At 34.0% G+C, this 144,179-nt stretch overlaps 1 protein-coding gene across 1 annotated transcript; it reads left to right on the plus strand.

The window, feature by feature from the left end:
• The first annotated feature begins 1,304 nt into the window (after positions 1–1,304).
• Positions 1,305–46,529, plus strand: LOC149775554 (uncharacterized). The gene is made up of 8 exons (XM_089943605.1): positions 1,305–1,638; positions 4,353–4,665; positions 24,158–24,259; positions 35,712–35,883; positions 41,551–41,703; positions 42,507–42,574; positions 43,092–43,204; positions 43,721–46,529. The coding sequence occupies exons 1-8, from the start codon at positions 1,452–1,454 to the stop codon at positions 43,990–43,992; spliced, it is 1,380 nt and encodes a 459-aa protein (XP_089799731.1). The 5' UTR covers positions 1,305–1,451; the 3' UTR covers positions 43,993–46,529.
• The last annotated feature ends 97,650 nt before the right edge of the window (positions 46,530–144,179 follow it).

Genomic DNA, 144,179 nt, shown 5'->3' on the forward strand with positions numbered 1-144,179 from the left:
TAAAACAGATAATCAAGTACAAGGCCATTGACCGTTGTGTACATCATGCAACTTTTTCTCAATGCAGAACGTTAAAAGAAATGGTAGTTAATTTAATACTGACTAGGGTTCAGTGTTGGTGTGAAAATACCAGAATTAAAATTATTTCTGAAGCTCATTTTTTGCAATTTATTTTATTTTCTCTGTTTCAGCGGTACTGCTTTTTACACAAATGATACACCTATACTCTGTTACATATAAAATATATCTACAGTAATCTAGTTAATATTGTTACATATGTAGACAATAGCTATTGAAATATAATTAGCATAGTTAGATGTGTAAACTATATATACAGTAATCTAGTTAATATAGCTAGATGTGTTAACTATATATACAGTAATCTAGTTAATATAGCTAGATGTGTAAACTATATATACAGTAATCTAGTTAATATAGTTAGATGTGTAAACTATATATACAGTAATCTAGTTAATATAGCTAGATGTGTAAACTATAACTACAGTAATATAGTTACATATGTAGACAATAGCTATTGTAATATAATTAATATAGTTTGATGTGTAAACTTTATAGTAATCTAGTTAATATAGTTAGGTGCGTACACTATATCTGATGTTATATAGTTAATATAATTCGATGTGTAAACTTTATATGTAGTAATATAGTTAATATAGTTAGATGTGTAAACTATAGCTATTGCAATATAGTTAATATACTTAGATAAAATGACGTCAATATTCCGAGTAAAGTGAGGCCTGTCCCTAGGTTATGAAAACGTGACATTATGACTGACTGGTAAGCACCCCTGTAAACAATAACAAACCGTGCAGATGAAAATCTTCTTGAACAATGCTTCAGTTTCTCTTAACTAAAAGCTGTACATTTTTCAGCTGTCATTTTTTTAGAACTAGCTTGATGCAATTATCAACAATAACAAAAAACTGAATAGAGTGTATTTAACGTCATGTTTGATTTTAGTGAAGACGAAGAAAACGGGTTGAAGGAGGGAACTTATGCCCGAACCGTATATTTTTTTAAGTGTGGAAACAACATTAACGGATCCATTACATGATGCCTGATTCCCCCCCCCCCCCCCCCGCCCGAATATGTCAGAAATGAAGCTAGATGGTTTTCCAAGGTGAGAGTAAATCACGTCATCAACACTCAGCACGCCTCATTTGGGCTTCGGCGGACACACCTCCCTTGAGTGATGGATGGACAAACTTGAACCCTGCTGCCAGAATCCACTGGAGTTCGACCAATGAGAGCTCACTTTCACACCTCTACTGCTGAAACCGCTTTCTATCCGTGTGGGGTTTGATTGTCAAGCAGCTTTCCTCTCCCCCTCGTTATCACTTGATTTTGGAGGAAAAAGAAACCGTCTTATTGTATAGTCGAAGCTTTATCAGTAGAGAATAGAGGGGATATAGGAAACCTCTTATATCCCTATGGATGTCAACAACCCTATGTCTGTGCGAGCCAATGCTTTCAGCATCTCTTCGCTTATGTCTGGACAGTTGACGGATGCAGTTTTCGGGGGATTCGGGTTCTCTAGTGTCCCCACGCAGAGAAGTACGGATTGTTATTTTGATTGGGGACAAAGTATGTACGGTCCTGGGATGAAATCAATGGAAGGTAGGAATGGCTGAGCACCTTTCTTCACCATTTTTTTAACACTCGGATTTGTATCATGTGTTTTATGTTCAATCGCCGTCCTGGAAAGATTCGACTGTAGATGTGAGGATGAACATTTCCTGAACGACTAATTAAATGTCTGGGAGGAATGGAATACCTAGAAATTTTGCGATGAAGGAAACGACAACACCAATTGATGTGATAAGAATGTGTTACATAAAATGTGATGACGATATTGCTGAAAGAGCAAGGAGTGACTGGACAAGGAATACCTGACTTAGTATTTAGGTCCACGAAAGGGGCTCTTCGACGAAATCAATCAGATTTTGTTGTTACAGAATGGGCTTTATCCTTTTTTTTTTAAAGGAAATGAAAGTTATTTTATATTTAATGTACATTTTACACTCATTCATACATATATATATATATATATATATATATATATATATATATATATATATATATATATATATATATATATGAACGACCTTATTTAAACCCAAACTTCGTTAATTCATGTTACAATGAAATCGTGCGAAGCGACGATACTGGAGACTGTTTCAAACCATCGTAGTTTTTGTAATTCATCAGTTTTTTTCTGAAATATATTTAGGTATTTGTATATTCCAAAAATTTATTTGACTTCATAGTTTGATGAAGCATTAAAATCGTGCAAAGGAATGCAAACCTTTACTTAAGTCACGATGGGGCATCCTATTCGTCGAGGTGGGACTCGTGAAGTCCAAAACTTTGACATTGTGGGACTCATGAAATCCAAACTTAAATTATTTCGCATAGATGCTTTACAATAGAAGGGTCAATTGCAGAGTTGCTTTGAGAAGAAAAAAAAGTACCTGAAAAAATGCAAATATGACAAGCCTTTGACATAATTTTGGAACGAAATTTCCTTAATTTAATTGGTTGGAATTTATAGTAGTTATTATGTCGGTAAATTTATTAATCCAGCGTTACGTGCTCGTCTTACACGAGTTCATTATATTTTGATTTAACTTTCTTTCGTAGAGATGCCTGACCGTTTTCAAGTTCAAACAATTTCAATACAAAAGTAAATACAGCTATTGTTATTGCTCAGAGATTAGTATTGTTTACCATTCAGGTACCGACTTCCATGTTTCAGGTACTTTCTTCTTTTTTTTAGTGCGATTAGGATTTGTATCAGGAGTGCTTGATTGTATCGTTACTACTTGTATATGGTATGTAATTGACAGCATGAGACAGCATGGGCAAACATCGCATTAAATGCGCGTTAAAACTTCCAATCAAAATTAAATTCTTAATCGCAGAGGTAAACAAGCTTTTTTATATATATCACAGCCATTAATAGAGCAAAATAATCAAATATGTACAGGAATTTATATCGTAAATCATTATTTTAAGATGGTTTATTTTTAGCTTTTAGCGAATGACAGTAGTCCATTTTACATTCCCCAGATTTATCTTGTGTAAACTGATTACCGTAACTTCAACACAAAATGCTTAAAAAGCAAAAACGTGCAACAATGAACCACAAAATTCAAAATTCATTGCATTTTATATAATAATAAAATCTTCATTCAGTAGCTGAAGTTGAGACCAATGATTTTTGCATATGTACACTGAAATTCATCAAGTTTATTTCTAAGCCTCATATTTTTCTTTCGTTTTCAGATTCGCGTGTGGGAAAAAAATATATTTTGTCAGATGGATAAAAACAAATGCATAAAATTTGTTGCATTTCATAAATAAACGCCTTTTAAGTTCTTATCTGATGCACAAACAAATCTAAATTGTAGTTACAAATTAAAGTTTAAAAAACGTATCATTTGCTCTTATTATTATTATTAGTAGTAGTAGTAGTATTAAGATTGTTATTATTGTTCTTGTTGTTGTTAATATTTATTATTATTATTATTATTATTATTATTATTAAATAATTTTTAAGTTAACGTACACAAAACTGCATCAGAACACCAGGGTGCTTCAGTGATTTAAAGAAAAAGAATTCAGAAATACTCACTAGCAAGGATTGGCTACCGTTTGATACATATAGGACAAATACAACAATGAATTACAGCCCTACCGATCCCTCAGTATTTGTCAGTTACATTTTAAAGACATGACAGGACTGACAAATAAAAAGTAAAAAATGATAAAGCATGTTTACACTGAAATAATCAAAAGGGAAATAGTGTGTCTTGGGCAAACTAGACGTTGCATGAATTCCAAATATGAAAAATAAAATAAAACGTTTCACAATTTTTTAACCTTTTAAATAAACCATGTAGTAATTGATTGTGCTGACCTAACCCGAACAGATTACATTTCATATGTCAAACAAAGATAATTGGAACCCTAAACATCATCCGAGTTTGTTCCTGGTTACGAATGAAATCGTTTAAAACGCTGTCATAATACAGTTCTTAGTTAAAGAGTTGGATCAAAAATGTAACTTTGCTTTTCAAAACACTGCCTTCCGTGTAATCAGTGTGTAGTTTATTGTGTAGGTGGGGAATTTTTTATTAAGAGGGATATTTACCATTTGTAGCATGGTTATTCTAGGACCAATCGGTTCATTTTATCCTGTTGTATCTTTTTTTCTGATATGAATAAACTTGATCTCAAACTAAGTAAGAAATCAGAAAACTTGTAAAATGGAAACTTTATATTTGCAGCTCTATATGATATTCATTTGGCTTTTCTTCTCTTTTTTACAGCTTGCCTTCTTAATGCCGGAACTGGAAGACCGTTCTTTGATCCCTCCCGATTTGCGGATTCCTTTCAGGAAAATTTAACTAGAGCAGCCTTATCGGACTCCTTGTTGGAGAGTTCAAAACCGGAAACGGATATTAATTCTAATGACCAAACAAGTGAGTGTAATTCATGTCCGGAAAATGTGAAAACGAACGACGATTCAAAGAAACCTTTGCATCAAAAATTGATAAATGTCACTGCTCAGCTGGAAATGAAATCATTGTGGGATGAATTTGATGAGCTTGGAACAGAAATGATCGTCACCAAGGCTGGAAGGTAATAACTACTAGTACCATACAACTAGTCCTACATGTAATACATAGTACATGTTGATTTTGTTTAGGTGCTACAACATAAATATCAGCGTCAGGTCTTACATGTAGGACTAGTCCTACAACGTAAGGCGTATCACGTGACACTTTTGTTTTGGCAGCACCAAACCATAAATTACATGTTATACGCCTTACATTGTAGAATTGCCATATATGCCATTATTATTATCATTATTATTATTATTATTATTATAAGTGGTTACAGCGTCCGCATCAAATGCGGGAGGTCGCGGGTTCGAACCCCGGCCGAGTCTCACCAAAGGCGCTTAGCATTAAGAGGTTAGTGTTAGGACTGGTCGGCTTGGTATCAGGATAATGTGAGTGGGTGGGACATAATGCTGTATTCTGCAGCATGATGCCCAGTACTACTAGTCATCATTGTAAACTGCCGCACTGGCAAACATCGTAGCGATATGACTGAATATTTTTTTAAAACTACGTTAAAAATCCAAATCACACAGATTCATTATTATTATTATTATTATTATTATTATTATTATTATTGTGTGTGTGTGTGTGTTTTAGATTTTCCTGGGAAATTGCTTTTAGGTAAGCGAGTCAGTTTTTGTAAACACCCTGTTGGCTTTTCTTATACTTTGAAAGTAAACATTGCAATTTGAATATTTTATGTTTGCTGATCAAGAATTATTTTACATGTCCTTTCCTGGAACCTGGAAATTATTCTCATATTTGTAGCAGAAGTGTTCCTCCAAATTATGTTACAGTAGTCAAAATGCGGTTGAATGTAACTTTTGTATTAAAATTAAAAATGTACGTCTGTACTGTAATATAATGAAGGTTTTGATTTTCTTTAGGAGCCAAAGATACGAATTTAGTTTCTTTAAAGTGTAATTTATACCATTAGGCTATTGCAAGCTATTAGCTACAAATATTCCAATAATTATATCTACAAATATTCCAAGAATTATATCTACAAATATTCCAAGAATTATATCTACAGATATTCCAAGAAATCTACCTAAACACGTCATTTTCAGATAAGTGTTATCATACAGAACATGCCGTATATCGGCTTGCAATCTTGCTCGTTTCTGCCATGTAGTTATTTCTTAACAAGACTTTTGTTTTGTCCTTATTGAGGATCATACCATTTTCCTTGCACCATGTTTGAAGTCTGTTGACAGCATTTTATCTTGCACCATATTTGAAGTCTATTGACAGCATTTTATCTTGCAACAACCTCATTAGGAAACAACAAATGCTCTTAAGTTTTCTTGTCGTAAGATTATTCGTTTTATGCAAGGCTTTGACCAATTTTCTTATTGAACACTAATTTGCTTAAAACATATCTTATACTTTATAATCACATTGAAAAAATCTATACTAAAACACCAATAAATAATATTCATGAATAAATGTTTGTTCAGTTAAATTGTCGGATGGGATAATAGTTATTTGAAACATTAATTAGCGCTTCTAGTTACACTAACGTCTTGTTCTTACAAAAGGAAATGCTATAATAAAAAAAGAGAAGGAAGAACGACACGAGTCTCATCTGGGCTTCCTTGTCTGGATTCCTGACCAACAATCTGTTCTTAGCCACCGTTTTTATTTTCAAACATTACTGTTAAAGGCAAATTCAAGTGTGGACTGTCCGTCCTGCTCCATACAATTTCTATATTTTGGGCCGACCATAACTGATGAATTCAGTGTACCCTTCTGAAATTGATTCTAATCTCTGCCCATAATAAAACTGACCGTTCTTAAATTGGCTTTAATCTCATCCAATAGTATAACTAGTATTTACCCAACAAAATAATTGCTAAGAAATAAAATAACATGATATTACAGATTTATTACATGAACAAATAGAAAGGCAATTTAACACCATGACCAGCACGATAGCCATCCTTTTGGTAATACGTTATTCTTTAAGTTGGTGGTAAGAAAGTTTGATTGAAACTTCGAAAAAAAATATATATTAAATTGACTGGGCTTTAGACCTGGCCAGATCCATCCTCTATCGATTCAACGCATTGATTTATTCCAAATAGTCATTGATTATTATTCTGAATCTACTGCCTATTGCCCTCGGCTATTGAACTGCCATGCGAACTGATAACGCATGCATAAGCAGATCGTTCAAGACTGAAATGCAGCCCTGTCATGGCCATTCAAGTCTGAAAAACTGGTCACAGAAATGTTGCGGAGAAGAGTACGCTGGTCTAAGATTCTGAACACGTACGGAGAGAATGGGGTGTGGGTGGGGTCTTGGTTAGTTAAGTTTTAACGGCATTTGTATCACATTACTGGCTTTATAACACCAAGGTGATGGGAGTTAAGAGCCTTTCTGAAAGACACATTGGGTCAACCATTGGAAGGGTATTGAATCCAAGACCCTTGGGTAACAAGTCCAACGTTCGACCAAGTGAGCTACAGCAGCTTCCGAGTGAGAAGGATGACGTGACTGAGATTGCTACAAAATTGATAAATGGATAATTAAAAATTTTACTCAGATAAAAACAATTTTTTAAAATTTCCTGTCATCTAGTACCTCGTACACTTCTTGATGCAAATTTTTTAAAATGCATATTAAGATCTTTATACGAAAACCTCTTGTTTGAAAGTAAATGTATATTGGAGATATTTTTCCGCAAAACGGTCAATTTCAAGAAGTGAATACTACGTCCTTTTGTTTCCCCCCCCCCCCCTTCATTGATAACTTGAATCATGTAGAGAACACTGAAAGGTCTACAGATATTGCATTTAATGTACTTTTTTTATCATTAATGTACCAGTCCATTTCTCCGGTAAAGTCTTAAAATTTTCTAAATAGTAACAGCAGCAGCAGTAGTATCTGGTCTCACTATTTAATCAGTTGGAAAAAAAATACCGGTTAACTGACTGGTCTTTTGGAAATTTAGAAACATTTTCAAGCAATACAGGCCTTAATGGTATGAAGGAAAGTGTGATCATTTTGTACATTTCAATGTATAATATTAACTTCTCAAACAAGACAATCAATTTCACATTGTTTTAATCAGGTAGATTGTCGTTTCCCCCATCTCAAATTAAAGCGTACTACATTATAATACATTTAAAATGGCTCAAAAGGGATGAATGAATGAAAGAATACAAATTTGAAGAAAGAAAAAAAAAACAAGGAAGGAAAAGAAAGACATTTGCTTGAAAGAACACATTCCTATTTTTATTTTATATAAATGTGTTGCAAAACTTTATTATTTGTAATACTTTTCCAGATTGTAGTTGAATGCTTGTCCGAAAGAAACTTAATTGAATACCCGTCCGAAACTTAATTGAATATATGTCCGAAATTTAATTGAATACTTGTCCGAAACTTGGTATATGCACCACTTACTTCAATGTTATTAGTAGGACATATTTGACTGCCGACTTTCAGATCATTGGGTTTCGTCAAGTGGCAACCTGAATCGAAACATTGGCCTCTTGTCACGAGTCGCTTTATTTCAAACCATCCTTCAACACGGTATCTTGTCCGTCAGTAGGACTCCCAAGGGATCTACGATATTACAGCCCTTACCGAAGCGTAATGAGCATGAAATATATAAACAAATTGAGAACTGGTCCCCTGGGTCGTTATCTATCACTAAATGGCCTTTTGCACCCAGTCGCAGTAGGCTTACAGATAAGACCAGGCGTGTAATAGAGAAATGTCACGGCTAATTAAGACGAAAGTGTTACAACACTAGGACTTGGTAAGAGCGCGTGTGAAGTTTCCGACACCGAAGTAATAGGCTGTTTGATTCTTATCTTGATTATGTTACAAAATAAAGCCATATAATATGTTTGTTTTCCATTCAGTCATGACCATGACACACTGACGAATATGAAATAAGACATTTTCAGACCGTACGTTTCTGTTAAAAAATTTCCGTTAAGGTATCGACATGAAACAAGGTATCTATACAATATGCAAGAAAATGTTTCATGTTTTGATTTTATTACACTAGAAAGAAAAACACTGACGATAAACGGTTATCATTCTTCATTAATGCATTATATACAAACATATTATCGAACTTAAGTTATGAATACAAATGTGCAGACAGCGAGGATAATTCTTTTAAATGCATTTCGTATCATTCATCTGCTGGTATGCCCAAATCACTAAAAGTTACACACCATGCCTATTTATTTATTTATTTATTTATTTACATTAAAGAGAGGGGGTGGAGAAGACGAGAGAGAGAGAGAGAGAGAGAGAGAGAGAGAGAGAGAGAGAGAGAGAAAGAGAGAGAAATTTTAATGAAAATTCAAAATAGTTAAATTTTAATAAATGAGCGACGCGATTGTTGCGCAGTAAGTTTCCATATGTCAGTCACAATTAAAAAAAAAATAAAACTTGTCATTTAAATGAATATATTTTCAAGAGATAGTCTGTTACGGCTGCTACTTTCTGCAAAGTGGAGATTGATATCTTCGTCCAAACCATCGCTTTCATTGCCAAGATAACTGTAAAAACTTTTTTAAAGAATCTAATGCTATATTTTCTTAGCCTACTGTTTTTACTTCTCATTTTATTTTTATTTTTTTCTTCAAATATATGTGAATTAAGAAAAAAATGTGTTATCTTGTTCTTGCCACTTCCATTTCTATCTTCTTTTCTTCAAAGTTGAATTATTTTGCTTCCTTCTTTTATACCTTCCCGTCCTCGAATAATAATAATAATAATAATAATAATAATTAATTAATTATTTTCTGCATATTCCCTCATCATCATGACATTAACTTATGCTATGATTATTATTATTATTATTATTATTAATATTATTATTATTATTATTGTTAGTAGTAGTAGTAGTGGTACTACTAGTAGTAGTAGTAGAAGCAGTGTTATTGACTAGCAAATACGTGAATTTTACAAAAGCTGGTTTAACTCTCGACATCGTAGGTTTAGTTAGCTCCAAATTTCTAAATTTTCATTTCTGGTTGATGCCAGATCAGCGCTGTTTGGCTGTTAACATTTTTTATTGTCAGTATTGAAACAATATGAATTGGACACGAGTTGTTCAATCCATTTATGTTCTTTACCAAATGATACAAATTGCTCTCAAGATGAACGTAATTAAGTATAAAAACGTTAACATATTTGACATGCTTCTAAAATTATAAAATGTACAAGAAATATTTTCAAAATATTTGTACATGGTAAATTAAAAATTAAGTATTATTTAATACAAGTTGAAAATTCGAACAACTATGATCATAGGCCAAAATATATGTTTCCCGATACGTGCCGGTTTCGATAATATTCGAAAACATTATTATTATTATTATTATTATTATTATTATTATTATTGGTCTTCTCATCATAAACGATACCATATTAACATAGATATGGAACAGAGAGAGACATAAGTACATGTGCTTGGAATCTAACGTGCTCCATTTTCAAATGTAGGCAAAACAAACTGTATACTCCACCATATTTTCATGTAGACTTTGTGTTCAGACACGTTTTTTTTTCTTTTCTTCTTCTTCTTATTGCCCCCCCCCCCCCCGCACGAATTTGAATGTGAAAGCGGGTTAAGTGCTTTCTTTTATGCCTGAAAATAATTGTAAATTACTTAATTGAGGGTAAATATTGGTGAACGTAGCTCAGGTCGAAGGATAGCTACTCGATTAAATTATGCGCAGAATTTGTTCATCTTAAATTTAGCTGTGTGCGTAATAATGTTAAATAAATCAGTGTGATTACGTTACAGGCGTGAGTTGGATGAGGAGGACAGAATTTGTTGTATCAGCAATGACCTCATTTACATCTGACTTTGCCACAATCTTTAAAGTTAGATTTCTGAGCCGCGTGCCCCGCATTGTCCGTTTTCATAGCATCTTACTAATGTCCCATATTCAGATGTTCGATGATAATTTGCCTCTATATGTGAAGTGCAAGATGCCTGGAAAAGAAAGAAATAAATAAGGAAGGAAAGAATAAAATGAATATACCTAATTGTAATCATAAGAACTCTGATGTATATCACACCGTCATTTTATTTTGGGAACAAAAATACAAATCGCCACAATTATCATGATAGTCCAGAAACGTCTTTATTTTTTTAAAACATTACATTTCCATCTTGCACCATTTATTCTAAGAATTTTACATGGGTTACCTTAGTTTTTGTTATATTTACATATTACATAATTTTATAAACTTTACGGCTTAGATTATCTTGTTGTTCTTCGTGTCCACATTGCTTTGAGATGGTTTATCTTCCTAGTCGCTTCAACTTTGGTTGACAATATTGTGTTGAGATGCCGTTAAACGCTGCACACACACACACAGACACACACATACACATGCTATATATATATATATATATATATATATATATATATATATATATATATATATATATATATATATATATATATATATATATATATATATCGTGTCTTTTTATACATTTTCTCGCAATATTGTACATTCATTAAGAATTTGGTTTTTACTTTTAAAAAAATTATTTTTTATTTTTTATTATTTTTTATTGTATGTCGTTAGAATTTGGCAGCAAACTTTAAGGTGAACAAGTACTTTGTCCTTGTTGTCATTGTTGTAATATTTTCTGCAAAATTATATTTTACAGAAAATATCGATCGACCTTAAATCTGCTTCTTGAACAAAATCACAGATCCGCAGGCGGTAGTTGTATTTTTGTAAATGTTGTACCAAAGATTACTCTTTTTCTCTCTGTCGAGGAGCTATTATTGAAATTTCACATTATGTAATACTAGTAGTTTGACAGTATTTCGTATATTTATATTTTTAGAAGAACAATGCATTAACTTGCATGTTCGAAAGTCTTTTCCGGTAAGTAGAATTATTCGGCTTGCTCGGTGTTCGCGTATAGCATCACGTAAAATTATTATTTTCAGTATTATTCCAAATGACCGGAAATAAAACCTATACAATCCTGAAAAGAAAGGTCATCCTGCTGCTTTATAAGATCCGCATTTCTTTACAAAAAAAAAAAAAACAAAAAAAAAAAAAAAAAAACAGTAGTGCAAAATGAGGATTATATTTTGTTGTTAACCTTAATGTACGATTATATTTATTGTTGACCTCAGTAGAGTGCAGTATAAGGATATTTGTTCTTGACATTATTAAGAATGCAATATACGGATTATCTTTATCTTTGTCGTTTACCTCAGTATTTTTGCTTTTCAAGCAAATTTGATGTTGACCTCTAAGGAACTAGGTGGAAACTACAGAATGAATCACCACGTCAAATGCACAAAAGGGCCACATACGATAAATTGGTTCACAGACGGGAATTGTATCGATAGAAACAAGTATGGACGGGTTCCATACGGATAATTATCGTGCATGTCTGAAAACGGTTTCCTTATGTTCAATATTTCGAATTTTTTTAATCGATTGGAAATATATGTGCATTTTTAAACCACATTTGTTACACCATATTTCGTTTTAAAATTATTCATTAAAATACAAACATAAAAACAGTGAAATCGTGAAAAATGCTTGGTAGTTAATGATTTCTATTTCATCGATACAAACAGTTGGTACGGTATATGGCCGCCTTAATGGCACACATAGCTAAAAATTAAAAAATACCAATAAAAAAAAAACAAGTAGATTAAAGTGCTGATATAGAGAGTATACGTTCATCTTTGGTCGTCATAAATACTGGTGTTATTAATCAGGTCAACAATAAGAAGACGACACAAATCTGCTTCAACAATTCATGGAGTGTGTTTGTCGACAATATAAAACACAAAACTTGTGTTGCGAACCTGGCAGTCCTGACTAATTCAGTTCACCTTCTATTTTATGTCTTTGCATTTGAGTTATTGGTTTTATATCTGTGTATTTGAGTGATTGATATGAAAGGGATCAAGCGCTATCAATCGCAAGTCTGAGCATCTGAAATTTAGTACGGGTTTTTATTGAATTATCCACGTAAAATACGTGGATTTAGAGCTACGATAGAACGATGCACAAACTGAAAAATTGAGGCAATGTGAAAGTGTGAACTACACCATTAATAAGACAATACGTAAATGACGAAAGAAAAAACCAAACCAGGAGAGCGTATTCAACAACATTTGATAAATGGAGTGAAAAGCAATTTGACTGTATTCATGTTCTTATTTGTGGCATTATTTAGTAACTTGATTTCATTCTGTAATTAAACTCTAGACAAAACTCGATTGTTCTAATCTTTAATGAAGGGATGTCAGTGGAATCCGATGCAACTCCTGCAAGATGTAAAGGAGAGATAATTAATTAAGTTAATAATCAATAAACAGACTTCGAGATGAAGGGCAGATAGCTTTCACTGATAGGTACCTTTGGGAGTTAAGGTCAATAGATAAAAATCTGCGCGTACAGATTGATATGGAGTGGTTATTTTCAATGTCAGAAGTGGCCAGCTGACTGCTTTGTTTCTAGGTTGGTGTATTTTAAGGACACAGAGGTGTGTGCGGACAATGTCCACCATTATATCATATTCAAGGCAAACAACGAGAACTGAAAAAGTTAAACAGCTTAAGGAACACTATTTTTTAAATCTATTTTTTGTGTAGTAGGATGTAATATATAGGAGATAATGTACGAGTACTTATTTTAAACAAAATGTACGAATCTCGTTTAGTAATAGATATTATTCGAAAATTTTGGTAAGAAGATTTTAATCATGCATAAATGCAACCCATAAACTTTATTTGAAATAAGCCAAAATTAAAGATTCTATTTACCATTTTAGCATACATAAAAAAAACATTTAGCGACAACAAAACAACGTTTGCGCAAGAAAATAACAAAATTGTGAAATGAATGACTTTAAAATATATTCAGACTTCTCGAACATTACGCCTTCGCCATACATGTCCTTAGAACATTATGTAATTTGTGACTTCGTGCTAAATTATTATACGTGTGTAATATGGGCACAATATGATACGAGGTTTTTAACTTAAGTATAACAGAATTCGCGTCATAATTATTATAAACCTCTCCAAACAGTGACTGAATTTTGATGAGTAACCGTTATTTTGTAAAATCTCAGAGGGAAAGGTCTATAAAGCCTGATGTGTAACTGCTATATAAGATCTCAAAGTGACCTGACTTTTGATGAATAACCCTTATATAAGATCTCAGATGGACAAGTGTCTGAATTTTGATGGGTAACTGTTATATAAGTTCTCAGAGGGACACGTATTTGAATTTTGATGAGTAATTGTTATATAAGATCTAAGATGGACACGTGTCTGAATTTTGATTGCTAACTTATATAAGATCTCAAGGACAAGTGTCTGAAGTTTGATTAGTAACTGTTTGCATGCGTCACAGTAATACTGTACTAGTCTTCACTGCTACGTGACCCATTTTATAACGTCATTTCCTGTAATCTCGATGAATTTTACGTATGCATCCTTTTGTGTTATTGCACATTTCTCTTTTTATACTTATGTCACCTCCTCCTCCGTAAAGTACTTATTTGTTCACGTTTGTAAAAGTAACAATGAAATTTATACTAGTGTACCTTTTCTTAATATTATGGTTAGTACTATTAGCATGTGATGTATAATTACAGCAGAGACCTGTCCTCGTTAACTCTGTCTCTGAGTCAAGTTGAACAAGACAGCCGATGTTAAAAATGTCAGTATGCTTAAATAACAGGTCGGCATGTAAAATGTTGGACTTAGTTGAAAATGCTAATAAATTTGGATAATATATCGGTTTGTAAAATTTTGGACATTATCGGAAATGAATTGAGTTACTTTGATATTGTCACAATGAGGTCAACCCATTTGTATTCAGGTGTGGCTTGTGATGATTTAAATAGACGGTTTTTAAATACATGAAAACAAGAGTAATCATAGTGGAAGCTTTACAAACTAGATCTCATAGAAAATGCCCCACCCACCCCACCCGACCCCACCCCCTGCCAATCTTTCCCATACTGATTTCAAATATAAAATATTGAAGTATTATGTACTAAACCATACAAACTCTAGTTGATTTACCGTCCTGAGCACGTCATATGAAAATATGTTTTGGGGAGTGTGTAAACATTTTTACCGAGCATGCCCCTATTTTATCATTCAATACAATAAGCATATGCTTGCTAGAATGGCGGGTAGGTTGGGGTGGGAGAAAGTCGGTTACTTCCCCTGAATCCATATGTAGCGCCATCAGAACAGTAATCGTTCCAAGCGTACAAAGTCAAAAATCAGAAACAATCTTTAAAAAATGTTATGAACACGACAAAAGTCTAAACAGTTATATATATATAAAAGAAATACTGATAACCTTCTATTCAGTTATAGGGAACATTAGAAACTAACTTATCGCCCTGTTGAAGGTAACTTCTATTTATATCACAGATGATGGATCGTGAAACTAAGTAGTCCTCTATGGTTCATGTAGAAGGTTAATAGTTATATCTACCTTCTATTTCATACACTTCCAAATAACACAACCGTAGACTTGAGGTCCTAAATATCACTGATCATGACGATCTCGATAATAAGATATAAAAGTTCTTTATCATTAAGTTTCGTCATAATTAAATCTTTCTCATTAAAATGACAGTCTTGTCATCAATTTAAAAAAGCAACTGCTGTTTAAATTCATTTTAGAACACAAACAGGTGACACGAATAAGCCCTGCATATAACATAGACCTTTCTATGGAGGAACAATCATGAAATCTCATATTTTAATCATTCATATTTACACACACACACACACACACACACACACACACACATATATATATATATATATATATATATATATTTGCTTAGTATAATTACACCAAGTTCATCATTGTAGTAGAGTTTCCCTGTATATTTTTATTTATTAACTTCTTTTGTTCCTAGTTCTTAATTCAAAAAGGTTAGTATGCGTTACGTATAGAAGGGTCATAACTTGAACATTTAAAAAAAATCTTGGGAGAAGTTATTGAAAAGGGCAAGTGCCTGTCTACTTCATTAGCAAAGTACACGTATGAATTCTATCTAGGTTTGAAATTAGACCATACATTTGAAATTCGACCCTACGTATTGTTTATCGCTTCCAATGCCAACATTTTCATTGTGTCTACTTTTTCTACCATCTTACAAGGAAATTCATATTATTCATCTGACGATTCACATTCTTTATTCCAAAGATAAATTGTGTTGGTCAGCAAAAAGCATCAATTGTTATGGAAGTTTCTTCATGTTGCATCACTTATTCATTTTTACCTTGAACATTTCATACTTTCTCTTATCTTCAGACAAGTGCAAGCAATGAATCAATGTCATCAGTTATTTAAACTTCCTGCTAATTGAAACTTCTTTTTTTGTTTGCTTTCCTCGAGTTCTCTCCACAGTTCTAGTGATAAGATTTCTTTGTTTCACGAAAACGACCACACGTATCTTTTGCGCTCTCAATGCATTGCTTTCTTTCTACGGCTTTCAATTTAAGTGTAAAACTGTTCCAGTGCACATCATAACTGGTATATTCTATTTACATCATGACTTGTATAGTGTATTTACATCATGACTTGTTTATTATATTTACGTCATGACCGGTATAATATATTTACGTCATGACTGGTATATTATATTTACGTCATGACCGGTATAATATATTTACGTCATGACTGGTATATCACATTTACATTGTGACTGGTATATCGTAGTTACATCATGACTTGTCTATTGTATTTGCATCATGACTATATTATATTTACATCATGACTGGTCTATTGTATTTACATCATGACTTTATATTATATTTACATCATGACTGGTATATCGTATTTACATCATGACTTTATATTATATTTACATCATGACTTTATATTATATCTACATCATGACTGGTATATCGTATTTACATCATGACAGGTATAATATATTTACATCATGACTTAATATTATATTTACATCGTGACTGGTACATTGTATTTGCATCATGACTTTATATTATATTTACATCGTGACTGGTACATTGTATTTATATCATGACTTTATATTATATTTACATCATGACTTTATATTATATTTACATCATGACTTTATATTATATTTACATCATGACTTTATATTATATTTACATCATGACTTTATATTATATTTACATCATGACTTTATATTATATTTACATCATGACTTTATATTATATTTACATCATGGCTATATTTTTCAATTTACATCATGACTTTATGTTATATTTACATCATGACTTTATATTATATTTACATCATGACTGGTACATTGTATTTACATCATGACTGGTATATTGTATTTACATCATGACTTGTATATTGTATTTACATCATGACTTGTATATTGTATTTACATCTTGACTATACTATATTTACATCATGACTTATATTATATTTTATATTTCCATCGTGACAGGCTGCTGGTATATTCTATTTACATTATGACTGGTATATTATATTTACATCATGACTTGTATAATATATTTACATCATGACTGGTATAATATATTTACATCATGACTTTATATTATATTTACATCATGACTTGTATAATATATTTACATCATGACTTGTATAATATATTTACATCATGACTGGTATAATATATTTACATCATGACTGGTATAATATATTTACATCATGACTTGTATAATATATTTACATCATGACTGGTACATTGTATTTACATCATGACTTTATGTTATATTTACATCGTGACTGGTACATTGCATTTATATCATGACTTTATATTATATTTACATCATGACTTTATATTATATTTACATCATGACTTTATATTATATTTACATCATGACTTTATATTATATTTACATCATGACTTTATATTATATTTACATCATGGCTATATTTTTCAATTTACATCATGACTTTGTTATATTTACATCATGAATGATGTATTGTATTTACATCATGACTTTATATTATATTTACATCATGACTGGTACATTGTATTTACATCATGACTGGTATATTCTATTTACATCATGACTTGTATAATATATTTACATCATGACTTGTATAATATATTTACATCATGACTGGTATAATATATTTACATCATGACTGGTATAATATATTTACATCATGACATATACTGTATTTACATCATGAGTTGCATATTATATTTAGCTTTTTGTCTTTTTTCTCTCTTCGCAGAAAGCAATTTAAAAAAATCTCTAAGAGTTACATAAGCTTTCTAATAGGTGTTGGTCAGTCATTAATATTATGCCGTGATTGCAATAGTTATGAAACATACATTTGCCAGACACAACCCCTCTCCCACTTTTTGAAAAGTGTATGAACCATACCATCTGAGCCAATCATAATAGAAATACCGAAATGAATGAAGCAGTAATTTGAAACATAATTTGACTGAGCATCTGGAAAACGTGATAGATTGCAATTTTATAACGAATTCCCAATACATGTACATTTATTTCAGCAAGATTTACTATACACGGGAAATATTTATTGTTAAAAATGGTAACTGTATTATTTAAAAGTAATTGTTGCTGAAATTTATGTTTTCAGGCAGTATATGGGCATTGTTTCTCTCATTTGATTGAGCTTTTCATACAGTGAGTTAACTTTTTTCCTGTTTTCTGTTGCTTGGCATTTCTCTATTAATTTCTATCATGGTGTTACACCTACGGTTTGACACGATGACGTTACAACTTGACACGTTTATACAAACATCGGAAAACAGTTGCCTTCATTGAATTGCGTAGGTTGTACTGAATCTGCAAAGGTGCCCGGCTACAGACAACTTCGGTACGTAAAGTATTTTATTTCATGTTTCCCGTACGAGATTTCTTTTTCATTGAAAGGCATTATATCATGTGACATGTGCTATTTCTTCATACCGGATGACGATTCTTCGCATCGCATGCTCTTTGCGTAAATGACTTTTACGTGAAATTTACACTACGTTATAACATCATGCAGAACAAACAGCATTTTCGCAATTTTAAGGCAAATCAGTTTGCATTTATTTTAAATAATTAAACAATTGTGTGGATTCTTTTTCTTAGGTAAAAATCGGGTTTTCTAGTTCATAAAAATCAATATATACATCAACAAAGGTAAAATGTTTTTCAGAGGCAAAAAGTCTTTAATAAATTTTAAAACATTTAATTTTCTACTATATATTTCACTCAGAGGAATTAGCTAGAAGATGGTGTTTTTTCAAAGTATGTAAATATGAAGGTTCATGATTCTTAGAACTATGATCTATCTGTTACACAAAAAGACTTGAATCAGTTATGTAACGGTGTTTTAAGTTCTGCAATTTAAACAACGGGTCATAATGTAATGCTCACGTCGTAATGTGGTGTTTTATACATATTATGCTGTTACTATTAGTCTGTGTATGAGTACGATGAAAGGTTTTCAAATATAAATTTATTTTAATTAATTTGGTCAGGTTTCAAATAAAATTTTATCTTAATTAAATTAATTTGGTCAAAGTATACAGTGTTAAAACCAGCAACTACAAGTTTGAGCCGCATTTTTATATAAATGAAATACAAAACGACGCCGACGACAATGATGATGATCATTTAGGATTGTATTCGATAAAGCGAATTTGAACGACTATAAATCAGGTGTCATTAAAATGACACTTCGGTTTCTAAATACGAAGCCTTATTAGCACCAAATAAAATAGTGATTTCTTCTCTTTTTAACCTTCGAGCCAGTTTTTTCTTTATATTTATTTCATCCCTTTTACTTTTCTGTCTGTCAAATATTTTTCTGTCGTTTTCAGCTCATGGATCGCTCCAATCTTTGCAGACTTCATTATTTTAACCCCAACACCAATGATTTATTTCCCTTCCTAATTTTAACCCCAAAACCAATGACTTATTTCCCTTCATTATTTTAAACCCAAAACCAATGACTTAGTTCCCTTCATTATTTTAACACCCAAACCAAGGACTTATTTCTCTTCATTATTTTAGCTAAAAAGCCAATGACGTATTTTCACCATAACTCGAAAACCAATGGCATTTTTCTTTTTATTATTCTAATTCAAAACCAATGACTTTTTTCCCTTTAATTATTTGTACAAAAAAAAAACTGTTTTATTTCCCTATTCCAGATTTGTGGAACCTTGGTACGATTTTAATAGTTGGGGTCTTTCTCTTATTCTTAGGTAACAAGCTGGCTAACTTAATTTGATTTTATGTATAGTACATGCATCAAAGTTTCAGATATTTTCTAATTTCTCTTATTGACTGTTCCACCGACACGCACGTTTCGAGTTTCGTCTAAACACGTAAATTGATTTCTTTACATTTTCCGGTTACAGTCTGCTGTGGTATTTTTGTACTACAGTTTTCTACAGTTCCAATCTCTAAACTTCAATATCCCGATCACAGTCTTGTTTCCAGTAGGTGAAAACGTTCGGTTAACTCTGACCATATTCCAATCCCATGTCAGAATTTAACCCCAGGTTTTCTTTTCGTTTTACCCGAAATAAAATTTACAGAATATTGGGAATATACGCTGCTATACAATTATGTGACACGTATATCTCGAAATACGAAAACAGCGCAATGTAATGATTTTGTATTCTGTCAGAATCCAATGATCTTTAACGACAAATGCCGAACCATTTTTTCCTCTTATATCAGGGAGCGGATGACGGTGGAAACCTCTAGATAGTAACGTAAACTTCACAAGTGGATAAATCCGGTCAGGGAGTGAGATAACATTTTTTTTTTAAAAATCCTTTGAACATCTGTATCGAATGTCAAGTCAATCGTGTAAGCTTAAATGGGTTGTAATACATGTTTGTAAGAAGTAAAACTCCATACTTACTCTTGTATTGATTGTTCTCTACCTGTTTATCTGAGAAAGGCGACTATTTATCTATATAATTCGTTCTCATATCGGTATCAGTTTGCCTTGTTCTGATTTCAGAAAGTGCTAAAAAGGTCAAGCATACAACTTTTACTAATTTCCAAATTAATCGTACGTGTACATATCCAAATTAATGGTATACGTACATATCCAAATTAATCGTAAACGTGCATATCTAAGTTAATCGTATACATACATATCCAAAATTAATCATATACGTACATATCCAAAAATAATCATATACGTACATACCTAAATTAATGGCATACGTACATATCTAAATTAATGGTATACGTATAGATCCAAATGAATCGTATTCGTACATGTCAAAAATTAATCATATACGTTCATATCTAAATGAATGGTATACGTACATATCCAAATTAACGGTATACGTATATATCCAAATTAATAGTTTACGCATACATCCAAATTAAGCTTATGCGTACATATCCAAATTAATGATATACGTTATATATATATATATATATATATATATATATATATATATATATATATATATATATATATATATATATATATATATATATATATATAAATCGTACATGTACATATCCTGATTTTCATGTATTTACTACCATTGTATTTACTGTTATATTTATTATCATTAATTTAATATTCCTTCTTTTTGTGTTGCTACATTTACCATTGCTGCATTTACAATTACTACATTTACTATTACAGTTTCCATTTGAAATATATGTTACATCGGTGGGAGAGACAGACAGACAGAGAACGACAATATTGCATTGGTATATTGCTCTTTAGTAATCGACAACGTTGGAATTTGCTTGTCCTGAAATACGGAAGAGAAATGTAAAACAAACAAATATCACAAGTTTTTAAAAGACTAAAATGTATATGCACAAAATTAATTGAAGTTGTTAAGACAGGAAACGATTCTAATTTCGTTGTTACTAGAGCGGCAATTACTAACGAGAAATGTTAACTTTTTGCCTTCCATTCGATTAAGACACTCACCCGAAAGTGTAAATCGTTTACATAAGTTGATTGAATTGCTGCACACACGGGGCAATAATTTACGATGCCGGTTAAATTGGCCAATCAGCGTTCAGCATCTTGAGATGTTGAACTTTTGCGGTCATGCACCACCATATACTTGGTATTCTTGGATATGTTGTTCCAACTTGAATGAAAAGAAGAAAAGCAGCAGCCAGGAATTCCGTAGTCCCCACTCGTAAATGAACCACTTATCTGAGCCTATACGAAACGTCATATTACTTCCATGCCCTCACTCCCAATTCCACCCTTATCAACACACACAGACACGCACACACCAACTCTACGCCCACAAAAAAACAACGAAATTTTAAAATCCCCAGTGTTGACCCTTCTTGTTTGCTTGTGTCATTGGGTCCATAACCGATGTCGGCTCCGTCCTGCGTTTTCCAAGTACGGTATAATAGTAAATACACCGTAAGAGACGTAATTGTTCTTACCATTACCTCGATAATTACATGAAGCTAAACAGTCATAAATTCAAGTGGCACTAGCAGACCTTCTATAATTGACTGTGAAACTGATACTGATTTAATTTGTAGTAGGAGGGGGAGAAGGCCATTAAATCGCAATACAGGCTTTGCCCTCCGTGCTTAGTTTGACACGAACATGCCTGCCCGATAGGTGGCGCCCCTCTGGGGGTACTTGATATGATAACTGCTATCGGCGTTTCACTCGATGACGCCCATATCTAGCTAAAATCTTTTGAAGACTTCATTATTTTAACTGAAACCCCAATGGCGTATTTCTATAAATTGAAAGTAAATGCTAACTCTTGCAGTTACAGAAAAGTAATCAAAGTGTATGTTTGAAGATCCAACACGCAATCATATCCTTAGGGAATGAGAAACGGCGGATCAGTCTGTCCCATGACCTCAACAATCGTTTCATATCTTTCACCCATGCCCAGCTTTTCGGACGTGATTGATGATTTTGGTAATTTTGTCAAGCGTCTTCTAAGCATAGTTTTAAAAAAAAAACTTTGAGACAAAACTTTGGTATAATCCGCTAATTGTATTTTCAGTATAAAATTATTACCAGTGTTTGCTATATCGAAGATACATAAAATATAACCGTAGTAATTATTGCTGGTGTATTGGTATTTGCCATGTTGAAAATATATAAAACAGAACCCATGTTCTACGAAAACTATTTATCCCGTACGTTTCTGCTATCGGATTCTGTACAAGCTGTATGCATAAATAAGATATACTGTAATTTGAGCCATATCATATGTTTGCCTTCTATTTGATCTCATATTTTTTTAATACATCTTTTCTTGGCGGTTTATAGTGAAGTCTAGCACTGGGGCACCATGCAGCAGACATGTAGCATGATGTCCCACCGAGTCACATTATCCTGACACCAGGCCGACCAGTCCTAACACTAACCTCTTAATGCTGCGCGCCTAGCGAGGAAACTGTTAGTACCATTTTTGTAAGTCTTTGGTATGACTCGGCCGGGATTCGAACCCACGACCTCCCGCTTCCGAGGCGGACGCTCTAACCACTAGGCCATTGTAGCGTTTTAATGTATTCTGAAACGTAATTTATCAGAACGGACCTCAAATAATAATAATAATAATAATAATAATATACTTGGGCAACCACGTTTGTTTATTTACGCTAAACTTCTGTTACTATTACAAGTGGTTCTAATAATATTAACACTAATTTTTCCAACTACTAATCTACTAATATCGTTGCCACTACTACTGATACAACAATTACAACTGCAACTCGTGCAATATCAACCAAAAAACTACGACTTTGCTACCACTGCTAGCACTACTGTTGCTACCACTAATAATTATGCTACTTCTCGTCTAATAATATTGTTGTCATTACTACTGCTACAGGTACTACAACAGCTAATATAACACCAACAATTGCTACTACTAACACGCTACTTTACTGGTGTCAGTTAATGTAACTTTTAATACTAACGATACGTTGCTGTTAGTGTTTTGCTCTTAAAACTACTTGTATTACTACTACTATTACTAATGACAATCCTGCTACTACTCGTCTAATGATATTATTGCAACTACTGCTAATGTTACCGTTACTACTCGTCTAATTATATTATTGCCACTACTGCTAATGTTACCGTTACTACTCGTCTAACGATATTGTTGTTACTACTGCCAATGTTACCGTTACTACTCGTCTATATTATTGCCACTACTGCTAATGTTACCGTTACTACTCGTCTATTAATAATGTTATCACTACTACTGCTAATGTTACTGCTACTACAACAATTAGAATTGCTACAACGGTTACATTGTTATGCTAATAACAGTGAGAAAAACATAAAGTGAAACAATATATACAGCCGTCTCTACTTTCAAATTATTGCCACTGTAGCACGAAAACCCTAATAGTACGAAAATGCAATACCAGTATCAATATAAGCAATTTCAACGCTATCACTGCTAACAATACCACCACAATTGCTAACAATACCACCACTACCACTGCTAACAATACCACCACCATCGAACTGCTACTAATACTACTACTGTGCCGTTTTATTTATGTTTCAGACGAATGTTCCCCACATTTCAGGTCCGGTTATATGGGTTGGACCCCATGGCAGACTATATGCTAATGATGGATTTTGTTCCATGTGATGACAAAAGATACAGGTAGGATGAGCAATATTTTATAATTTGGAATAACAGAAAAAGGAACTTTAAAATGTATCTTTCTGATACTGAAAAAAAGAAACGTTTTTAAATTTTTTTGTTATTAAAAATCATAAATGCTGACATTTTATAATACAAAAGCAGTTGCAGTTTCTTATAGAAAAAATTGCAGTTTGAAACCAAGACTAAAATGTATGCTTTTGCTCCGCCCCTGTTTCTAAGTTTGATAGTATAAATTGTATTAAATAAAATTACATACCTCATTGCAATTGTACATTTAGAGAAGAAAAAAAATTTTTCCCCAAATTATTATAATTTTCTTAAAGACAATTACATAGAGTGGTAAAATAAAGACACGACAGGAATTGCACTAATCCAACATATTAGGTCTAAGTAAGAAAGCTTTTATCTGCAAGACATTATGTCTATGCAATAAAACCTTTAGCAGAAAGACATTGTGTGCATGTAATAAAGCTTTTACCTTCTAGACATTGTCTATGTGAAAGCTATTAGCTGCAAGAAATTAATGTCTTGTAAAAAAACAACCCTCTAGCAGCAAGACCTTGTGTCTACATAAGAAAGCGTTTAGCTGCAAGATATTATGTCTATATATGAAAACCTTTAGCTGCAAAACATTCTATGTAAGAAAGCAAGAAAACCTTTAGCAGTAAGACATGTCTATGTAAGAAAGCTTTTAGCAGCAAGACAAAGTCTGTGTTAGAAAGCGTTCATCATCAATATATTCTGATGTAAGAATGTCTATGTAAGAAAGCATTAATCATCAATATATTTTTGATGTAAAATGTCTATGTAAGAAAGCGTTTATCATCAATATATTTTTGATGTAAGAATGTATTTGTAAGAAAGTGTTTATCATCAATATATTTTTGATGTAAGAATGTATTTGTAAGAAAGTGTTTGTCATCAATATATTTTTGGTGTAAGACTGTCTATGTAAGAAAGCCTTTTGCATCAATATATTTTTGGTGTAAGAATGTCTATGTAAGAAAGCGTTTTGCATCAATATATTTTTGGTGTAAGAATGTCTATATGTAAGAAAGCGTTTTGCATCAATTATATTGTTTTAAGAATGTATATGTAAGAGAACGTTTAGCTTCAAGACATTGTGTAAGAAAGTTGTTAGCAGCAAGACGTTATCCCTAGGATGTAAGAAACTTGTCAGCAAGGCATTATGTCTATGTAAGAAAGCGTTTAGCAGCAAGGCGGCAGGTTTGCTTGTTTCTTTTTTTCGTGTGGTTCATAGTATTTAGCAACTATATCACTATGCATATTCAGTTTTCTAGTAAAGTTAGACGTAATATGCTTTTTATTCTAATTTTAAAAGGGTATGGACATTCCAAACCAAAATGATATTTATCTTCAAAAAATGTTACATAACCTATACTCTATGTTCTAAATGTCTATGAATATTCCACCTGATTGTCTCAGTATCGATATATAGAAACCCATTGCACTGCCAACATAAAAACGAATCCCCTTCTCTTATTCATAATCAAAGTTAACAACACATCTGAACAATAAATTAGAGGTTTAACCATTTTTCTGTTTACAGCGTCAGAACAAATATTTAAGTGTGTGTGTGTGTGTGTGTGTGTGTGTGTGTGTGCGTGTGTGTGTGTTTGGAACTAATGAACTAGGCAAAGAATGAGTAAAGTACAGAATACATCGTAATGATCAGCTTTGTTGCTGGAATAGTCTAAACAAACAAAAAATAGATACAAATATAATGGGCTAACGGGGAATATACGTGTTATCTGTACACATGACCACGTGCTTTAGCTTCCACGTTAGTCTGAATATCTAAATAACATTAAAAATGAAAACAATACTATATGTAAAACGCCTGTTGTAAAATCGGTTGCTCTGAATATCTAAATAACATCAAGAATGAAAACAATACTAAACGTAAAACTTCTGTTGTAAAATGAGTTGTCTGAATATATAAATAACATTAAGAATGAAAGCAATACTATATGTAAAACTCCTGCTGTAAAATGAGTTGTCTGAATATCTAAATAACATTAAGAATGAAAACAATACTGCATGTAAAACGGCTGTTGTAAAATGAGTTGTCTGAATATCTAAATAACATTAAGAATGAAAACAATACTGCATGTAAGACGCCTGTTGTAAAATGGGCTGTTCTGCATAATGTGTTCAGTAATTAAAGATCAAGAGACGATTTTGCTTTACCTGCTTCACACGTGCCAGATGAGGTACATTTTTTAACCTGCTCCACACGTGCCAGATGAGCTACATTTTCTTTTACCTGCGTCACGCGTGCAAGATGGAGTTTGTTTTATTTTATCAGTTAGGTATGTAGCTCCACTTGTACGGTTGACTCGTTTTGACTCTTGCTATCTTCACAGGCCGCTTCTAACTGATAATCGGGTAAAGCTGCGTCAAAATCTGACCGTACTATGATGCATGCTTGACTCATTGGCTACATTAATTGTTTACTGAGTAGACCGGACATGTTATGAATATTTAACTGGAAGGTTAAACCGATAGGTTGTTTTGTTTAAGTTGGACCGCTATATTCGTGTTTGTTCTACTTTGTATAAATAAAGGAAGATTGATTTTGTTTTATTGGTTTTAACGGCACTTTTAAGCACACTTTTGGCCAAGGAAATGGGAAGTCAGTGCCTTTACTAAATACACACCCGCGACTATTTGATTATGAAACGGAGCTATTGCGCTTTCCTAAACAAAGGAAGAATAGAAGTTAATGATAACAAAAGGAACACAAATCATCTCTCTGTATGCGTCCTTGTCGAAATTTCAATTATCCCATTTCAAAAATGAACACTGAATAAAACGAACCTGAAAACAAGCCATGGTCTGTACAAAAGTGAGATCTGGCTAAATCTAAATTTAGAACATTTAAGGCCATTGTTAATAGGCGTTTCAATCGAAAGCCAACGTTATGTTTCAATCGGTGACCAAGGTCTTGATCAGATCGAAAACCAGGGTCATATTTCAATATGACAAGTATAATGTCCATAATGCTTTTGGAATAATTATTTATTTCTATATTTGGTCAACGCTTCAATTTAAACGCAAAGAGATCTTGGAGAATGTTGCAAATGTTGATATTATATAAAGGACACCCTCACCTTACGCACTTCCAAGCAGTATGAGTTTTCATTTCAGACAAATGTAATAGGGAAGATTAGTATCATATGTTATAAAACGTTTGGTGTCATTTGTTATAAAACGTTTGGTGTCATTTGTATTAAACAATTTCGAGTTTGTTAATAACACGTTTGGTGTCATTTGTAGTTAGCAGTTTGGTGTGATTTGTAATAAACAGATTGGTGTCTTTTGTGTACAATTGTTTAAAAACTACAAGAAATAATATTCTGAATGATCCGGGCAATTCTAAATGTCAAATTTTGCTAAATGTAGAATAGACAACATTTTTGTTAGTAGAAACTTGAATAAGTAATGAGTGTGATATGTCTATATAGCCAATAGCATATCTATATCTTCAAGAAAGTAAAATATATATTTTATCGAACCCTTGACCAAATATAGACGAAAACCCTTTTGCTTCCTAAATTATTCATTTTGGGAGTTGTTAGGGGCAAGCATATGCATAACACAATACAGCTGTGGTATCCTGGTCGATCTATGTAATTAGTTTTGCGATATTAAAGTATGCAAAAACACCTTGTAACGCCACATATGACACCATGTAGAATATTGTGTGTGTGTGTGTGTGAGAGAGAGAGAGAGACAGACAAACAGACAGACAGACAGACAGAGAGATATAGAGACAGACATACAGCCAGACAGAGAGAGATGTTCTACTGAATATGTGTTTTCTATCACTTCACGTTTGTTAAATTCCCAGGTCCATCATAGTTATATTATCTTGCCTGGTTCACAGGGCTGGATTAAGGTAATGAGCGTCTAGGGTTAGTAGGTTTTTATGTATTACGTTTTCGAAATTTGAGGGCCTCTAGACTTATTAGCCCGTGGTGGAGGACTTACGAAATTTGATGGCCTCTGTACTTGGTAGCCTGTGGTGGAAGACATACGAAATTTGATGGCCTCTGTACTTGGTAGCCTGTGGTGGAAGACATACGAAATTTGATGGCCTCTGTACTTGGTAGCCTGTGGTGGAAGACATACGAAATCTGATGGCCTCTAGCCTAATTAGCCTGTGGTGGAGGACCTACGAAATTTGAGGGCCTCTAGCCTTATTAACCTGTGAGTTAATCCGGCCCTGCAGATTCTATTTTACTTGAGCTAAGGCGGTCTGGTTCTTTTGATTGAGACAAGGCGGTCTTATTCTATTTGAGACAAGACAGTTGTGTTATATTTCCTTGAGACAAGGCAGCCTTATTCTATTTACTTGGAATAAGGTAGTCTGGTTCTATTCACTCAAGACAAGGCAGTGGACATAAGGTCTGTACAGAAAAACGAAGGTCAATATAACTGACTAGGGAACTCAACAGGTTTAATCAGAATACATCTATTTGCTGCCCTTTCTTTTTACTATAAAACTTGCACAACGTTACTAAGTAAATAACGCCGTGTTAAATGAAACTACTGAATTGTAATCTCGTATGACTAAACAATTTGTATAATATTACTATGTACAGTAGTACATCTAATTTAATGGAACTACTCCATTAAAATCCTATATGACTTGCCACCGTCTCAAGCCACGTGCAAAAAAGCCGCGATGCTCTCTTATCACCCGTGGTGAATGCATCGCTTGACATAAATATGCATAGAGCTGCTTCAGTAGTCACTACAAGCGCCAGTATATACTCTCGTAATGTTGATCCAAGATGGCCGTTCCTGATGTTTGAATGAGCCAATCAAAGCTTTTCTTCTAACACATATTCATCATATACACAGTGTGTGTGTGCGTGTTAAAACGAGGAAATCTTGTACACAGCCATGTAGCGTATAAAGGAGTGTAGTCGAGTGATACAAAGAAAGAAAAAAACATATTTCACACAAAATCAGAGCAGATGTTACACAATGAAGTGCATTCTGGGTTTTAGGGGAATGTCTCGCCTCTCCAATAAATAAATTAATTAATTTTTCTGCACGTTTTCCCTGTATTATCAGGTTAAAAAAAACGTTTGCCTTTAATAAGAATAAAACTAATTATCCCGGCTTGAGGTAACTTCCCCATACCCTTAATTAAATGGTACGTGCCTCCGGGTTTCTAGAATTTAAAGCAGTCAAATGTGAACATTAATTTGGAATATGTTTATCTATTGTAAACAGTATGTTTTTCTGATACGAGTTTAGAACGCTAACACTTCTAGGATAAGTTTTTTAAATAAGAATTGAAAATATGCTGTTCTTTTTAGCAGAATGAATGAAGCTAAGGGACAGGGGCGAATGAGAGAGAATCTAAGATTATTTTCATCTTGAATTATTCAAAAGATCCTATATGTCAAAATACGTAGGCTAGTATGTGTATGGTAGGATTACAGGTTAAATATAACCACATAATGGGACTGTAAAAATACATTAAAAGTTCAATTCAACATACAACTATTATAACGGGACAGTGTGAAAATACATTGCAAGTTAAATATAAAACCATTAGAATGGGACGGTGTAAAAAATACATTGCAAGTTAATTATAAAACCATTACAACAGGACATTGTGAAAATACATTGCAAATTAAATATAAAACCATCAGAATAGGGCAGTGTAATATACATAGGACTTGTTGGAGATATTTCAAAATGGCAACATAATTTACAAGGTCAGTTAGTATATTCCACACCTGATATTTGTTCAGGTCATGTGATTAGTTTTAAAGGCACAATGTCGATATTCATCACGTATAATCTAGCTAACGAGGAAGCCTTATGCCAAGGTCACGTCAGTCACGGGCCATTTCAACACTGTCGGAACGCAATCAAGGTATAACAGTTGAAAAGCAAACAATTATCTCTGGCGTTTATTCAACTCCAATTATTTCAACCCATTAGACTCGCCGTTTTATGTTTCATTTATGCGTTGTCTGTGACTTGCTCATAAATGTAATATAATATACACACAAAACTGACTTATTAGAATATAATTATAATGAAGACGGAATAGAGTAGAAAGCATCAGCACACACACACACACACACACATATACACACACATATATGTATGTGTGTATATATATATATATAGTTAAACATTTTTTGGCAATTCATTATCCCATAAAATTATCCCATAATTATTCATAGTTATCATGTCAGGATGTACAAATTATATACAAATTATAGAAATATCACCAACTTGTAGTATTATGACCAATTTATAGTATTATCAACAAGTTTGTGTTGTCACAGAATTATAGTGTTATGACCAAGCTATAGTGTTATCACCAAGTTATAGTGTTATCACCAATTAATAGCATTATTGCCTAATTAAAGGACTCGCGGTACTAATGTAGTTCCTATAGTACACCTGTGGAAACACTATGATATTGATAAATCAGTGACTTTACATTTCTGAATGCTCCTGATCAAACACATATTTCTCCGTGTAGACCCATCTTTGACGCAATTTTCTGTGTGCAGAAAGCCACATGTCCCGAGGCATACTTTTTACTTGCATGTAGTTTTGAAATGTGTGTTCAATTCCGTACCTAAAGAATCAGGTGATAATTTCAGTAATAAGTGTTCCAAATGCAAGGCTGTAAAACGTCTGAAATTCCATCATACTACATTGTCTCTGTATTTTCAATTTCAAACAGGAGATGCTCTCTGAAGATATGTTTTTCTAATATTTTACTTCAAAATTATCAACCAATCACATATACTCTATTTTATCTTCACCGAATTCCACCCTGGTTTCAATCCTTCCACATAAATAGCACCGCAAGTCCTATAGACTTTTGACCAAAAGTTTTAACATTATCGCCAAATGTCATGACCAAGTTATGGTAATTTGCTCAATTTATGACCAAATTATGTAAATACCGTATGACCAATTTACAGCATTATGACCAAGTTATGGAAATATTAATTTACAGCATTGTGACCAATTTACAGCATTATGACAAAGTTATGGAAATATGACTCATTTACGGCATTGTGACCAATTTATAGCATTATGACCAAGTTATGGTAAAAAGACAACTTATGGACATATGACCTATTTATAGCAATATGACCGATGTGTGCAAATGTGACCAATTTACAGCATTATGACCAAGTTTTGGTAATAAGACCAACTTATGGAAATATGACCTATTTATAGCATTATGACCGATGTGTGGGAATGTGACCAATTTACAGCATTATGACCATGTGATTGAAATATTACATGTTTTAGAAATCTGACCAATTTACAGCATTATGACCAATTTACAGAATTATGACCAACTTACAGCATTATGTCCAACTAATGTCATGATAACCTGACTAAAATATTCATGACCAAGGTCCTACATCATTCTATCGGTTACAGTTACCTTTGGCAAATCTCGGACTAGTATTAAACATTTTAAAGTATTGTAATTTCGGGAGAAACACCCATATCACTAGATACTGATGTAGCAAATGGATAGCAATCACTAGATACTGATGTAGCAAATGGATAGCAATCACTAGATACTGATGTAGCAAATGTATAACAATCACTAGATACTGATGTAGCAAATGGATAGCAATCACTAGATACTGATGTAGCAAATGGATAGCAATCACTAGATACTGATGTAGCAAATGGATAGCAATCACTAGATACTGATGTAGCAAATGGACAACAAATCACTAGATACTGATGTAGCAAATGGATAGCAATCACTAGATACTGATGTAGCAAATGGACAACAAATCACTAGATACTGATGTAGCAAATGGATAGCAATCACTAGATACTGATGTAGCAAATGGATAGCAATCACTAGATACTGATGTAGCAAATGTATAACAATCACTAGATACTGATGTAGCAAATGTATAACAATCACTAGATATTGATGTAGCAAATGGATAGCAATCACTAGATACTGATGTAGCAAATGTATAACAATCACTAGATACTGATGTAGCAAATGGACAACAAATCACTAGATACTGATGCAGCAAATAGATAACAATTACTAGATCTTAATGTAACAAATGGATAGCAGTCACTAGATACTGATGTAGCAGATAGATAACAATCACTAGATACTGATGTACCAAATAACTAACAATCACTAAATACTGATGTAGCAAAAAGATAATAATTACTAGATATTGATGTAACAAATGGATAGCAGTCATTAGATACTAATGACTACAAATAGATAACTATTGATGGATTTTGATGTAGCAAATAGATAACAATTGCTGGATTTTGATGTAACAAATAAAACAGATAACAATTGCTGGATTTTGATGTAGCAAATAGATAACAATTGCTGGATTTTGATGTAGCAAATGGATAACAATTACTGGATATTGATGTAGACAACATATCTGTACTAAATGTCGTAAATTGATATCTTGGATGTAGTAAATCAATAACAATCACTAGATATTAATGTAGTAAACAATTATTAGATTCTGATGTAACAAATAGATAACAATCACTAAATATTAATGTGTATAGTAAATCGATAATAAGAAAGGTGGGATAACCGTAAAACATATTCGATAATGATGTAAAGAGACACTATTTAGATAAATTTTAGAGTTAATGACTACAGCTTAGTTCAGACAGGTTGGATATTTAATGGCTGTTAAAGTTATGTTTAAGGTTGCGTTTGTCAGGAATCTCGATGGAGATAAAGGTATAACTGTACATTTCATATGTTGCACAAAAATATAATGCCTCATAAATATATTAGCTCTACTGGTCTACTGGATTTTATGGGATGGTCCATCGTCAGTCGTATTTCGTCAGTTCGTTAGTACAAGTTTGTTATAACTACTCCTCCGAAACTACTCGAAGGATTGCCACGAAACTTTACATTCTCACATTCATCTCATTGTCTAGTGTGTCTTAGATGAAAGTGGTGCTGATGTGACAAACACTATAGCAGATACAGAGGCCATCAGCCATCTTAAATCTGTCATTATAGCAACTCTACCTGAACAGGAACAAAAAGTCATATTAACCTGGAGTTTTCACCAGGAACTTTTTCTGATTTCCAGTTGGTCTTAAACGAAATTGCTGCCTATCTGGCGTCCCAATTGATCACTACAGTAGCCACCTTGGAACTAGTTTTATTCCCACTCTTCCCGAATAAATATTTATTCACATCTTGAAAATATTACTATTTCTTCTGTTCATATCAACATTAGGTTTTTATCGGTAGACTTCACATGATAGATGCATACATTGTTCTAACTGAAAATAGAGCCAGGTATACATCCAATATGGCTGCCATGAACATTGTCTTAAGAATATTGCTGTCACTATTCCACCTAAATTGATGGTCATTATGACATGTGGTTTTCACCAAAACACTTTTAAGGATGTTTAATTTGTCCTGAATGAATATGGCACCAAGCTGACATCCAATATTTGCACCACTGTGCTTAATTTGAAAATCTTGTTATCGCAGAAGACTATCTGAGATAGTTTCAACACTCGACAGTTAAAAAGGAAAAAATGTCTTATCTTGAATTCGTCGAAATTCTTTTTGCCCAATAGAGCGTAAGTCACTTCGACAAGTAGCCTGGAAATTTTTAAGATAAATTAGATATAAAAATAAGAACAAACAGAATAGGTATTTAACATATATTTAAGTATGAAATATAAAGACTTGCTGGCGAAAATGTTTTTTTCTTCTTACTTCTTCCTATATTTTCACATGTGAAAATATAAGGATTCCTTTCATTCCTTGTGACGCTTGATTGTGCGTGCGTACAATGTTGTATCTGCAACAATAAGAAAGATCACTTTGTGAACTAGAATATATAAACAGAAACCGTCGTACATTTTAGACATGGAAATTAATCTATGATAAAGTATACTGACCAGAAGCCGTTTACGTCTCTGAAGTTATTTCCCCTTACGTCGGCCTCGCAACAACGATAAACCCGTTGTGATGCATTGCTAACTCGGATTTACGTTGTTTTCAGACAGGGTCTAATAATTTAGAACATGATAAAAATAGAGTTTAATGGGAAATATTAGGTCAGCCTAATCCTACCACTTTCTTAGTCACGTATATTTATATGATCGGACTGTGAAAGAGAGTTGAATTTATGAAAAGGGAGTGGTGCTGACAGTGTAGTACCAAAGAACGAGTTAAATTTCTAAATTTTGATTCTGGAGCAAGTTTGACATACAGTAACAGGAAAATTTTCTTTTGCTACGTTAATAACGAATATATTTCATATTGTTTACCAAATACTGTCTATTTTGATTCTTGGGTTCGCCACTCATTCCTGTTACGTTTTTGGTAGGAGAAGGCAATACCCTCTATATCATTCATGTTAAAATGCAGATAGTTACCTGGAGATTCGAAAGTGAAATAGGCAAATCAAAAATTATTTGAAAGACAATTCGTACACATCGGAAACAAAGCAAAGCTTCGCTAAGAACATAACTTAAAATGCTATATCGGATAAATAAAGGACTAGTTTTGTTGCGAGGTGAAAGAAGATGGCTTATTAGTTGATTAGTTGGAGAAGAAAAAACAAGACGCTCCTATGATAGGTGTTTAGTGTTTACGTGTGATATAATACAGATTACATACGCAAATGCTATCAGCAGCAGTGGAATGAACAAAATCAGCATATATATATATATATATATATATATATATATATATATATATATATATATATATATATATATATATATATATATGTGTGTGTGTGTGTGTGTGTGTATGTATGTATGTATGTATGTATGTATCAGAGTGAAAAGAAACGAGCAGTTGCAGAGCTTTCCGCCTCCCCCATCCCCCTCTCAAACAAATCTTCAAGGGGAACTAAGAATGAATACATACAGCTGCCCAGACTAGTCAAAAACATGCAGAATTAGGCTCGGACCTAACCGCTAAGTTTTATTGGTTAGTCCGGGATTGTTTTAAATTTAAAACAAAATTGCGTGGTTCGAAAATGTTTATTTTAAACACGTTTGGTGAATAGTTGACTCAAAAGCTAAATATATAATGATCGTGATTGCATTTTATTGAATAGGTAATACACAAAGATTACTGATCAGTGTTTAGGAATACCTTGTTGTAATAATGGTATATTTTAGTAGTGATTACTGACTGGTGCTTACGAATACCTTGCTTTAATATGGGTCTATTTAAGTAGCGATTACTGACCTGTGCTTAGGCATTGCTTGCTTTAAGAATGGTCTATTTTAGTAGTGGTTAATGGCTGGGTTTACGAACACCTTGCCGGTTTGTTTTAGGAGTGATTATTGACCGGTGTTTAGTAATACCTTGCTTTAATAATGGTCTTTATCAGTAGTGAACATCGTATGGATCCTTTTACAGGTATTCTTTCCACAGTTCAAGTTGGGTCGTGGCAGGAAAGGCCGACCCGTACATGCCTGGACGCATTCACGTCCACCCTGACTCTCCAGGCAAAGGTTCACAGTGGATGAAGCAGATCGTGTCCTTCGACAAACTGAAGCTCACAAACAACCAGATGGATGATAACGGACATGTGAGTTGCACCATTTTCTAATCCATCCGTCCGTTTATCCATGTAATACAATATTTGCAATCTTGCCATCTCCAAGATCATGAAATTATTTTATGACAAAAGGACGGTGTAGTGACATTTGCTAATATGTTAGGCTTTTTTATAAAAAAAAAAATTTTTGTAGTTTTTTTAAAAATGCTTTATGTTTTTAAATGTAAAGGTTACTTCAAGAAAACCACTAGACATTGCATAAATTAATATAAAATAAAACATATTGAAGCTGTCTTGGCAACGTTTGTTAGCAGTATTATGGTATGGAGTATGTTCATTGTTGTTGTTGTTTTTGTAGGATTTAACGCCATTTTTCAGCACAAGATAGGCTATACATGGCGGCCAGTATAACTGGCGGAGGAAGAACCCTGGAAAACCCCGGGAAGAACCATCGACCCACGAGAAACTATTGGCAAGCTTTCTCACGTACCAACGTTAGCCGAGCCTGAGACTCGAACCCACGCAGACAGATGTTTCATTTTTGTAAAACTAGTTAAACACACACTACGAAATATCTAATATTGATATACCTTTACAATAAAGACTCTGAATTACCCCATATTATTATATACTAAATTGTGAATTATGGAGACATATTGGCAAAATAATTTTCATTTTTTACATGCCCATATTTCAAATGTCAGAATATATCCTTAGATAAGATTTCCAATCATGCATTATGATGCATACAAACAAAGCGAACCTGCAAAAACAAAAACGAATACTTTGTGAGCTAGAATAAATACAAACCACCTTCCATTTCGGAATTGGAAATTAATCTTTGATAAAGTAATCTGACCGGATAACTTTCGCGTCTCTCTGAAGGCATTTCCCCTTACTTCCTTGACGGCAACGACAAACCCGCTATGAAACATTGCTGAATCGGGCTTGCATTGTTTCAGATAGGGTCATAAGAATGGTAAGCTGTCATTTATTGCGATATATTGCATGATCAAGCTATACAAGTGAGGTGAATTTACGAAAAGGGGTGGGGTTGAGAGCGTTGTGCCGAAGAGTGAGTTTAATTTTCTAAACTTCGATTTTGGAGCAAGTTTGAATATAATGCAAAGACGATTTTCTTTTCCTACGTTAATACCGGATATATTTCATCTTGTGATACCAAAATATTACATATTTTAACTAGTGGTTTCGCCACTCGTTAAAATATCGTGTTTTTGGTACAACACGATGAAATATATCCTCTTTTAAGTATATTCTTAAAATACAGAATGTAAAATATTTGATATTAATATACTTTTAAAATATAGTTTGAAATATCTGATTCCAATATTTCTTTAAAACAGAGTTTGAAATATCTGATATCAATATACCTGTAAGCACATACTATGAAATATCTGATATCAATATACCTGTAAGCACATACTATGAAATATCTGGTATCAATATACCTGTAAGCACATACTATGATATATCTGGTATCAATATACCTGTAAGCACATACTATGAAATATCTGATATCAATATACCTGTAAGCACATACTATGAAATATCTGATATCAATATACCTGTAAGCACATACTATGAAATATCTGATATCAATATACCTGTAAGCACATACTATGAAATTTATGATATTGATATGCCCTTATAACAGGAAAGCTACATCTAAACGTCTCACACTTCAATTACTTTTTACTACACATTCATAAAAGTCTCACACTTCAATTACTTTTTACTATACACGTCATAAAAGTCTCACACTTCAGTTACTTTATGCTATACAGCGTCATTAAGGTCTCACACTTCAATTGCTTGTGTGCTATACGTCATGCTAATATGTTTTAGTTGTCTTCCATGCCATGATTAAAACAACGAACATTATTTCATTCAGATTTATGGGCCTTTGAAAGTATATAACCAGTCTGCATATGACGTTTACACAAAAATTTATAAGGCGTTTCTTTATAAAATGGTTTTACTTCTTAACAGTCGTGTATTGTGTTCAAGCAATATTTGACATAATAATCGGTGCGTGAGAAATGAACAATTGCTTACGCATTATGTTACTACAAATACCTTTGAAAGTTCATTTAGGCATTGGTTACTTTGCATTTGAGATAAGTATAAAACCACGCTGTTCGCTCACTATATTCTTAAATACTACTTCTAATGCCAATAATTGCCTAAAACATTTCAGCAAAATACCCGTCCAGCTTAATGATTAGGACTCGCTTTCTAATACTCGTCCCGTTCAACGAGCTAGACTCGTTTTCAAACACCCATCTCGATCAGTGATTCTGTCTAGTTTCCCAGCACGATCCTGGTCAGTGATTCGTATTCGTTTGCAAACTCCCATCCCACTCATACTAAAATGAATTAAGCCTTTTCACCTCTTTAAACAGGAAATTCAGAAACATAACTTCAGTCAAGAGTCGTACCAGATAGGATCGGCATACAACCTTGATATTATCCTTGCTACTGGGACTTGTATCTTGTCATCATCCGAAATTCTTGCAATCCTCAGCCAAGATAAGTGCGTTTGGCACTCTGTCTCGTCTTATACAAAGTTCTGAAAAAAAATACTTCAAGAACAGGCGGGTCCGTGCTCTCCAGATAGGGAAGAATAGTCGCGCGTGTTTCATTCATGTCTTGTTAATGTGAAATATGGTCTCAGTTGCCGGGTAATGTCAACACTGAGGTCAGATGAAGGTTAAATGTCTACAGCATGATGTAGATCTAGTTGTTATATATATATATATATATATATATATATATATATATATATATATATATATATATATATATATATATATATATATATATATATATATATAACTGACACACTTTTTAAATTACCTCTTATAAATATATTTCTGGACATATTCCGGATGTCCTTAACGGTAGGCATTTCCATATGTCTAGTTCGTAACTTCCGGAGTTGTTGAAGCACATTCTATAATGAGACTGGAAAATACATTATGGTTGGAAAAAAATCCAAATTTAAACATTTAATTTCATGCATTATATATACCTGATAGTTGCCAAATTTCATGCATTAAATATACCTGACCAGTTTCATGCATTAAATATACCTGACTAATTTCATGCATTAAATATTCCTGACCAGTTTCGTGCATTAAATATACCTGACTAATTTCATGCATTATAGTGGGATGTCGTGGGTTAGATCCCCGGCCGAGTCATACCAGAGACTTACAAAAATGGTACTAACAGCTGCCTCGCTTGGCGTTCAGCATTAAGAGGTTAGTGCTAGGACTGGTCGGCCTGGTGTCAGGATAATGTGACTAGGTGGGACATCATACTACATGTCTGCGACATGATGCCCCAGTGCTAGACATCACTATAAACTGGCACACTGCAGACATGGTAGTGATATGACTGAAAAATTGTTAAAAGCTACGTTAAAAATCAAAATCACATCACATCACATCATGCATTATATATACCTGACTAATTTCATGCATTATATATACCTGACTAATTTCATGCATTATATATACCTGACTAATTTCATGCTTAAATATACCTGACCAGTTTCATGCATTATATATACCTGACTAATTTCATGATTAAATATACCTGACCAGTTTCAGGCATTATATGTACCTAATTTCATGCATTAAATATACCTGACTAATTTCATGCATTATATATACCTGACTAATTTCATGCATTATGTATACATGAATGTCGCCTAAAATACATACTTTAGGTTCTGTTTCAATTTCCTGTCTATTTTAATGCCAACAATAACGTCAGCAATAATAATAATAATAATAATAATAATGGTAATTATTATTATTATTATTATTATTATTATTATTATTATTCGTTATATTATTATTAGTAGAACATGACTTATGAGATACACTAGAAACACTTGGTTAGCTACGCCATTCACATGAACGCTTTGTCATTCACGTACCGGAGCATGGGAATTAATCATGAATAGAAACTTAGCGAAATGACGAACCAACAAGAGGTAATTAAAATATTGTAATATATTTACAGTTGATCTAAGTTATTACGCTGCTTGAGTAACAGTACCATCGACTACTATAAAACTCTCTCTGTCTCTCTCTCTCTCTCTCTCTCTCTCTCTCTCTCTCTCTCTCTCACATCTTTTGCTTTGGCACAGGGGTTCGTTACATAGAAAATTAGGAGTATCCGTCAATGAATCAAGGAATGAGGGGTCTAACCTCTAATCTAAACCTCTTTCGGTCATGGTGAAATCCTAGACTATCCGAATGAAAACGGCACTGCATCATGCAGCACAAATTATGGATTTTCGTTTCTAAAATAATCATTTATATTGAGATAATAATAAAAACACATAAAATATCTAGGCTGCAAGGAAAATCGCAACCCTTTCCACCCGCCCAAAAGTAAAATGGTCAGTATCTTATAGTAGATGAGTTTCCTGTAAGTATGCTAATTGCTGTAAGTATGCTAATTGCTGTAAATATGCTAAGTGCTGCATAGGGTGCCATCTAAAATTCAACTAGAATGGGTTGATCAGGCGTACACAATGGCTGACAGCATGTAGAGAGCTTATTGATAACAATGGAAAACGTTGAGCCTGAAACCTTCAAGTTACTTACTTCTCTCTTGTTATGATCAGCAGGGAAACTAAAAGTGGAATGATAAAATCCGGGCAAGATATGCGTGAGAGAGAGAGAGAGAGAGAGAGCGCCAGTACACATAAAACGCACTGACTCTTGAAACGAGAAATATTTGGTGGACTAGAGAAATTACGCAAAATTCAAACAGAAAACAACTATTATCTTGAAAATTGAGGAAGATTAGCTGTCTTACAAATAAATACATGTACATAGCACATTAATATATGCTAGTAAACAATGATTTTTGTTTTTCACCTTTTCATATTTCGAAATTTTTCAAAAGCTTTGGCCGAATATCTTTCACAATATCCCACTTTCGTCTGCCATGATAGAATATGTAACACGTGTCAAACGTGTCATTAAAGATTCATAGGTATATTTATATAAATTTTAAATTAATTTGTGGCAAATAAAACTATTCTGTCAAAAAACTGCAACGACTGTGTCGTTAAATTGTAACAAGATTACTTGGGAATTTCCATACATTCCTTGCTGATGGAAACTGCTGAATCATCGGTGGAGTGAAAAGTAAAGTAACGTAGTACGTATCACCAGAGACAAATACCGAGGTTAATACCACGCCCATCTAATATACACACATGGAAAAATGGCGTTAGTTTGCGAACATTTATAAGATTAACCCGCGACAAGCATATTCACGATTTGAATATTAAACCATAAAACTACATCAAACATTTGACATCAAAGCACACATATATCCTGGATTAAATTTACCAGGCGCAACAAGACAACGTCGACAATACGATGATTTACCGGCTTTTGTAGAAGAATGTATGGAATTGTATTCTTATATTTTTAAAAAGAGTCTATTGATGCGAAATTTGCTTTAATAAACTTTTGGGGGCATTTAACATAAATAAATATGTTCGCTAGTTTCCTCTTAAATTCCAACGTGTTCGTGCGTGTGTCTGTCTGTGTTGACTGACGAGAAATGATGAAACGTTTTTGTCAACCACATATCTTAAGGAGGAAGAATTTGCGCAAACAATTTTGAGTAAATCTTTATTTACAGATTATTCTCAACTCGATGCACAAGTTCCAGCCTAGATTCCACATTGTCTATGTCAACCCCAAAGGGGACGATTGCTCAAAAACAGAAAACCACAGAACATTCGTGTTCGCAGAAACTAAATTCATGGCTGTGACAGCCTACCAGAATCACCGGGTGAGTGGATTTAAGATTTATACAACGTAGATGTAATTCAGTGCACAAAATAAACAAACACTATTTCAAATCTCGTTGAAAGATACCCCTGCACATGTAGCCATGTTACTGTTTATAGTCTTGAAAAGTTCAAGGACGGAGGGAGACGTTCAATCATATTGATGGAAATTATCCAGTTTGCATTTTCTGATTATAACGATATACATTACAGAATCCGATTTATATTTTCTGATTATTACGATATACATTATAGAAACCGATTTATAGTTTCTGATTATTACGATATACATTACAGTATCGATTTATATTTTCTGATTATTACGATATACATCACATTATCCGATTTATATTTTCTGATTATTACGATATACATTACAGTATCCGATTTATATTTTCTGATTATTACGATATACATTACAGTATCCGATTTATATTTTCTGATTATTACGATATCCATTACAGTATCTGTTTATATTTTCTGATTATTATAATACTCGTTCGAGATTATTTCCTATATACCTGATTTCTAGTGACATTGACTTTAAAATTGTTTCGATTTTAATAAATTTCTTTTCTAATAAAAACAATTCTAATTATCACACCGTATTTTACATCATTGTCTTGTTTATTGCATGTACCTATTTTTGCGTAAACATGCCTTTTGAAACATTTTGAGCAATCCTAAATTCTCGGTGTGAAAATTGTTCTCTCGACGCTTGCAACCTAGTTGAATTGTCGATATAGACATAAAAAGAAAATGATAAGCAAACGTACGATAAAACTTCCATTCTGTCAATTTCCAGATAACCCAACTGAAGATAGCTAGCAATCCTTTTGCAAAAGGCTTCCGAGACGTAGAACCGAACGACTGGTAAGTTCAAAACATCAAAGGGTGAGTTTTGTTCCATCTGACGGAGATTGATACGAAGTGTACATACAATATTATATAGATTACGGCTAATATGGAAGGTAACAATGATTTCAGGAAGAAATACCATACGTTTAGAAGTTATCATACAGTAATAAATGCATATGAACAGAGAAAGAGATTCAAAGTCGTGATTCTTACATAATTAAATATTTCACACCAATGATGTAATCTTCACTTGTTTATTTTTAGACAGATATGCACAGGTCTATAATAATAATAATAATAATAATAATAATAATAATAATAATAATAATAATTTATTTATTTAGTAATTTAAGTCAACGGCCCATATTACAAAATACAACTAAATATAATGTGCGCCATGGCATATATTCTAGTTTATATAAAGAACTTTATGGCTGAATTTCATGTAAATCTCTCTCTCTCTCTCTCTCTCTCTCTCTCTCTATATATATATATATATATATATACATATATATATACTGCATTTTTCCAGCATGGTAGAAGTTCTATCTCATTTAAATCCATGTGGTGGTCCATCTAGAAACAACCACCGACCAAGCTCACTGCAAATCATCAACAACAGAAAACGACTAAACACCGATAAAGGTATTTCATATTCCATTGCATTTTCACACGATACGGTTTGCTATATTGATAAATATGCGTAATTAATTAAGAATGCAGCAATGTTTTCATTTTGTAACATCACTTGTGATTATATACAAATAAATTTATTATTAGGAGGCACTCCCATATTCCATCAAACACTTTCGATACCCTCTGATTAGACCTGATAGATATTTGTGTCTGGGTGAACAACAATTGCAAATTCAAAGACTGGATTTATTGCGTTTTACAGTAATGCTCGTGTACTTCCTTGTGATACAGAACATTCTGATATGCGATAATGAGTGTTCAATTAAACATAATTGGTTGTAATAAGATTCATTTAATTAAAAGTAAAATACCGTCAAATTCCTCCTAACAACAAATCATGTTGTAAAAGTACCTCATTAAAACTTTCCAAAATACAAAAACTGAATTTCTGATCTAAAATGTAGCAAACCTAATTTTTAAGACCGCCCTGGTAACGTTTATAAATATGTTCCGTTTTTCTTTCAGAAACAGACGAAACCAAAGATCAGACGAACATTTCACCCCCGTGTTTTAGCAATAATTTTCAGCCATCAGGACTCCGTTTTCCAACATCCTACGCGGATAGCTTTACTTATGCTCAGTACCATGACTCGTATTTAATGGCCGCAGCAAAGAGCAGGCCTTCCCCTTATTCTAGAAATATGGATTATTCGTCATATCACCATCCACACATTAAGGGACACTATCAACACTACCAAGCTCCAACAGCATTTGGATACAACTTAGAGACTCGATGATAGTATTCTTAAAGTTCGTGGAGTTGTGTTTTATTTATGTGCCAAGATTCCTGATGGAGTAATACAGAAGTTTGTGATGCGATGAAGTCTCTAGCTAGATATTGTACTCTTTGCCGACAAGTGTTTTTGTCAATGAGCGGTCAAGAGATACGTGTTCTGACACCAAATACACTAAGTGTTCCATCACCCAGCATTTCTAGAGTTCGCACGTCCCCTTTCCAGTAAAGAGATCCATGTTCAGCACGTGACACTTGTTCATACACACACAAAATGTTCAATCATTTTGCATTTCTAGTGTTCACGTGTCCCTTCCCCAAATAAGACCTGTCTTAATTCGTTTCATTCATCGCCAATCTACAGTGCAAGGAAGGTTTTAGATTAAAACATGAACGATAATATTTATATTTTTAGATACAGCATTTCACTTTGCCAGATAAAGCATTAAAGATAGTTCAATTAAATGTGAAATATTGCATGACACGTAATTTCTGTTTTTGTTGAAAAAGATGTTACAGAACTTGTCTATGATAACTTTGTTGCACACATTCGTAATAAGAAAGTGTCCTGACCAAATGGTGCACACATTCGTAATAAGAATATATCCTGACAAAATGATGAACACATTTGTGATAAGAGAATGTCCTGACAGAAAGATGCGCATTTGTAATAAGAGAATGTCTGACAAAAAGATGTACATGTTTGTAATAAGAGAATGTCCCGACAGAATGATGCGCATTTGTAATAAGAGAATGTCCTGACAGAAAAATGCCAATTTGTAATAAGAGAATGTCTGACAAAATGATGCACATATTTATAATAAGAGAATGTCATGACAATTGTTTTCCCCTGGATGTTATATAAAGGAGAGCTATTTTGGCCAAGATGTCACAGCGTACAAAACTTTTAGATACAATGAATTAGATGTGTTGACATACAGAGATATTTACATAAGTGATTATTTCAGTTGAAATTTATAAAAGAAGACGAATAATTCCTATTTTTTGAAGGCCCTGACGAGCAGTGACTTCGAAGAACATTTAATTCTTTTGAGTAATAACCTTTGATTTCAATGTGGTCATGGCGTGACGTCGAGGCGTATTTATACATGTTCCACATGGAAAATTATGATATTCGTATAGGTACCATATAATACAGTAGTCATTAATGATATTCGTACAGGTATCTTATAATACAGTAGTCACGTGATGATATTCGTACAGGTACCTTATAATACAGTAGTCATGTGATGCACTCATTCTTAATGTCTTGCTAATATGAATGAGGTTTCCAACAATGGGAAAAGCTTAGTAAACGTATTCATAAAATCCAATTAGTTTACATTTTTGCGGAACAACTCCTAGCTCATTTAGAAGGTTCTTTCGTGTTTTTCAAAACTCCTTTTTAATTCCAAGTAGCTTAAGATTTTTCCCAGTACTTGTCTAACTCAATGAAACTTATCTCCTTAATTTTTAGTCAACGTAAGTTCATACAGTGAGTTTTTAATTTTTTTTTATAAATAACGTTGGATCATACAGTGACACTTGATTCCCCAGTATTTACATAACGTCAATTGATATAATACGATTTATTCCACATTGTTTAGAAAACGTCGGTTGGTGCAGTGAAGTTTTATTCCTCAATGTTTCGAGTATGGCAATTTGATGATAACGTCAACTGATACAACGAAACTTAGTTCCCTAATATTTAGATAACGTCAATTGATACAATACGCTTTTATTTTCCAATGTTCAGATAACGTCAATTGATACAATGAAGCTTAATCCATAATATTAGGACAGCGTCGACGGATATTAATACGCTTTATTCCCCATTGTTCAGATAACGTCATATGATTACAATACGCTTCATATCCAGTGTTTTAATAACGTCAGTGTCAGTTTGACTATAGTGGGGTAAATGTGCTACGTGTACAGCCAAATCTCCCAATGCTACCCAAATGTTACCCCTTAAAGCACGAAGGCATCCATCCTCTACGTTTCTTCTTGTCCTTTACTGATATGTATTATAACTTGTTCCGTTTTTTGTCTTCCAATAAACATGCAGCTCGTAATCTGAATAGGACAATAATTAGTTTTGTCAAAAATATAATTATATCTAGAAGCTATCCACTTTTGCGGATATAAAATAGAAAAGACATGAAAATGTGTCAAGCGTATTTATTGTGTTCATTATAGACATACCTAATAAACAGTTTTAATGGTTATGCAAGGCTCTGAAAGGAAATAATACACAATAAACAGTCATAATTCTAACATATGTCTTTGAAAAGAATTAAAAACAAAACCCTTTGTACTTTGATTGGGTTTGCAATACATTATTTGGTATTTTTTACTTTTACGTGCATGTATATTGTGTATATGGGTAAAAGGCATTTTTTATTAATTTGGAGAGAGAAAAAACTTTCATCGTTCGATGTCTCATGATGTATAATAAGTCATTTGCTGACAACTTTTGTTCTTATTTCCATGTCTATTTTTGTCCCTTATATTTTGCCAAGAAATAAATTATGAAGAGTTGCTTGACTTTATTTGCTGTTGCTGTGGATTTAAACTCCAGTGTCGATTTTGTATTTCACGTTCTGCTGTTCACTAGCCCTTTCTAGTGTCCATTTTGTATTTCACGTTCTGCTGTTCACTAGCCCTTTCTAGTGTCCATTTTGTGTTTCACGTTCCGCTGTTCACTAGCCCTTTCTGGTGTCCATTTTGTGTTTCACGTTCCGCTGTTCACTAGCCATGTCTAGTGCCGATTTTGTATTTCACGTACCGTTGTACACTAGTCCTTTCCAGTGTCCATTTTGTATTTCACGCACCAAATGTACCATATCTACGCATCATTTTAAGTTACATGAACGCAACTCTTTCCATATCTACGCATCATTTCAAGTTACATGAACGCAACTCTTTCCATATCTACGCATCATTTCAAGTTACATGAACGCAACTCTTTCCATATCAACACATCATTTCAAGTTACATGAACCTAGCTCTTTCCATATTTACGCATCATTTCAAGTTACATGAATGTAACTCTTTCCATATTTACACATCATTTCGAGTTACATGAAACAAGTGTGATAAAGTGAAGTTACATGAATGTAATTCGTTCCATATCTACGCATCATTTCAAGTTACATGAATGTAACTCTTTCCATATCTACACATCATTTCAAGTTACATGAAACAAGTGTGATAAAGTGAAGTTACATGAATGTAACTTTTTCCATATCTACACATCGTTTCAAGTTACACAAATGTAACTCTTTCCCTATCTACACATCATTTTAAGTTACATGAACGTAAGTCTTTCCATATCTACACATCATTTCAAGTTACCACTTGAAGTATAAAACAAAATTCACATGTCCATCGCGACATTAAAGTTTATCACATTTTCCTTATATTGATATAATAATTATATACACAATTAACATATTTAGTATATAAATAACCATATTATGAGAGATACTTAACAAAGACAAGATCATTGTAAAATTGTTCTAGTTCGTTCCGCACAGCATTGTGAATGATATCCAAGTCTGTTTCTCACTGTATTTTCAAGTTATCATCTCGAAATGTAACTAAAATTACAGAATTCAGTTCATGCATAAATGATTTAAACACAATTAATTTTGTCATACATATTGCAGCGCCATTCATTCGATGCACGCTGAAAAAAAACACCTGTCTTGGTACATGTGATAGACAAGTTTGTCCCGTGTTCTGGAAGAATCCATATTTAATACTGCAAATAAATCAAAGGGAAGCAACTTCATTATGGCCAAACATAGCCGAGTATAAAAGCTGATCACTCGTTACTGAGCAAGTTGTTGTAGGGTTTAACGCCATTTTTCAGCACACGATAGGCTATATATGGCGGCCAGTATTAATGGTGGAGGAAGAACCCGGGAAAACACCGGAAAGAACCACCGACCCACGAGAAGCTGCTGGCAAGCTTTCGCACATGCCCACATTCGCCGAATCTGAGACTCGAACCCACGCAGACAGAGGTGAGATGGTAGTGATCTGTACGGAGAGCGCTTTAGGCCACTCAAGGGTCCCCGTTACTGAGCAAATCGACTCTTCCATGTGTCATAGTGGCATTGAAAAGTTTCGTGTAAACAGACTACCCTACTGTAGCATATTTAATGTAATGTGTTACATTCTGTGTCGATTCCAACAGTGTTGAAGTAGATCGTGCGCAAAACAAAATAGTTTTCGCCTCATTTTATGATGCTAACTGAAAATTCACTGAGCGAGTATCATTCGTCACACTGTGTGGAATGAACTTTAATTATTTTATACTTGAAACTATTTTTATGTTTAGCTTACATAAAAGTTTTGTCTTGGAGCTATTCCAGCAAAAAGCACAAGTGGCGATTGGGGCAAAAATGCCAGTCTTTTGTGAAGTTATCACCACCGAAACCTTAATTAATCTTGAGGATCCCTGGTCCAAGAACTGGCCCTTAAAGGTTAGTCCAGAAAAAAAAACAGTGGATATGTTTTTCACGAATAAAAACGTAACAAATAATCCTGAACTTCTTTTTGATAATATCGAACTTAAATATGTGGATTCTCATCGCCATCTAGGATTAATACTTTCATCAAATACCAAATGGACTTGTCATATTGATAGCATTTTAAAAACAGCATCATACGATTGTCGAAAATTAATGTACGAAAACTAAAACAAAAACTAAGTTGGCAAATTGTTATCAAAACTGTATAAAACTTATATCAGGCCTATCTTGGAATATGCCAATGTAGTCTGGGACGGATGCTATTTGCTCAATTCGGAAAAATGGGAAAAACTACAGCTCGAATAGTTACAGGACTTGCAAAATTCACTAGTAGGCAGTCTCTCTGTTTTGAAGCAGGGCTAGAAATTCTGCAGTCTAGAAGAAATTTTTAAAAAATACTATCACTCTACAACATTAAAATGAGTCAAACTCCATATCGTTGAATTACTAACTTCCCCTGTGTTCGAACAAACAAGTTAGAACCTTCGACATTCAAACAAAATGATCACTTGCAGTTTCAGGTTAAATTTTAACAAGTTATCTTTTATACCCTCATCATTATCTTTGTGGAACCATCTCAAACCTGATACTCAATGTAGTACGTCTTACAGTGCATTAAAACAGCGTTTACGTCCAAAAATCACATCTAGCAAATGAAACGTTTTAATGATCGAACACTGGATATTATCCATACTAGATTAATGTAATTTCATTAGAAGCTGATCTTTACCGTATTCAGCATTGCTAAAACTCCCTTTTCTTCATGCGGTGGGATCAAAACCACTCATTTTTTTCATATCCTATCACGGTTACAATAGACATCATGCGGAGTTGATGAGAAACTTTTTTTCAATGTCATATGCATCTACTAGCTTCGATTCACTGCTTTGTTGAAAAAAACGATGCAAATGAAAAATATATAACTTTACATCATGTATGCAAATATATAACTGCTGCTGGACGATTTCAATAACTTATTCAAATTGTGATTACTGTCATCGTGCCCCCACCACCACCACGTAACTACCCCCCCCTCTCCTAGTCCGTGTTTCCTCTGACCCTTGCCACCTTTTTTTTTACATTTGGACATTTATTTTGGGGTTATGGGTCAGAGTCCACTGCCTTTCGAAAGGTTGTCATGTTTTTAATCCGTCGACGTATTGCTATGATTGCGTTGTTTGAGAAAATAAATCATTTTCTTATCGATTTCATGCAGGTATATCTCGATGATAAGTCGTTCAAGTTTGCTATGCCGGCTAGAAAACGACTACCCTATGCCGACACAAAATGGTGTCGGCGAATTCCATCTTTTCGATAGGCAGTGTACTTTGATCCTGCACTCCAACATAATTGTCCAAATATCAAAAATGGGGTGGCAAGGGTCAGAGGAAACTCGGATTATCTCTCTCCAATCATTTTTCGTTATCCTGTTGTCATGCTGAATGTGTGGCAATACTTGTTTCATGTAGGGAGAGGGCTAACGTAAGTTGTTCGCACTTGTGCCCAATCCCATTGTATTCTATTGTGACAATAAAATTTGTTTAATAATTTAAACAATAAAAACGTTATGTAGTAGAGAAACCAGATTATAACACTGCTAAATCCAGGGGTAGATGGGGGTTGGGATGGGGAGTCCAACAACATGTACGTTTCCCAGGTTAAATTTCTCTGTGGTTAAATTCTTATTTTGTAAACCGATTTCTCTACTACATGCCCTGGTAACGCTTAAATTCGAGGAGCTTCTGGAGTGTTGCCCCCCATCTCCGCTACAAATGGCTCCTTCCATAGACTTTTGATTAATTGTTAAACACCAAACTCCAAACGATATTCCTGGATCCGCCACGGAAATGTCTCCGATTGCAAAGACACACAATACACTCGCTGAATTAATTTTTATGATTGATTATATAACAAATATCGATAATCTTGAGATGTCGATGAACAGCAATATTTCCTCCAAAATGACTCAATATGTTCGATGTACCGCAAACTGACTGGGTGAGGCTGTTTTGAATGTTTGATCCACACCTGTTCCAACCAACAGCAAAAAAGTCTGGCACCGCCCACTGATAGAGAGAGTCCTGGGTAAAATAAATTGCAATCTATATGACGCCATATTTGTTTAAATCTACAACGATGGCATTGTGTGGGAAATTGCAGATCTAGTGTATTGACAAAGCAATGTGTTCAATTAAACAAAATCGCGAATGATAAGACTTAATCCCATATGAATCTGAAACAAATGGGAAATGATTTGTATCTAAATCAAGTGTGCATTCATCCAACCTGACTTTCATCAAATGTGTATTCATCCAACCTGACTTTCATCAATTGTGTATTCATCCAACCTGATTTTCATCAATTATGTATTCATCCAACTTGACTTTCGTCAAATTTTGTATTTATCCAACATGGCATTTTTTTATTTGAACTGACAACTCTCTGACAGGCTGTACGTATGACGATTTTACTCCCTAGATGTCAATATATGCCTGATTGTCAGGAAACTGCAAGCCGTTTTCTGGTTGAAAATTGCAGATATTATTTACTAGTTTGAACATTTTCGCACACGGTTAAAAACGACAAAAACAAAAGCAGCGTTCATAATTAATATATTTAACGCATGTTTCTTTTACAAAATTCCATCTAATCTCATATATACGTATTTGAAATCAATGATTTAGCTATCTACTCTATCATGCACAGTAAACTAAACTACGTGTTTGCAATCTAAGTCTTACAATTCTACTTTTTATCATGCACAGTTAGTAGAGTTAGGTGTTTGAAATCAAAGATTTAGCTATCTACTTTATCATGTAAAATTAGTTGAAATCAAATGCTTAGCTGCCTGCTTTATGATGCAGTTAAATACGAATTTATGTGTTTGCAAATAAAGATTTTGCGATCTATATTAAAATACACATTTGGAGTTGCTTGAAGGAGAGTATGGTGTCGTAAGAACTGACATCTGTAATCGTGCAAAAAATTTTAATATGGAATTGTATTACTCTTTGGTCTTGAAATTTGATGAAACCATCGATTTTAGCAAAATCTACAAATAATTTATTTCTCTAAGTTTTAAAATGAAAATTTAAGAAACGCAGTCAGTATTATGAATAAAATATGAAATAATCCTCAATGTTTTATCAGATGTCCAAAAGTAAAGAATTTTCAGAATCAATTCCAGTAATCCTGAATATCCTGGATAATCAATGATTATTTAATCCAGAATGTCTTTGAATGAGTTCTCAATGATCCCAAAGTTGTGTCTAAGTTTAAACGGTCCATTAGCAGTTAATAATTCCAATGAATAATGTAATTAAATAATTCGGCTCAAATTATATCTGAAAACAACTATAAGTGATTCCACAGACTGGTTATAACACAGGAATGAATAATTGATTGCCATACCTCTTTATATACAAACCCCACTTTACCTGCTACGCAGGAGATGGTTCGGGAACTCCCAATTTACCAATTGTCCAAATGTTCTCTTCCAAAACAGTCGATAGCTTGTACATCCTACATGTCTCTCCCCCAGACGGTGTCATAGTCAATGAAATACCAGTGCTGCGAATGTAGGTGCATCCAAGTCGTTGTGTTGATATTTGGCAGGCGGAAGACTGTGTTGTTGACTACTAGGTCGTGTTTAGCACATTTCCTCAGTAAGAGGAGTCCGTAGTTCTTACATTTGTCAAAGCCATTTTATGAATGACACCTGGGCATATCTGGTGATATGTACCAACTCTTGCACTGAAATCACCAATGATGATGGTCTTGTCTATTTTCGGTATTTCGAGACTCCATGTCTTTATAACATTTTTCCTTGATCTCGTCTGGTTTCGTCATGGTGTCTAGGCGAGTTTCACTCACGTCTGGTATGTGGAGGTTGAATCTGGCCGGTAGACTACTAACAAGAGCTATTCTTCTGTCTGGTCTATCTGCTGATGGACTTTCTATAAGTGTGCGCATATTACAGGTACCAATGGTGGGTTGAGTTACTTATGTTGTTTTGTTAAATTATCGACCAGTAAGATGGGGTCCCCATCAATCGCGGTATGCTGACCAATGTTAAGGTAAATCAAGCACTATTTAGGGCACTTCTCTTGTCCTTTCCTCTTCATCCTATGGAGGTACGAATGGTGATCCTAAAAAGGGCTACTCAGTCGTGCTGAGGGCTGCGAAAGTCCACTTCTGCGTCGGTCCAGTGAAAAGCGACCTTATACCTGAACAGCCTGTGTGCAAGTCGGAAGCTACAGTCCCCAGTGTATCAGCCACACGATTGTAAGGTATATCGTGGGTGAGGGGAATGATGTCATAATATAGTTGAACAGAGCCACGATCACTCTCTCATCCAGACCTGTCTAATTCCAGTGACACGACAATATTCAGACGCTGTAGGCGAGTTCGGATGCAATGAATGGCCATCCGGTCCTATCGCATCTGAACTGATGCCATGCTTTGTCTACACTGCTCTTGACAACTGCCGGAGAGGGCTTTCAGAAGGTGTCAGTGTAGCTGTCCACCCTGGGTCAACAATCACATAATGTGCTGTCTATTGCAACGTAGTAGGCTTAGCCCGACTCAAACTTTGTATGAGTTTGTGTCGTATATTAATGTTGTACACCTACAACTTGTTGATGTCTAGAAGCATAACAACTGTTTTGAAATATGTACAGAAGTTTACAACTTTGTTCTACCTATTCGTTATTCATCTTGAAATCAACAGAACTGTGACTCCATTTACACTTGTATCAAATGAGTTATAGATCAATACTGTTCCTTCTTTTTGGAATAAATCCAAGTTTTAATGACCTTGAGGAAGGCTGTCTTTTAATGCTGGTTTATTTGGAATTACGAACCCTCCATGCCCTACTATCGAAGCGGAATACGTTAATGGCATGACATAGTGCGAACACGTTCAGGAAACTTGTATTGCATGAGTTTGTGTCGTATATTAATTATGTAGACCCACAACTTGCATTATACCAGTTCGTACCGTATATTATTTTTGTACACCCTCGCATGCCTTTGTTTACATTTACAAATATGAATTATTTCAAATAATAAATCCTTTTGTGAGCTGCTTCAAACAGTAAACACTTGTTTGAGCTTCTCAATACAATACAATACACCATTGTGTGAGGTCCTCCCATCTGCACGGCCCTCCAAACAAAATACATTGCGTTAGTACCTCCAGACAATAAGATAAATTGTGAGATCCTGCTATCTGTAAGTCATTTCGTACGGCCCTCCAGAAATAATACATTGAGTTAGTTCCTCCAGACAATAAGATACCATGTGAGGTCCTCCAGACTCTAATCCATTGCGTGAGGAACTCATGTTATGTATATTTAATTTAATTGTTTGTTTGTTAGTTGTTTTTTTAAATATAAAATAATATTTCATTACATTCTATTTAATGTAACACTGTATGCTGGACGTGACCTTGTTCAAAATTGAGTTAATTTCTGCTTGGCCTGATTGACTTTTTAAAATAAATTATTCACCGTAAGCAACTAATACATAGCTAAATTATTCACTCTGTATATGGGCTTAATATCAAGATCGTTATTAATAGAAGAGATAAATACGTTGATTTGGGTCAAAGTTTGAAGTTTCCTAAGTGAATTATGTATAATCCAGGTTATTATTTTGTAAACATCAGGATCATTCTGGATGGTTATTTTCCATTAGGCTATGTCTTTGTTTATATAGAAAATGCTAATTGTGACCTGAGGTCAAGTAGAGAACTATATAATCCTGTAATTGTGAGGAGTAGTTCATTTGTGCTTTAACATCTAGCACTTTCAATTTGTATTATGTTGTGACCAGTTGGGCTGAATTTTTATTTTTTGTCTTCAAATTATTGAATTCAAGTGATTATTTTCTCTGGAAATACAAAAGTGCTCTGATAAGATTCTTAGATAAAGACATTCACTTGAATTTATACTGCATTCACACCTGGAATTATAATACTTTATTCCAACAAAAGAATGTTGACACATCAGCAGTCCATAAGCTATAACATAACCATGGCCAAGATCATGCCAAGTACGGATGCCCAAGGAAATTTATCACAATGGTTCAGCAATTCCACGATGGTATGGAATCTAGAGTCCACAACAATGGTGAGACATCGGATTCCTTGCCTGTCTCAAACTAAGCGAAGCAGGGCTGTGTACTGGCGCCAACACTTTTCAGTCTTATGTTCTAAGCATCATATACCGAATTGAAGGAAACCTGTTCAACCTCAGGAGTCTCCAAGCAAAACCTAAGGTCACAACAGACATCATCAAAGACTTTCTATTTGCTGATGACTGTACTCTCAACGCTGGCTCTGAAGCTGACATGCAAAGCAGCGTCGACAAGTTCTCTGATGTTTGCACAAATTTCGTACTTACGTTCAACACAAACGAGGCTAAAATAATGTGTTAGCCAGCCCCAGGAAAACTGTATGCTGAGCTAAACATCACAGTCAACGGCTACAAACTGAGCGCAGTGAATATGCTCACCTATCTTAGCAGCACTCTGTCCCAGAATGTGGTAATAGATGACGAGGTTAATGCCAGGATTGCAAAGGCCAGCGCAGCATTTGGCAGAATACACGCCAAGGTGTGGAACAGAAGAGGCATTAGTCTTCAGGCCATGTTGAAGGTGTATAGGGCGATAGTACTCCCTGTATTATGATACACCTGCGAAATCCTGACAGTGTACCAGCGCCAGGCAAAGAAGTTGAACCACGTCCACACTACCTGCGTGAGAAGAACCCTTAACATCAAGTGGGAAGACATGATCCGGGATACTGAGGTCCTTGCCCAAGCAAGCCTTCCCAGTATATACACTATCTTGATGCAATCACAGTTGCGAATGGCAGACCATGCATGTCGCATGCCAGACCAACGGCTTTTAATAAAATCTTGTATGGTGAACTTGAACAAGGAAAACGCAACAAAGGAGGCCAGAGAAAACGATACAAGGACACCCTGAAGACGTCATTGAAGAATTTTTGCATTAGATATGACACGTGGGAGCAGACTGCCCAGGATAGGGTCGTGTGGTGTTCTTCCATCGCTAAATGTGCTGCAGCTTGCGATGCCAACAGGACAGCCGAGGAAGAACAACGGATCCAGGCCAGGAGGTCCCTAGCCATTTGTTACGGGGTACAAAAGTTGCAAACAATAACGTCCAACACAAAGTATATTCCCAGCCAATTTTTTATGTTCACCCAAGCTAGGGCTCAAGACGACTGCACTTTACAGAGAACAATTCTTTAGTTTTACACCAGGGCAATAGTTTATCAAAACAACAGTGATGACAAATGCAGACTCCAACTCCTATGGGTCAGAATCTTTATCAGCATCAGATGTGAACTAGGTAGAATTTGTTTCTAACATTACCATATCTGACCGCTTAAAATCCGTTAAACTAAAACTACCATGTACACCACTGTCTCTTGTCTTAATGATAATCAATATTTATACAAATAAATTGGAGGGAAGTGTTAAGCATTAATATGACGGCAACACCTTCCCCCTTAAGAGAAAACTAGTTTTCGAACAAAATTATAAAGGATGGACAAGCAAGATCGAAGGGTTAATATTTGGCTGTATACAGTTCTATGGAATTACCTTACTTCAGGAAATTTAAAAGTTCGAGCATCTCCCTGGCTATGAGATAGCATACGGTGCAAGTATTCAATGACTCGCTAAATATTTCCATATTCCGAATACAACATTTAGCACAACATCTAAAACAAACATTTTGGATTCACTTAAAATCAAACTGATGTGCATTACGAAAGTACTTAATTAGTACACAAGCTATAATACACATTATCATATGGGTCTTAATTCAGATAAGTCCAACAAGAATGAATACTAAAACACATAGTCTTAGACTCCAGCACGTGACAATCCATCAGCATTTGCATTCTCTGCTCCCCGACGGTGTTTGATCGTGAACTCATATGGTTGCAGACACAGGGACCATCTCAGAAGCCGTTGGTTTTTTCCTGTGTTTTGGCTTAGCCAAGTAAGTGGGTTATGGTCAGTTTCAACACTGAATAGAGCACCACACAAGTAGTAGTGAAGAGATTCTATCGCCCATACTATCGCAAGGCATTCTTTCTCAATTGTAGAATAATTCTGCTCTCTGTGCAATAGTTTGCGGCTGAGATACGCTATCGGATATTCGACTAAATAGGCCAATTAAGGCGTTGGCCACTGTTTTGGCATCAATGTCCTTCAAAGGAATTGCTTCCGGATACCTGGTAGCTTCATCTACTATGGTTAGTATATATTTGTTCCCCGCCTTTGTGCGCTGTAGTGGGCCAATGATATCCATCGCAATCTTGACAAAAGGGTCAGACACAATTGTTGGACACACCATTGGATCTTTCTCCATCCCTGTTCTCCTTGCGGTCTTTTGACAGATATCACAGGCCTGACAGTGCCTCTGAATATCCCCAAACAACAGTCTTAACGATAATCGATATTTATACAAATAACTTGGAGGGAAGTGTTAAGCATTAATATGACGGCAACACCATTATACCCACAATCAGCTTTGCTACCATCCCATGTCCACAGTGCCACAGAATATTCAGGGCGCACATCGGCCTCATCGGCCACCTACTCGCCCACAGGCGATTTGTTCCCGATAAAACACTGGATGACTAAAGTGGTCCTCATCGACTTAATGGACGAACTTACCATAAGCTATAACAGACACTTCATGGCCTTCAGTTTTTGATTTTTTTCTGGACTTTTTGCTGAATTTTATTCAGAACTTTAAATTACAAGGACTTGTGTCTGTAATTCTTGGATTATTTTGGGATTTAATTCGCAATACTGTAAGTTCTTTTTTTTTTAATTTTCACGTTGTATTATAAGGAAATAAATTATATTTGTTAAATTTTACAAAGCCTGTTGCTTTTCGCTCTTTTCTGTGACTTATTTTAAGAACATATACTCGTAACACACCAAATTCTAAGCTATTCTGTGAGCTCCTCAAAAACTATAAAATAATTATGGATGGTCCTCTAAACTATAACCTCTGTGTGTGGTCCTCCAGACTAATAGGACAACGAGTGTGGTCCTCCAGGTAATAAACCGCTGTTTAAATTTCTCCAAACGATAAGCCATAGTTCGCGGTCCTCGAAACTATAGTCCATTGTGTATGATCCTGCAAACTAGAGGCCATTATGTGAGGTCCTCCAAACAATGAACCACGATTTAAGTTAATTCGAACTATATATCATTGTGTGAGGTCCTCTAAATTAAAGTTACTGTGCGAGGTACTGCAAAACATAGCTATTGTGTGAGGTCTTTAAATTATGCAAAGTAGTAAGACACGACATTTTAATGGAGTGTACTTAATTTCGTACAGGAATGTTTCAAGTAATTAATACAGTGTACCTAATTCCTTACATGCATGCTTCGAGTTATTTATAGTGTACCTAATTATTTACATGCATGCTTCGAGTTATTTATACAGTGTACCTAATTCCTTACAGGCATGCTTCAAGTTATTTGTATACAGTGTACCTAATTCCTTACAGGTATTCTTCACGTTATTCATATACATTCTAAGCTTTCTCCAAATTATTTTCATGAGCTCATTTCAAGCACTTAGTTGCAGGATTCCATCAAGGACTGGTATCTGACATTCATAATAAATAAATAAGTTTATCTTGAACGAGTATCATCAAATGTCAAAACAAGTTTTCTTTCAGGTATATTTTGACATTTCTCAACACCTTGTCTGCTATAAATTGATGCCATTCACAGATTTAAACAAGACATTAATGAGAAAATCAGTGCAGGAGTTGCAGAAATTGCAGATACGCACAACATAAATGTTAAACACATCCGTTTACGAAGTGTTTTATGCACGATTATGCCACTGTTATATGCAACCTTTTTTCAGTGATTGAGTGTGAGATTTACTTGCATTCCCTTTGCTTTTGTATCGTATGAAACCGATTCTTTAAGTAGAATAGTATAACGAGTTTACACAGAAAATGAAATACTTGTATACCTTCAACTTATATGATGACACGTGTAAATCCGGACTAAGTATGAATGCAGTAAGTCATAGCACCAGACCAACAAGTCTCATTTATTCTGTAGCTCAATGTGGAGCCTATAAGAGATAGACCATTTCATTTTCGGCGAGAGAAAACAGGATTCTCTGTCAAACTAGGATATGTTTTATTATTTTACCTTAAGATAATTGGTCTTTCTTTCACCTGAAGATATTTGTTTTTCTTTTACCTTAAAATATTATTTTTTTAAACCTCAAAATAATTTATATTTTCTTTTTCCTCAAGATATTTTATTTCAACTGATACAATGGATACAAATGATTTTGTTCTTTTTTGTTTTCTACGATATATCACATACAGTAATACCTCGAACATTCGAGAGGTTAGGTTCCAGAACCAGTCGCGGATCAGAAGGAATCGCGAATGTTTGGTACGAGTCACTAAAAATGCTAATAAATGCTTATTTCTAGGATTTAAACCCTAAATATGACCCAAATCATGCTCCCAAAGCACTTTAATTTCATTTAAAAGTTAGCTTAATACATTACCCTTAAAAAGAGAAATAAATGGTTGACGTAAAAATAGAGTACAGTATCGCCTAATGGGTATTTGCCACACTAGCGCATTTACAGTACGGTACATGTATACTAATATTACCCCTATACTAATTCATTGGCTGCCGTTTTCTTTGCACTCACAGTAAGATAAAACCAAATAACGAAAGGGACTGTAAACTTAATGACTGATGTTTTCTTTGTCATTGTCAGGAAGGTAAACTATGTAAACTTCATATGTCACAGAGGTCATATAATGAAGGTACAATTCAATAAAATAAAGAAAACATGTATGCAGAGGGTACCAATGAAAATTTCGCGAATCCGTGAATTCGCGAATCCAGAAACGCGAATGCACGAGGTATTACTGTAGTTTTAAAAAAGACTAAACGCATGATACACATACACATACACACACACACATACACATACACACACACATACACATACACATACGTGGTTAATGTGTTTTATTAACACTTACTTATGTATGAAATTATAGTATACTAGAAAGTTTGTATGTAAGAAATTATAGTATACTAGAAAGTTTGTATGTATGAAATTATAGTATACTAGAAAGTTTGTATGTATAAAATTATAGTATACTAGAAAGTTTGTATGTATGAAATTATAATATACTAGAACGTTTGTATGTATGAAATCATAGTATACTATAAAGTTTGTATGTATGAAATTACAGTATACTAGAAAGTTTGTATGCATGAAATCATTGTATACTTGAAAGTCAATTAACACTATATATGTATGTTATTACAGTATAATAGAAAGTCGATTAACACTATGTATGTATGAAATTATAGCATACTAGAAAGTCAACACTTGACACACACACATACACACTACCACCACCAACACCATCATGTCTGTTTGATATTGATAAACACAATCAGTCGACAAAAATCGCAAATACAAACTTCAAAATAGCAGAAATGTAAATATTTGGATGTCAGTACAGATACCAAAGATGAGTGGGATGTTTAGAATGCATATTACAAGAGGGCTTTATATTAATTGTTTTACAATGCTCAATCAGGCAGTCAAGACCAACGTGTAGCCGAGTTGTGTATCGTTCAGCTGATGTAATTTTCTGAAAATCTTATGTCCAGTATATATCACTTATATGTATTATCTTATGTACAGTATATATCACTTATATGTATTATCTTATGTCCAGTATATATCACATATATGTATTATCTTATGTACAGTATATATCACTTTTATTTATAATCTTATGTACAGTATATAACACTTATATGTATTATCTTATGTACAGTATATATCACTTATATGTATTATCTTATGTCCAGTATATATCACATATATGTATTATCTTATGTACAGTATATATCACTTTTATTTATAATCTTATGTACAGTATATACCACTTATATGTATTATCTTATGTACAGTATATATCACATATATGTATTATCTTATGTACAGTATATACCACTTATATATATTATCTTATGTACAGTATATATCACTTTTATTTATAATCTTATGTACATTATAGAACACTTTTATTTATAATCTTATGTACAGTATAGAACACTTTTATTTATAATTTTATATACAGTATATATCACTTTTTAAAAAATCTTATGCACCGTATATATCGCTTCTGTTTATAATATCATGTACAGTATAGATCACTTCTATGCATAACCTTATGTACAGTATATATCACTTCTGTTTATAATCTCATGTACAGTATAGATCGATTCTGTTTATAATCTTATGTACAGTATATATCACTTCTATTTATAATATTACGTACAGTACAGATCCCTTCTATTTATAATCGTTCTGTCAAAGGAAAGAAAACGTTGTGCAGCGTGTTTGATACATACAAGAATTACAAATATACAGGTGGGTGTGGTTAGGCCAATCACATAAGGCAATCTATTTTGATGGCGTCTGACTTGTAATTGCAGGGTCGAGGGATTTTACACCTGCCCAGTCCTAAACGGGTCCGCTGCCTCGGGTTGTCCTTGGGAAAGGCACATTATTTCACTTTTTGTCGACATGACAATAATTAATTAGAAATGACCTTAAAACCAAACCCCAAAAAGAAACTGTTTTGAAGGCATTATCATATCAATATCAAAAACGTTGGGATCTTTTGGGCATGTTTGGGATCTGTTGGTCATATCAGCGGCCAGCTGAGCACGTTAGACTCTGTTGGACATGTTAGAGGTCTGTTGGACATATTTGGAGCTTGTTGGACATGTTACGGCTCTGTTGGGCAATGTGCTCTTTTACATGACCCAGTAGACTTACTACACGATGAATACTTAAACAAACTTACAAAAATATAATAATGCAATATATTCAATGATTTAATAATGAAATAGAGTTTTAAAAATGAAGTTCGATTTGAGATAATCTTTGTGATTCAATCTAGTATGCCATATTTTAGACCGCGAATGACAAGGTTAAATAGTTTCATGTAAATAAATGTTACATATATTAATTCTAAAGCATAGGCAATGTCACACATTCAGCACTTGTTTACCGTGGTGTATTCCTGGACAAAACACACAGTTACTGCTTCCTATGTCACTAAATTACCCTGACACGATTACTACTTGATATGGCACTCAATAACCTCAGACAATTACTACTTGCTGTGGCACTAAATAACCGTCACACAGTTACTGCTTGCTATGGCACTAAACTACCCTGACACAATTACTACTTGATGTGGCACTAAATTACCCTGACACAATTACCACTTGATATGGCACTCAATAACCCTCACGCAATTACTAATTGATGTGGCACTAAATAACCCTCACACAGTTACTGCTTGCTTTGGCACTAACTTACCCTGACACAATTACTACTTGATGTGGCACTAAATAACCCTCACACAATTACTACTTGCTGTGGCACTAAATAACCCTCACACAATTACTACTTGCTGTGGCACTAAATAACCCTCACACTTTTATGACTTGATGTGGCACTAAATAACCCTCACACAGTTACTGCTTGCTATGTCACTAAATTACCCTGACACAATTACTACTTGATGTGCCACTAAATGATCCTCACACAGTTACTGTTTGCTATGGCACTAAATTACCCTGGCACAATTACTACTTGATATGGCACTAAATTACCCTCACGCAATTACTACTTGATGTGGCACTAAATAACCCTCACACAATTACTACTTGCTGTGGCACTAAATTACCCTCACACAATTACTACAAGCTGTGGCACTTAATAACACTCACACAATTACTACAAGCTGTGGCACTAAATAACCCCCACATAATTACTACTTGCTGTGGCACTAAATAACACTCACATACACTCACATAATTACTACTTGCTGTGGCACTAAAAAAACCTCACACAATTACTACTTGCTGTGGTACTAAATAACCCTCACACAATTACTTACTGTGGCACTAAATAAACCTCACACAAATACTACTTGCTGTGGCACTAAATAACCCTCACACAATTACTACTTGCTGTGGCACTAAATAAACCTCACACAATTACTACTTGCTGTGGCACTAAATAACCCTCACACTTTTACGACTTGATGTGGCACTAAATAACCCTCACACAGTTACTGCTTGTTATGTCACTAATTTACCCTGACACAATTACTACTTGATGTGGCACTAAATTACCCTCACGCAATTACTACTTGATGTTGCACTAAATAACCCTCACACAATTACTACTTGCTGTGGTACTAAATAGCGCTCCCACAATTACTTACTGTGGCACTAAATAAACCTCACACAAATACTACTTGCTGTGGCACTAAATAACCCTCACACTTTTACGACTTGATGTGGCACTAAATGACCCTCACACAGTTACTGTTTGCTATGGCACTAAATTACCCTGGCACAATTACTACTTGATGTGGCACTAAATTACCCTCACACAATTACTACTTGACGTGGCACTAAATAACCCTCACACAATTACTACTTGCTGTGGTACTAAATAGCCCTCACACAATTACTTACTGTGGCACTAAATAAACCTCACACAAATACTACTTGCTGTGGCACTAAATAACACTCACACCATTACTACTTGATGTAGCGCTAAATAACACCCACACTGCTACCACTTGCTTCATTTCCAGTACAGACTCATCCTTGATGCACGCTTCTATGTTGTGGAAACCTTGTGAGCTGTCTCATTTTTATGATCCACATTTGTTTGAAACAGGCACTTTCGATTCCGCACCTAAAGAGTCAGGTACTAAAGTGATTAATGAGTAGTTCCGAAGTGAAGTTTGTTCAAGTACTGAACATTGTCTCTATTTTTACGACAAGCTCTCGCAAGATTATTTTTGCTAGATTTTACTTTTCATTATGAAGAAATCACGGCCATCCAAACCTGTGTATGCTTTATTTCATGTTCACCCATTTCTAGACTTGTTCGATTATTTTGTATAATCAGTAACGTGAGTACTGTATGTAAAGGGGGCCCCGAGTGGCCGAGTGGCCGAGTGGTCTAAAGCGCTAACCGTTACGGTTCACTGCCATCTCACCGCTGTCTGCGTGGGTTCGAGTCTCGGGCTCGGCTAATGCGGGTATGTGAGAAAGCATGCCGGTAGCTTCTCGTGGGTCGGTGGTTCTTTCCGGGGTTTTCCTGGGTTCTTCCTCCACCATTAATACTGGCCGCCATATATAGCCTATCCTGTGCTGAAAAATGGCGTTAAACCCTATAACAACAACAACAACTGTATGTTAGTCCTGCGTTCAAACTAAACCACTGAACTGTATCACGATACAATTATTAATCAGCATATCCCCCATCCATCCCCGGCCAAAAAGCGCTAAAACAAAAACAATTAGCTAGAACAAAACAATTATTTGACTGAGTTTTCCTTAAGTTAGATGGTTATAAGAAATCCAATTACTCGAGTGTATTTTACCTACAATTAGATGGTTATAAGAAAAACCAATTACTTGACTGTTTACCTTACAGTTAGATAGTTATAAGTAAAACCAATTACTTCATTGTGTTTTCCTTACAGTTAGATGGTTATAAGTAAAATCAATTACTTGAGTGTGTTTTCCTTACAGTTAGATGGTTATAAGAAAAACCGATTACTTGAGTGTTTACCTTACAGTTAGATAGTTATAAGTAAAACCAATTACTTGAGAGTGTTTTCCTTACAGTTAGATGGTTATAAGTAAAATCAACTACTTGAGTGCATCCTTACAGTTGGATGGTTATAAGTAAAACCAATTATTTTAACGTGTTTTCCTTACTGTTAGATGGTTATAAGTAAAACCAATTACTTGAGTGTGTTTTCCTTACAGTTGGATTGTTATAAGTAAAACCAATTATTTTAACGTGTTTTCCTTACCGTTAGATGGTTATAAGTAAAACCAACTACTTTAGTGTGTTCTCCTTACTCTTAGATGGTTATAAGTAAAACCAATTACTTGAGTGTGTTTTCCTTACAGTTAGATGGTTATAAGTAAACTCAATTACTTTAATCTGTTTTCCTTACAGTTGGATTGTTATAAGTATAACCAATTACTTGAGCGTGTTTACCTTACGGTTAGATAGTAATAAGGAAAACAAATTACTTCAGTGTGTTTTCCTCACAGTTTCATAGTTGTAAGTATAACCAATTACTTGAGTGTGTTTTCCTGGCAGTTAGATGGTTATAAATAAAATCAATTACTTGAGTGTGTTTTCCTTACAGTTAGAAGGTTATAAGTAATAACAATTACTTGAGTGTGTTTTCCTAGCAGTTGGATGGTTGTAAGTAAAATCAATTACTTGAGTGTGTTTTCCTTACAGTTAGATGGTTATAAATAAAACCAATCATTTAAATGTGTTTTCCTTACTGTTAGATGGTTATAAGTAAAATCAATTATTTGAATGTGTTTTCCTTCGAGTTAGATGGTTATAAGTAAAACCAATTACTTGAGTGTGTTTTCCTGACAGTTAGATGGTTTTAAGCAAAGTCGATTACTTGAGTGTATTTTCCTTACAGTTAGATGGTTATAACTAAAACCAATTATTTCAAAGTGTTTTCCTTACTGTTTGATGGTTATAAGTTTAACCAATTACTTGATTGTATTTTCCTTACAGTTAGATGGTCATAAGTAAAACCAATCATTTGAATGTATTTTCCTTACTGTTAGATGGTTATAAGTAAAACCAACTACTTGAGTGTATTCCTTACAGTTGGATGGTTATAAGTAAAACCAATTACTTGAGTGTGTTTTCCTTACAGTTAGATGGTTATAAGTAAAACCAATTATTTGAGTGTGTTTTCCTTACAGTTGGATGGTTATAAGTAACACCAATGACTTGAGTGTGTTTTCCTTACAGTTAGATGGTTATAAGTAAAATCAATTACTAGACTGTGTTTTCCTGACAGTTAGATGGTTATAAGTAAAACCAATTACTTGAGTGTATTTTCCTGACAGTTAGATGGTTATAAGCAAAGTCAATTACTTAAGTGTGTTTTCCTTACAATTAGATGGTTATAAGTAAAACCAATTATTCCAACGTATTTTCCTTACTGTTTGATGGTTATAAGTATAACCAGTTACTTGAGTGTATTTTCCTTACAGTTAGATGGTTATAAGTAAAACCAACTACTTGAGTGAATTCCTTACAGTTGGATGGTTATAAGCAAAACCAATTACTTGAGTGTGTTTTCCTTACAGTTAGATGGTTATAAGTAAAATCAATTACTAGAGTGTATTCCTTACAGTTGGATGGTTATAAGTAAAACCAATTACTTGAGTGTGTTTTCCTTACAGTTAGATGGTTATAAGTAAAACCAATTACTTGAGTGTTTTCATTACAGTTAGATGGTTATAAGTAAAAACAATTACTTGAGTGCGTGTTCCTTACTGTTAGATGCTTATAAGTAAAACCAGTTATTTAAATGTATTTTCCTTACTGTTCGATGGTTATAAGGAAAACCAACTACTTGAGTGTTTTCCTTACAGTTGGATGGTTGTAAGCAAAATCAATTACTTAAGTGTGTTTTCCTTACAGTTAGATGGTTAAAAGTAAAACCAATTATTTGAATGTATTTTCCTTACTGTTAGATGGTTATAAGTAAAACCAACTACTTGAGTGTTTTCCTTACAGTTGGATGGTTATAAGTAAAAACAATTACTTGAGTGCGTGTTCCTTACTGTTAGATGGTTATAAGTAAAACCAGTTATTTAAATGTGTTTTCCTTACTGTTAGATGGTTATAAGTAAAAGCAATTACTTGAGTGTGTTTTCCTTACAGTTAGATGGTTATAAGTAAACTCAATTACTTTAATCTGTTTTCCTTACAGTTGGATTGTTATAAGTATAACCAATTACTTGAGCGTGTTTACCTTACAGTTAGATAGTAATAAGGAAAACAAATTGCTTCAGTGTGTTTTCCTCACAGTTTCATGGTTGTAAGTATAACCAATTACTTGAGTGTGTTTTCCTGGCAGTTAGATGGTTATCAGTAAAATCAATTGCTTGAGTGTGTTTTCCTTACAGTTAGAAGGTTATAAGTAAAATCAATTACTTGAGTGTGTTTTCCTGGCAGTTGGATGGTTGTAAGTAAAATCAATTACTTGAGTGTGTTTTCCTTACAGTTAGATGGTTATAAGTAAAATCAATTATTTGAATGTGTTTTCCTTCGAGTTAGATGGTTATAAGTAAAACCAATTACTTGAGTATGTTTTCCTGACAGTTAGATGGTTTTAAGCAAAGTCAATTACTTGAGTGTATTTTCCTTACAGTTAGATAGTTATAAGTAAAACCAATTATTTCAAAGTGTTTTCCTTACTGTTTGATCGTTATAAGTATAACCAATTACTTGAGTGTATTTTCCTTACAATTAGATGGTTATAAGTAAAACCAATTATTTGAAGGTATTTTCCTTACCGTTAGATGGTTATAAGTAAAACCAATTACTTGAGTGTGTTTTCCTTACTGTTAGATGGTTATAAGTAAAACCAATGACTTGAGTGTGTTTTCCCTACAGTTAGATGTTTATAAGTAAAACCAAATATTTTAACGTGTTTTCCTTACTGTTAGATGGTTATAAGTAAAACCAATTACTTGAGTGTTTTCCCTACAGTTAGATGTTTATAAGTAAAACCAAATATTTTAACGTGTTTTCCTTACTGTTAGATGGTTATAAGTAAAACCAATTACTTGAGTGTGTTTTCCTTACAGTTAGAAAGTTATAAGTAAAATCAATTACTTGCGTGTGTTTTCCTGACAGTTAGATGGTTATAAGCAAAGTCAATTACTTGAGTGTGTTTTCCTGAGAGTTAGATGGTTATAAGCAAAGTCAATTACTTGAGTGTTTTCCTTACAATTAGATAGTTATAAGTAAAACCAATTATTCCAACGTGTTTTCTTTACTGTTTGATGGTTATCAGTATAACCAGTTACTTGAGTGTATTTCGTTATAAGTAAAACCAGTGATTTGAAGGTATTTTCCTTCAAGTTAGATGGTTATAAGTAAAACCACCTACTTGAGTGTATTTCTTACAGTTGGATGGTTATAAGTAAAACCAATTACTTGAGTGTGTTTTCCTTACAGTTGGATGGTTATAAGTAACACCAATGACTTGAGTATGTTTTCCTTACAGTTAGATGGTTATAAGTAAAATCAATTACTTGAGTGTGTTTTCCTGATAGTTAGATGGTTATAAGTAAAACCAATTATTTAAGTGTGTTTTCCTGAGAGTTAGATGGTTATAAGCAAAGTCAATTACTTGAGTGTTTTCCTTACAATTAGATAGTTATAAGCAAAACCAATTATTCCAACGTGTTTTCTTTACTGTTTGATGGTTATCAGTATAACCAGTTACTTGAGTGTATTTCGTTATAAGTAAAACCAGTGATTTGAAGGTATTTTCCTTCAAGTTAGATGGTTATAAGTAAAACCACCTACTTGAGTGTATTTCTTACAGTTGGATGGTTATAAGTAAAACCAATTACTTGAGTGTGTTTTCCTTACAGTTGGATGGTTATAAGTAACACCAATGACTTGAGTATGTTTTCCTTACAGTTAGATGGTTATAAGTAAAATCAATTACTTGAGTGTGTTTTCCTGATAGTTAGATGGTTATAAGTAAAACCAATTATTTAAGTGTGTTTTCCTGAGAGTTAGATGGTTATAAGCAAAGTCAATTACTTGAGTGTTTTCCTTACAATTAGATAGTTATAAGTAAAACCAATTATTCCAACGTGTTTTCTTTACTGTTTGATGGTTATCAGTATAACCAGTTACTTGAGTGTATTTCGTTATAAGTAAAACCAGTGATTTGAAGGTATTTTCCTTCAAGTTAGATGGTTATAAGTAAAACCACCTACTTGAGTGTATTTCTTACAGTTGGATGGTTATAAGTAAAACCAATTACTTGAGTGTGTTTTCCTTACAGTTGGATGGTTATAAGTAACACCAATGACTTGAGTATGTTTTCCTTACAGTTAGATGGTTATAAGTAAAATCAATTACTTGAGTGTGTTTTCCTGATAGTTAGATGGTTATAAGTAAAACCAATTATTTAAGTGTGTTTTCCTGAGAGTTAGATGGTTATAAGCAAAGTCAATTACTTGAGTGTTTTCCTTACAATTAGATAGTTATAAGCAAAACCAATTATTCCAACGTGTTTTCTTTACTGTTTGATGGTTATCAGTATAACCAGTTACTTGAGTGTATTTCGTTATAAGTAAAACCAGTGATTTGAAGGTATTTTCCTTCAAGTTAGATGGTTATAAGTAAAACCACCTACTTGAGTGTATTTCTTACAGTTGGATGGTTATAAGTAAAACCAATTACTTGAGTGTGTTTTCCTTACAGTTGGATGGTTATAAGTAACACCAATGACTTGAGTATGTTTTCCTTACAGTTAGATGGTTATAAGTAAAATCAATTACTTGAGTGTGTTTTCCTGATAGTTAGATGGTTATAAGTAAAACCAATTATTTAAGTGTGTTTTCCTGAGAGTTAGATGGTTATAAGCAAAGTCAATTACTTGAGTGTTTTCCTTACAATTAGATAGTTATAAGTAAAACCAATTATTCCAACGTGTTTTCTTTACTGTTTGATGGTTATCAGTATAACCAGTTACTTGAGTGTATTTTCCTTACAGTTAGATGGTTGTAAGTAAAACCAACTACTTGAGTGTATTCCTTACAGTTGGATGGTTATAAGCAAAACCACTTGCTTGAGTGTGTTTTCCTTACAGTTAGATGGTTATAAGTAAAACCAGTTACTTGAGTGTATTCCTTACAGTTGAATGGTTATAAGCAAAACCAATTACTTGAGTGTGTTTTCCTTACAGTTAGATGGTTATAAGTAAAACCAATTACTTGAGTGTATTCCTTACAGTTGGATGGTTATAAGTAAAACCAATTACTTGAGTGTGTTTTCCTTACAGTTAGATGGTTATAAGTAAAATCAATTACTTGAGTGTGTTTTCCTTACAGTTAGATGGTTATAAATAAAACCAATTATTTAAATGTGTTTTCCTTACTGTTAGATGGTTATAAGTAAAATCAATTACTTGAGTGTATTCCTTACAGTTGGATGGTTATAAGCAAAACCACTTACTTGAGTGTGTTTTCCTTACAGTTAGATGGTTATAAGTAAAACCAGTTACTTGAGTGTATTCCTTACAGTTAGATGGTTATAAGTAAAACCAATTACTTGAGTGTATTCCTTACAGTTGGATGGTTATAAGTAAAACCAATTACTTGAGTGTGTTTTCCTGGCAGTTGGATGGTTATAAATAAAACCAATTATTTAAATGTGTTTTCCTTACTGTTAGATGGTTATAAGTAAAATCAATTATTTGAATGTGTTTTCCTTCGAGTTAGATGGTTATAAGTAAAACCAATTACTTGAGTGTGTTTTCCTGACAGATAGATGGTTTTAAGCAAAGTCAATTACTTGAGTGTGTTTTCCTTACAGTTAGATGGTTATAAGTAAAACCAATTATTTCAAAGTGTTTTCCTTACTGTTTGATGGTTATAAGTATAACCAATTACTTGAGTGTATTTTCCTTACAGTTAGATGGTTATAAGTAAAACCAATTATTTGAATATATTTTCCTTACTCTTAGATGGTTATAAGTAAAACCAACTACTTGAATGTATTCGTTACAGTTGGACGGTTATAAGTAAAACCAATTACTTGAGTGTGTTTTCCTTACAGCTAGATGGTTATAAGTAAAACCAATTATTTGAGTGTGTTTTCCTTACAGTTGGATGGTTATAAGTAACACCAATGACTTGAGTGTGTTTTCCTTACAGTTAGATGGTTATGAGTTAAATCAATTACTTGAGTGTGTTTTCCTGACAGTTAGATGGTTATAAGTAAAACCAATTACTTGCGTGTGTTTTCCTGACAGTTAGATGGTTATAAGCAAAGTCAATTACTTGAGTGTGTTTTCCTTACAATTAGAAGGTTATAAGTAAAACCAATTATTTCAACGTGTTTTCCTTACTGTTTCATGGTTATAAGTATAACCAATTACTTAAGTGTATTTTCCTTACAGTTAGATGGTTGTAAGTAAAACCAACTACTTGAGTGTATTCCTTACAGTTGGATGGTTATAAGTAAAACCAATTACTTGAATGTGTTTTCCTTACAGTTAGATGGTTATAAGTAAAACCAATTACTTGAGTGTATTCCTTTCAGTTGGATGGTTATAAGTAAAACCAATTACTTGAGTGTGTTTTCCTTACAGTTGGATGGTTATAAGTAAAATCACTTATTTGAATGTGTTTTCTTTACTATTAAATGGTTGTAAGTAAAACCAACTACTTGAGTGTTTTCCTTAGAGTTGGATGGTTATAAGTAAAACCAATTACTTGGGTGTGTTTGCCGTGCAGTTAGAACGTTATAAGTAAAATCAATTACTTGAGTGTGTTTTCCTTACAGTTTGAAGGTTGTAAGTATAACCAATTACTTGAGTGTGTTTTCCTTACAGTTGGATGGTTATAAGTAAAATCAATTACTTGAGTGTGTTTTCCTGGCAGTTAGATGGTTATAAGTCAAATCAATTACTTGAGTGTGTTTTCGTTACAGTTGGATGGTTGTAAGTATAACCAATTACTTGAGTGTGTTTTCCTTACAGTTGGATAGTTGTAAGTAAAATCAATTACTTGAGTGTGTTTTCCTGACAGTTAGATGGTTAAAAGTAAAACCAATTACTTGAATGTGTTTTTCTTACAGTTATAAAAATGCATTGAAAAGATTTAAAATGCAGGAACTTCCTGGGGGGTTTCGCTCCTGGGCCCCAACCGAAGGTTGTCACACAGGCCTACTTATTGGATCTGCCCCTAAATTATCCCTTTTAATTTTTCAGTGTCTGTTATCCACGTTAACAGACAGTGAAATATAGGCCTTAATGTTGGCTATATCAGGCAAAACTTCGATTGAAACGGCTGAATAAAACAGCTGCATCATTTATGCAGTACCTCTATCATCACCGGAGCTCTGATACCTATACTGACAGTTGCTCTCAGGCCCAGTCGACTCGCAAATTAACACGTTATATAAACAATACCATCGCAACATAAACAATCAAACACGGCAAAGCGACTCAGGAAGACAGAATCTCAAATGACTAATGATTTTTTCTGGACCCTGCGACCTAAGCTTGCGGTATAGACGCGCCGCATTTGTTGTTACATCTCCATGGAACAATCAATTAAGAAAAGTATTTTGTAGCAGGTTCGCACTGACTGTGTTTTGCACAGTTGCGTACATTTGATTCTTTGTTTGTACCACGTGGACTGAGTGATGCTAACTATTTGTTAATTCCCCTCTTATACCAAGATAATGAGATTAGAAAGTCTTATTAATACAAGGTGGTGGCCAGACTATTTTCACTAGGAAAGTCTTAGGAATATCAGGTAATGCACATACTATTTTCACTAGAAAGTTTTAGGAATATCTGGTGATGCCCAGAGTATGTTCAACAGAAAGTCTTAGGAATATCTGGTGATACTCATGGTATATTCAATAGAAAGTCTTAGGAATATCTGGTGATACTCAGGGTATGTTCAATAGAAAGTCTTAGGAATATCTGGTGATGCCCAGAGTATGTTCAATAGAAAGTCTTAGTAATATCTGGTGATGCCCAGGGTTTGTTCAATAGAAAGTTTTGGGAATATCTGGTGATGCCCAGAATATGTTCAATAGAAAGTTTTAGGAATAGCTGGTGATATTCAAGGTGTGTTCAATAGAAAGTCTTAGTAATATCTGGTGATGCCCAGAGTATGTTCATTATAAAGTTTTAGGAATAGCTGGTGATACTCAGGGTATGTTCAATAGAAAGTCTTGGGAATATCAGGTGATGCCCAGACTATGTACATATTTCATGAGTCAGTAGAATGAGTATGTATGTTTTTAAAGTCTTTAATAACCCCCTTTCCTATTAATTTAGTCAGTATGTTCAAGTATAAGGGGTCTTGTTGACAAATATTGAAACTGCATGTTCGATGCTACTTTCGTGTCAGTGGACACTGTTTCAAGTGGAAGGGGATTAGATGTGTACGCAATTTATCGTTCATTTTCAAATCTCGGTATGCAAATTGCTTTCCTTCTAGTTTTGAATCTGCCAAAAATTTTATTTCTTGCACAACAGGCATTATACTTAAAAGCACAATCATATTGTCTAAAGAAAACAGAAATACAACGGATTGTTACCAGTAACTCACATCTTTTAAAGCTAAATTTGTGTAACATTATGCATTAGAGAAATAGTCTTTGTATTTGCATAAAGGTTAAAAATAGCTGCCGGTTTATTCTTTTTCTCCCCATGTACTACGTTTTGTATAATTAAAATCGAACTAAGCGTGCACCCCTTTGCATGAAAACGCATTAGAATTACAAAAATGTAAACGTGAACAAGGCAAAGTGTTACCATCTTTGCATACAGATAGATGGTAAAAAGAAGAAACAAATCCGTTGAATGAACAAGCATCCAAAATCAAAAATTTGTACACAGTGATATTAAATGCACACAAATAAACAACGTTAACAGCAGCAGAAACAGAAATGACAAAAAGAACTTTGAATAAATCTCTGGTCCTAATTGTGTCTCTCTGTATCATTCTTGATCATCTTTGTTGACATCGTTATCATCATCATAACGACCATTACCACATCCATATCATCATTATCATCATCGTCATTACTACCACTACCATATCCCCATCATCATCGTCCATGTCGTCGCCGTCATCATTACAACCACTACCAAATCATTATCACCATTATCATAATCGTCATTACTACCAATAAGATATCCCCATCGTTATCGTCGTTGTCGTCGTCATCATCACAACCACTAACGCATCACCATCATCATCATCATTACGACCACTTTCATATCGCCACCTCATTCGTTGATTACAAACGATGCCATTTAATAAGACCAGTGGTATTATTATCAAATTGGGAAATTGCAAATTGTAACCTCAAGCAATCATGAAACCAAGACTGGTTTAAGGATTTTTATCAACTTGCAGGCCTTGTCTATTGCAAATGTTGGCAAAATGGTGGCGATGCGTGGCCTTTCTCCCACTTTCAATTAACTTTATCTAATAATGCTACCCCAGCTCGCCCTGTGTCAGCACAAATCGAGATTGGACGGGATAAATTATGCACCTCCCCCTCTATGCTGGATTTGGCTCCATAGGAGCAGGCCTGGACAATGTTTAAGTAAAGAAGTTGTATCCTTGCTTTGGATCTATGAGACATGGAGTGCATCTGTTCTTGACACAGAACTTGACAGATATTTTGTTTAGGAAATGATTGTTTCTTGGATGGGTGATAAACATTCAATTGAAAATGAATTCCTCTTTACGTTTTACGCATGTAAAAACACAATACATTCTTCAGCGCGCATTGTTTTGTGTTTTTAACTGTATAATATATTGCCTATTCCGGCATTATATTCACTTTCTCGCCACAAAAATTAGTATTTTCCCTGCTGGTCCAAATCATATTAAATGAGTCACTTTAGTATACGAATGTTACAGAGCAAATGGCATATATCCTTCTTGACTCAATGAACATTCATTGGAATAATCCTTATCATTTATCCTCAAAACGTAGTTTATCCAGTTGACATAAAGGTATAACTATCATGCCTAGTGTATTTGCCAAGTTGTCAAACGAATGAAAGAAATTTACTTTTCTAATTCTAGACAGCTTATTCACTAGACGTGCTATTACACGCCTTATGCCATTAAATCTGCTATCGCACACCTTATGCCATTAAATCTGCTATCGCACACCTTATGCCATTAAACGAGCTATCACACATCTTGTTGATTTTGGCCTATAGATGGGTTATCAAACTATTTGGATGTCTAGACTACTAGACGGGCCATCACACTGTATTCCTGTTTTAGGACAATCCCACAATCTTTATGCCACCAGACGATCTATTAGACACTTTTCATGCTTTAGGCTACGAAATGGGTTGCCCCCATAGTTAGTTCCCTGACAGAAGTCGCTTTTTTTGTATGCACCGAACGGTGTTTTTTCACATGCAAAATGTTTTCTAAATGCTATTGAGAAAATTCTTCTTTATTGGCGAATTAGTAAAACTAGACTTATCTCTTTTGGCCAGAAACTAGCTTATAAGGATATGTGCACATGTATAGTAAAGGATAGAGAATTTTAGGAATGTCAATTGCTGTCAGTAAAGTAAGCATAAAATAGTCATCATTGAGTAGAAATACAAAGTAAACATTAAACAATCATCATTGAGTAGAAATATAAAGTAAGCATAAAGTAGTCACAACTGAGTATAACTATAAAGTAAGCATTAAACAATCATCATTGAGTATACATATAAAATGGCTGATGATGACTCCACAATATACCAGGGATCTCTGGCTCTTGTTATAAAATGATTGATAATGGCTCCACATTACATCTGTAATTTCCTTGTTCCAGCTTGCAACATTCATTCACACAATCTGCGGTCTGTTTCATAGTCTAAGTCTATTTCATAGTCTAAGTCTATTTCATAGTCTATGTCTGTTTCATAGTCTATGTCTGTTTCATAGTCTAAGTCTATTTCAGTCTAAGTCTGTTTCATAGTCTAAGTCTGTTTCATAGTCTAAGTCTATTTCATAGTCTAAGTCTATTTCATAGTCTATGTCTGTTTTATAGTCTATGTCTGTTTCATAGTCTAAGTCTATTTCAGTCTAAGTCTGTTTCATATTCTAAGTCTGTTTCATAGTCTAAGTCTATTTCATAGTCAATGGCTGTTTCATAGTCTAAGTCTATTTCATAGTCTATGTCTATTTCATACTCTAAGTCTGTTTCATAGTCTATGTATGTTTCATAGTCTAAGTCTGTTTCATACTCTAAGTCTATTTCATAGCCTATGTCTGTTTCATAGTCTAAGTCTATTTCATAATCTATGTCTGTTTCATAGTCTAAGTCTATTTCATAGTCTATGTCTATTTCATAGTCTAGGTCTGTTTCATAGTCTAAGTCTGTTTCATACTCTAAGTCTGTTTCATAGTCTATGCCTGTTTCATAGTCTAAGTCTGTTTCATACTCTAAGTCTGTTTCATAGTCTATGTCTATTTCATACTCTATGTCTGGTTCATAGTCTAAGTCTATTTCATAGTCTAAGTCTGTTTCATACTCTAAGTCTGTTTCATAGTCTAAGTCTATTTCATAGTCTAAGTCTATTTCATACTTTAAGTCTATTTCATAGTCTAAGCATTTCATACTTTAAGTCTGTTTCATACTCTAAGTCTGTTTCATAGTCTATGTCTATTTCATACTCTAAGTCTGTTTCATAGTCTAAGTCTATTTCATAGCCTAAGTCTGTTTCATAGTCTAAGTCTGTTTCATAGTCTAAGCCTATTTCTTAGTCTAAGTCTGTTTCATAGTCTAAGTCTGTTTCATAGTCTAAGTCTGTTTCATAGTCTAAGTCTATTTCATAGTCTCTGTCTGTTTCATAGTCTAAGTCTATTTCATAGTCTATGTCTATTTCATAGTCTAAGTCTGTTACATAGTCTAAGTCTATTTCATAGTCTAAGTCTGTTTCATAGTCTAAGTCTGTTTCATAGTCTAAGTCTATTTCATAGTCTATGTATGTTTCATAGTCTAAGTCTATTTCATAGTCTATGCCTATTTCATAGTCTAAGTCTGTTTCATAGTCTAAGTCTATTTCATACTTTAAGCCTATTTCATAGTCTAAGTCTGTTTCATAGTCTAAGTCTATTTCATAGTCTATGCCTATTTCATAGTCTAAGTCTGTTTCATAGTCTAAGTCTATTTCATAGTCTAAGTATTTCATACTTTAAGTCTATTTCATAGTCTAAGTCTATTTCATACTCTAAGTATACTTCATAGTCTAAGTCTATTTCATACTTTAAGTCTGTTTCATACTCTAAGTCTGTTTCATAGTCTATGTCTATTTCATACTCTAAGTCTGTTTCATAGTCTAAGTCTATTTCATAGCCTAAATCTGTTTCAAGGTCTAAGTCTGTTTCATAGTCTAAGTCTGTTTCATACTCTAAGTCTGTTTCATAGTCTATGCCTGTTTCATAGTCTAAGTCTGTTTCATACTCTAAGTCTGTTTCATAGTCTATGTCTATTTCATACTCTATGTCTGGTTCATAGTCTAAGTCTATTTCATAGTCTAAGTCTGTTTCATACTCTAAGTCTGTTTCATAGTCTAAGTCTATTTCATAGTCTAAGTCTATTTCATACTTTAAGTCTATTTCATAGTCTAAGCATTTCATGCTTTAAGTCTGTTTCATACTCTAAGTCTGTTTCATAGTCTATGTCTATTTCATACTCTAAGTCTGTTTCATAGTCTAAGTCTATTTCATAGCCTAAGTCTGTTTCATAGTCTAAGTCTGTTTCATAGTCTAAGCCTATTTCTTAGTCTAAGTCTGTTTCATAGTCTAAGTCTGTTTCATAGTCTAAGTCTATTTCATAGTCTAAGTCTGTTTCATAGTCTAAGTCTGTTTCATAGTCTAAGTCTACTTCATAGTCTCTGTCTGTTTCATAGTCTAAGTCTATTTCATAGTCTAAGTCTATTTCATAGTCTAAGTCTGTTTCATAGTCTAAGTCTATTTCATAGTCTAAGTCTGTTTCATAGTCTAAGTCTGTTTCATAGTCTAAGTCTATTTCATAGTCTATGTATGTTTCATAGTCTAAGTCTATTTCATAGTCTATGCCTATTTCATAGTCTAAGTCTGTTTCATAGTCTAAGTCTATTTCATACTTTAAGCCTATTTCATAGTCTAAGTCTGTTTCATAGTCTAAGTCTATTTCATAGTCTATGCCTATTTCATAGTCTAAGTCTGTTTCATAGTCTAAGTCTATTTCATAGTCTAAGTATTTCATACTTTAAGTCTATTTCATAGTCTAAGTCTATTTCATACTCTAAGTATACTTCATAGTCTAAGTCTATTTCATACTTTAAGTCTGTTTCATACTCTAAGTCTGTTTCATAGTCTATGTCTATTTCATACTCTAAGTCTGTTTCATAGTCTAAGTCTATTTCATAGCCTAAATCTGTTTCAAGGTCTAAGTCTGTTTCATAGTCTAAGCCTTTTTCTTAGTCTAAGTCTGTTTCACAGTCTATGTCTGTTTCATAGTCTAAGTCTGTTTCATAGTCTATGTCTGTTTCATAGTCTAAGTCTGTTTCATAGTCTATGTCTGTTTCATAGTCTAAGTCTATTTCATAGTCTATGCATATTTCATAGTCTAAGTCTGTTTCATAGTCTAAGTCTATTTCATAGTCTAAGTCTGTTTCGTACTCTAAGTCTGTTTCATAGTCTATGTCTGTTTCATAGTCTAAGTCTATTTCATAGCCTATGTCTGTTTCATAGTCTAAGTCTATTTCATACTCTATGTCTGTTTCATAGTCTGTCTGTTTCATAGTCTATGTTTATTTCATAGTCTAAGTCTATTTCATAGTCTATGTCTGTTTCATAGTCTAAGTCTGTTTCATATTCTAAATCTATTTCATACTCTAAGTCTGTTTCATAGTCTAAGTCTATTTCATAGTCTAAGTCTGTTTCATAGCCTAAGCCTGTTTCGTCGTCTAATCCTCATTTGCATAAAAATCAAATACCCTGTATACAGCATCCTTTACTGTGTCCATATCAACCTTGTGGAATATCATTGCCAATGATATTAAATAGAAACAAACTCTGTTCTTTTAAGTATGGGTTTGACAAATTTCTTCTTTCTCATCCTGCTATATATAGGTCAAGGAAAATGAGATATATAACAATGATCCCACAATACCTTCATAACTCCCAAATATACACGTATATCTTACCAATGTTTCTATCTAATGTGTTTATGTATGTTCATGCATGTATGTTTTTTTTTTTGTTGACATGAATGCGTCAGACTGTATTAAGCAGAGATTTATTTGTGCATACACGGCGCATCTATAGTTTTAATGTTCTGTTATTGAGGACTATATGAAAGAATGAGCAACAGATCCCTAATCAATTGCATTATCCTCAGAAAGGGAAGTTATTTTTGTTGTTCTTCTTCTTCTTCTTCTTCGTATTATTATTATTATAGTATTATGAACACTCACATTTATCTTTCTGTGTGTCCCGGCTTTCAAACAAGTGGTCAAGAGTTCGAAACTTTTTTATGTTTTTTCTTCTTTTATTTTTTTTTTATTTTCAAACTTTCTTTTAAACAAGTTCATCCCAATTTGTGCTTATTTAACTTTTGTTAAATTTTTATGTTGAAACTTTCTTTTATCACTATCGTCCTAGGACAGGCAATTAATGTGGTAGTGGACAGTTTCGTTGACATTTTACCTATGTTTTTCTCTATCGCAAATGAAATGACTGCCGCAATGACCTCTATTTGCCACCCACATTTGTATCTTTTACAGAGTTCTCGAAAGGAAATGAAAGTCGAGTACAAGCCGACCACATTTTTCAAAGCAATCCATATGATATGAACGTCCAACGCTCCCAACATGCCACCCACAGTTTTATCGTTTATAACGTAATCTATAAAAAAAATACTAAATGGGCTAATTTTAAACAACGAATTCCTTCTAATCTCATTAAAAATCAGACAAGAATTTGCAATGAAGAATACAGACGTACAAAATAAATTATATCGATTGACTATACACATATACAAATGCAAAAATGATATCGATTAATTAGAAACATATAAACATGCGAAATAAATTATATCGATTGATTATAACACATTTACCAAATGTTCTGGCCTATGGGGTTAGAGCGTCCGCCGCATATGTTGAAGGTAACGGGTTTCGAACCACGGCTGAATCACACCCAAGACAAAATTGGTACTAGTAGCTGCCTTGTTTGACGCTTAGCATTAAGAGGTTAGTGTTAAGAATGATCTCCCTGGTGTCAAGATAATGTGAATGGGTGGGACATAATACTACATGTCGGCGGCATGATGCCCCAATGCTAGACTTCACTTTATACCAATACGCTGCAGAGATAGTAGCGATATGACTGAAATTGTTGAAGCTACGTTAAACACACACACACACACACACACAGACGGACACACACACATACACACATAGAGACGGACATACACAGAGCAAATACTCACAATTAATAGACAGAGAGGAAATCAACATATACTTTTCCCTTTTTTGCAATGCTAGTGGTTCGGGGTAAAATTGTTGTTACTGCCTAAGAAAAGGTTAGAGGACGCTGCTTGTTGTAACCGTAGAGGCTCAGGGTATAATTGCTGTTACTGAGGAAGAAAATGTCAGAGATAGCTTTAGTTTTGCCCAAGGGATGTTAGAGTTAATTCCTGAATGGAATAATTCGGAAATTTTCTGTTCATGGAGTTGGTATTTTGTATAATTAGGTTATACAATGTAGGTAGCTATACGATTTCTTTCCCCCCTTTTTTCGGAACTATTTTGTCTAAGATATCGTGCACTCGCCACTCACTATAAGCTATTTTCATCATGCTGTGTGTTTTCAGCAACATTTTTTTAAAAAATTTTTGATTTGTATTACCATTTTTAACGTTAGGAAAAGAAGTTGATCATTTTTGGATATCCCCCCACCCACCTTCTGTTAACATTTGACATACATTTTTTATTTGACACATAGAATAGATCCCTTCCTGATCACATTATATGTATAATTCGAACATAACAACATAACATTGAAACTAGTGTGAGAGTAATTCTAACATTGAACCTAGTGAGAAATTAGTTCTAACTCTCCAAACATTGGGCATTTAAATAAAGCTGAATATTGTTCATTTCGGAACCATTCCAAGGTTCACCATTAAGTGTTGCAATTTGCAAATAAGATCAAGCTATGATGTTAACCTGAATTTTGTCTGTATTGAAATTATGATAATTTTGACATACCAAGGAAAATGAATTCAGGTTTATATCTGAAGAGTTCAACCAGAGTTCAACATAGCTTAAGTTGAGAGTATACTGAGTGACTTGTATTTCCAAGAGTTCTACCTGGCTCCAACATAGCTTAAGTTGGGAGTATACTTAGTGACGTGTTTTTGTCCAAAACAATTCTGTATAATTTGATTTTTAATTATCAGGTGCATATACATGACACAAAAATATATATCCACTCTTTCTCTATCATACTTTTTCAAGTGTGTATGACGTGTACGGACTGAGTTTTCAAACTACTAATTATCCAGGCGATTGACTCATAGAAACATTTTCTAAAACTGTATTTGCGCATTGATTATGGAAAATATTAATTTCAAACGTCTGGTAGAAAGACCAAAGGATTCTACAAAATTATATTTACCGACAGTGAGTCGAACTAATGAGCTTTTCAGTAAGCTGGATCGACTAATTATTACGAAAAATGTCAATGTGAATTGAGGAATACATTTTGTTTTCAAAATATCATTTATCGTAGCCATGTGCTGCTTGACTTTCAGCTTCATAAATGTGTTCGTGAGTCAGCATTTCATTGGCAGCAATTCAAAATCCATCAAAAGACATGGAGTCAGTATGGAAAAGTTCTTAAACTCACGATCTGGTTTATATTTTGATTCAAATAATCAATAGAATTATAAAACACACCGTTGTATTTTAAAAAATTGGCGCCAGTTCTGTATCTTTTAACAACACAAAATAGTAAGAGAATACAGTGACATATTTCCTGTTAATGTTAATTAATCAAGAACATCGTTATTAAAACTGAGTTTAAAGAATAAATGGTGCACCATTCTATATCGAAATGAACCTAATATCGATGCCTGGCAAATCATTCTATATCGAAATGAATTTAATATCGATACCTGGTACACAATGTTTTATAAAAATGAATTTAATATCGATACCTGGTACACCATGTTTTAATAAAAATTAATTTAATATCGATACCTTGCACACCATTTTTTAAAATAAAAATGAATGTAATATCGATGCCTAACACACCGTTCTATATCGAAATGAATTTAATATCGATACATGGTACACAATGTTCTATAAAAATGAATTTAATATCGATACCTTGCACACCATGTTTTATAAAAATGATTTTAATATCGATGCATAATACACCTTGTTTTATAAAAATGAATTTAATATCGAAACCTGGTACACCATTTTTTAAAAATAAAAATGAATTTAATATCGATACCTGGTACACAATGTTAAATGGCTTTCAGAGAGATACCTGGTACAACATCTTATATCGACATGAGTTTACTAGATATACCACAATGATCTTTTTGTCAAGAGCTTCCCATGCATACATGTTACACTATGTTGTCTTAAAACGGGTTTCAAAGAAATACCTAGTACTCCATGCTGTATCGAAATGAGTTGATTAGAGATATATGGTACTCCATGCTGTATCGAAATGAGTTGATTAGAGATATATGGTATTCCATGCTGTATCGAAATGAGTTGATTAGAGATATATGGTACTCCATGCTGTATCGAAATGAGTTGAAGAGATATACGGTACTCCATGCTATATCGAAATGACTTTAAGATAGATACATGGTACTCGAATGCAGTATCGAAAAGAGTTGAAGAAAGAATCATGTTACACCTTGCTATGTCTAAATGAACTTAATAACTAAACTTTGTACACGATGCTTTATCGAAATGTGTTGAGATATATACAGCGTAAACCGTGCTATATCGAAATGTATTTGCGAGATATAAGTGGTACACAATGCTCTAGTGAAATGAGATTCAAAGCAATGCCTGGTAATCCACTCTATATAAAAAAGAATATAAATTATACATAAACATATCACAAGAAGAGATATATCTAGTGATAGAAAACAATGCCACAACAAATGAACAATAATTTTTTCCTGCCGTCATCAGCACTACTTTAAAAAGGATTTTTTTTTTCCTATGCTCGTAAATCTATGTGATTGCCAGCGATATGTGTTAAAAGTGCAAATACTATTTGTTTTGCAAACTGTTTTATAATTATTGATACATTATGCTTTGGTTGGTAAAGGGGAAAAGAAGATGTTTCTATGCACTCTGTGCTTTGTAATGTCCTTGCTTATACCATGACCCACTTATATATGACCTTGCTTATAACATGGCTCACTTATATATGACATTGTTTATAACAGATTGAAAATGTATTAACAAATGTAATTATTAGAGCTGGGTACCACGAAACATTTTGTACTGTGGTATACCCGGGCATTTCTGAACATTCCACGATACGTGCCACGGTATACCGCAATTATATTAGGGACCAACAACTCGGTGTTCTGGGGCACGGGCATAAAATGTTTTTTCTCTAATTTCCATCAGTCAATAGCTGTCACTGGGCAGTGGTTCAGGTCCAGCTGTCACTGGGCAGTGGTTCAGGTCCATTGGATCCGTACGGGATGGAATAAGACGCTCCCGCCCCCTCGAGTCTCGCAACTTTGGATAAAATAGTGTGATGATAGCACAGCATCACTGGGCGGAGACGCGGAAGTCTTCCTCAGTGAAGTCAACGGCCAGGGCGGAATGGTTCCAAGATGAGCTCAACGACCATATGCTCAGGGCCAGGGCGTGCCACACTATATCAGTGGATTTCGGCTGTGGTCATCTAGTCTGGAGAGGGATGGCTCCGCCAGCCCGTATCTTGCCCTTGACACACCACATGAAGACAACTAACAATTCTTCCATAACAGATGGGTCGCAGCCCGGGTAAGTAATGTCCGCGCCTTCTGCTGCACACCAGGACGGAGGTGACAAGTATGCTACTGGTGCCCCCACTACCAAGATTCGTGGGAGAGACAACATCATCATCGGTACACGGGAGGTTAGAACACTGAGGGCAATGGGAAAGTTGAAAGAACTTAAATATGAGTTGTAAAGGTACAAATGGAACATTACTGGTCTCTGCGAAGTGCGCTAGAAATACTTTGGCGAAATAACAACAGATGAAGGGCATAAGCTCTACTTCAGCGGAAGAGGGGACAAACACAATTATGGCGTTGCATTATGGGTTGATGCCCAGTCTCAAGCAGGCTCATTACCATCCGCCATCAGTCTGATCAGTCACCCGAGCAAAGTCATGCTGAAGATAATTCTCAACATACTAAAGTTTCAAGCAGATAAAATTATTGCTGAAGAGCAGGCAGGCTTCCGAACAGGAAGGAGCGCCAGAGAGTAAATCGTAAAGCTCAGACTCCTTTGTGAGAAATACCTTCAACATCAGCAGAATCTATACCACGTCTTTACAGATTTCAAAAAGGCCTTTGATAGGGTATAGCATGCGGCCTTGTAGGCAACTATGAGTAAGTACAACATCAGCTCAAACCTGGTGCACGTTGCTGAGCACCTCTACGACAAAGCCATCAGTGCTGTCCTCATCAATGACAGCAGAGGAGATTGGTTTCGAACAACAGTTGGAGTCAGAAATGGGATGTATACTGTCACCTACACTCTTCAACATTATCCTGGAAAGGATCATGGCGGATGCCTTGCATGACCACAAGAGCGCTGTCAGCATCGGAGGAAGAACAATCATCAACCTTCGCTTAGCATACGATATTGATTGTTTTACAGGAGAGGAAAACGAACTGGCTGACTTGGTTGAGCGCATTGCCACAACCTCCACAGCATACGGTATGGAAATTAGTGCCGAGAAAAAACAAACTAACGACAAACAACACCAATGGAATCAGTGCAGGAATAAAAGTCAGTGGACAGAAGCTGGAAAGAGTCACAAGCTTCAAGTACTTGGGATCAGTTATCACAGATAAGGACTCCAAACCATAATTACTTTGCAGGATTGCCCAGACAACAGCAGCAATAACAAGGTTGAGACCAATATGGAAAGATACCAACATTGCTTTTGGCTCCAAAATCAGGCTGATGCCCTCGATTGTCATATCCATCTTTCTGTATGCTTGTGAAACATGGACGCTCACATCAGATCTACAAAAAAGGATTCAAACCTTCGAAATGAGATGCTACCGCAAGATCTTGGGCATCTCATACATTGCCCATGTAACCAACGAAGAAGTCCACAACATGATCCAACGAGCCATCGCATCCTATGAAGACCTCTTAACCACTGTAAAAAAGTGCAAAATGAGGTGGTATGGTCATGTCTCAAGATCATCTGGACTGGCAAAAACAAACTTGCAAGGCACGGTGCGAGCGTGCAGAAGAAGAGGCAGACAGAAAAAGAGGTATGAGGACAACATTAAGGAGTGGACAGGCATGGCATTCGGAGATCCCCAAGGGGCAGTAGAGAACAGGGAAAGATGGAGAGAATCGGTTGTAAAGTCAACTGTGGTGCCCCAACGACCTCTTGGGTTAAGGGTTTGATGATGATGATGATGATAAATAGCTGGAAATATATATTGCTCTGATTTTTATAAAATTAACACTATATTTTATCCATGATACTATTTGGAAAATAATATTAATTACCTTGAAATGAAAATTAAATATCTCAGCTCATAAGAAAATCAATTTCCCCTACCCTCCAAACAATGGCCACTACTTATAGTAAATGAATTTGCTATGTGTATAATTGTTGTATAAGTTGATATGTGTATAGTTGTTGTATAAGTTGATATGTATATAATTGTTGTATAAGTTGATATGTGTATAATTGTTGTATAGGTTGATATGTGTATAATTGTAGTATATGTTGATATGTGTATAATTGTTGTTTAAGTTGCTGTGTGTATAGCTGTTGTATAAGTTGATATGTGTATAATTGTTGTATAAGTTGTTAAAAGCTGTAACAAAATTGAGATGATTAAGCTTACACTATAGCTGGTGCCGTGAGAGAAAACGTGCTACATTGAGTGCCTATTGATAAATATAGGATGTGTTGATACTGAAGCCTATTGATAAATATAGGATGTGTTGATACTGAAGCCTATTGATAAATATAAGATGTGTTGATACTGAAGCCTATTGATAAATATAGGATGTGTTGATACTGAAGCCTATTGATAAATATAAGATGTGTTGATATTGAAGCCTATTGATAAATATAAGATGTGTTGATACTGAAGCCTATTGATTAATATAAGATGTGTTGATACTGATGCCTATTGATAAATATAGGATGTGTTGATACTGAAGCCTATTGATAAATATAGGATGTGTTGATACTGAAGCCTATTGATAAATATAGGATGTGTTGATACTGAAGCCTTTTGATAAATATAAGATGTGTTGATATTGAAGCCTATTGATAAATGTAAGATGTGTTGATACTGAAGCCTATTGATTAATATAAGATGTGTTGATACTGATGCCTATTGATAAATATAGGATGTGTTGATACTGAAGCCTATTGATTAATATAAGATCTGTTGATACTGAAGCCTATTGATAAATATAGGATGTGTTGATACTGAAGCCTATTGATAAATATGTGTTGATACTGAAGCCTATTGATTAATATAGGATGTGCTGATACTGAAACCTATTGATAAATATAGGATGTGTTGATACTGAAGCCTATTGATAAATATAAGATGTGTTGATACTGAAGCCTATTGATAAATATAGGATGTGTTGATACTGAAGCCTTTTGATAAATATAAGATGTGTTGATATTGAAGCCTATTGATAAATATAAGATGTGTTGATACTGGAGCCTATTGATAAATATAAGATGTGTTGATACTGAAGCCTGTTGATAAATATAAGATGTGTTGATACTGAAGCCTATTGATAAATATAAGATGTGTTGATATTGAAGCCTATTGATAAATATAAGATGTGTTGATACTGAAGCCTATTGATTAATATAAGATGTGTTGATACTGAAGCCTATTGATAAATATAAGATGTGTTGATATTGAAGCCTATTGATAAATATAGGATGTGTTGATACTGAAGCCTATTGATAAATATAAGATGTGTTGATATTGAAGCCTATTGATAAATATAAGATGTGTTGATACTGAAGCCTATTGATTAATATAAGATGTGTTGATACTGAAGCCTATTGATAAATATAAGATGTGTTGATACTGAAGCCTATTGATAAATATAGGATGTGTTGATACTGAAGCCTATTGATAAATATAAGATGTGTTGATACTGAAGCCTATTGATAAATATAAGATGTGTTGATATTGAAGCCTATTGATTAATATAAGATGTGTTGATATTGAAGCCTATTGATAAATATAAGATGTGTTGATACTGAAGCCTATTGATAAATATAGGATGTGTTGATACTGATGCCTATTGATAAATATAGGATGTGTTGATACTGAAGCCTATTGATAAATATAGGATGTGTTGATACTGATGCCTATTGATAAATATAGGATGTGTTGATACTGAAGCCTATTGATAAATATAGGATGTGTTGATACTGAAACCTATTGATAAATATAGGATGTGTTGATACTGAAGCCTTTTGATAAATATAAGATGTGTTGATATTGAAGCCTATTGATAAATATAAGATGTGTTGATACTGAAGCCTATTGATTAATATAAGATGTGTTGATACTGATGCCTATTGATAAATATAGGATGTGTTGATACTGAAGCCTATTGATTAATATAAGATGTGTTGATACTGAAGCCTATTGATAAATATAGGATGTGTTGATACTGAAGCCTATTGATAAATATGTGTTGATACTGAAGCCTATTGATTAATATAGGATGTGTTGATACTGAAACCTATTGATAAATATAGGATGTGTTGATACTGAAGCCTATTGATAAATATAAGATGTGTTGATACTGAAGCCTATTGATAAATATAGGATGTGTTGATACTGAAGCCTATTGATAAATATAAGATGTGTTGATATTGAAGCCTATTGATAAATATAAGATGTGTTGATACTGGAGCCTATTGATAAATATAAGATGTGTTGATACTGAAGCCTATTGATAAATATAAGATGTGTTGATACTGAAGCCTATTGATAAATATAAGATGTGTTGATATTGAAGCCTATTGATAAATATAAGATGTGTTGATACTGAAGCCTATTGATTAATATAAGATGTGTTGATACTGAAGCCTGTTGATAAATATAAGATGTGTTGATATTGAAGCCTATTGATAAATATAGGATGTGTTGATACTGAAGCCTATTGACTAATATAAGATGTGTTGATACTGAAGCCTATTGATAAATATAGGATGTGTTGATACTGAAGCCTATTGATAAATATGTGTTGATACTGAAGCCTATTGATCAATATAAGATGTGTTGATACTGAAACCTATTGATAAATATAGGATGTGTTGATACTGGAGCCTATTGATTAATATAAGATGTGTTGATACTGATGCCTATTGATAAATATAGGATGTGTTGATACTGAAGCCTATTGATAAATATGTATTAATACTGAAGCCTATTGATAAATATAGGATGTGTTGATACTGAAGCCTGTAATTTTTACTATTTATTTAGTTATTGACATAATATGCAGGGAAACTGTGGGGGATGCCAGCATCCGGTCTTATTTTTTTAGAGACTGCCAGTAAACATTAAATACGATTACTCAACAAGCGAGAAAATATTTAGTGGACTTGAGAAATAGCGTAAGGTTCAGACGGAAAACAAGTGTTCCTGAAAATCGTCGGATGATTTGCTGTCTTATAAAAGTATTAATATACTTAAAACTTTAACATACGCTAGTAGGAACTGAAGCATGACGTGTCTATTTGCTTTTGTCGTCGTATGTTTTTAATCTGAAAACTTTTTTTGAAAGTTGATTTGGCCCGACTATGTTTCACAGCATTCGATTTGGCCGGCGATTGGCATACTAGACACGTGTCAGACATGTGATTAAAGGATCATAATGTAATTATAACTGTAATATTCACCATTAACTTGTGACAGATACAACCATTTTGTAAAAAGAAATTATAATTTGTTTTCAACTATTTTCTCACGAATAATGAAAATACGCTTTTAATATTATTCAAATCGTGACAAGATTCCTGGATAATTTCCGTAAATTCCTTGTTGTCGGAAACTACCGACGTACCGGTACGGTGAAAACGTACCATGTTATATAGGACCGGGAAAAAATACCGCGGTGAACACTTATACTTTTATACACATTTGAGCATATGATGATGCATATCTACATACACATAATAAAATATGCACATATATCTGGACACAATGCTACGATTCTCTATCAGGAGACTTTAATACATTATTCCATTTATCAAGAAAGAATTTCTTTAATGAGGCTTTAAACGAAGCAAGGGGATTTGAATAACATATCATCAGGGCTAAGGAATTCCAAACGGTAGGTTCTGATAGAGTAAAGGAGCTTTAGAAATGGTAGATTTTCAAACAAGGAATCTTTAGTTCGTTGTTAGTTGTTGATTGGAGATTACGCTCAGTATTTGATGATCGGAGTTCGGTTGGGTTTGAGATATAATCTAGATAAAGATCGTTTAGAGACTTATATGGCATGATTCCCTTAAAGAAAATGATACATTTTTGTATGGATAGCCATTGGAGACGTAAAATAAACATTCGAGTTAGTCGTAATGGGAGGTTTTATTCAAGCGGTCCTTTACTGAAGCTTGTGAGTTATGTATAGATTACAATTAGATTGTTTGCAACCTATGATGCAGTCATAGTCTATCAGTGGTAGCATATGTCTAAAAATATAAAGTTCAACCGACTGGGTAGGTAGACATTTCAGCATTAATTTTAAGAAAGTTAGTATTCTGACGACTATTGCTCATACGTAATCGATATGTGTATTTCAGATGAAGTGTTGATCAATGTAGATACCATGATTTTTTTTAACACTAGGTACGTCTAAGCCATTTTGAGTTAGATGCAGTTCCGTGTTCCAGTTGTCATACATTTCGATTTCGATGCATTAATATGCATTTTGTTTTGTTGACACCAAACAGGTATATTGCTGAAGTCGACTTGAAGTTTTTTTTCAGTCGTCAGTGGTAAGATCTGTGTTAGATTGCACTGGATACAAGGTTAAGTCACTGTGTGTGTGTGTGTGTGTGTGTGTGTGATTTGGATTTTTAACGTAGCTTTAACAATTTCTCAGTCATATCACTACGATGTCTGCAGTGTGGCAGTGTATAATGATGTCTAGCACTGAGACATCATGCCACATAAATGTAACATGATGATCGAACCCACGACCTTCCTTAAGTCACTGATAAACAGTAGAAATAGCTAAGGCCCTAATGAAGAGCCTTGAGGAATACCACTTGTAATATGACTTGAATCGGAAATGTATTTATCAGTACAACCATTCTGGAGTCTGTTAGTGAGCTACGATGTTAACCATGCAACTGATTTTGAAGAAAACCTGTAGGCTGACCCAAAGCGAATGCTTTTTTGTCTTTTGTTTTATACAAACATTGAAGATTGCTCCAGTAAGTTCGCCAAATTTGGTCGCTAGAAGCCACTGGTATATAAGTTACGTCAATGCAGTTTGACATGAATGATTTTGTCAGAAACCTCTTTAGATCCGAAAAGATGCTTGCTGATATGTTTTTCCCCCAATAATTGTCGAAAGTTCAGACAGAGCAGAGATAGGTCGATCGTTGGATGGATAATTTGTTTCAATTTCCTATGAACTACGAATACTGTTTCTATTTTCAATGACTGGAAATCTACAGGAAGTGATGCGACAGTTAATTACTCCTTTCAATTACTCGGAGGTTGATAAATCCGACATTTCTAGAATTTTGGGGCGAATTCCGTTTAAACCAGCCCATTTTTTTTGTATTTATTGGAGCGATAATATCAATAGTGTCAGTTAATGCCATTGGGGGCGATATTAACACTAACATGTTAGGGTACCCTTCGTTCGCGAAGGCAGTAAATTTATCTGTGTTAGTCTCTGTTCAATTAGACTGGTTGGTTTAGCAATGTTGTGATCATCAGTGTAATTAGTGTCATTAGCTATAATTTCCCATACGCCTTGAAGTTCTAGTTTCGTTGAAGTTAGTCCTCTCTAGTGGTTCCAGATGGATCTCTTATCAGTGTTTGAAATGATGCCTTAGCGTTTATGTTTTACGAGGAATCAATGTGACTTTATTCCGTCCTAAACGATAATTGTTAAACTCTTTACATTTATAATATTAGTTTTGATTACGTCGTGCCTCAGCGATTTCACTTGTATACCATTCTGGTTGATTTCATCGTTTAATTATTTTGGTTTGTATGGGACCGTGTTTATTTAAGACAATAAGAAAACAGCGGTTCCAGATAGTCAGATCGTAGGACCGGTCTACTATTGGTCTAATATTTGGAGACAGCGCAGAGAAAATTTCATTTCAAGCAGAAGTTTCATGCTCTTTGATCGCTGTTGCTTGCGAGTTGTACGTACTGGAGAATGATCACTGATGGAAAACAGGGTACATGAATCTCCTAGAAGTTTTCAGGGTGGGTAGTTTTCTCCTACAGGTTGTCAGGTTGGGTGGTTATTTCATAGAGGTTGTCAGGGTGGGTAATTCTCTCCTAGAGGTTGTCAGGTTGGATGGTTATCTCCTAGAGGTTGTCAGGGTGGGTAGTTATCTCCTAGAGGTTGTCAGGCTGGGTAGTTATGTCCTAGAGGTTGTCAGGGTGGGTAGTTATCTCCTAGAGGTTGTCAGGCTGGGTAGTTATGTCCTAGAGGTTGTCAGGGTGGGTAGTTATCTCCTAGCAGTTGTCAGCGTTGGTAATTATCTCCTAGAGGTTGTCAGGCTCGGTTTTGTAGACGTGGTCGATCACGATAAAAGTACAGGCTGTTGTTCTTATTGGAATATTAATTACCTGTGTAAGGTCGTGTAGTTGTATCATGTGTAGCAAAGTAATATTAGTAACAGAGAGGAAATCACTGTAAAAACTCCCATGATAATTACTTCATTGTTCGAAGCTAATTACGTCATTGTTAGAGCTTAAGCTAATTACTTCGTTGTTAAAAACTAAAGCGGCCTATGACACAGTCAACAATGAGAGAGAGAGAGAGAGACAGACAGACAGACAGACAGACAGACCGACAGAGACAGAGATAGACAAACAGACAGACAGACAGAGAGAGATTGGGGGTCGGTAACATATCAGAAATTGGGGAAATATTTTTATTTAGGAAAGTTAATTTGATCCATATGTATTTTCTGGTGAATCTTTCGATATCAGTCCTTCTTCTGTAGGTTACACTGTTTAAAATGTACATGACTATCCCTCTTGCCTTTCATTGCCGTTGATCTCTACTTTCCAATGACAAGTTGTTAATAAAAAATATTACATTAGGTACACTGCAATCAAATGACGCATCACACAGTCCAATGCCTGCATTATTGGATTCATTTCGTATCGTAGGTCTTAGTTTGTCGATTTTTAGTAAAAGATCTCTTATATTAAGGTTGATAAATTGCGTTACTTTCTTTTTCAAGGCCAAAAGGTGTATAGTGTAATTTTTTTCCAGTCAGGAGTTGAATCGAGGACAGATTTATTGTTCATTTGCGAGCCAGTGGAAGAGACATTAAAACCTTGGCACGTACAATAAGAATTAATACTTTGGAAAGTTAGACAGAACAAACATCACCGTGTACGTGATACTTATTACTGACGGAGGTATATGTATTATCTTTGTACCCTGAATGATGTGCATACTATTTATAATTCCAGGTAGTTACATCATGTCTGTCGTGTACGTCCTGTTCTTTTATCCATGTCTCCCTTTGCCAATGCTTTATAGAACACTCGAATATGCTTGGGTAACCATATCATGTATTCTGTGCATTTGGGTTGCCGGGGTAACCATATCATGCATTCTGTGCATATGGGTTGCCTGGGTAACCACGTCATGCATTCTGTGCATATGGGTTGCCTGGATAACCATGCCATGCATTCTGTGCATATGGGTTGCCTGGGTAACCATGTCATGCATTCTGTGCATTTGTGGTTGCCTGGGTAACCATGTCATGCATTCTGTGCATTTAGGTTGCTTTCACACCTATTACGAGTTTGTACTGCACGTCTGTGATTTCTCGGTTGTATATGATGGTATTGAGTAGCTGGAAAGTGATTCTTCACTTTGATTGACTTTGTTTTGAGTACAGGAGTAACTTTGTGAATATTTTTTCCAATATGTTTGCGCTGCCCGGGTCTCACGGGCGAATCAGGTCAGAATGAAAGAAAGTTTATGTTAGCTGATGATAGCCAAAATATGTCATGGTTTGATATTTATGGTAGGTTGAAGGATCTGCAAAATCAAATTACGTCATATATACGTCCACTTTTAGAATAAGGTCAATTACTATTACCTTGTCGATAAGGGACTTGCATTTGGTCTGAAAATGATTTCGCTCCGGAACTTTATCAGCATTATTTTAATTCTAGTTAAATATAATTTATCGTCAGGATCCAATTCTATTATATTACTATTATAGATTATATTGTCATTGCTATGTAGTTCACTCGGAAGATTATATTGAGTTATAGAATATATTGAAAGTGTTATGTAGTTCACTCGGAAGATTATATCCAGTTATTTACTATATTGAAAGTGTTATGTAGTTCACTCGGAAGATTATATCGAGTTATAGACTATATTGAAAGTGTTATGTAGTTCATTCGGAAGATTATATCCAGTTATAGACTGTATTGAAAGTGTTATGTAGTTCACTCGGAAGATTATATCGAATTATACAATATATTGAAAGTGCTATGTAGTTCACTCGGAAGATTATATCGAGTTATAGAATATGTTGAAAGTGTTATTTAGTTCACTCGGAAGATTATATCGAGTTATATAATATTTTGAAAGTGTTATGTAGTTCAATTGGGAAGATTATATCGATTTTTTTCACTAATAAATTGAACACTACGTAATTTATTCAACTCTACATTCACCATGTGTAAAGTCAGTCTGAACCGTTTGGAAACATTGGATTAGGCCACAGGTCTGAACCGTTTGGAAACATTGGATTAGGCCACAGGTCTGAACCGTTTGGAAACATTGGATTAGGCCACAGGTCTGAACCGTTTGGAAACATTGGATTAAGCCACAGGCTACATTTCTTTAGTTATTCCCAGACACAAACCTGCTTCAGGTAGGTCTTGATGGCAAACTTTAAAAAGACGATTATGTATTTGCAATAATTTATGATTATAATGTATTGCGAATAATATCTATATATGCTATATCATAAATAGCATCGATTCATGCTATATTTATATATCTATAAATAATATCGATATATGTTATATCATAAATAGCATCGATTCATGCTATATTTATATATCTATAAATAATATCTATATATACTATATCATAAATAGCATCGATTCATGCTATATTTATATATCTATAAATAATATCTATATATGCTATATCATAAATAGCATCGATTCATGCTATATTTATATATCTATAAATAATATCTATATATGCTATATCATAAATAGCATCGATTCATGCTATATTTATATATCTATAAATAATATCTATATATGCTATATCATAAATAGCATCGATTCATGCTATATTTATATATCTATAAATAATATCTATATATGCTATATCATAAATAGCATCGATTCATGCTATATTTATATATCTATAAATAATATCTATATATGCTATATCATAAATAGCATCGATTCATGCTATATTTATATATCTATAAATAATATCGATATATGTTATATCATAAATAATATTGATATATGCAACATGACAAATAGTATTAATGTAATCTATATAACGTTACTTTGACGTTTCATTTTATTTAAGAAATGTTATGCTCTGTTTATTGTATCGGTATGTAATATGTATGACGTTGACAATCACGTTACGGTTTACTATTCCATATTTACTACAATTGCCATTTTGTCCTTTCCCTAAACAAATTGGAAAAATACTTTTACATCCTCATTAAAACATTGTGATGAAAATATGCATGTCTTAACGGTGGTTTTATCACCCAAGAAAACCCCTAACAGGCCAGATACATATGAACTGGGATAATACTTATATGTTGATGTAATGTGCTGCGTTATTATTGGTTCTTGTCGACCTCCTTCATTTTAATAACATCTAACACCATAAAACATTGCAGCATTAACTTATATATATATATATATATATATATATATATATATATATATATATATATATATATATATATATATATATATATATATATGCACACGCGCGCGCGCGAATAGCTTTTGCAACTATTTTCCTTCTTCGCGGGAGTCATTCAATCGTCTTTTTTTTTGTCTTTCATTTACTAAACATTACCAAGTGTTGTAAAATTCTCTCACATGCGAACTATACATGTATAAATAGTTCAAAAGCCGAATTTTTCTTTTAATTTTCAAATTTGAAGTGTGACGATAATCCTGTTTACTGACCTTCGAATAACTTCGGTGTTTTACAAATATGGGCGAATGATAGACTTGACATCTATCTATTTATTAAAGATAACTTTGTAAAAAGAATGCTTTAAAGGTAAACCTGGTTCTTTAAACAGAACAATTATTTCCACAAGATAACTGTTTCTTTCCTGTTGTAACAATCACACATTTTTCTCACACTGGGCCATTTGTCAGCCTTTTTCATCCTTGTGGTAGGGGGCAGCCATCTGGCTTGGTAAATGTATTTACAACAGGTTCATGATCTTCAATCAATATGTAGACCCAAGAGAGAAAGGGCCAAACTCTCAGGCAAGCAGCGGTTTCTGTTAAACTAATTGTGTAAGCTACACTACAGTATGGGAATACAGGCACAGGAGCCGGGTTTCATGCTTACTTTGAAAGAAGTCTTCTGAAAAAAATTACGATAACATTTCATTAAAGAAATGTAAAAGCAATCAGCTGTTTGCCCCTGGGGAAGGATTTGATTTTAGCATTCGGTCGAATATTTTTAACTGATGGTAGTGCTGAAATAAAGTGTCTTATTGTATTCGTTGTTAAAACAAAGTTTACTAATATAAATTCTATAATAAAGCAAATTTGAGTGCATACAAGAATGTCCATCCATTAGTTGTTCCATTTATTCGTCCATTTTTCAAGTTTATACCCATCCATCCAAGCATAGATACTAATATACTTACATCCATCCATCCGTCCGTCCGTCTGTCCGTCCGTACATCCATCCATCCATCCATGCACGCACGCACGCACGCACGCACACACACACACACACATACATACATACATACATACATACATACACGTGCATCTTAATGTTTTGTGAGGAGTGAATGTTGTAGCTATTTTTTACCTCCTTCATCTGGAGCCCTATGCTACACACATAGAAGCATTCCTGCTTATCTCTACATGCAGTGACACTGAATGCTGGAGTAACACAATTCGATACACTAATTGAAAATGTGAGAAAAGCCACGCATCAGCACCAGTTATCGTCAGCGCTCCATTTAAATGATGTCTGTTTCCTCATAACAATTCCATATTTTAGGATTAAGTTTAAACGATTATTTAATATAAGTAGGGTATGGGTTTCAACGCCTCCTTATGCTATGTAGGGTATGAGTTTCGACGCTTCATGAAGCTTAGGAGAGAAATTTCCATCCTTTAGTTTTAATTTATGCTGACACAATTTTGATTTACAGTATTATATATAAAATGATAATATACATTCTGGCATTTAAAAGTAAACTAAGCTTTGAATAACATTTCAGTCGGAATTACAACTCTCATGCAGGCTACGATCTCAAAACTAGAAATATTAAGTATCTGTACTGTGATGGGGTTGGAATGTTAAATATCTGTACTGTGATGGCGTCGGGACGTTATCGAATCAAAAGATCGGCTGCTACTTGGTTAACGTGCACACAAAAAAATGAAAGTAAAAACTATTTCTAAATGGTTTATTATCGAAAACTGAGTTTTCAGTGCCTTGTGAAGAAAAGAAAAAAACAAACCGGATCATATCCTTGGCTGAAAATGTTCCAAATTATTTCTGTGAATATTTCAAGAAATAAGTACACTTTGAATAATTCATAAAATAAGTACGCCTTGAATAGTTCAAGAAATTAGTACGATTTGAATATAACAGCATATATTTTATCCCCTAGAGAGTTTTGTTGCTTTATTATTATTATTATTATTATTATTATTATTATTTGTGTGTGTGTGTGCTTGCGCGCACGTGTGCGTGTTTGCAACCTAAAATAGCAAAAAATTTAATGTTTCTCGCCAGCTTAAGATATTTATATTTAAAGTCAAAATGCGTACGATGACTCTTCTTCCATAATGCTGAAATATGTACCGTGTTCGTTAGCGATCAATGAAATGTAGATCGTTCTACGGGTGTGATTGGGGTGAGGATGGGACTTGGCTTAAGGAATGTTCCAACGTTATTCAAAGTCCTTGGTAAAATGAATAGGCTATACCTATCTTAGCGCATTATGTGGTGAAAAAAACCGTGTTGCATACTGAAAATCATGTCAGGAAGCATATTTTCGGATATCTTAACAAGTACCAACTCCTCCATAAATCACTCAAGTTTTCGAAACAATCATTCATGTAAAATTGCACTGCCAAAACTTATAGATCAAGTGACTAGTAGCGTACGAATCAGGTGAACATACTGGTGAAGATTTCATTGATTTAATAAAACCATTCGATCTGTTCCACCATTTCGTGCTAAATAAAAACCTTTACAAGTTTTCTTCAAACTCCTGGTTCACGTCGTATCACACTAACAAACCCCATGTTGTTTGCGCAGGTAAATCTACTTCCGAATCGAATAATATTTTAAGTGGTGTTCCTCAAGGATCTATATTATGGCCTCTTCTTTTTCTATTATTTATCAATGATTTAGCCTTGTATCCAGGACACTATTACACAGATCTTTCACTGACAACTCTTCATTGCAATCTTTTGGTAAATCTCTTGAATCCATAGAAAATAAACTTCAAATAGACCTCAACAATATATCAGTTTGGTGTCAACAAAACAAATTGCAAAAATAATATATCTAAAACTATATTTATAACAATAGGAACAAGGCAACGCATATGGACTAATACCAATTTACTTCTAACTCCAAAATGGCTTATTGTCTATTGTCAAAAATCAAAATCGATTTTTTTTAAATATCTACATAGATCAACATCTCAGTATTATAGGGCTAATTTTAGTTATTTCAGGTGCCATGGTATTTATAAAAGTTTTGAAGAGAAGATATATTTGTGTATACATTTTCTAAATTCTCTCCATAAATTTAATAATAGCATGTCTATGATAGAGGAGTAGCTCTACAGTCACTGTTAAATTTAGAGGCTGCGATTAGGGGTGGATACAATCAGTCACTGTTAAATTTAGAGGCTGCGATCTGGGGTTAATACAATGTTATCAGCAGCTATTCAAATGCAATAGTGTCAAGTTACAGTGCCGAGAAATTGAAACAAAGAAGTCAGTATGACGGAAGGATGATGTGTTTGTAAAGCTAATTAAAATCAATTAAAGCAAGTTTGCTTTAATACTTAAACATTAAAATTAGTAACTAGTTGAGGTTAAAACTAACAGTGCTCTGTGAGCACATAAAATCTTATGATATGTGGCTCTAATTCCTTCCCCCAGGTACGATTATCATCCTGCCGTGCAGGAATAAACAAGAGGCACATACACAATTGTGCGAAGGCCTCTCTAACCAAATAATCAATCAATCAGTGCAGGGAGTAGTCCGCATTGAACAACACTACACTAATTAATGGAGCTAGCTACAAATATCATTCCCGCTCAAGCACTGAGTGTACTCAAGGGCCTCGGCCGCGTAGTTGCCACATGATGGAGCCTAAGAGCACATGCGAAACGTACAACCTTGCTCTTAATTTGGGAAAACGACAAAGAAAGCAAGAAAAGGCTCAGGAGTCGTAAGAGGAGACAGCAGAAACAGGTGGAGCTTACGCAGACCCAATTATCGTGCCACTTCAGTTCTACGACCCACGAAGAAAACAATCTCAAGCAGCCGACCTCTCCTACAAATTCAACAAAGGAAGCTAGGACAAAGGTACAGGTTGACCAAGCAAAATCTGACCACGTTCCAGAAAACAACAACAACAATCGAATGAAGAGGAGTTGTTCGCAAGTTTTGCTAACGCTCTTATCAGTCACTTAAGAGTCATTAAAGCAGGATGTTCCCCGTGTGGACGCACCGACATTATCAGCAGATTTGGAAGTATCCTCCTCTAGCGAAGAAGAGGTAGAAGTAGATGAACAGGAAATAGAAGAGGAGGAGGAGTCTGACCTATATTAAACCGATTCCGGGAGATGGACCTGGCACTAGCGCTGAACAACGTCAAAAAGGCGGGACATTACATCAACGCAGTAAAATACCTCGCCTGTCTATCTCTGGGCACATTCAAACTCCGACCGGCGCAGTGGCACTATGGCGTCAAAATCCTCTTCCAATTATAAGAAGAGGCCTATAAGAGATATCTAATCCATCAGCTAATGGATGCGGTCAGCTACTTATCTGCGTTACACAGCTACCATTTCACTGAAACTACCAGGCAAGATAAACGGACTGCGGATAAATGTAAAGAGGCAGAAGAAAGTCATTGAACTTTTACCTAACCTGCCAAAAGAAGCCCTTCTAGGGGCTACCAATATTGCCTCTCATCAAAGGGAACCAGTTTGGCTTGGTATCCCAATTCGATAAAACCATTACGTACACTAACCTGATCTTTTTATCCACCGCTTCAAATTCAAACCTTCTGTAACTTAACAGCGACCAAACATTTTATATGTCACCTAGACACATTAGTATTTAGACATTTGTAGGGCATTTATAAGGTACACTATGCACTAGAATTATTAGATTGTAAGGACGTAGGAAATTTTTAAGACTTGTTCGATTTGATCTAGTTGCACAGGTGGCTTAAACGTTATTGGCATCTCTTATTGCCCATTATAATAACTGAACTACATTTGGTTAAGTACGGACTGGTGTTTCAGGGCTCTGTGCGTTTGCTCCTGCTGACGGGTACCTTTTCTTCCTTGCCTCCCCTGGACCTACTGTACCTTGACGGAGATGTGGAACCATTTCGACCCGTCAAACCCAGGTGTCACGACGTGACGTCATAGTAGCTACCAATCGCAACGGGCGTCACATACTGCTTTGGTCGACACCTGGAACAGTCGATAACAGACTGAAATTCATCTCTTTTTAGCATGAGTGTGTGTTGGGTCCATTCCCACTCATGAAAGCCCTTCATTCAGGTCGTTAGGGACACTTAGTCCGACGACCTGATGGCTAAATTAAACAGTGCTCTATGAGAACATAAACGCCTGGGGGATGTGGCTCTAATTCCTTCCCCCAGGAACAATTATCATCCTGCCCAGAATAAAACTAAACCGGAGCGCTGGTCACTAAATCGACAAGGAACGAGAAGGGAGAGGACAAAGCATGCTGCACATGGGCCGTGACTATCCAACAAAATAGAAGAAAAGGAAGCACGACCATATACATATGTAGCAGCCCGCGGTGACTCATCTACCTAACCATCTAGTCTGAAGATTAAAAGCTCAAATAACAACAGTGACTGGTTATAGCATTAGTCCAGTATTAAAGATGAGACCGGAAAGCCATCATGACTGTGAAATGAAATGGCGGACTTCATTCGGAGGAGGTGCACATATGTTGTTGGCTACTGATGAGGAACACGCCAACCCGTGTAGCGGTGTAGACCATTTCCGAACCTGCCTGAACGACGTTCCTGAACTCGATATGAAAAGATCGATCAATAATCATATTGCCAGGTTGAATGAATATGGTTCTCATTTTGGCTTGAGAACCATTTTTGATCATATTTTTATTTTAGTATATAAAGAACTTCCTAAAGAAATCTGCATTAAGCAACAGTTAACCATTCCTACCGGATTACGCCATGAAATTCTATATAAATGTCATGATTCCGTAACTGGAGGAGGACATCAAGGCTTTGACATAACTTATGCAACAATACAATGAAGGTACTATTGGCCAAATATGTATACACAGATAAAGAATATGTTAAAACCTGCGAGGAATGCCAACAAGCCAAACAGCCTTCTCACTCTACAAACGCACCCCTACATCCTATGCCATCAGTTGGAGTATTTGAACGCTGGCATATGGATATTATTGGTCCATTAACAGTAACCAAAGAGAAATACCAGTATATATTGTTGTGTGTGGACACTTTTAACAGGTATGCGCAAAGCATTTCCATTACGATCGCAAGAATCAACTGAAATAGCTGATATTTTGTACAAGGAAATCATCTGCCGTTATGGAGCTCCTACAGCTCTAGTATCGGACCGTGGCCAGAACTTCCTGTCGCATATCATATCAGAATTCTGTAAGAAAATGAATATTAAACGCTTCATACATCAAGCTACCATCCAGATACCAACTCTACGTGTGAGAGATTCAGCAAAACGTTAGCCCAATCTATACGCACCTATATTGACAAAGCGCAACAGAACTGGGTCGATTTGTTACCATGAATCCTAATGGCTTACCGCAAGACACCATGCACCAACTCAACTGGATTCTCCCCATATGAACTAGTCTTTGGGAGAGAAATGAGAGCTCCACTAGATGTTTCTCTAGCTGACCCTACAAATACCGAGAAGCCAGTAAAGGACACAACAGCAACCTATTTACAAAAGCTCAAAACACAAATGGAAATAACTAGACAAGTTGCCCGAGACAACATCCAGAACTCTCAGCAAAAAATATAAAGAATATTATGAAACACACGCTCAAAAACCCTCTTTCCACCTTGAACAACGAGTATGGATGAACAATCCAAAGGTACCAAAATGGAGATATCAAAATTACACAAGAAATGGACAGGACCATGATATTACAGCGACATTGGGCCCAATCATACATTCAAGTTACGTGATTGTGATAATCACAAACTACAGAGGTCCATAATCCATGCAAACAGACTACAACAATAATTCAGCCCTGACAACAGAAATGAGTATTTGGACCATACAATTCAAATAGCTACACCGCAGAAGATCACAACATCAAAGGAGACACAAACATCTTTACAGACCAAAATATGTGGTAGCAAACCCTCAATTAAACCAGTCTACAACAAGACAACTGATATTTCAGCACCTAAAACAGATTCATCTTCCATGCCCTTGTCATCAGATGAACGTGCCACATCGCAGTCAAAGGAAGAATGGGGCTATTGTTGATGAAATTCTAGCCTGAAATCGGCAACGTCGTAAGCGCGTTTATAGGGTTAAATGGCGAGATTTCCCCAAGACAACACGGGAGCCTGAAGAAGCTTTACCGCAGGTTTTGCTCCGGGAATTTCATGTAACAAAAACCTAAAAGGAAAGAGAAAAACGTTTGCAAAGTGAAGATTTCAAATGGACCTAATCATGTATTTGTTTTGCTGTGCTATACTTTGCTATCAAGCTTTTCTTCCATATCTATCCTGCACATCTTCCTTCCATGGTATAGCAGAACAGATGTATAAATCCTACACTTGGACTATTGACAGCTATGTTGCCTATTCCAAATGGATTATTCTTTGCAATCAAATAACTTCCTGTAATTTTAAAGCAGTCTATGACACAATGTTGGCGCCAATTCTTATTAGGTTCAAGAAAATCTTGAAATCCTTTTGATACCAGCAAATTACATTCAAAGTGATGTGACATTCATGGAACATTATAAAATGTGCTGTAGATTGGTGAGAAGTCAGACATGTGTGGTACTGTCTTTCATATGACTTTTGGTAGACAAAGATGATATAGAAATTATTAGTGTCATTAATAATTAAGTGTTTCAAACTATTTAGTACATACATGTTATACATGTGTCACGATATTTGCCTAAAATTAGCATCCATACGACCTCTTTGGACTCTCAAATTATTTCTGTGTCTAACTGCAAAGTATGTAATAAATCGCAATATTGTTGTGCCGTAGTACCCTGCACTATGGAATGTAAAATCTGTTACGTGAGTAGAGCTTGTAGGTTTGTAGTGTGCAAGGAGGTGTGTGTGTGAACATTGATACCACGGAAAACATTATGAAATACATGTTTAATACAATTTATTCATAAATTGACAAAAACAATAGCATGTTATAAAAATTTGGGGACCAAATTTTGCTGGGCCGGAGGGACATATTATGGGGTTAAATTTTGTTATTTCAGGTGCTATGGTATTTATATGTTTTAGAAGAGAAGATATATTTGTTTATAAATTTTCTAAATTCTATCCATAAATTCAATAACAGTATGTCTGTGATAGAAGAGTAGCTCTACAGTCACTGTTTATTTAGAGGCAGAGATTTGGGGATGAATACAATGTTATGAGCAGCTATTCAAATGCAATGGTGTAAAGTTAGTCCTGAGAATTTGAAACAAAGAAGTTAATATGACGGTTGGATGATGTGTTTGTAAAGCTAATTAAAATAAATTATAGCATGTTTACCTTAATACTTAAACATTAAAATTAGAAACCAGTTCAATAGAAATAAGGATCTCCTTTAGAAGGTATAAAGTGCTTAAAATATAGTTGGGTAGACACAGCTTCATTTTGAATTAATTTGCTCATAAGTAAAAGTTAGCAAGTAATATTCTACTCAATATAATAATTTTGGAAATTCTAACACACGGTATCATTGGGAAAAGAATGTGTATGGAGAGTAGATATATGGCTTTTTTGGATGACGTAAATTAGATTTTGTGGATTCTGATAAGTAGATCAGAGTTAGATAAAAGGTCTGCACCTAACACACCAGACCAGAAGTTTAGTTCTAGAAAAGGTCTTCAGGTAATGCTCTCTCTGAAGCCCAAGAACATGAGGTATCAGTTTTGTATGAGTATGAAGAACTAGGGGTATCAGAGTCCAATAAATGCAGTCCGACAGTCCAGAAAGAGAAGATATTTAGCTCCGAGGAAGTCTAGAGTAGAGTTACATTTTGAGTCTTCAGGATTATTACTAGTGAATTGTATTCACAAGGACCTCTAAAAATTATTATATTAGCTTCATATTTACATTGTGTAAATCTTCCATTATTTATGCTGCGTAAAAATTTCAGTTTCTTTTGTGTTTTGCAAATTTTGGTAAATATATATCTGAAGGTATTTGATACCTAATGTTTATGACAACTTACAGTGGTTGGTTTTCAAAGCTCTACTATGGCTAACTTGCTAAAGAGAGCAGAAAAAGATGGGAAGGTAAGCAGCTACTTCCCCACAAATTTGAAAGTGACAGAGCAAGGAAGACTCCTACTAGCTCATAGGACGGCATGATGCCAGGTCCTAGACCTCACCACTTTTACCGATGCTGAGAGACCACGCCCAGCGGATATCATCCAGTACCTTGTTGCAAGAGGAACCAAGTCATGTGACATCAGAGGACTGCAAAATGGAGGTAGAGGCTTCTATTTCCTTTTTCGAAGGGCGAAACGCCTCTGTATGGAAATAATCAGGCGACAGAGTTTAAAGACAATACAGTAAAGATCTCGTCCCCTCCACCCCTAATCAATGTTCTGGGAGAGAAAGCTGTAGATGTGCACTTTTCTGGATTGCCCCAAGAAGTACCAACTAGTGAACTCAAGAGCAAGGTGGAAAAGAAATAAGGGATTAAAGTACTGCGATCATATATGGCCACCTATTGGGGATTTTCTACAGTATTCACTGGCGTTAGAGTGTTAAGCTTTTCGATAAAAGATGCTAATAAGATTCTCCCATTTTTCTACATCATGGGATTCATGCTAAAGTCCTGGTATAGGTGATGCCAGAGCCACCACCAATGTTACAAATGTGGAGTCACCGGCCATCTACCCAGGGAATGTAACTACCGGGAACATCCAATTATATCCAGAAACGTGTCCCCGAGGACATATGCCGCAGCAGTAACTAAAGCTGTATTAGGGACAACAGTGGATACTGAGATGGAAAAAACGATACTAACAGTGCGTGAGCCGATAGAAGACATATTAAAGGAGATATTTACATCTTCACAGCTAGACAGTATAGAAAATCAAACGCAAGTCCAGTCGAATAAATGGGAACCAGCAGACCAAACAAGCCCTGCTATGAAGGGGAAAGCAAAGGCGAGAGCTAGGAAGCTTTAAAAAAAGAAAAGAAAAAGAATCAAAACATGTGAGGCTGATAGAGAAAAACACAGCTCTCTTCTTCGTTCTAGAAGAACCGCAATTTAGAGAGGCCAATAAAAACCCAGATGGTATAGACTGTGTTAGAATACAAGCTAGTCCGGAAAAAAAAGAAAAGGAGAAACACCAGCTGGAACAATCAAATTACAAGAATCCCAATTCATCGACAAGAGAAAGGGAAAGAGGAAAACAGGGTCAGAAAATGGACACGTCTACACCGATAATACCATTGAAAAGAAAATGAACGGCATCTACCCCAGGAAAAATTCTGAATCGGACATAATAAAATTTATAACGAGCCACAAGTCACCGGAAATGAAGGAAACAAGAGAGTCTCGCTGGGAATCTAAGGAAAATGAAGACATTAGACGTACTGTCTCTTTGACGAGGGATGACAAAAGAAGGCTCATCAGTCTAGATGAATACAGAGCAAAGAGAACTGCCCACTAGAAATAAACAATTATTAACTTTTCAAATACTTGCAAATTTACACAATGTCTGCTTACTTTATATTGCAAACACTTTAAAAAAAACTTTAATACCAATACATAGCCAAGATGGACGGATTAAACCTGCTATTCTTGACTATGAACATTAATGGTATTACAAAGTCGATACAATTATAGTACAATCTAAATAATATGACATGCTTTTAACACAAGAAACACAAAGGAATGCCAGAGCATGTGGTGGGGAAACTAGAAGAAGATCTTGACGCTTTAGTCTTCACCAGTAACCACCCAACTGAAAATAAAGCTGGGGTGGCTACAATTTTTTGGCGGACCGCCAAGGGCTTAAACCTTGAAAATTTTAAAGTACCGAATGAACTACAATGACGCTTAGTCCATACTAAAATGGAGAAATGGAATATTTTCAACATATATGTACCGCCGGGAGGCATAAATCCAAGGAAAATTAACTTCATTACCAATGAAAATCATTATATGCAGCCGTATGCTTTAGAACCATGCGTAATAGGAGACGACTTGAATTTTGGATAATGACAGAATTAGATAAAAGTGAAGGACTCACGGAATCCGGTAAAAACTGGATAAATGGATCCAAATTTTATAAAAATTAACAATTAAATGGATGCTTGTAAACACCTGAATAATTAGAGTAGGGAATATACGTATAAACAGGATAATAATAAAGAAAGCCGTTTAGATACATTCTATATATCAGGAGGGCAAATTAATGCAATTAAAAAATGTGTTATCACACAGGAACAAATTTCTGATCATAAAATGGTTTACTTGACTTGTTTCTCACGAACACAATTAAGTGGGGACAAGGTGTTTGTAAAATTCACAGTGCTCTCATGTCCGACAGGGAGAATGTGAGCACTGTTCGCACATACCTAAATAATTTAAAAGAAAAGCATGCCGGAGATATTATGAACGATTGGGAATTGAATAAAAAGAAGATTAAACGTATAACGAAGTACTTTAGTAAAACAAAAACACTTCAAAAGTAATGGGCTCAAGAAGAATATTTTAACTTATAATTAAAAATGGACCACTAACAGAATCGGAAGATGGATTAATTAAACAATGGGAAGAATTGGAAAAGGAAACTACGCAGGGCATACAAAAATAGGGCTGGGAAATATGGACAATTATATTAAAAGGGTAGGGGAATCTTTAGAAGAATGGAAATTAAAAGGAGGGAACGTAAAAAGATAGTATATTCACTCAAATCATACAACCAATAAGGATAAAAAGGATATATTAGAATGTATAAAAAATATAATGACAATATATATAAAACCCAACAGATTCACGATGATATAATAAACAACAATTTACGAAAGACTGATTATAAATAAATACCATCAGATGCTAGAGAAAATTGTGACAAATTTAGTACAGCTGGGGAAATTCTAAAAAGCAATAAACAGTCTAGAAAAAGGGATATCTCCATGATCGGACACTGTAATATCAGATTTTTATCTCAAGTTTCAACACGAATTAGTAGACACATTAGAACTGCTTTATAATAATATACTTTTAAATGGGGAAATACCCAAAAGCTTTAGGGATGGGATTATTGCTCTAAAATATAAAGGGAAAGGGGATATGAAAGAATTAAAAACAGGAGACCTATAACATTACTAAATAATGACTATAAACTTTTAAGTAAAATAAAAACTTACATAATAAGAAATTGTTTAGACAGAAAATTTTATATTAACCAAAGCCGGGCGGGGGGGGGGGGCGATAGGGAGAAACATTATAAATAATAATATATCAATATCTGACATAATCGATTTTTTTAAGTATCAAAGGAGAGTATGGAGTCATGGTTCTATTCGATCAAGAAAATGTTTTGATCGGATAGAACAGGACTTCATTTTTAAAACCCTGGATTTGTTAATGGTGCCCTTACATGAGAAATAAATATAAAACGATCAGTAAGACAGGGCTGTCCCCTGTCTATGCTGCTATATGTGATAGCTATAAACTCTCTGAATATAAATATTAATAAGAACTCTCAGGGAATAAAAATACCCAATTTGAAAAAAGATTTCAAAACTATATTACATGCAGACGACTTCATTAACTTTACCAGAGACGGGTCATCTTTTAAACATTTACAACTTGAATTCATTCAATTTGGAAAAGCATCTGGCTCAACAATCAACCATGACTTAGACAGTAATCTTACTAATAGGCAACTGGTGGGGCAACCACCCTGGTTTCCCACCCCGATCTGATTACGGAACAAGTAAAAGCATTATGAATAATTGTTGGGAAGAACTCTACTCTTAAGAACAATCTTGAGTTATTAATCAAGATAGAAGTGCAAATAGAAATTTGGTCGCACATGAAGATTAACTTAATGGACCGCATACAGGTAGCTAAAACCAACATGAATTACATAATGAGCACGGTGCAACTTACAGAAGCCATGATTAGTAACATCGAAAGGAAAATGCTGAGCTTTATTTGGAACAACAAAATTCACTATGTAAAGATAAAACATATATGCGGATAGAAAGAGAAAGGAGGGCTGGCCATACCTAACTTAAGTATACAACAAAAATCCAATGTTTTAAATTGATTTAAACCGCTGAATAACTCTCCCAAATTGCCATGGGAAGCAATTTACATTTACATATATGGTTATCTAGGTCGTTTTAACATTGTAATCTATAAGAATAATAAATTAACTAAACTGTTAGAACCTCCTGAATATTGTAGGAGAATCAGTTAACTAATATATAATTACAGGGATAATTTAGGAAAATGGGATAGAAAGAAGAACACTTATGCTATTTTAAATGATATTGCCTCCCAGGAGTAACAAGAGATACAATTTTGCTTTCCAAATCTAAACTGGTCGGCCATATGGAAAGATTGGGCACGTATAGCATCGGCCTCCATACAAAGTAGGCTCTTCCTATACCTGCAAGATAAGTGGTAGTCCGATAAATCAACCCCACAAATCTGTGTTGATACTTACGGACGATGTTGTAGGTATGATATCATCCATTCATTAAAATACACAATTTTGCTGCATTCAAATTATTAAGGAACAAACCCGCGTACACTTCAGACACATACCGGTAATTGGTAACAGCCATATCAAGCGCTAAATTCAAAAATGGCCACAGGATAGATGGCTGTGCTATTCCAGGTGGATTTACAAGTCCCCAAACAAATGATTTGCTCAGAAAATATAATCTACATGTCACCAAAAGAACCCTTCAGCCGACGGTAACTGCACAGCCACGAGAAATACCGGTAAGTGTATAAAATGTACACCGATACGTGCAGGCAAACTTGAAAGCAGATAATTGCAGCTTTTAATGAATATCTGATATCAGCCCCTCACCTAAAAATCAATATCATGACGGGTGAAGGGCTGATTTATCGGCCTAGATAAGTGGCTGACAGGCGAGGCTGCCTTCAAGAGGCACATTATAAGTTTTATACCGCATTGTAGATTATGCGGCAATCATTTGGATTCTAAGGATCACTTAATACTCTGGTGTCCTAAAATAAATTTTGAAAGACAGGAGTTAAAGAGTACAATTTTAAATAAATACGGTATACCAAAAGATAAGCAATTATTTCTTTTTACAAATAATATTATTGACAGAAGATTTATTATGAATTAGTCAATTACATTAACGCCATAATGAAGATAATAATGGAAGACTTTACAATCAAATAATATCCACCTTCAAAGCAATTTAAATAATAGTATACCTTAAAGAGGTTCTTGTACTTAACTAACAAACTATCTATAACAAATACCTCGTATAATTAACACGCCATTTAGAACAGCAATTACACATGCAGGGGATAGGGATATGGTTTTACTGACTAAGAAACATATGATGGTACGACGCCTAAACTACGTGACGTACGTGTGGTGGTACGGATCGTACAGGATCTCCCCAAAAGCAAGACCAGAAACAAGAACATTTCGAAAGCAGAAACACGGGGAACAAACTAATAAACAATACGAGGTATAAATGCACACAACATTGACACGCTTAACATGCAAATACCTAGTTCAATCCTTTTCTGTCTATCTTTCCTCCTACACAAGCACATACACTAAAATTATATTATAGGTTCCAAAGACCGGGAACCACAGTACTAACACGAAGAGCTAACAAGTGTCACCTCCGAACTACCTGAGCCATAACGGAACCATTAAGTAACAACTTAAAGAATTTGATCTCTAATTGCCAGTCAGTTAAAAAAAACAAAGGATAATTTACAAAACAAATAGCACACACAAAAAACAAACACAGAACAACACTGATCCCTGGCAAAGATCACTCCTTTTAATAAAACTCCAAGACCAGCCAGAGTCAATGAGAGTCTAAACACTAGAGTAGGGTGGTGTATAAACCCTAGATCAAAATTAATTAAATCGAAATTCTAATAAACGTAATACAAACAACACTTACACGATGAGGGAAAACAAGAACACATGAAATCCTTTAACTTTCGGCACTAGGGGATCCCTTTTATGATGTATGTCCTATAGGGACCACACTAATAAACATTAAATGTAGAAAAGAAAAACCCTCTTGCTTGTGACTAATTTCCCATATTGCAGTTAAATCAATTAGGCGCTACTACATCAGACTGAATATACATATCGATTATCTATGTGCACTGGTAGTCAAAGAATAACTCTCCTAAAATTGTTTTCAAAATTTCTATTATTCCAGTAACTTAAACTTTATTTTCGGGATATATACTACCACTGTTAGACTAAAGCTGTTCCATACGTAGAACACATCCAATTATAATATATCGAGAATTAATAAACTGCAGGACAGGGCGGCCAGAAAAATACTGAAATTTCCTATTGTGACTCCCTCCAATGTAATGTTTTCACGTCTACAATGGCTCCCATGCAAAAACGTATTCTTTAGTTTAAAGGAATCATGACATATAAGTCTTTAAACGATCTTTCTCCAGATTATATCTCTAACCTAACTGAATTAAGATCAAGTACTGAGCGTAGTCTCCGACTGACAACTATTAACAAATTCCAGATACAGTATATGAAAACCAACCATTACAAAAGATCATTCACTGTATCAACACCTATCGTATGGAATTCCTTACCCCTGAATATGCGTAATTCATATTCATATATGTACGACTTAGGAGATGCAGAAATGTATCTATGTATAGAATGTTGTTCATACATGTGTTTGTTTACCAGTATAGTCGCACATATTCATTCATTTTAAATGTGTGAATAGATGTGCGAGGATACCTGAGTATGTGTATAATTTGTTTGTTTTGTTTTTTTTTGTTTTTTTTAATATACTTTTATTTTTTCTTTCTTATTACAAAAATGAAGGACCACGTGGCATATAGGTAATTCATGACTAAGTGTGCATTCCAGGTTAAATCGAATTTCTTATGATTGCTGTTATTATCAACGTTCAGTTAAATTTCTATATTTTTGGATGTCGTCTTAAAGGGTGTGTAAGCCTTAAATTGCTATATTTGTGGATGTCGTTTTAAAGGGTGTGTAATTCTTAAAATGCTCTATTTCAAGATGTGCTACGTTGTGTGTAATTCATAAAGTTTTATATTTCTGGACGTGTTAAAGGGTGTGTAATTCTTACATTGCTGTATTTCTTGGAGTGTTAAAGGGTGTGCATTTCTTCAAATGCTGTATTTCTGGATGTCGTCTTAAAGGGTGTATAATTCTAGGGAAGTTTATTTTAAGACAACGACTGATCAGTTTTAGGGGATATGTTTGAAAGTAATGTTATTTGCAACTGTAAGAATGATATGCATTTAACGGTCAGTTTTTATATTTTTGTAAATGTTATTTTCTAAATTATGTATATATTTATTTATTTGTTTGTTTGTTTATTTATTTATTTATTATTATTATTATTATTATTATTATTATTATTATTATATGCAAATATTAAATGTCAACAAATATGGACGATGGTGGCCGAGTGGTTACCGTAAAGACTTTTAGCGCCCTAAATTCTGGAAAAGAATCATATTTTCTTATAATACACTTAGTATCCTTGGCGGGTATCATATTAAACGGTGCACCATGAACAGTAAATAACTTTCCTTATGTAGGAACAGTCATACGTTATAATTTGTGTAGGAAAATAAACAATCACACGCCAACCCACCCACCCCAAAACAGCAAAATACCCCCAACCCAACAGAGAAATATAGTTTCAAAAAAGAGGATATTTTTGATGCTACCAAGGTTCTCCACGCAGTCCGGTGTATGTCACAGCTCAGCTGCCTTATACAAATAAAGGCTGTATATGACATAATCATAAACAAATATATTCTGGGAGATGATATTTTGCTTTTTTTGTTTGCTGCTGTTGTGTGAGTTTTATTTAAAGACAGTAACATTACGTATACAGTTCAAATGACAAAGTTTTTGCCAAAATTACGTTCGTATGATGAATGAAAATTATTCTGATCTAACAAGGAATATGCAATTAAGGAGAACACAACAGACTTACCGATATAAATAAAATGATATAAATGTCCAAAAAATGGAAACACCCATGCGAGGAACTCACAGGAATACACTTAAGTTTATACAAGGCATATGCGAGTTTAGTTATTAAAAACACCGTAAAACTGTGAGAAGCGGAATTGACACACCAGTTTATAAAATGCATTTGTGATTAGTGATTAAGACAACATGAAAAGTGGTAAATGGAATAAACAAAAAGAAACTGGATAGAAACAACAGAAATATTTTGACTGACCAAATCATCCCCCAACCCTAACTCACCCCTTTAAGGCTGCATGATCCCAAGTCTAACCCACCCCTTTAAACTGCTGGACGTGATACCTTGGTATCACCGCCTCTTAGAGAAGCATCATCCTATATAATTACTGTATAGCGGAACACATTTGTCTGACATACTTTGGTTACAAGTCCCACAAATAATTGCCGTATATTGGAATACATTTGTCTAGCACACTTAGGTTACAAGTCACACAAATAAGTGCTGTATATTGGAACACATTTGTCTGGAATACTTTTCTTACAAGTCACACAAATTAAACCCTGTAGGAAAGGATAAATAAAACAACAACTAGCAAATCGTGAAGTTAAACATGCAGATTTTGTTTTCAAAATTTGAAATATGAAAACTTTGAACAATGTGGACATTTCTCGATTCTGTTTCCCCTCTTATTATAGCAACCCTTCTGCAGAGCACATGTGTCTTTAAAACCGAATCATCTGCTCTCTCCATATCTCTGTCTTTGTCTGTATGTCTGTCTGTCTGCCTCTGTGTTAATGTTACAAGGGCAAACGATTACCGAATGAATGGACACACATGCATGCAGGAATGACAGATCATTAATATATCCGCAAAAATGCGAAATCGACAGACTACATATTTTGTGGGAAAAATATTGTGTGAGCATGTTCATTTTTATACCCTGTTTGAAGCCTGTTAAAAGTTTGGAATTCCAACCTAAAATTAATTAATAATGTTGACAGATATGGAAAAGGATTACAGATCATATTGACAGACACGCGCCTTTTGCCTAACAGCCTTAATGTTCTCTTGGGACAGAGTTGCATTTTTAAACTATCACGAAATCCCTTGATTGGTTACATTAATTGAAATATTATTACTTACTTAAGCGATTTGCCTTTTGGCAAAGAATCACTTTAAAGACTCTAGCCAGATAAATGCATCAACCAATGCAAGAGCGACAAAAGGGAGAAGGGTGCAACCTATAAAGTGTCATGTCTGTGTAAAATTGAGCATGGAAGACAAATATTTTTGTCATTATATTTTGTCATTTTATCATAATCGTACCAACAAAAAATCTTCACTCCTTTTTTTTCGTCCTGAAAATGATGATTTGCTGAATAGTTTTCTTGTTCTATCTGTTGTTTGGATTACTTTTTGTTTTGTTTTGTTTTGCTGTTCTCGTGTTCTTCCTAATTGCACATCTGCTGTATTGATACATTTTTCATTGCCTTGCAGGGAAGAGCGTTATTCATTAGTGTGTGTGTGTGTGTGTTTATACTGAGAATCACCACCTTGCTGTTTTCCTTGACCTCGTAGTTTTATAGTGTGACTAGTATATGATATCATCAATGGTGTTTGTCTGAGTTTTTATATTATGTTAGGTTTATTCTTTGTAGTCCAAGCTACACGTAGAATTTTAGATTTATACAAAGCAGGAAAAATTGTTTCTTTATTCATTTGATTAAGTCCTAGTTTTTTTTTTACTTGACCAACGTTTTTTCTGCGTCAACAGCTCTTTGATGGTCTGATAACCTATCATACACTACCTTGATAGCTACAGGTGCTTATGGATAATTGCTATGTACATCAAGTAATTCTTATGGATAATGATTACGTAAATGGTGTAATTCGTATGAATAGTTACTATATACTTCATGTAATTCTTGTTGATAATCAATATGTACTTGATGTAATTCTTATGGATAATGACTACGTGAATGGTGTAATTCTTATGGATAATTACTATGAACATAATGTAATTCTTGTGGATAATGACTACGTGAATGATGTAATTCTTATGAATAATTTATATATACTTCATGTAATTCTTGTTGATAATTAATATGTACATGATGTAATTCTTATGGATAATTGCTATGTACATCATGTAATTCTTATGGATAATTACTATATACATCATGTAATTCTTATGGATAATTACTATATACTTCATGTAATTCTTATGGATAATGGTACAGTACATCGTGTAATTCTTACGGATACTTGTTATGTACATCATGTGGATAATGACTACGTGAATGGTGTAATTCTTATGGATAATTACTACGAACATAATGTAATTCTTGTGGATAATGACTACGTGAATGATGTAATTCGTATGAATAATTACTATATACTTCATGTAATTCTTGTTGATAATCAATATGTACATGATGTAATTATTATGGATAATCACTACGTAAATGATGTAATTATTATGGATAATTGATATGTACATCATTTGGATAATGAATATGTACATGATGTAATTCCCATGGATAATGACTATGTACAATAACTGCTTAGCTGTATCAAGTGATATTAATGATATTAAGAACAATTTCGAAAAATTATAAATTTTGTGATTATTCTTTCGTAGGTAGCAATTGGTGTGAAATACATTTTCTAAAAGTAACTCGTATTGAAAGCAATAACGTTGATTATTTAATTAATCATAATGCTTAATGATTCATGATAGGATTGTAGTGTATGGAAAATTAGGAGTAAGACAAGTAAGTAAAAAAGGTAATGCTTTCTAAAACACATTTGAATATTCTAATTAACAACCGGATGAATAAAACAGACCAAGTTTTAAAAAAAAAATAATTTTGAAGACAGGAAGATAGACATAAAAATATACAATAAACAAATTTGTATGTGTGACGTGTGCAGCAAAATTATAACAAGAGACCAAAATATATTCATATGAAAAAACAGAAGGTCAAAGTTTCTTCCCATAGTTAACTTTTGTCAATCTTTCAAATGCACCAAAAAATTAAATTGTATGACATACCCGTTCTACTTAACAAATTATTGTTTCTTTTTGTAATCACGTTCTAATATTTGTTACCCAACTCTAAATATCTTTTGCGTTGCTTTCTGTAATTCAGATTCATAAAATGCACCAACATTTTTTCACTTCTTCAATCGGCCATTGCATAAGCAACTGGACAAGTATATCTATTATTTGTGATATTCTATCCAATTGGGATTATAACTTTTTTCATATATTTGTTTTTCCTTAGAAATTCTTACCATGCCACCTTTAGTATATTTGGCTTTCTTCCCTTTGAAATCATAATTCAAGAATCATTGAAACTGTTTGCCCATTTTGATGTTTGCTGGCCTTCACAGGTGTCCGATAATACTTTTGTGTTTTTTATTATTAGATGGATCAATACTCTTTAGCAAAATGTCCAAATATTTATTTGTGTTGTTTGCTGAAAAATGCAAACCAACCTTCACATCATATTTTTAAGGGATCTATTAAAAAGTTTAACAACCACAGCATTTTCTGCATTAAACGTACAAAAGATTTCAATACTGTTGTTTTGTAATGTCTTTAAAATGGAACTTCATATCCATTCAACTTATGTTTGATGTGCATATTCGCCAATTGTATCAGTGACAATTAGTAAATACCTATACTCTTTACTATATATATTTACTAAATTGTTGCATGTCAAATGGGCTTGACCATTCTGACCATACTGACCATACAGACAATATTGAATCTTTTAATTTGTTAGAGCTCGATTTTGAGTGGAGTTTCTTGTTTTGAGCCTATGTAAATCTTTAGCTAGTTCTGTCGTCCACTTCAATGCCTCATTGGCTTTTTTATTACCTGATCGCGACTTTCTCTTAGGTCTTATAATGATTTTGACAACTAATCTTTATGCTACATTTTCTGGTATTGTTTTACCACTGCGTCTATTTAATTACGCATTTACTTCATACATTGTGGTAGGTAGGACTGCTATACAATAGCCTTTCGTACATCAGTAACCTGGTAATGTTAAACATTGTTCTTGGAACAATATATATATATATATATATATATATATATATATATATATATATATATATATATATATATATATATATTCGTTTCATAAGTACTTTGTCATTTTTCGTTTGGATAATATCCACATAATCTGTACTAGCTTGATATTTTCACTTCGACCAGTATGATTTCATGTATTATATAATTATGTTAGATTGCATTTGCATATTGAGATTAATTGGTTATGTATCTGAGGGTTTTCTACCTGTTGCTTTATGGTATGCCGCCTGTTTTTATGGATTACCACCTGTTGTTTTGGATTGTTTACTACATGTTATTTTGGATGGTTTACCATCTGTTATCTTTTATTAATTATTGTATGTTGTTTTGATGGTTTACCACCTGTTGTTTTTAGTGGCTTACTACCTGTTGTTTTTAGTGGCTTACTACCTGTTGTTTTGATGGTATACCACCTATTAGTTTTGGTGTCTAACTACCTGTTGTTTTTGGTAGCTTACTTCCTGTCGTTTTGAAGGTTTACCACCTGTTGTTTTTGGTGGCTTACGTCCTGTTGTATTTTGTGGAAAACATTTTTCTAACACTTATTGAACACACACGTTTCATAATCCTTCTATTATTTGTTGCATGACTAACGACTTCATTCTTTGTGTCAGGGTTGTATGACTACCGACCTCATTCTTTGTATCAGGGTTGTATGACTAACGACCTCATTCTTTAAATGAGGGTTGTGTGACTAATGACTTCGTCCTTTGTGTCAGGGTCGTACTGCTGATAACCTCAGCCTTTCTCTCGGGGTATTACTGCTAATACTTACATTCTTTTATCAGGATTGTATGACTCATTGTACCTCATTCTTTGGATCAGGGTTGTATGACTAATGGCCTTATTCTTTGTATCAGGGCTCTATGCTTAACATCCTCGTTCTTGGTATCAGGGTTGTATGACTAATAACCACATTCTTGTATCTGGGTTGTATGGCTAAGTACCTCTTTCTTTGTATCAGTGTTGTATGACTAACGACCTAATTCTTTATGTCAGGGTTGTATGACTAATAACCTCATTCTTGTATCTGGGTTCTATGGCTAAGTACCTCATTCTTTGTATCAGTGTTGTATGACTAACGACCTAATTCTTTATGTCAGGGTTGTATGATCAATAACCTCATTCTTTGTATTTGCACCTTAAGCAATATGATTTCATGTGTTATATAAATATGTTGCATCCTATTTCGGTTTATTGGGTTCTCAATAAAATTGCTTGACTATTGGTTTAAAATTTAACAAAATATGAATTGGCTAGTCACCTATATATATGTGGATGATATAAATCATAATATTACATGAACATGATAGAGTTATAAACAATTTCCGTAACACTCCTACATTTGTGGTGTTTCAATATTTGTAAGAGATTTTATTACATTCTCATGTATGGTGTTTTAATATTTGTAAGAGATTTTATTACATTCTTATGTTTGGTGTTTCAATAATAGTAAGATATTTTATTACATTTTTATGTATCGTGTTTCAATATTAGTAAAATGTTTTATTGCACACTTATGTATGGTGTTTAAATATTAGTAAGAGATTTTATTACATTCTTATGTATGGTGTTTCAATATTATTAAGAGATTGTATTACATTCTTATGTTTGGTGTTCGAATAATAGTAAGATATTTTATTACATTATTATGTATCGTGTTTCAATATTAGTAAAATGTTTTATTACACGCTTATGTATGGTGTTTAAATATTAGTAAGAGATTTTATTACATGCTTTTGTAAGTTGTTTCAATATAAAAAGATATGTTATTACATTCTTATGTATGGTGTTTATATATAAGCAAGAGGTTTGATTAAAGGCTTATGCCTGGTGTTGAAATATTTGTAAAAGATTTTATTACATTCTTACGCATGGTGTTTTTATATTAGCAAGAGGTTTGATTACACGCTTATGTATGGTTCTTAAATATTAGTAAGAGATTTTATTACATGCTTATGTAAGTTGTTTCAATATAAAAAGAGATTGTATTACATTCTTATGTATGGTGTTTATATGTTAACAAGAGGTTTGATTAAAGGCTTGTGCATGGCGTTTAAATATTTGTAACAGATTTTATTACATTCTTATGTATGGTGTTTCAATATTAGTAAAATGTTTTATTACACGCTTATGTATGGTGTTTAAATATTAGTAAGAGATTTATGTATGGTGTTTCAATATTAGTAAGAGATTTTATTACATTCTTATGTATGGTGTTTCAATATTAGTACGATGTTTTATTACACGCTTATGTATGGTGTTTAGTTATTAGTAAGATGTTTTAGTACATACTTATGTATGGTGTTTCAATAGTAGTAAGATGTTTTATTATACGCTTACGTATTGTATTCTCAGTGAAAACAGTTACCTTTCCTTTAGTTCTAGGGTTCTGTTATTTTATTTTGACTTAAATTCAACACAAATTCAAAGTAAGGCATGTCTTTCATTAAAAATTTATATTTTATGGTTTGTGTATAATGCTACTATAAATACAAAAATTTCACAAATGGCATTTATCGCAGAATTTATCTATGATTTTTGCCAGTAAATGTTAGCTATATACAATTATAACATTTGCCAATAAATGCTAGCGATATACAATTATAACATTTGCCAATAAATGCTAGCGATATACAATTAAACTTTTTTCATTTCTCTGCTGCACACCATATTACTAACATTCATCAAATCTGTCAAGAGTTCTCTGGAATGTGTGACTCTGGAATGTGTGACTCGATAAGTTGTTGGATGTACCTTCTAAAACATCTTGTCTTTGGTACTTCCATTTGATAATTCTTGCATTGTTTCCTATATCTATATTGCGAGGTCTGATGATTGTTCAATTACTTTTGCAACATACTTGATTTGTTTTATTTTATCAAATAGTTTCGTGTGTGTGTGTGTGTGTGTGTGTGTGTGTGATTTGGAATTTTAACGTAGCTTTAACAATTGTATGTATGTATGTATGTATGTATGTATGTATGTATGAATGTATGCCAGATTCGAACGGCAAGGAATGGTACTATCGCCTATATTCCTTACCCAAGCCACAAACGCCTTTACCCGTCATTGCCAGAGAAGGATGGAACAGTGTTAATAAAAGAACTCGGCTGCGAGGGAAGCATTTTGCAAAGTAAGCGGAATTATTCACTCGGCTAAGATGTACAAACTGCCTGTTTTATATCTAGAAATGTAATATGTATGCATGAATTGTAATCACGAATAAACAATTATGTACTAAAAGTAGAGTACAACACTTAAACCTAGCTCTCATACAAGCAGAGAGCGAAGCACTTAAACCCGACCGATCCGGTGGCCTAGTGGGTAGAGCGTCCGCCTCGGATGCGGGAGGTCGTGGGTTCGAGCCCCGGCTGAGTCATACCAAAGACATAAAAAAATGGTACTAACATCTGCCTCGCTTGGCACTCAGCATTAAGAGGTTAGTGTGACGAACGGTCGGTCTGTCGTCAGGATAATGTGACTGGGTGGGACATCATGCTACATGTCTGCAGCATGATGCCCCAGTGCTAGACATCACTATAAACTATCACACTGCAGACATCATAGCAATATGACTGCAGAATTCAGATCACACACACACACACACACACACACACACACACACACAAGTACTTAAACCAAGATTTCATACAAAAAGAGAATAAAGCGCATATCTTTAGACATCATACAGAGAGTAAATCGCATATCCTTAGATATCATACAAAAAGAGAATAAAGCGCATATCCTTAGATATCATATAAACAGAGAGTAAAGCGCATATCCTTAGATATCATATAAACAGAGAATAAAGCGCATATCCTAAGATATCATACAAACAGAGAGTAAAATGCTTATCCACAGAGTTTATCCACATAGAGAGCATTGGGGATTCTATGATCATAAACCAAATAACAGAAAGAAGCAAAGCCAACAAGTTCTGTAAAACTTAACAAAACAAATAATCTAATTATCAAAGAAGAACGCATAATATATTGAATTGAATCCAGATTATCCTAAAAAGTTCCATTAAATATGAAAAGAATAAAATATTCCGAATTAATTTCAGATCCTCGAATGTACTGGTTTGTCAACAGTCCTGATGCATCAAAATTGTATTGTTCAGAGGTTCTTTGAATAATTCACAATAATCAAAGAATAATAATTTACATCTAACCGTTTTTGAATTATGATAAGAACAGACTGAAACAAAATGTATCCACTATTAGTTGCCATGGAAACTTATTCAAATTACCACATTCTAGAGCTAACAGATTATTTTGCTGCTTTTGTGTGTATATAATTTTCGCCAAAAAACTTTGAAACGTGTTTTGGAATTCTTCAAGTAGTCAAAACATGTTTGGCATTCCTCATATAGTCACAATGTGTTTGGTATTCATCAAGTAGTTACAGCTTGTTTGCACTTTTCACTAATTTGTTTTTCTTTCCTGAAAGAGAACACATCCTGACATGAAACGATATATACAGTATAGCGAAACGAATGACACGTTTCATGAAAATTATTTAAACTTCTTTACAAGACAATTTAGAAATAAACATATATTTTGGTAAGGAATATAATTATATGGTAAGGCAGACCAAATAAGTCCAGCATGGCAATACGATATGCGAACATTCAGTTAACCGTAACTGATATTACACTTATAAAAGTCCAACATGTCAACATGATATACGAACATTCAGTCAACCGTATATGATATTAAAATGATATAGACCCTGCTTATCAATCAGCACGTGCTTATTTGTAATGTGCTGACCTAGCCTTGATACGAAAACGTCCACTCCTACTCTGATCTTCTAGTTTCTGATTATTTATCTTAGTCATTTACCCCCTCTTATTTCTTGCAATAAGACGAAATGTTTTCTTGATAAATTGTATCATGGATTTGACATTTTAAAATTTGACATATATAATTTAAATACATTTGAAAAAAATCTTAATGTAAATTTTAAAATATGGTTGAATAGTATGATTTGTGGTTGTGATTATTTAGATCGTGCCAATAAAAGAAATGTACATTTTCTTGCAAACGTTTTGCGAAGAGGAAAAGACTAGATACCGAATATAGCTGATATATCTTCAAGAAATATCTATATAGTTCTATACTATTTTCATTGCATTTTTTTCTAAATGTTTATTTCACGTATATTCAGTAACTTTATTTTGTAGGAATTCAGTGACGATCCTATTTTGAAATAGACACATTCAAATAAATATCGCTGTCGTAATTAGTTATTCTCCTCTCACACCTCAACCGCCTTATTAACTTTATCCGCCTCCCAGACATCGACCTCCTTACTCCCTTTGCATTCCTCCCTCGCCTCTACCAACGTACCCGCTTTACCTCCTCCTACACCTCTACGAACTTACTCCCTTTACCTCATCCCTAACTTTATCCACCTTACTCCCTTTACCTTCCTCCTACACCTTTCCAAGTTACTTCCTTTGCAATCCTCCAACACTATCGGATTAATCCCTTTCACTACACCCGGGGATTGATTGAAATAATGAAGCCCTATTTTTTGTTTTAAATTTTCGAGTCATCCGTAAGCATAGTTGACGTTTGCACACTAACGCAAATGCAGACGAGCAAGATCATAATGTTTCCACGCCTTTTTAAATGAATAAGTATTTTCTGGTGCGTCAAGAAACTGCATGTTTTCTTTTATGTTTAATGTATTCGTCGACATTAAGAGAGAAACTGCATTCCGTACAACGTCACATAGTCTCACTTGAGAAGCGATCATCTCATATAATACTTTTACCCAAAAGGAAACAAGACTTCTGAAGAGTTTAGAAAGCTAATTATGTATGAGAAAAACGTTTTAAGAAAGAGCTCGTGTTATAGAATATCATAGGAAATAAATGAGTCGAGACTGTTTAAGTCACGAAAGCATGTATGGGGTCATTTGTTACCCATTAAACACAGCCAGGCATAAAGAAAATCGGCATTTTTAGAGTCGAAAAATAATGCTTCTCGATATTCGTTCTCCCCATTGTAGTAATTACCCCACATGTCTGTCAACGGGACATGTGTTTCAACCATTGGTTCCATGAAAATGTCAACACGACAGCAGCGCCAATCAAACCTGTGAATCCGACAGTTTGATTGGTGGGCAATAATTATTCCTGAAACAAATTCGAGACAAAATATGAAAATGTCAGTCATTAATTGGCACAGGAATGAAATAAGAATTACATATGTACTGTACTTAAAATCATGGTTTCTGTATAGTATTAGTATAACTTTGCCTTTATACCAGCGTCATCTCTCGTATCAACTTTACTGGTCGGTATATCAGCATTTCACCTCATATCAACTTTACTGGTCGGTATACCAACATTACGCGTCATTTCAACTTTACTGGTCGGTATACCAGCATTACGCGTCATTTCAACTTTACTGGTCGGTATATCAGCATTTCACCTCATATCAACTTTACTGGTCGGTATACCAACATTACGCGTCATTTCAACTTTACTGGTCGGTATACCAACATTACGCGTCATTTCAACTTTACTGGTCGGTATACCAACATTACGCGTCATTTAAACTTTACTGGTCGGTATATCAGTACTTGCCTGTCTCATCAACTCTACTGGTCGTTTTTTTCTCAGAGAATTAGTAATATAAATAAACGATATTTTGAAAAGGGCTCATTTGTGGTATACATTCAGATAGTAAAGATTTCTAAGAAAATTCAACAATGAGACCTGGTTCTATCAGACACATGTTAGGAGTTACTCCCAATGTGACCATGAGTCCATTGTCCCCACTTTTTTTTTTTTTTTTTTTTTTTTTTTTTTTTTGTTGTTGTTGAGTGGTTTGTTTTTTGCATACAGATGGCGATTGAACACATGCAAATGTAATTAAACAATATTGTTTTGAAAAATCCCCAGGTGGGGAGGAGGGGAGGGGAAATGGTGGTAGACACGTTGTCTAGCTCTGATGTGCAAAATATGGCACTGCTTGATTGCTAATGTATTTATAATTCATGTAGCTCCAATGACCCTGTTTTCGTTCTTCTGGTATTTCCTTCTTTCTCTTATTTTATTTAGTCTTATTTTTATTTCTTAATTTCTTTTTCTCTCCGTCCATATGTCTGTCTTTATTTCGTTCTTGCTCTCTTTCGTTCCTAACTTTTTCTGTCTCCTTGTTTCAGTGAGTGGTTTATATGATTCTCTTTTAAAAACGACCAGCAAGCAACTGTCAAGCATAGGCCAGGTTGGAATAAGCTCCAAGAAGCGCACATACACACGTATGTAAATAAATACTATTATCATTCCATTATTTTGTATCAACGACTGTTTTCCAGTGCCGCTATGTAATATAAAAATGAAAATTAATAGCTGAAGCCAGAGATTTCCAGTGTAAGTTCCATGGAATTTCATAGAAGTTTAAAAAATGGAGGTATTGTCATGGTAGTTTTGTATTGGTAATATATTAGAAAGGTTCTGACTGAGTATATGAAATTTCATTTGGATGATCCTACAATCATCGAAAACAAATTTGCAATTTTACTTGCTTATCTCGTTCTCTTAGGCCACAAATTTACCCTTCTATTGGAACTGTAGCAATTACATACCAAATATGAAAGCGTATGATGTAATAATAATAATAATAATAATAATAATCTTTTCAATACAGGCCACTTGCCTATGATATATATCTATATATCATCCAGTATAAACAGATGTTACAGTGCGTAACAAAAGAACATCGTATATATTGGAAAATAATCATTGCTGTATTTTTCGAATTGGGTGAGATACATGCATATATTACACAGTAATCACACTGACGAATTTAAGGGAAACCCGAAAACCTGCATGAAGCAAGATTTGATCTAGAGTTTTACGTGTCTGGAGTCGTTGATAAAACTGTTTCTCCAATCTTTATGGCTGTTATTATAAACATTGCTAATTTATTCATCAGAATTTTGCTAGTATAATTTTGTATAAAAGACCAAAAAAAGTCTGAAGTTGGATTTTCATATACAAAGGTGGATAAATAATTTCTTCGTATTTCTCCGTATAGCGGACAAGCAGTAATAAAATGAAATTCACTTTCTATGTTAACGTTACAAATTTGACACAATCTTTCCTCATAGCAAATACTTGTATATCTTCCCGTGTTACCTCTGATTGGCAAGTTCCCCACTCTAAGCATAGTGATCATATTACATAAATTGCTATCGCCCAACAGATGTAGATAATAATAATAATAATAATAATAATAATGATATCAATAATAATAATATCAATAATAATAAATATTTTTAAACTTTCTTTAACGACGGTAACACATTTGGTCATGACTGATCCATCTGTCATAAGGTCCTCAATTTTTTGTTGTTGTTTATATTATGGCGATCTTCTGGTATCTACCATGAAAGGCAAATGTCAAAGCAATAACTATTGGTAGCCACATCATGAGGATTATTCGTACTTTCTAGTACAATGGTCAGCTTGTGTGATACTTGATGTGATTCGTGGGCATTTGATGGTGAATAACAACCACTCTTGAACAGATCTGCATTTGAAATTAATTTTCATCAGCAGTATAACCACAGTTTTAGTTATCACGTGGTTACATAATGTGACATTTGTACTCGATGATTCGTGCACATGTAAATCTGGATGGTAGTTTCAGTTTAAAGACATAAAACACAATGCATTTTAACTTAAATGGTACTTTTCTTTGAGCTTACCTGGATGGATTTCTCAATAAAATATTTAGAATGGGGAATTAACTTTCAAATATGAAAGAACATGGATTTCTCCATCAAATATTTGAAAGGACGTATTCAACAATGTGCATTTGCATTAGAGATGACCTTTCAACAATGTGAAAATCGTGCATGACAGACGACAGATGACCTTTTAACAATGTAAAATCTTTACATAAGAGAGGGCCTATAAGCAATGTGAAACTAGTTATATTAGTTCAAAATAGAACATTTAACAATGTAGAAACATTGCATAAGAGAGAACCTTTCAACAGCTTGGCATAAGAGGGGACCTTTAAGCAATGTGAAAACCTTGCACGAAAGAGGACCTTTAAACGATATGTAAAACTTGCACGAAAGAAAGCATTTAATAATGTATAAACATTGCATAAGAGAGGACCTTTAAACGATGTGAAAACCTCGTATGAAAGAGAACTTTAGTACAACATGAAAAAGTTGAATAAGAACTAAATACTCCCATATTTTTGTTTTTCTAGTAAAGAATCATAATTGGATATCATCTCTAAAGCTCAAAGGTAAGGTTCTAAATCTTGATTCAGGCACTAATAGATTACTTTCACTGTACATGTTATATTTTAGTAATGATTATCTTTCTCTATTTTGTTTTCCTATTTTATATTTGCATTCGAAAGAGACACATTGAACTGTGACTAACTCGTTAGCTACGAGAAAAAATCGCAGTTGTGGCTATATTGTTAGCTACGAGATAACATTGCAACCCCTGAAAACTATCAAGAATAGCACGCGGCTTTTAGTCGATACAAAACAGAAGAAGTGAGAAATGGGAATCAAATTATCATGGAAATAACCTTGAAATACCACATGATTATCGCATGCTCTCAAAAAGCCAGAGAGATGTATTTTAACAGCATATTCAGACCTGTCAAGAACCTGTTAAATGTTTCGAGAAATCAGTAAGAGCCATCTGTTGATGCGTGATCAAAGACTCGCAGACACTACACTTTCACAGCCATTTCTTTGATGCAATCTGACCGAAAGCTAATAGGCATATATTTAGGGTATTCATGAAATTATAGTGTGCTTTGGAACATTATGTTTTCGATGAAATTTTATCAAACGCTATAGCACTTTCTCCACTTTCTTTTTAATGCTAAGATAAATATAGCATTCATTATGTTCGTGACGCTCATCAGTCTTCTTATGGCACTATCTGATAACAAACAAAGCAAAGTAATCTGTCAAATGGATAATCAAAATTAGTTAGAATACTTTTATAGATTACGTTTGGCCTTTGACACGATTCCAGGCAGAAACATGGAATGTGGTTCTCTCTACAACAATTTTGCAACATTTTAGCACCTACTAAAGATGCAAATGATATTCATCCCAAATGGTGGGTATACCGAATATAAAATGATATTCATCCCAAATGGCGGGTATACCAAAGATAAAATTACATTCATCTCAAATGGTGGGTATACCAAAGATAAAATTACATTCATTTCAAATGGTGGGTATACCAAAGATAAAATTACATTCATCTCAAATGGTGGGTATACCAAAGATAAAATTACATTCATCTCAAATGGTGGGTATACCAAAGATAAAATGATATTCATCCCAAATGGTGGGTATACCAAAGATAAAATGATATTCATCCCAAATGGTGGGTATACCAAAGATAAAATGATATTCATCCCAAATGGTGGGTATACCAAAGATAAAGTGATAAAACAAAACAAAATGCATATTAATATCTCTTAAACGAAATGTATGACAATCGGAACAAGGCAGCGTTTATCTAATAAAATGGATTTACTTCTAACTCAAAAATTTATTTTAAAAAATTCTTACTATCTACATTATCAACATTTCAGCTGGAATATACATATCGATCGCCTATGTGCAATGGTAGTCAAAAGAATAACTCTGTTAAGATTGCTTTCGAAATTTCTACCTTACCAATCACTTCAACTTTATTTTTCGGGATATATACTACCAGTGATAGATTACGGCTGTACCATATGGGGAAACACACCTAATTATAATCTGTCCAGAATTGATAAACTCGAGAAAAGGGCAGCCAGAATAATACTGAAACTTCCAGTTATGACTCCCTCGAATGTTTTGTTTTCACGTCGGCAATGGCTACTTATACAAACACGTATTCTTTATTTTAAAGGGATCATGACATATAAACGGTCTTTCACCAGATATACCTCTAACCATGTTGACCTAAGATCATCAAATACTGAGCGTAATTTCCGATCAACGACTAACAACCTTCTCCAGATTCCGTGGTCGAAAACCAATCATTACAAAAGCTCAATTACTGTATCAGTACCTACTGATTGGAACTCCTTACAACTGAGAATACGTAATTCACATTCCATTGCTTTTTAAAAAAATATCAATAAATTCTTTCTTGGCCAGCTGGAATGACTTATTAAAGGCTCTGAATAGAAAACTTTATCATTATATCTATAAATAATATGTCCAGATCTTATTCGATATATGTAATGCGTACGACTTATGCTGAAATGTATGTACCCGTGTATAGAATATTGTTCATATGTGTACATGTTTCACAGTATAGTCACACATAGTCATTCATGTTAAATATGCATGAATGAGGGTGTGACGATGCCTCATTATGTGCATCGTCTTGCATATTTTTTTAACATAACCATTACAAAAACTGAGGACCAGATGTGTTATCCTCGTTAAAGAAAGTTGTTTATTGTTATTATTATTATTATTATTATTATTATTATTGTTGTTGTTGTTGTTGTTGTTGTTATTATTATTATTATTATTATTATTCATCTCAAATGGTAGATATACCAAGATAAAATGACATCATTCTTAAATGGTAGGTATACCAAAGATAATATTATAATTTAGCTATGACGACCTATTTCAGAATTAGGTAAGATCAGTATGTCCTTAAAAATCTCAAATGAAAGTTGTTCTATAATGACGTAAGTAGTGATATAAACATTTCAACTGACGTCCGTTGTTCTGTAAACTTTTCAAATGACCTAATCAGTGATATAGTTATATAAAAGTCGTTTACTTTCAGATTTTTGTTTACGATCTAGTTATTTCAAATTTTTATTTGACCCACGAACGAGTGTCAAAGCAAGAGTGAAAGGAATTTCCTTTAATCCATCTCAGTCTTCTACAAAAGTAATGAAATCGTTTAAATTGAAATCCAAACTGGTCGTGTTAGGTTGAAAATATTGGTGGCAAGCCAAGTTCATATTGGACCCCTGGGTTTTGGGTCAAATGTTTTGTGGATTCGCATGCACGGCATACATTCGAACTAGGAAGAGGAATACACTAAACTCCGGCAATGAGCAAATAATTTATTTTTATATTTTAAATAGCACATTGATATATAAACAGTTTTCAATGTAAAATAGCCACCATTTCTTTCAGCAAAAATATGTCCAAGATGCGAATGGTTTTTAACATTATATCTCTCGTTATCTGTTTCTTATAAACTCGAAACACTTGATTTTTCATGTGCCTATCCTGAAAATTTACTTAAGAACTATTTTACATTATCATGTTGGCTATTGCTTATTATCCTTTATCTGATAACGCTTGCCCACTTTCGACTCAAACGCGATTTCAAAAGAATACATTGTGGGTTATGTAATCGACATATATGATTTAACATAATTTGACAGACTGTACGTACTAGTAGGTGTCTGTATATTTAATTTTTATTGTTTGTTGGTTTTTCTCCATCATTATATGTTATGTTTATCTGTATTGTGCGATTGATCTTGTCAGTAATTGAGTTGAGGGACCTGACTAGTGACATTTATTTCGTAAACAACATAATACATGGCTAATATTCCTCTATGATCATAGATTAAATATTCAGATCATTACTTATGGAAGCATGGATGTTTACTCGAGTTTGAGTTCCGGACATTAGTGTCCTCCTTTGGCATTCCTGTACCGGCTGTTTTAAATTTTCTTTACAAATATTTTGTAAGAGACATGGTCTTGTTTACAACTTAGAATATTCTAGAAATGAATTTGATATGTAAAATGACACTCATCCCTGTTCTTAAATTTTGCCTTAGGTTTTTATATTAAGTTTGATTATATTAAAATCACTCAATCCTACCTTTATATCTGAAGCGGATTCAGTATTAAAGTTTAGTTCAATTTTTAATAGGGTAAGGGTTACTGGAATTACAAAGTGCTTTCCGATTTTCGGACTAAACCACTACTTGGGAACTATTGTGAACTCACTGAAGCAAATCTTGACTACGTCATTGTGGCACATCAAGACAGTCGGTATATTAGCATATTCGAGTATATTGGCACATCAGCACTTTCAATCTTGAAATTTATTCGGAACGCTTTTTATGACTATTTGAGATTTAATTCAGAATACTATAAATTCTTTTTACATTTTCACTTTGTGTTGTTTTCAAATATGTTTTCTGTTGAATTTTACAAAACTTGTTGGTTTTCTCTCATTTCTGTGACAAAATTTAAAGCCATAGAGTCGTAACACAGACCTAATAGACGTTTACCATTTTGACATTGTTCAATAGCTGCTAAAGATTTGAAGGAATTTCTCAAAGAAATACACATTGTGAAAAACACGAAGCATGAAATAGTGACAAATTTCCACTATCGTCGATTCATTTCGGATTTTAGAGAAGAAAAATATTGAATTAAAAATGTGTTTAAATATGTGTATGCTATATTCTCTTTACTTCAAAACAATAATTTTAGAAATTATACTTTATTATCGGACAGATCAATACATGCAATATTTTGCTGAATCAATAAAACTCACATATAAGCACGTGGATTACTCTTTAGAATAGAATATTTAGTGAAATGAATAAAACTCATAATTAATCGTCGCTCACTGTTTAGAATGTAATATTTAATCAAACGAATATAAATAAAACTCACATAAAAACACCATGGATCACTGTTTAGAATGGAATATTGTATTTAATATAGAATGGAAAAGAGAAATGAGGAAGAAACGATAACAACTGGGAAAACAACAAGAATTAGTTCAATTTACAACCAATTATATCAAAATCTTGAGAGCAGAACCTTTATATTTCGGATATATTAAGACAATATGGGACTCTGTCTGGAGTCATGCTTAATATTTAGTCAGTATGGGATTGTCTGGAGTCATGCTTTAGCCTGACCGTTCAAATAATAGAGAAAGTATAATTAGGCGTTATGTTAGTCATCGAGTGGTGTCAGAGGACGCGTTGATAAGCATTACAACCGGTCATCGAGTACGTCAATGTAAACAAAGATATAAATTAAATTAAAATTACGTCTTCAATACTAGATAAGGAGATAATTAAAGGACATAATAGTCGTCTTCAGGTTATGAGGAGGAGACAGAGGATTAAATGAGACTTGAAAGAATTGTTTTGTTAATCTTTTTCTAATGCGTTATTTGGAGACGGAAATATATCTTTGAATATTAAAGTAAATGGCCCATTGTCATACCATCTTTTTTGGAGCTTGAGAAAGGGTTTCCTTAATCCTATTTTCTTTTTATCAGACATTTTATATTTAGGTAGTGTTTGCAATTAATGTGAATGTTTAGTGTCTCCAATTAACGGACAGTGAGTGTTTTAGGGTTTCTAATTAACGGACAGTGAGTATTTTAATGTTTCCAGTTTACGGTCGGTGAGTATTTTAGTAGTCTCCAATTAACGGACAGTGAGTGTTTTAGTGTTTCCAATTAACGGACGGTGAGTATTTTAGTATTTCCAGTTTACGGACAGTGAGTATTTTAGTGTTTCCAGTTTACGGACAGTGAGTGTTTGTTGCATAACCGATAAAATCCAGAACTCGTAACAATTATGGAGAAATAAAAAGAACACTTTCGCTAAAATGACTTAAAAAAGAAACAAATCAAAAGAAAAGCAAAATTGTTTCATGCAATTATTCATGAATATTAAAATATAGAAATCTGAAGAACTTTTCATTGTCATTCGATCTCAATGGACGTAAGTCTCTATTGGAACTCGTCTAATTTAACTTGGTTGTTCCGGCATTTTGATGTAGATGTTCAACCCGTATTCCCGTATAACACAATCAGTCTCGACTTATTAAGGTGTTGTATCTGACATGTTGGTAATCTTATAATCACAGAATCGAGCAATACAAGGGAAGACTGGGGCCGTTGCGGACGAAGGAGGATAAGTGGGTGATGAAGAGGTGGGGAAGATAGAGAGCAGACCGCAAAGTAAACCCTGAAAATGAGCGCGAGACAAACAGCGCGTTTCCTAGAGTAAGTTTTTTTAAATTATATATTTAGCTGGTGAAAATTCCCCCTCTGCCAACTCCCCTCGAAACTCCATTCCACATACTACTACTAGTTTACACCCAGCATCCCACCCTCTAAAAATAACATTTTAGATCCATCACTTCTTTAATAAATCCCAATTCATTTTTAAGTTAATTCACTCTGTAAAGCTAAATATCAGAAGTAAAAGAATGAGTATGTGATAAATAAATCTCCGATCTCATGTTTTATTAAATGGCCGAGGTCAGTACTCGTTTGGTATGGCGTAAGAATACATATCGGTTTGACAGCCTAGGTGTATCCCTAAGCCTATCAAATTCGTTCTTTCCGCGGTCTGGAAACAAGACATGTTTTGTAGTTTTGTGTACGCAGTAAATACAAGTTGATATAAAATCTGTATAAGACTGAATAAAAAGGCTTACAAAATAGTACGAGCAGAAAGCTTACAATTCGAATCATTCTCTCAATAGATTCACACTTTTGGTTCAAAATCGAAATTGACAAATATTTCAGTCAGAGGCTCAAGAGGCCGGAAAGGTACGCTTTAGACACGAAAAAGACTTCAGTATAGCATCACTGATATTAAATACGAAAGAAAGGACTTTTCCACTTGTAATTCAAGGAGAAAAATTACTCATGTGGCTTACTTTATCATGAATCCTCGTCTGCGTCTTTTTTCCTTCATATTTTGACAAAGGAAATCAATTGTGCGAAAAACATGAGAGAATTTCAAAATCTGTATACTCGTTTTGATGTCGTGCGGTTCAATGACACAGTGTTAGGCGTCTGAAGGTAATCCACTCTTTCCTCTCATTTCCCAACATAAGTTCTAAATTCTAAATTTCAACATTATAAAAGTAATGCCAGCGGATGAATAACCCACCTACAAAAAGGATTGACTGAATCTGGATGTCACAAATGAGACATTTAACCCAAGTTCCCAAACTATTTAATTATATCTCTTATATAAACAATTTTGTCTTTATGTAGCAAAAACCCAACTTGTAAAAGACTTTGTACTCGGTTGACTCATATACTATGCTACATAACGTATGTGTGAAATGAAGCCATATATTTCGTCGGTTAATCGGCAAAACAACCTCGTGACGCGAGCAATATGTTGTCATAACAATGTGAAAGTTATGGCACAGCAACAATGTATGCTATTGTGTTTTCCTATGGCTTGTTTCCCATTGCTTCACAACAACTATATACTGAACAAGTAACTGTACAGCCGAACGTATGAAAACAATCAAATAAAATTACTTTGCACTTTTAATTATATGGTAAATCATGGTTATAAATTAGGAACAGTTAAAATGTTTCCAATGTAAAACGTGTATTATTTGGCGTGGTCGTTCCATAATCGCACGTGCCAGATGCTCCTTCTTGAGATTTGACTGAAATTCTTTCCTCGTGATTTATTCTGTATAACAAATTAAGTATAATAAAGTATTCAGTATAATGAAGTTATTATAACCTTGTCTTAGTGCTCAGTGCATTATGGGTGCCAAGAACCTTTGACCTCCGGATCCAGATTCTAAAACAGAACCACTAAACTTTAATTCGTATAGTTCTTAACAAGGTTGTATTCTTTTAACAAATGCCTTAATTGACCCGTCCCTCATATACAGATTGCCATTTTTAAGATGCTAGTTCTCGTGACAAACCCCACCCCCAATCTATTACATCAATGAAGGCGGAAACAAATGCCATAATTTCACATTGTCTTATAATAGCTTAAGGATATTTTCAAAGAAAAATATAGTCATTAACATTAACCTTTATACCAAAAATACTTGCTAAGAAATAGTGACATTCGACAATTGGCTACGTAACAGTGCCATTTTACTGTTTATGACAAATATACCGATATTTGAGTATTGCTAGCGAACTAATGACAGTTTGCTATTTAAATGATGAAATAGTGTTATTTTACTATTGGTGACAAAATGGGGATATTCTTTATCGCCAAAAAAATCCATTTTACTATTGCTGACGTAATAATGATATTTTACTATTTGTGGAGAAATAATATTTCACAATGTTTGGTGTAATAGTGATATTTTACTATTTCTGACGAAATGGTGATGTTTATTTCTAACGAAATAATGAGCGTATACCATCTGAGACGAAATAGAGACCTATTACTATAAGCAAAGTGTGGATGAAGTACTAAAACGTTCCTCGCCATGTTGTTACAAACCACGTTGTATAAGACTGAGGGATGTGACTCAGTGGTAGTCAGACCAAGATGTGTATAACTGAGGGATGCCATTTAGTGGTAGTCAGACCAAGATGTGTATAACTGAGGGATGCCATTTAGTGGTAGTCAGGCCAAGATGTGTATAACTGAGGGATGCCATTTAGTGGTAGTCAGACCAAGATGTGTATAACTGAGAGATGTCATTTAGTGATAGTCAAACCAAGATGTATATAACTGAGAGATGCCATTTAGTGGTAGTCAAACCAAGATGTACATAACTGAGAGATGCCATTTAGTGGTAGTCAGACCAAGATGTGTATTACTGAGAGATGCCATTTAGTGGTAGTCAGACCAAGATGTGTATAACTGAGGGATGTGACTCAGTGGTAGTCAGATCAAGATGTGTATAACTGAGGGATGTGACTCAGTGGTAGTCACACCAAGATGTGTATAACTGAGAGATGCCATTTAGTGGTAGTCAGACCAAGATGTGTATAACTGAGAGATGCCATTTAGTGGTAGTTAGACCAAGATGTATATAACTGAGAGATGCCATTTAGTGGTAGTCAGACCAAGATGTATATAACTGAGAGATGCCATTTAGTGGTAGTCAGACCAAGATGTATATAACTGAGAGATGCCATTTAGTGGTAGTCAGACCAAGATGTGTATAACTGAGAGATGCCATTTAGTGGTAGTCAGACCAAGATGTATATAACTGAGAGATGCCATTTAGTGGTAGTCAGACCAAGATGTATATAACTGAGAGATGCCATTTAGTGGTAGTCATACCAAGATGTGTATAACTGAGGGATGTGACTCAGTGGTAGTCAGATCAAGATGTGTATAACTGAGGGATGTTACTCAGTGGTAGTCACACCAAGATGTGTATAACTGAGAGATGCCATTTAGTGGTAGTCAGACCAAGATGTATATAACTGAGAGATGCCATTTAGTGGTAGTCAGACCAAGATGTGTATAACTGAGAGATGCCATTTAGTGGTAGTCAGACCAAGATGTATATAACTGAGAGATGCCATTTAGTGGTAGTCAGACCAAGATGTGTATAACTGAGAGATGCCATTTAGTGGTAGTCAGACCAAGATGTATATAACTGAGAGATGCCATTTAGTGGTAGTCAGACCAAGATGTATATAACTGAGAGATGCCATTTAGTGGTAGTCAGACCAAGATGTGTATAACTGAGAGATGCCATTTAGTGGTAGTCAGACCAAGATGTGTATAACTGAGAGATCCCATTTAGTGGTAGTCAGACCAAGATGTGTATTACTGAGAGATGCCATTTAGTGGTAGTCATACCAAGATGTGTATAACTGAGGGATGTGACTCAGTGGTAGTCAGATCAAGATGTGTATAACTGAGGGATGTGACTCAGTGGTAGTCACACCAAGATGTGTATAACTGAGAGATGCCATTTAGTGGTAGTCAGACCAAGATGTATATAACTGAGAGATGCCATTTAGTGGTAGTCAGACCAAGATGTGTATAACTGAGAGATGCCATTTAGTGGTAGTCAGACCAAGATGTATATAACAGAGATGCCATTTAGTGGTAGTCAGACCAAGATGTGTATAACTGAGAGATGCCATTTAGTGGTAGTCAGACCAAGATGTATATAACAGAGATGCCATTTAGTGGTAGTCAGACCAAGATGTATATAACTGAGAGATGCCATTTAGTGGTAGTCAGACCAAGATGTATATAACTGAGAGATGCCATTTAGTGCTAGTCAGACCAAGATGTGTATAACTGAGAGATGCCATTTAGTGGTAGTCAGACCAAGATGTATATAACTGAGAGATGCCATTTAGTGGTAGTCAGACCAAGATGTGTATAACTGAGAGATGCCATTTAGTGGTAGTCAGACCAAGATGTATATAACTGAGAGATGCCATTTAGTGGTAGTCAGACCAAGATGTGTATAACTGAGAGATGCCATTTAGTGGTAGTCAGACCAAGATGTGTATAACTGAGAGATCCCATTTAGTGGTAGTCAGACCAAGATGTGTATTACTGAGAGATGCCATTTAGTGGTAGTCATACCAAGATGTGTATAACTGAGGGATGTGACTCAGTGGTAGTCAGATCAAGATGTGTATAACTGAGGGATGTGACTCAGTGGTAGTCACACCAAGATGTGTATAACTGAGAGATGCCATTTAGTGGTAGTCAGACCAAGATGTATATAACTGAGAGATGCCATTTAGTGGTAGTCAGACCAAGATGTGTATAACTGAGAGATGCCATTTAGTGGTAGTCAGACCAAGATGTATATAACAGAGATGCCATTTAGTGGTAGTCAGACCAAGATGTGTATAACTGAGAGATGCCATTTAGTGGTAGTCAGACCAAGATGTATATAACAGAGATGCCATTTAGTGGTAGTCAGACCAAGATGTATATAACTGAGAGATGCCATTTAGTGGTAGTCAGACCAAGATGTATATAACTGAGAGATGCCATTTAGTGCTAGTCAGACCAAGATGTGTATAACTGAGAGATGCCATTTAGTGGTAGTCAGACCAAGATGTATATAACTGAGAGATGCCATTTAGTGGTAGTCAGACCAAGATGTGTATAACTGAGAGATGTCATTTAGTGGTAGTCAAACCAAGATGTATATAACTGAGAGATGTCATTTAGTGGTAGTCAAACCAAGATGTATATAACTGAGAGATGCCATTTAGTGTTAGTCAGACCAAGATGTGTATAACTGAGGGATGTGACTCAGTGGTAGTCAGACCAAGATGTGTATAACTGAGGGATGTGACCCAGTGGTAGTCAGGCCAAGATGTGTATAACTGAGGGATGTGACTCAGTGGTAGTCAGACCAAGATGTGTATTACTGAGGGATGCGACTCAGTGGTAGTTAAACCAAGATATGTATAACTGAGGGATGCGACTCAGTGGTAGTCAGACCAAGATGTGTATAACTGAGGGATGTTACTCAGTGGTAGTCAGACCAAGATGTGTATAACTGAGGGATGTGACTCAGTGGTAGTCAGACCAAGATGTGCATAACTGAGGGATGTGATTCAGTGATAGTCTAAGCCAAATGTATATAACTGAGGAATGCGATTTAGTGTTAGTCAGACCAAGAGGTATATAGCTGAGGGATGCCATTTAATGTTGGTTAGACCTAGAGGTACATAACTGAGGGATGCGATTCAGTGTTAGTCACATTAAGAGGTATATAACTGAGGGATGCGATTTAGTGTTAGTCAGACCACGAGGTACAAAACTGACGGATTACATTTAGTGTTAGTCAAAGCAAAATGTATATAACTGAGGGATGCGATTCAGTGTTAGTCACACCAAGAGGTATATAACTGAGGGATGCGATTTAGTGTTAGTCAGACCACGAGGTACAAAACTGACGGATTACATTTAGTGTTAGTCAAAGCAAAATGTATATAACTGAGGGATCGAACTCACGAACTTCCGTATCCGAGGCGGACGCTCTAACCATTAAGCCACCGGAGCGGATAGATAGATAGATAGATAGATTGATAGATAGATATTTCAAACATAGTTTCCTAGTTTATCATGGTAATTTAAGACCGATTACAGCAGAGAAACAACCATTTAGTTTACAAGTAAAACGCGTTTTGTTTATTTAACATTTTTATTTCTCCCTTGGAGCGTAGAAAACAAAACAAATTGTAGATTTTATAAGATATCGAATATAAAATATTAAACCTTTTATGTTTGAATAAAATATCGTAGTAGGCAGTTAAGCATTATTAAAACAATTTCACTTTATTATATTTCCATTTAAGCAACCTTAGTTTATTGAACAAAAATTTTATTCAGACAATGATAAGTACATTATAAAACAATTGATTTTATTCTCACTGGATAAATATATTGACCTCACTGGGAAAGCTTGTAAATCATTGCAATCAATTGGTGGCAGTTTCTATGATATATATATGGTTAGCAGTCTTCTTGCTTAAAGACCAATCGTTTTGAAGCATTTATATGGTATTTCTATAGTTCACGTTCTTCATACTTAAAGACCAATCGTTTTCACGTATTTATATAGTAATTCTATGGTTCACCGTCTTTATGGGGGGCCGCGAGTGGCCGAGTGGTCTAAAGCGCTCTACGTTACGGATCACTGCCATCTCACCTCTGTCTGCGTGGGTTCGAGTCTCGGATTCAGCCAGTGTGGGTATGCGATATGACAAATATGGATACGGCAGCCGGGCTGTAAGAGTTCCGATGTTGATCTGTGTGTCATAATGATTGTCCCCGTTTATAGATCTCAAGGTTTAATGTCATTTTCCTCTAAAGGAAAATATATACCTTTATTTATCCAAACTTAGCGTCAGATTTTAGAGCTTATATATCATAGTATTAATATGGTATAGAAATTTAGATATCACAAATCAGTCCATTTAAAATGGATATAAGATGGTATTAGAAATTTAGATATCACAAATCAGTCCAATTTAAATGGATATAAGATGGTGTTAGAAACTTAGATGTCACAAATCAGTCCATTTCAAAGGGAGAAAAGATGGTATTAGAAACTTAGATATCACAAATCAGTCCATTTCAAAGGGACAAAAGATGGTATTAGAAACTTAGATATCACAAATCAGTTCATTTTAAACGGAAATAGTATGGTATCAGAAACTTGGCACAAATCAGTCCGTTGTAAATGGATATAATATGGTACTTGAAACTTAGATATCACAACTCAGTCCATTTTAAATGGATATTAGTTGGTAACAGATACTTAAATATAACAAATCAGTCCATTTCAAATGGATATAATATGGTAATAGAAACTTAGATATCACAATTCAGTCCATTTTAAATGGATATAAAATGGCATTAGAATCTTAGATATCACAAATCAGTCCATTTTAAATGGATATAAGATGGTATGATAAACTTAGATATCACAAATCAGTCTATTTTAAATGTATATAATATGACGCTGGAAACTTAGATATCACAAATTAGTCCTAGTTTAATTGATATATTATGGTACTAGAAACTTAGATATAACAACTAAGTCCATTTTAAATAGATGTAATATGGTATTAAAATCTTATTTATCTCAAATCACAATATCGTATTAGAAACCTAGATATCACAACTCAGTCCATTTTACATAGATATAAGATGGTATTAGAAATTTAAATATCACAAATCGGGCCGTTTTAAATGGATATAATATTGTATTAGAAACTTAGGTATCTCAAATCAGTCCATCTTAAATGGATATAACATAGTATTAGAAACTTAGATATCACAAATCAGTCCGTTTTAAATTGCATTATAAACGTCGATATCACACATCAGTCCGTTTTAAATGAAAACAATATGGAATTAGAAACTTAGATATCACAAATCAGTCCGTTTTAAATGGATATAATTTGGTATTAGAAATGTAGATATCACAAATCAGTCCGTTATAAATGGAATTAATATGGTATTAGAAACTTACATATCACAAATCAGTCAATTTTAAATGGAAATAATGTTACTAAAATATAGATATCGCAAATCAGTCCGTTTTAAATGGATATAAGATGGTTCTAGAAACTTAGATATCACAAATCAGTTCCTTTTAAATGGATATCAATGATTTGATAAGACAAGATTGTATTTAATTTAATTTAATAAGATATTAACTGGGTACATAAGTAACATGTCGTTAAATTCATGAACCAGGTAGCAACTAGTTATATAGATAAACCAAGTAACAGTGACTTATATGCTTGAATCCAGTAGCAGACAATTCTCCACATGGTTACAGTAATATACATTGAAAGTAGAGGACTCACTGTACTAATTCAGTTCCCATAGTAAACCTATGCAAACACCACGATATTAAAAATTCAATAACTTAAAATGTTTGGGTGCTCATGATCAAACCTATATTTATCAGTATAGATGCAACCTGCATATCAGCTTCTGTGGAGAGGACAAGATATGAGCCACGGCATTTTCTAGACCTGCATGTGTTTGAAACATGTGCTTTCAATTCCGCACCAAAGAGTCAGTTGCTTATTTTAGTAATTAGTGTTCCAAGCTCAAGACTGTTAAAGAACTGAAATTCCATCAATAAAACAATGTCTCTATTTATTCCACTTACAACTAGGATAAGCTCTCAAAACATTCTTTTTCCTAAAACATAACTTACATTATTAACCAATCCTGGTCTGCCAAACCCATATATACTCTATTTTATGTTCCTTTCTCCAGGCTGGTTCCCATTTTTTCCATATCATTAGTACATTGTGTTCTAGAGGAATCTTCCTTTAAAGAAAAAGTAGCGGTAACAAACGAGCGACAATGAAACACAAGTAATACTTTTATTCTCTAACCTAATACACACACACACACACACACACACACACACATGCATGCATATACACATTTTTCTGTGGTGAATGATTGGACAGAACGATTTATATGGAAATAAATAATTAAAACATTATATATATATATATATATATATATATATATATATATATATATATATATATATATATATATATATATATATATATATATATATATATATATATATCCAAATAAATAAATATTTTATTTGCATGATGAAGTTATCAACGATATGAATATGTCAAACTTAATAATGTCTCTCAGTAAATCTATGAAGATATCAACAATACAAGTATGAATATGTCAAATATTTAATACTATCTCTCAGTTCAGCCCTTGCAGATCTAAATTATATAAATATGGTTCAGCCAGATTCTTGACGATATCAATGATACAAGTATGACTATGTCAGATTCATTTCCGTCTCTCTGTAAAACTTTGAAGATATCAATGATACAAGTATGACTATGTCAGATTTAATACCGTCTCTCTGTAAAACTTTGAAGATATCAATGATACAAGTATGAATATGTCATATTTAATATACTTTCTCAATAAAGCCTTGAAAATTAAATAAAATGTGATGGACAATATTTAAAACTTGTAATATTGTTTTATTACTCGTCTACAAACGCATAGTGGTATAGGAGGTTTGAATAATGATTTTACACCCCGGTTATGATAACGCCTGATGAACATTGTTGCTATTGTCTTACATTCTATTTTTGTTTTACATTCTGTTATGACCCTAGATGACATTATCGTCCTACATTATGTTATTGTCTTATATTATGTCATATAACTACATCATGTTATTGTATTACATTATGTCATATAACTACATTTTGTTATTGTCTTACATTATGTAATGTAAATGCATCTTGTTATTGTCATACATTATGTTACTGTTTTACATTATGTCATGTAAATGCATCTGGTTATTGTCTTACATTATGTCATGTAACTACAGATTGTTATTGTGTTACATTATGTCATGTAACTACAGCTTATTATTGTATTACGTTATGTTATTGTCTTACATTATGTGATGTAAATGCATCATGTTATTGTCTTACATTATGATATTGTCTTACATTATGATATTGTCTTACATTATGTCATGTAACTACATCTTGTTAGTGTCTTACATTATGTCATGTAAATACATCGTGTTATTGTCTTACATTATGTTATTGTCTTACATTATGTAATGTAAATGCATCTTGTTATTGTCTTACATTATGTAATGTAAATGCATCTTGTTATTGTCTTACATTATGTTATTATTTTACATTATGTCATGTAACTACAGCTTGTTATTGTCTTACATTATGTCATGTAACTACAGCTTGTTATTGTCTTACGTTATGTTATTGTCTTACATTATGTGATGTAAATGCATCTTCTTGCTGTCTTACATTATGCTATTGTCTTACATTATGTCAGGTAACTACATCTTGTTAGTGTCTTACATTATGTCATGTAAATACATCTTGTTATTGTCTTAGATTATGTAATGTAAATGCATCTTGTTATTGTCTTACATTATGTAATGTAAATGCATCTTGTTATTGTCTTACATTATGTCATGTAACTACATCTCGTTATTGTCTTACATTACGTAATGTAAATGCATCTTGTTATTGTCTTACATTATGTTATTGTTTTACATTATATAATGTAAATGCATCTTGTTATTGTCTTACATTGTTATTCTTTTACATTATGTCATGTAAATACATCTTGTTATTGTCTTATATTATCTTATTGTCTTAGATTATGTAATGTAAATTCATCTTGTTATTGTCTTACATTATGTAATGTAAATGCATCTTGTTATTGTCTTACATTATGTTATTGTTTTACATTATGTCCTGTAAATACATCTTGTTATTGTCTTATATTATCTTATTGTCTTAGATTATGAAATGTAAATGCATATTGTTATTGTCTTACATTATGTAATGTAAATGCATCTTGTTATTGTCTTATATTTTGTTATTGTTTTACATTATGTCATGTAAATGCATCTTGTTATTGTCTTACATTATGTTATTGTTTTACATTATGTCATGTAACTACAGCTTGTTATTGTCTTACGTTTTGTTATTGTCTTAAATTATGTCATGTAAATGCATCTTGTTATTGTCTTACGTTATGTTATTGTCTTACATTATGTCATGTAACTACATCTTGTTATTGTCTTACATTATGCTATTATATTTGATTCACGTTCGAATAACTAGCTTGCCAATATTTGGCAGGTTTATAACTATTTCCAAGTTAAACATTTTCGTAATGAATGTATTTGGGTTTATGGTCTGCACAGCAATTAAAGACGACGACGAAGACGACGATGATGATGATGATGATGATAATGTGTGTGTGATTTGGATTTTTAACGTAGATTTTGAAAAATTTCAGTCATATCGTTACAATGTTTGCTGTGTGACAGTTTATAGTGATGCCTAGCACTGGGGCATCATGCCGCATAAATGTAGCATTATTTCCCACCCAGTCACATTATCCTGACAACAGGCCAACCAATCCTAAGACCGACCTCTTACTGCTGAGCGAAGCGCGAAGTGAGGCAACTGCTAGTACCATTTTTTTTAAATATAAGTCTTTGGTATGAATTGGCCGGGGTTCGAACCCACGACGTACATCATCCGAGGCGGACGTTCTAACCACTAAGGCCACCGGAGCGGTCGATGATGATGATGATGATGGAAGTGGTGGTGGTGGTTCTGATGATGATGATGATGATGATGATGGTGATGGTGGTGGTGGTGGTTGTGATGACGATGACGAGGACGACGATGATGATTATGATGATGATGATTATTATTATTATTATCCGGTAAGTAGTAGACTATCAGTAAATAATAAGTTTAGGTAAAAATCAAAGCACAATAGATATTACTTCAAGGTATTAATGACAATAAAAATGCAAAGGTTTTAGTATTGTCTGTACCTATTTAAGCTACCACTTCACTGAAATAAAATTTTATCTTTGTGTTTTAGAAGAAGACAAAATGTGACAAAACATCAAAGAGCAAAAACGAATAAAGATTGCATGAAGAGAAACAAGTAATCATGTGTCTGCCTAAATACTTTGTTCAACGTAGTCATGAATCTCCGAAATCTCATTAAGGATATACCAGAACTTCAAAAACAGAAAATCCAACGACATATTTGTATTTTATTGGCTTGATGCGCGCGCCATTGAAATATTTTCAGTATTAAAGCTCACAAAAATTAGGAAAAAAGCATTGAAACAGACCAATAGATTCATAGTTTCTATTTTGGCATTGTCCTGAGAATCAATAGTAGAAACAACTGTCGCGTTGACAGACTGATTGGATAATTATAGCAATTAGAAGAAGGTAAATCAAGTAGCGTTCACGCTTTGGAGTCTAAAAATGCTAGTCGGATTCTGGCTGGTTGCGCCCGATAGGTAACAAATGACCCCATGCATGCCTTTTTTTTTACTTTAGCTGTCTAACACAATTAATTTACTGTGCTGTTCTAAAATACGGCCTCCTTTTCAAAACGTTTTTGTTCTTGCAAAATTTCTTTACAGTGGATTTGTTTAGACCATTTTGTTTTTGTCCTTGATGTTCAAGAGATATTTAAAACTGTATTTCTCCTGTACAGCATTGTGTTGTTTTATCCAATGACATTACATTCTAATAAGACGAATGACAAAGTTCCATAACGACGGATAGCATTAAGTTCCATAACGACGAAGGGCTTTGAGTTCACGAAAATGTTGTGCGCGAGAAATTTTGTATTCCTACGCATTTGTCGAGTGACTGCCTATATGCTACAAAAGCCTTGCGCAATTTTCCACAAAATTATTAAAGGTGGTGATTTTAAAAAAATGTGATTCAGAAATAACAAAATATTAATTTACTTTGGGGAGATGCTGGGGAAATCAATACTGTTTAGTAAGTTCAGTAGATGCTGGATTGCCTAATAAAGCATTTGACTTTTTTTGTTGTTCCAGTATCATCAAAAAGGATTGTTTTCATCGAAATTTGGATGAGTCGGCAAAACTGAAACATTTCTGTAAAAAAGCGGCATACATTAACGCCTTTTTTATAACTATTTCAATCATTCTTACAGTAATATCAATTAAAATGGAGAAAATTAAACTGTAAATATACATACATTTAGCATGACGTGGACTTATACAATTTTGACATTATTAGCATGACGTGGACCTAAAGAATTTTGACATTATTAGAATGACTTAGATACATATAAATTTATCATTATTAGCATGATGTATATAAATAGATATATATAAATTTATCATTATTTGCATGATGCACACACACACACACACACACATATATATATATAACTACTTACTATGCTTGATTAAATGAATCAATAAAATAATCAATGAAATATTCTTAACAACAAACAAAAAAATGTAGATTTGTTCCTAATCAGCATAAATAAACCTCCTAAAGGTATACTTTTCAGTATAAGCAATAATAAATGTCTTATAAAGCTTGCACCCCACCAACCGGATATTTGTAAAAGCCTCGAATTTATAACCCGACTCATTTCATATTTGAACTTACGTATCCGACGCACAACGTGTGTGGTGAAGCCAACACATTTAAACTCATGCCTGTGGGTATCTTAACAAGGATGCAAACTTTACGTTATCTCTTGCTTCAAGTTCAGGAAATTAATCAATGTCTT

This window comes from Sinohyriopsis cumingii, chromosome 19 (genome assembly GCF_028554795.1).
Source record: "Sinohyriopsis cumingii isolate HCF-2022 chromosome 19, ASM2855479v2, whole genome shotgun sequence".
Classification (NCBI taxonomy): domain Eukaryota; kingdom Metazoa; phylum Mollusca; class Bivalvia; order Unionida; family Unionidae; genus Sinohyriopsis; species Sinohyriopsis cumingii.

What these genes read in the sequence shown, in the direction of transcription:
- LOC149775554 (XM_089943605.1), top strand. Translation starts at nt 1,452, where the DNA reads ATGGATGTCAACAACCCTATGTCTGTGCGAGCCAATGCTTTCAGCATC. An exon ending in ATCGTCACCAAGGCTGGAAG is followed by an intron (nt 4,666 to 24,157) that starts GTAATAACTACT and finishes TTTATGTTTCAG; the next exon opens with ACGAATGTTCCCCACATTTC. An exon ending in ACGACTAAACACCGATAAAG is followed by an intron (nt 43,205 to 43,720) that starts GTATTTCATATT and finishes TTTTTCTTTCAG; the next exon opens with AAACAGACGAAACCAAAGAT.